Source organism: Bos indicus x Bos taurus, chromosome 4, assembly GCF_003369695.1.
Source record: "Bos indicus x Bos taurus breed Angus x Brahman F1 hybrid chromosome 4, Bos_hybrid_MaternalHap_v2.0, whole genome shotgun sequence".
Lineage (NCBI taxonomy): Eukaryota > Metazoa > Chordata > Mammalia > Artiodactyla > Bovidae > Bos > Bos indicus x Bos taurus.
This window is the reverse complement of record NC_040079.1, coordinates 13,486,505-13,595,916: the sequence shown is the minus strand read 5'-3', so window position 1 is coordinate 13,595,916 and position 109,412 is coordinate 13,486,505. Positions and strand designations below refer to the sequence as shown.

At 46.1% G+C, this 109,412-nt stretch overlaps 3 protein-coding genes across 15 annotated transcripts; 1 reads left to right on the top strand and 2 right to left on the bottom strand.

The window, feature by feature from the left end:
• Window positions 1–7,304: 7,304 nt before the first annotated feature.
• On the bottom strand, window positions 7,305–40,060 carry TRPV5 (transient receptor potential cation channel subfamily V member 5). 2 transcript variants are annotated; one of them, XM_027538792.1, is made up of 16 exons: window positions 39,223–40,060; window positions 38,707–38,910; window positions 36,691–36,788; window positions 36,431–36,553; window positions 35,830–35,967; window positions 35,446–35,544; window positions 35,110–35,285; window positions 34,603–34,749; window positions 32,570–32,782; window positions 18,900–18,986; window positions 17,272–17,348; window positions 16,871–17,036; window positions 16,507–16,573; window positions 14,134–14,402; window positions 9,610–9,716; window positions 7,305–8,494 (listed from the first exon to the last, which is right to left on the bottom strand). In XM_027538792.1, the coding sequence occupies exons 2-16, from the start codon at window positions 38,832–38,834 to the stop codon at window positions 8,194–8,196; spliced, it is 2,196 nt and encodes a 731-aa protein (XP_027394593.1). In that variant the 5' UTR covers window positions 38,835–38,910; window positions 39,223–40,060; the 3' UTR covers window positions 7,305–8,193. The 2 variants fall into 2 exon arrangements, with proteins under 2 accessions (XP_027394593.1, XP_027394592.1); XM_027538791.1 differs by lacking the exon at window positions 39,223–40,060 and having other exon boundaries at window positions 38,707–38,975.
• Window positions 40,061–43,977: 3,917 nt separating this feature from the next.
• On the top strand, window positions 43,978–44,913 carry LLCFC1 (LLLL and CFNLAS motif containing 1). The gene is given in 2 exon segments (XM_027540288.1): window positions 43,978–44,119; window positions 44,666–44,913. Coding segments are annotated over 2 exon segments (390 nt in total).
• Window positions 44,914–45,379: 466 nt separating this feature from the next.
• Window positions 45,380–71,436, bottom strand: KEL (Kell metallo-endopeptidase (Kell blood group)). Of its 12 annotated transcripts, none has more exons than XM_027538778.1 (19): window positions 71,216–71,436; window positions 70,792–70,906; window positions 70,337–70,481; window positions 69,900–70,076; window positions 67,848–67,972; window positions 67,396–67,542; window positions 62,088–62,147; window positions 61,767–61,994; window positions 61,427–61,575; window positions 58,757–58,916; window positions 49,961–50,071; window positions 48,807–48,905; window positions 48,494–48,571; window positions 47,740–47,840; window positions 47,475–47,585; window positions 47,260–47,327; window positions 46,858–47,027; window positions 46,409–46,504; window positions 45,380–45,681 (listed from the first exon to the last, which is right to left on the bottom strand). In XM_027538778.1, exons 2-19 carry the CDS (start codon window positions 70,837–70,839, stop codon window positions 45,520–45,522), a joined length of 2,235 nt encoding a protein of 744 aa, XP_027394579.1. In that variant the 5' UTR covers window positions 70,840–70,906; window positions 71,216–71,436; the 3' UTR covers window positions 45,380–45,519. The 12 variants fall into 12 exon arrangements, with proteins under 12 accessions (XP_027394579.1, XP_027394578.1, XP_027394581.1 ...); XM_027538777.1 differs by having other exon boundaries at window positions 71,271–71,436; XM_027538780.1 differs by having other exon boundaries at window positions 58,787–58,916; window positions 71,271–71,436.
• Between the last annotated feature and the right edge of the window lie 37,976 nt (window positions 71,437–109,412).

Sequence of the window (109,412 nt, the reverse complement as noted above, 5' to 3'; positions counted from 1 at the left end):
AGCTGGGAGGAAGGGAGGGTGTGGCACGCGTGCAGCCTGCCAGTCCTGAGCCTGGGACCGGGGGTGCTGACAGCTGACCAAAGTCATGGGGCCTGGGAGCCACCCCCGTCTTGCCTACCAGATTCACCCTCGGTGGGAGAGAGAAGATGAAAGGCAGAGACTTCTGAGAAAAGGAGGACCACTTGGCAGCTGTTTCCTCCAGACCTGTGAGACCAGGGTGGAGGGAGCCTGAGAGTCCCTGGGAGGAGAAACTAGACATCCACCATAGTCACGTGCTGGGGGCAGGGGCAGGAAACAGTCTGCAGGGCCTGGGTCAGAGGTCAGCTTCATACCACTCTCTGAAGCATCTGTGTGGCTCCCTTACCTTCTTATTTCTGAATCTGGGGGCCTTGACCAGAGAGAGATGAAGAGCAAAGGCCTGAGAGAGACGTAGGCCTAGGGAGGCAAAGATAGTGTGATCACGGCTGCCTCCATTGCTGAAATGCTCGTGCCTCCACGTGTGTGCTGCTGTGCCATGGTCCCCATCATGGCAGGCAGACAAGTCAGAAGCCATCAGCGGAACTTCCCTGGTGGTCCAGTGGTTAAGAATCCTCCTGCCAATGCAGGGGACATGGGGTTCGATGCCTGGTCCGGGAAGATTCCACATGCCATTGGGCAACAAAGCCCATGCACCACAACTACAGAGCCTGTGCTCTAGAGCCCCAGGGGCCAAAACAAGGGAAGCACTGCACTGACAAGCCGACCCACTGCAACTAGAGAAAGGCCTTGTGCAACGGTGAAGACCGAGCACAGCCCAAAAAAGTCAATAAAGAAGCCATCAGCTAGCCCCATGGTGGAGTGGGCCCCTGAGACTGGGTTTTGCCCTGCACCCATCACCCTGAAGGGGCTCTGGCTCTCCAGTTAGCTCAGAACCCAAGGCAGGCCAGCCCTGGTCAATGGAGGTGGAGGTGGTGGGGGGCAGGGAGGCGGCAGAGGTGGTGTTTCTTAGAGGAAACTTGTGCTGGTCCCACTCAGTCAACTCCAGCGCTTGATCAGGAAGGGGTCAGGCAAGCAACAAGCAGGAGGAAGAAAAGCAAACACTGGCCCCTGCATGCACGTGGCAGCCCCCTCCTCAGATGCCTGCCACACTGCACAGGTGAGTGGGACCCCCACCCTGGGCCCCACCCTGGACGGCAGCCTGGCCTCGCACAGCCCCGCCCTGGCCCCACAGCCAGCTCCTCGATGCCACAGACAACAGAGAAGTGGTGCAGGCCGCGGGAGACCGGTGTGTCCAGTCCCACCCAGGCGACTCCCTCTTGGCTGCCCTCCTGGGGGCAGAGAGAGGGGCCCCTTGACCCAAACTCCCATCGATGTGACACCACTCAGTGTGTCAAAGGAGTTCTTTCCTGGTACATTGTCCTATTTTTTTTTAGCCTTAAGAAACTGCAGATGGTGACTACAGCCATGAAATTAAAAGACACTTACTCCTTGGAAGGAAAGTTATGACCACCCTAGACAGCATATTAAAAAGCAGAGACATTACTTTGTCAACAAAGGTCTGTCTAGTCAAGGCTATTGTTTTTCCAGTAGTCATGTATAGATGTGAGAGTTGGACTGTGAATAAAGCTGAGTGCTGAAGAACTGATGCTTCTGAACTATGGTGTTGGAGAAGACTCTTGAGAGTCCCTTGGACTGCAAGGAAATCCAATTAGTCTATCCTAAAGGAAATCAGTCATGAATGTTCATTGCATATGTTGAAGCTGAAACTCCAAAACTTTGGCCACCTGATACAAAGAGCTGACTCATTTGAAAAGACCCTGATGCTGGGAAAGATTGAGGGCAGGAGGAGAAGGGGACGACAGAGGATGAGAATGGTTGGTTGGCATCACCAGCTTGATGGGCATGAGTTTGAGTAAACTCCGGGAATTGGTGATGGACAGGGAGGCCTAGCATGCTGCAGTCCATGGGGTCGAAAAGAGTCAGATACGACTGAGTGACTGAACTGAACTGAACTGAACAGAAACAAGTGGGCCCAGCCCAGAGAGGTCAATGATGCTAGCTCCCATGCCAAAGTCAAGGCATTTTCTCCAATTTCGTGGAGTGATCTCGAGGCAGGAGGGGCCTTGTGTGCTGCCCCCTGTGCCTCTGATCTGTGCTCACAGGGCCCACAGAGGCAGCCCGGCATGGGGGTGGGAAGCCTGGACCCTGCCCACTCTTCTCTGGCTGCAGACAGAGTCCTTCCCCAGGGTTGTGCCTCCATGTCACCAGAACTCAGAACCCTGTCAATCAAATACTTAGCAAACAGCTGAGAGGTGATACGTTTTTGAAATCCAGAGCTACGTGTCCTCCCATCAGCTGCCCGCCTCTGGCAGGTCAGGTGCATGGGAGCCGGACTGTTCCACTTCTCTATTCAGGGCAGGGGGAGAGAAGGAGGGACATGGTAAGTGTTTATGGGGGGACCTGAAGACTTCCCAATGGAGAAGGCAATGGCACCCCACTCCAGTACTCTTGCCTGGAAAATCCCATGGACACAGGAGCCTGGTGGGCTGCAGTCCATGGGGTCGCTAGAGTCGGACACAACTGAGCGACTTCACTTTCACTCTTCACTTTCATGCATTGGAGAAGGAAATGGCAACCCACTCCAGTGTTCTTGCCTGGAGAATCCCAGGGACGGGGGAGCCTGGTGGGCTGCTATCTGTGTGGTCGCACAGAGTCGGACACGACTGAAGCGACTTAGTAGTAGCAGTAGAAGACTTCCCAAAGCAGGGACCCTGGTATTTCCTCTCCTCTGTCCCCCAGCTCGTCCAGTCTCTGTGGTCTCTGTAGCCCATGAGCCTGGCAGCTTCACCCTCGTCATGTTGGGTCTAAAACACTCCTTTAACCCTCCAGCACCCAGGGGATTCTCTTACGGCATCTATCTTGCTACTCAGCAATGCCTGGGTGTCTTTCTTTTTTCATGTCATACTAGGACTCCCACAGGCAGACGCAGAAGCTCGTAGAATAGAATCCCATAGATGTAGAATCTCAAGAATCTCATGCCTTGAGTACTTCTTACAGTGGGTACCACATGCCTCAGGTTTCCCAACCTTTGCCTCAGAGCGTTGCTTCTGGAATCCTTCCCTCTTTTTCTCCTTCTTCATAATATTCCACATCCTCTCCTTACCCCCACTCCCTTTCTCTCTGTCTGTCTCTTGAACACACAAAAGCATATATACACAGAGAAAATTTCCCAGTGATGACTGACATTAGCATTTTTTTTTATCCTTTGCAATGTGCTTCCACCCCTATGATGTCTTTAACTATTACAATCCTACACAAAGGCCAGTATTTTTCTCTCTACTACCTTTGACAGGTGAAAGAAATACCTGAAATATGTCCATAGAAGAACTTAGAATAAAATCAGGTCACTCATTCATAGACTTGATTAATGAATATTTATTACACACTACATTGTACCAGAAATTATGCCCAGCATTGGGAACACAATACTTAATAATATGGGCATCACATTCTCCTCTGTGGAGCTTACAGTCTGTTAAGGAAAACAGATGTTTCAAAAAAGTGGGCACCCAAAGTTCAGGATGTATAATAAAAAGAAAATATAGGTGGCTTGGAAATTGAACAGGCAGACTGCAATCTAGCCTATGGACCATTCCCCCATGCTCACCCTCTGCCCACCAACACACACACACACAAACACAATATACAATTGTTGAGACTCATAGGAGGAGCAGAAGTTACAAAGATGGAAGGGAGGATGGGTGCAGAGAGGTAGAAAGATCCAGAAACTGTGAATGCTGAAAAGGAGAAAAAAAGAGGAGGAACCAATAATGATTATCATGATGAAAGAGAGGCCCAGAGAAGACAAGGGTTAAGAGGCTAGGGAGGTTGCCAGGTGTCAGCTCAGGGAAGGGCTTCCAGACCACAGGTTAGGCAGGACTTGCATCTGAGAAAGATCAATGTAGCTCCAGTGTGGATGGTGGAGTGGAAAAAACCAAGACTACAGTGGGAAAAAACAAGATTACAGGAACCCACTCCTGGAAGGCAGTGGGGAGACCGTAGGGGCCTGTTTCAGAAGATTAGCAAAAGGGTAGAGACAAGTGCAACAGTCTTCAAAGAAGTGAAAAAACAAGAACTGTTCTTTTTAGTACATTGTACTACATTGCACATGTTTTCAAAGGCATGTATAGACAGAAGCCCACCAGGCTCCCCCATCCCTGGGATTCTCCAGGCAAGAACACTGGAGTGGGTTGCCATTTCCTTCTCCAATGCATGAAAGTGAAAAGTGAAAGTGAAGTCGCTCAGTCCTGTCCGACTCTTAGCGACCTCATGGACTGCAGCCTACCAGGCTCCTGTGTCCATGGGATTTTCCAGGCAAGAGTACTGGAGTGGGGTGCCATGGGGGCACACAGAGTCGGACACGACTGAAGTGACTTAGCAGCAGCAGCATACATAAGAATACTGGAGTGGGTGGCCATTCCCTTCTCTAGGGGATCTTCCCAACCCAAGGATCAAACCCAAGTTTTGCAGGCAGATTCTTTACCTTCTGAGCCAGCAGGAAAGCCCATACATAGGTAGGCTTGGACATACATAAAGTATTTTTGGAAGGATAAAGAACTAACTTACTACTGAATGTCCCTAAGGAGGTGGATACCCAAGGGGCTGGAATAGAGGCAGAAATGCTTTTTTCTCTGTATATCTTATATGCTTTTGAATCTCAGGCCATGGGATGTATCATCTACTCAAAAGTTATTCTTTTTCAAATGAGATGTTTTAGGGAGTAGAATCCACCAGACCTGAGACTGACTGCAAATGAGAGTTGATATGGGTGTGTGGAGGAAGACGCCTAGGTTTGGGGCTTAGGCAATTTCACCTGCTTTTATTTGATTGGAAATGCTGGTGGAGGAGCAGGTTTGGTGAGGAAGAAAAGCTGTTCAGTTTGGCACATGTCGAGTTCCAGGTATCTGTAAAATATCCAGGTAGAGCTGTCTAATAGAGAGGCATCTGAGCTGTCTCCTGGAGCTCAGGAGACAGAACCAAAGCCAAGATAAGAAGTCTTGAGTCACAAACGTGTGTGTCAATATCATCCATGGAGGCAGCAGGAACTTCCCAGGTGGTGAGGAAAACAGAGAGCTTCATGGACCAAAACTATCTAAGAGATGGGGAGAAGAGAAGCAGGCAGAGTGGGAGGCGAGCATGGCACTAGGGGCATGCTGAGAGGGGGTGAGTTTGCACAAGAGTTTGCACAAGACTCAGGTGCTTCAGCAGGGTCAGCTATGGGAGATGACCTTGATGAGACTCCTGTCAGTAGCTGGAGGGGCAAGGTCAAACCACAATGGGGTGGGGACTCAGTGTGAGTTCAGCAGACAACAGAGTCTCCTTTTAAGAAGTCTGGCCCTGAAAAGGGAGTAAAAAGATAGGGCAGGAGTCGAAAGGAGAAATTGGAAGGCGAAGGAAGGCAATTACAATCTCTTTGAGGATAGGAAAGAGCAGAGCACGGTTATTTGCTGACTAGCATCGCCTGGGGAGAGAGAGAGGTTGAAGTTAGAATAATGAGAGGAGTTATAGGATACAGTGGTGGACAGAGCTGCCTGAGGAGACAGAAAGAAAGCTGTATCTGGAATACAGATGGGAGTTTAGTTTTACACAGGAGAGGGGGAGCTTCCATTGTGAACGGAGATAGGAGCAATCACGCTGACTGAGCACATTTAGAAACTATACTACCTGTGAACCTCTGTGTGTGTGTGAGAGGGTTATCCCTCACCATTCCACACTCACCCGGGCCTTGCGTGTGTATCTGGATGAACCTAGAGCAGTTTCACAAATCCCACTTACCTTTTTGCTCTTCCAGATCACAGTCCTCTTAAAAAGTTGCTACGGCTTTGTGGTGAGGGTGTTGACAAGGCTGGGATGAGAAGGGCTGGAGACAGAAACGAGGCTGTGATGGGTACCCCAGACACCTAGTTTCCAATCTCCTTCCTGGAAAGGGATGGCCCATGCTCTATGATTGCTGTCCACCCACACCTCGGTGCAGGGGCAACGGAGCTGGGGGCAGAGGGGAGCTGTCGCAGGAAACATAGCTGGAAGCCTGCTACCTCCAGACAAAAGGATGAACAGCTGCTAACAGGCAACCTGAGCGACAAGCCAGGGATGGTCCCATAAAATAATTGATGGGGCCATCCATGCAGAGAAAGGAATACTTTACCACCCATATTTAAAAACACACCAGGATGCAAATGAGATACACTTTAGACTCTAAGTCTCAAAAAACAAGGATAAGACAACTGAAAAATACCAACCCTCAAACCCCCAAAACAAACTGGACAAAGGACTTGAAAAAACATTTCTCCAAGAAAAAAAGATATACAAATGCCAGTGAGCACTGAAAAGATGCTCAGTGTTGTTACTCATTGAAAGTGAAAGTGAAAGTCACTCAGTCATGTCCAGCTCTTTGCGACCCCATGGACTATACAGTCCATGGAATTCTCTAGGTCAGAATACTGGAGGGGGTAGCCTTTCCTTTCTCCAGGGGATCTTCCCAACCCAGGAATTAAACCGGGGTCTCCTGCATGGCAGGTGGATTCCTTACCAGCTGAGCCACCAGGAAAGCCCAAGAATACCAGAGTGGGTAGCCTATCCCTTCTCCAGAGGATCTTCCCAACCCAGGAATTGAACCGGGGTCTCCTGCATGGCAGGTGGATTCTTTACCAACTGAGCTATCGGGGAAGCCCTGTTAATCATTGGGGAAATGCACAAAACCACAAAGAGATACCATTGCCTAATCAAAAGGATGGCTACTATAAATTAAAAAAAATAAATCAGAAAATCACATCGGTGAGGATGTGGAGAAATTGGAATTCTGTGCATTGCTTCAGGAAATGTAAACCAGTACAGCTGCTGCCGGAAACAGGATGGCAGTCCCTCAAAAAATTTAATAAATATGTGCCATTAGATCTAGCCATTCCAGTTCTAGAGAACTGCTAGAAGTTTCACAAAACTGCTTTCGCTTATCCTTTAATTGGCTGTTTCCCTTTCCTACTCACCCACATCCCTCCCACCATCACACCCCCACACAAACGCTGCTGCTCCAAATCCGGAATGTGCAGCCCTTTGGGTCTCTATCCCAGTTTATTCTCCACCTCTCTCCACTTCCCTTCATTTGATCCTGAGATGATCAATGGAAGTTTGGAAGTTTTCAGTATCCAAAGAAACTGAAAGCAGGAACTTGGAAAGATAATTGTACACCAGTGTTCACAGCGGTATGACAAGAGCCAAAGGTGGAACAACCCAACTGTCCATCAGTGGAGGGATGGATAAACACAAAGTGATCTAAACATACAATGAGATGTTATTATATTTGCCTTTCAAAGGAATGAAATTCCGACTCACACTATAGCATGGATGAATCTTGAAAACCTTATGTTACATCAAATAAGCCAGGCACAATGGGACTAATGTTGGATAATTCCACTTATACAAGGTAACCAGAAAACTTAAAATCATAGACAGAAAGTAGGATATTGGTTTCAGGGACCATGCGGAAGGAATGATGGGGAGTTCGTGTTTAATGGGTATACGATTTTCGGTTTAAAAAATTCCCCAGATGAATAGTGGTGATGGTTGCCCAACAATGTGAATGTACTTAATACCACTGAACGGCACAGCTAAAAAATGCTTAAAATGGTACATTTTATGTTCTGCATATCATAATACATTTTTTTTAAATAAAGGGAGGATAAATAACCTTTTTTCTCGCAGTTTTCTAGTGTGGGTTTGGCTGTGAGGTGGGGAGAGGGTCCTATGAGGTACAGGAAGAGGTGAGGCTTACAACCTCAGGGCCATGCCCGGCTTGTGCTTCCTGAAGCCCTGGGAGACGTCACAGCTCACAGTCTAGCACCTCATGGGGCAGAAAAGGACATGATGACCCAGCCTTTGGCCTAGCATCCCTACCTGGTATCTTTAGTTGCCAAGCCTAACTCTGCTTGAACAGATACCCTCTTTTCCCAAGATGTGAGACTTCCAAGAAGCCAGAAGGTACTCATTCCTGGGAATGCTGAGGTGATGGGTGAGGTATGGATGGCCTGGGAGAATTCTTCTGTCCACCCCTCACAGGGTTAACAGGCAGGAAGGGCGATGCTTCACAAGCAGTATCTCTGTCTCTCTGCCTTCACCCAGGCCCACCTGGAGTCAGGACGAGAGTAACAAGGGTCCTGATCATAACTGATAAACCCGATCGTCTCCATCCCCCTCCCCAAGGTCCAGTCCGAGATTCACGTGTCCCAGGGTGTTGCGTCGAATGATCTCCCAGCCTCGGTGACTGCCGCTGCTTCGAGAGGTGGTCCTGGACAGGGAAGGGGTCGGGAGGGCCAGGGAGGCTCTGGCTAGAAGCCCGCTTTCAGTCACCGAGGGCCGTTTCTCAGGGGGATGCCCTTGTCCTTCCTCCTTGTCTGAGCCCTTGAAAGCTTCCACGTAGCGACGTGCTCGCAAAGTATTCTGGTCTTGGTTGGTCTCAACTCTGAAGAGGTGAAAAAGGAGAAAGGCTCAGTTGATCATGAGGAGAAGCCAAAGTGAATGCGGCACAAGTGGGAACCGGCAATGAGAGCAGAGCGGGAGGAAGCGAGCAGCGTTGAAGCCGGAAGACCTGCTAGGATCAAATCAAGGGAAGTGGAGGATAAACTGGGAGAGAGACCGGAAGTGCTGCGCCTTCAGGATTTGGAGGGTAGCAGGGCCTGTGTGTGTGTGGGGGGGGGGGGGCGGGGGGGGTTGTGGGGGGTTGTGGGGGAGGGGGGGGTAGGGGGTGATGGTGGGGGGAATGTGGGTGAGTATGAAAGAGAAAGCAGCCAATTAAAAGATAAGCATGTCATAAGGATGAGGAGATGCAAGTCAGGTAATAAATGAGAGAGGCAAGCCACGTCAGGAGGTTGAAGGTAGGGTATGAAGAAGCAGCTTAGCTTGCAGGCTAGACTAGAAGCTCTAAGAATACACTAGAGGGCTTCCCCGCTGGTTCAGCAGTAAAGAATCCGCCAGCCAACACAGGAGACACGGGTTTGATCCCTGGTCCGGGAAGAATCCCCTGTGCCACTGAACAAGGAAGCCCGTGTGCCACAACTACTGAGCCTGTGCTCTAGAGGCCGGGGCTGGATCTACCGAAGCCCACACACCCTAGAGCCCGTGCTGCGAAACAAGAGACGCCCCCGCAGCGAGAAGCCCTTGCACTAGCGTAGCCCCCTGCTTGCTGCAACTAGAGGAAAGCCCACCAGCAATGAAGACCCAGCACAACCAGAAAAAAATAAACAAATAAAAAAATAATAAATAAATCTACTGGAAGTGGGGGTCAGGTGGGAACAAGACTAGACCCATTTGAGGAGCGCATGCCCACAGTGGAGCGTGAATATGTGTTCGCCGCGGTTCACATGTCACTGCCCTTCAGACTTCACGGCTGGCGCCACCTCTCCGCACCCCTCCCCTAAACAGGCTAACACAGTCTCACTTCAGAGAGTGATGACTTCCCCTCCGGGTCCAATTTGGCATCCCGAGAATGGAGAGGAGGGTCATATGTGCAGAACCGGGCACCCTGGCTCCCACGGCCTCACACAGGTGGACAGTGCACAGGTCTCCATGGTCACTCACCGCAGGAACCAGCGGTCCCCCAGCCCGTATTTGTACCCACAGATGCCAGAGCGTGGCCACAGGGTGCGAGGCATCTTCCTCTCCAGCATCACCGTGGTGGCCACAACCTAGGAGGAGAGGAGAGACAGGGCAAGAACCCAGAAAGAGCCATGATGCTGAGCGGACCCTGGGGCTACTGACAGAGGGAACCCAGAGGGGAAGGAGGGCACCAGATCAGAAGGGATGCGTGACATCCACCATCCACCCCCTTGCCCGTGTGAGGCGCTATGCTACTGCCTGCCTCATCACTCACCGCAAAAGGAGGGACTATTTTATGAGAGTTTTGAATAAAACAGTGATCCCTGCATTACCATTCAGATTCATGGAAAATGAGCCATCCCATCCAAACTAATATCTTTTCCTTTTACAGAGGAAAGCCATAGACCAATTATTCGAATTTAAATAAAATGATTAAATAGAATTTCTGTGATCTTGGGGATGAAATGATAACTGCTGATGTTGAGGGAATCTGCAGTGAAAAATACACCCATATCCTAAGAAGGAAAAGAGTGGGTTAATGACTCCAAACTTGGTGAGGAAAATTCTAGTGGCATGGCATGTGGCCTGTCCTTTACCCAGCCCTCATTAATAACTTAGATGAAACATAAGACAAGATTATCAAATATGCCTGTGACACAAAACTGGGAGGGATATGTAATAGGCACGATGACAAAGCAATATAAAAATGATCTTACCAGATTGGAATGCTGGTCAAAAACCACTAATGTGGAGTTTAAGTAAACCCAATGCAAGGTCCTACATTTATAGGACTAAAGTGTCAGTGTTAAGGACAGGGAAACCTGGTAAAGGGGCTTAGTAAAATCAGTCATGTAACAAAGTGAGGGTTCTATTTGATCATGAGCCAATTGCATATTTGATAAGAGCCAAATGCATATTTACAAAAAAATCTGACTCCATTTTAGGTGCTATTTATAGTTTAGTGTTCAAAGCCAGAAAAGGGATGATCTCTCTTTATGTTGCTTTCCTCCAATCACATCAAGATTGTTCTAGCTTTGAAAGGCCCAGGATCTAGGTCTGAACAGAGGGTCATTCAGGATGGATTGGGTCCAGGAAGCTTGATTGATGGAACGACCTAGGAATCCCTAAAATAACTTAGTTCTCTACTTCATCTTCTGCTCCCGTCTTTCTCAGCACTCCACGATTCTTTTGGTCTTTTCTCTGCTCCTGAGTTGTGCCAAGTTCCCCCCACCCTCAGGACTTTCAATCATTCTATTTCCTTTCCCTAGATAGTGCTTTCTCTTTATCTTGAAAGGGACACTTATTATTTCTTCCTGTGCCATCATTCAGCTTCCCCATCTTCTTCTGGAAACAGAGTCCATCTGATGTTTAGAAAATCACTTCTTCTCTGCTGTCAGTCTATCAGTTAGAACAGACTGGACTTCACACAGTCCTGGTTGGTTCATGTATTCTCCCCCAAACTCTACCACCACCACCAGTTCTCCAATCCTTGGTCTTAACCTTAAATGGAAGGATCCACCTATGACCAAACTTGTTGCAATGAAATGGGTCCAGCTCTTTTCAAGGCTACAGATCCACAGCATCAGGAGTCACCCAGAATACGGTAAAAATGGGGCCCCTTGAGACTTTCCTGGTGGTCCAGTGGTTGAGAATCTGCTTTCCGGTGCAGGAGACTCAGGTTGGATCCCTGGTCAGGAAAGTAAGATCCCACATGCTGCAGAACAGCTAAGGTCACTGCAACTACTGTGCCTTGGAGCTCTAGAACCCTTGCTCTGGCAACTAAAGAGGCCCCCATGCCAGGACAAAAATCCAGTGCAGCAAAAAAGAAGAAGAATAAATAAAAAGAGTGGGGCCACTGGAATGGTATCTGCTCACTCCTTTGTCAGTTTAGAGCTTCTGTAAGCTATCTCAGCAACATGATGCAAGAGACTGACTTAGAGGAGTCAGGACAAAAGAGAACAGCAGAGAAACTTATGTAATGGGTGAGATGGAGATCTTAAACATTCCAGTTATGAGGATCAACACGTCTTCCCACTGCCTTTTTTCCCGTCTATTTGAGTTTGGTTTTCTGTCCCCATAGCCAAGTGTCCCAATGGATAAAAATACTAACTCCCATTCCGTCCCCTTATTCTTCTTTTTTAAAAAATATTTATTTGACTGCACTAGGTTTTAGTTTTGGTGTGTGGGATCTAGTCCCCTGACCAAGTATCTAACCCTGGCCCTCTACATTGGGATCACAGAGTCTTAGCTAGCAGACCACCCAGGAAGTACCCCCTTATTCTTCATAATTGATGAATTATTACCCATGTTTAGAGGCTCATCTTAAATGTTAGTCTATCAGGAAAGCACTTTCTAACTTTCCAGTCCAACTCTTCTCTTGCCTCTTGTTCTTAGCATCTTCATTTCCCTACAACACATTTGCTCTTCTAATTACATGGCTTTCTATGAAGTTTTAATGTCTGTCTTTCCAACTGGCCTGTAAGCCCCATGAGGGCACAGACTACATCATCTTGCTTGTGCTGCCAGATCCCAGATATTTTCCAGCACAGAAGAAGCCTCCAAATGATTAGTGCTAATGAATGGAAAGTCCAAGGGGACAAACAATGTCTCTCTTCAGATATTTTAACGGCACACAGAAGGGAGAATGTGTTGTGCATTATATAAGAGGAAAAAACAGGGGCCAAAGGGTGGCCCAGCTTTTCTATCTTATAGAAAGATAGGTTTCAGCTCAATACAGTATGGACTTTTCTAATAACAAAAACTTTTGAAATATGAAATAGCTCTCTCCTCCCAACCTCTACCCAAATCCACATGATAATAAGGTCTTCAGTTTAATTCAGTTCAGTTCAGTCGCTCAGTCGTGTCCAACTCTTTGTGACCCCATGAATTGCAGCACACCAGGCCTCCCTGTCCATCACCAGCTCCCAGAGGTCACTCAGACTTACGCGCATCGAGTCGGTGATGCCATCCAGGGTTGGCATCCTCTGTCGTCCCCTTCTCCTCCTGCCCCCAATCCCTCCCAGCATCAGAGTCTTTTCCAATGACTCAACTCTTTGGATGAGGTGGCCAGAGTACTGGAGTTTCAGCTCCAAAGAACACCCAGGGTTGATGTCCTTTAGAATGGACTGGTTGGATCTTCTTGCAGTCCAAGGGACTCTCAAGAGTCTTCTCCAACATCACAGTTCAAAAGCATCAATTTTTTGGCGCTCAGCTTTCTTCACAGTCCAACTCTTACATCCATACATGACCACAGGAAAAACCATAGCCTTGACTAGTTGGACCTTTGTTGGCAAAGTAATGTCTCTGCTTTTTAATATGCTATCTAGGTTGGTCATAACTTTCCTTCCAAGGAGTAAGCGTCTTTTAATTTCATGGCTGCAGTCACCATCTGCAGTGATTTTGGAGCTCCAAAAAATAAAGTCTGACACTGTTTCCACTGTTTCCCCATCTATTTCCCATGAAGTGATGGGACCAGATGCCATGATCTTAGTTTTCTGAATGTTGAGCTTTAAGCCAACTTTTTCACTCTCCACTTTCACTTTCATCAAGAGGCTTTTTAGTTCCTCTTCACTTTCTGCCATAAGGGTGGTGTCATCTGCATATCTGAGGTTATTGATATTTCTCCCAGCAATCTTGATTCCAGCTTGTGCTTCTTCCAGCCCAGCGTTTCTCATAATGTACTCTGCATATAAGTTAAATAAGCAGGGTGACAATATACAGCCTTGACAAATTCCTTTTCCTGTTTGGAACCAGTCTGTTGTTCCATGTCCAGTTCTAACTGTTGCTTCCTGACCTGCATATAGGTTTCTCAAGAGGCAGGTCAGGTGGTCTAGTATTCCCATCTCTTTCAGAATTTCCCACAGTTGATTGTGATCCACACAGTCAAAGGCTTTGGCATGGTCAGTAAAGCAGAAATGGATGTTTTTCTGGAACTCTCTTGCTTTTTCGATGATTACTTAGCATTAAAGAAGACACTGAATTACCCTCTGACCAATGAATGAGTATATGAGTATACACTGGGTAGGAGCTCAACTAGAAGACCATTAAAGACACTGCCAACTCTAAGATTTTTTTAGGCTATGGTGATATAAAGAAAAGATAATAGAAAAACAGTTATAAAAGCAAATACAAGATAAGGTTCAAATGAAAAGCTAGAACAGATAAGGACAAGAAAGTTAAAAGGTGAAAGATTTATATGATCTGAAGAGAAATCAGAGTATAGAATACGTAAGAAGAAAGTTTCTAGTTGCCTCTGGAGTCAAGGATGACTCCTGAATCTACCCTGCTCCTGTGGTCAACACACAGTTCCTGGGTGTTAATCCTAACCCTATGCTACCATCCTATCAACTTCTTCTCCTCCATCTATTCAAAAATTCCTCTGTTGAGATGACCACCTGCATTGGGTTGTTCCATAACTCTCCTAAGAGCCATCTACCCTGACAGATCCCACTTTGATTTTTCTCTCCGTCCCCTGACCCTCAGTAAGACTAACACTAACAAACTCACCTGGGCCCTCCAGAGCTCGTCCTGTTCATGGGCCACCCGCCAGTGTGTGTCGCCCATCATGGCGACCAACAGGTTGATCATAAGCAGCGTGGCGATGATGGCGAAGGCAAAGTAGACGATGCTGTACATGAAGGGCAAGTCCACATCGTAGTTGGCGGGCCCATCAATGATGGTGAGGAAAAGCTCAAAGGTGCTGAACAACGCCATGGGATAGTCGTAGAACTCCCCCAGAGCGGACGGGTCCTCTGTCTGGAAAATGATATAGAACGCTGCTCCGCCCAGAAAGAAGGCATGGAGATCAGGAAACAGGGAGTTATCACAATAAGCCTGGGCCTGGTCAGTGTTCATTCTACCTCCAGTATATATCTCCATACAATTACACACACGCACATGCATGCATGCGTGTGCATGCTTGCTCAGTTGCTCAGTCATGTCCAACTCTGTGACCCCATGGACTGTAGCCAGCCAGGCTCCTATGTTCATGGAATTTCCCAGGCAAGAATACGGGAGTGGGTTGCCATTTCCTACTCCAGAGGATCTTCCCCACCCAGGAATCGAACCCATGTCTCCTACATTGGCAGGTGGATTCTTTACCACCTGGGAAGCCCACATACATGCACACACACACACACAGATGTAGATGTGTAAATTATACATATTATTTAAGTCACATTTTCCCTGTGTACTTGGCTAACCCTGAGATATCCTATGACCAAGCTTATCACTCTGGATAATGGCAATACTCAGAATTTAGCTAACGTCTATCATCTATCTATCTATCAATAGATATATATAGTATATGTCACCTACCTGGATTTTACATTTTTAGAACCAAATATTTAAAAGGCATATTGTTACAAGAATGCATTTTGATATATGGCAAAACCAATACAATATTGCAAAGTTAAAAAATAAAATTAAATTAAAACAAAAATAAATAAATAAAAAATAAAAATGCTTTGCCAATATAAAATAAAATAAAAAATCAAAGCAATAAGAAAAAAAAAAGAATGCATGAAATCTCCAACAGCTTTAAAGAACTGAGCACATGAAAAGTCTAAAAGAAAAGAACCTAAGAAAAAAAAATCTCAGTGTTCTCTAGATAGTCATCCATTACTCTGAGATTTCCTGAGTGTTCTTGGACCATTGCAAAAAATGTGATGTGTAGACTACTGCATAGTATTAGGTATCCTGGAAACTTTACTACAGCATCAGAACCTCTGAAAGCTTCATCCCTGTATGGGGAATGGAAATCTAAATAAGGTGACCCCAAGAGCAGAGCTAGGGTCTATGACAAAGCATGGTTTTGCAAGAACCAAGAACAGATGCTTTGGGAGATCTGTAGAAAATGGCTCTGCTACATCCCCTCATTCTGCATACGTATAGATGAGGGTGGGGAGGAAGGGAACATGAGGAATCCTCCAAACGGACAGACTAAGTTTTACCCTCTCAGAGTTCTCATCTTGGTGTAGTTTTTCCATCTACTGTTTTCTGGGAACCCCCATTAAGCGAGGAAATGCCTAAGAAGGAATGGCATCCTTTGTACGAAGAGCCCGGGGTCGGGGTCCTCACACATCACCCTGTACATCCACCTGCCTTCCAGAGGTTCAGCCGCAGACATGGAGAACTGGATTAGAGGCACCAGTGTTTGCTTTTCCTTCCTCTCTCTGCCTTCTCTGAAGAACTTTCTTCTCCTGTTCACTTGTGCTCTCCCTCCCTCTGCTCTGTCTCACCTACTCTGCTCTGGATGTTTCCTCTCCTCCTTCCCTGGAACCCTCTCCCTACTCCTTGGGCCATGACTGGGTCCCCTCTGGCCGTTGTGCTTCAAGCCTCTCTTCACAACTGTTCTGTTTTCCTCTCTCATTCTTCAAACCCTCCAAACCCTTTTGTTGTACCTCCTTCTCCAAATTCCTTTCTTTTCTTTAAACTTTGACTACATAAATGGAAAAAAAAGGGGGAGCACTTGATGTGTTATTGAATGCTTTTCATTTATTCTTCTGAAGTGTCAATATAGAAGAATAAAATACTGAACTGTTTGCCTATGGCACCTTTCACAACTGGCCTGTCTTTCCTGTTTCATATCTGTCTCTCTTCAAAGCCCTTTCTTTATCTCTCCTTGAAAGATGCTGCAGGGCAGTTAGTCAACATAAACATGATTGACCAGAGCTTTAGAGCACATGAGTTCATGCTCTAGGCCAACCTGAGTGACCCTGATCCTAAGCATATGAGCAGGTTTTTCAATTCACTTTCCACTAGGAGGAAAAAAAAAGCAAAAGGGAGTGCAAACGAGAAATAAGTGAGAGCAAGAGTGAGAGAGAACCTTCTGGAGAACTGAATCCCATGCTCTGGAGGAGAAGCGAGTGATGTTCTCACCTGAGGCGAATCCCACAATAACCACAGCCATCAGCCAGCAGAAACGCAACAGGTCTCCAAAAATCATCTACAGAGAGCAGAGAGGGGAGGGAGGGTGGGGGACCATGTCTCCACCTGCCTCTCAGCAGCTACTGCTGCTAGATCAGAAGTCACCAGAGTTCCATCAGACCTAGTAGGAGCCTCATTTTTTTGCTGTTGTTGTTGCTCATACTCCCTCCCTTGGTCTGGGAAAAGTCTAATGTCTGAAAGTTGGAGAAACTGTGGGGCAAGCACTTTTTTTTTTTTAATTTTTGCTCCCACTCCCTCCCTTGGTCTGGGAAAAGTCTGATGTCTGAAAGCAAGAGGAAGTGGAGAAAGCACTGACCTTCTGGATCATGATGGTGAAGGGGCCCAGCATCTGGAATCCTCGCGCAAAGTACATGACGCTGCACCAGCCCAGCACCAGGGCGAAGGACATGGGTACCACCTCCCCGCTGGTGTTGGTGAGCCGCATCACCATGGTCACCAGCACCAGGAAGGAATAGGTGATGCTGGGGGGAGAGAGGGGAGGGGGCTAATGAGAGGAGGGGCTGGGAATATTCTAGGTCCCTTCTAGCGTGGCGCTGACTTGCCCGGAACCCACCACTCAACCACCTACACATACACAGTCACACACACAAACCCAGAGGAGAAAAGTCCCTGGAAGCAAGAGTCCCAGAAAGGGATAGGGAGACCTGAAATGTTTCTGGCAAGGGAAGGCAGGGGGCCGGAAGGAAGAACACTCACGTGATGACATGGAATGGCCCCCCGAGGACAGTTTGTCCAAAATAGCGGGAAAAACCGACCCTGAAGATATCTGGGATCTGGAAAAAGACCGGACGGGGGAGGAAAACTGTAGACTTCAGTTCAATAAATCACAGCAACATCTTTTTAAATCCATTTCCCAGAATAATGGAAATAAAAGCAAAACTAAACAGGTGGGACCTACTTAAACTCAAAAACTTTTGCAGAGAAAAGGGAACAAAAAACAAAAAGACAATCCATAGATTGGGAGGAAATATTTGCAAATGATGTGATTGATAAGGGATTAGTCTTGAAAATTTACAATCAGCTTATGACACTTAGTAGCATCAAAATGGAGAAGGAAATGGTAACCCACTCCAGTATTCTTGCCTTGAGAATCCTGTGGACAGAGGTGCCTGGAGGGCTGCTGTCCATAGGGCCGCACAGAGTCGGACACGACTGAAGCGACTTAGCATGCATGCATGCATTGGAGAAGGAAATGGCAACCCACTCCAGCATTCTTGTCTGGAGAATCCCAGGGACAGAGGAGCCTGGTGGGCTGCTGTCTATGGGGTCGCATAGAGTCAGACATGACTGAAGCGACTTAGCAGCAGCAGCAGGAGCATCAAAACAAACAACTCACTCAAAAAATGGGCATAAGACCTGAATAGACATTTCTTTAAAGAGGACAATAGGCACATGAAAAGCTGTTCAACATAGCTAGCTATTAGAGAAATGCAAATCAAAACTACAATGAGATATAATCTCACACTGATCAGAATGGCTATCATCAAAAAATCCACAAACAGTAAATGCTGGAGAGGGTATGGAAGGAAGGGAACCCTCCTGCACTGCTGGTGGGAATGTAAACTGGTCCAGCCACTGTGGAGAAAAGTATGGAGGTTCCTTAAAAAACTAAAAACGGAACTACCATATGACCCTCAATCCCACTCCTGGGCATATATCCAGAGAACAACAGGATCTGAAGGGATACATGTACCTCATTGTTCATTGCAGCACTGTTTACAATGGCCAAGACATGGAAGCAACCTAAATGTCTGTCAACAGAGGAATGGATAAAGAAGATGCGGTGTATATATACACACACACACAATGGACTATTACTCAGCCATTAGAAAGAATGAAATGAGGCCATTTGTGGCAACATGGATGGGCCTAGAGTGTCATTCTGAGTAAAGTGAGTCAGATGGAGAAGGAGAACTATCACATGACAACCCTTATATGTGGAATCGAAAAAGAAATGATACAAATGAACTTACTTGCAAAACAGAAAGAGATTCACAGACTCAGAAAACAAACTCATGGTCACTGGGGGTGGAGGGGTGGTTGGGGACTTCAGGAAGGTCATGAATGCACTGCTGTGTTTAGAGTGGCTAACCAATGGGAATCTACTGGACAGCACAGGGAACTCTGCTCAAGGTTATGTGCCAACCTGGATGGGAGGGGAGTTTGGGGAAGGATGGATACATGTCTACGTATGGCTGAGTCCCTTCACTGTTCACCTGAAACTACAACACTGTTAATTGGCTATATCTCAATACAAAATGTTTTTGGTGTTAAAAAAAAAAAAAGATAAAAGACTTCAGTCTGAGGGCTCAGCTGCACCTCACCTCTAGGAATAGGATGATCGCTGACCCGATGACGGTCATCAGCTCCCCCACCAGCCGGATTTTATCCTGCTGAGTCACGTAGGCCTCCTGTGGTGAGACATTCAGGATCAGAAGTGCTTTCTGATGGACTGAGAGGCAAATCTTTTTGAGTAAGTGGTCTAAAGCAACTCAGCTCTATCCAAGATGAATAAGAGCACCCCTTACCACCACCATCACCACCCACGCCCACTGTATTTGTCCTTGCAGCTCAGTCTATGACCAGGGCATGGGTCTAAGTAAACCAAGATGCAATATACTGGGTTGGCCAAAAATACATCTGGGTTTTTCCATACCATCTTACGGGAAATCTGAATGAACTTTCTGGCCAACCCAATACAATATATATGTTCCATATGCTAACAACTTGAGTTACCACTTAACAACTCACTTCTTATGCTGTTGAATTATAACTTACGATGATGTGTGTACTGAGGGGCTGAGGTCGCATTTAAGTGCATCAGGTTAAGAAAGTTAAAGTAACAGGAAGAGTTATTAGTGGCTTGGGCTGGTTTCAGCTATGCTGAAAGGCCAGCTTTTCCAACCTTGCTGTGGTTCCCAGCAGGTAGAATATAAGCACACCACAGAACTCGGGTTCTGGGATGGACCCAGAACCTTCTAGCTCCAGTGAGACCTTGAATCAGTCACTAAAACTCCCTGAGCTTGGGATGTCTCGTCTGTAAAATGGAGACTATAATGGTTACCTCCTAGGGTTTTTGTGAAGACCAAATCAGATGATGTATTTGGACGTATTATAAGCCACAGAGCACTATAGATATATTCATGCTTTGTGTTAAGTCACTTGAGTCGTGTCTGACTCTTTGTGACCCCATGGACTGTAGCCCACCAGGCTTCTCTGTCTATGGGATTCTCCAGGCAAGAATACTGGAGTGGGTTGCCGTGTTCTCCTCCAGGGGATCTTTCTGATCCAGGGATCAAACATATCTCTTATATCTCCTGGTGGGTTCTTTACCACTAGGGCCACCTGGGAAGCCCCATAGGTAAATTCATTGTGGTTTTATTATGATTTGGCAATATAGAAAAGGGCTTGCTTGCTTGCTAACTCGCTTCAGTTGTGTCTGACTCTGTGCGACCCCATAGACGGCAGCCCACCATGCTCCCCCGTCCCTGGGATTCTCCATGCAAAAACACTGGAGTGGGTTGCCCTTTCCTTCTCCAGAGAAAAGGGCTAGAGACACTCTATGGTTTTCAATTCTAAGGAAGAACTTGATCTTATCCTGGATGGTAAGTGTCAAAGGTATAGGCCTAAGGTCAACATGAATAAAAACCATCCTCCTCTTCACACCTTACTTCACAGTTAAAAGCTTGCAGTGTTACCCAGATGCAGCAATCAAATTCTACAATAATGCTCCTTAACTTTTTTGAAGTTATGAGCCCATCTGAGAATATCATGAAGACCACAGGCCCTCTTTCTGGAAAACTGATCATGTATATATAACCTCCAGATGAAATTGTACAAATAATTTCAACACACACTCCCAAAAGTTCCCCTCAGACTTTTGGGAATTCTGTTCTCCTAGATCATGTCTTTGAATTGTGCACCCAAGACAGGACTTGAGAGTCCCTAGGGATGATCTCCACTGAAGAGGATGGGATCCCTCGTTAGGCGTGAGAACCACCAGTCATCTCTGTTCTACTGATAAACGGAACCTCTATGGGCTACTTCAGTAGTGTGCTCACTGGTCCAGTGAGAGGCATAACTTTTGAAACAGGAAGAGATGCTACGTAGTAGGAGGTGCTCATGGCTTCCCTGGTGGCTCAGTCAGTAAAGAATCTGCCTGCAGTGCAGGAAACCTGGGTTCAATCCTTGGGTCAGGAAGACTCCCTGGAGAATGAAATGGCAACCCACTCCAGTACTCTTGCTTGGAGAATTCCATGGGCAGATCAGCCTGGACAGCTAGTCAATGGGCGGGGGGCGGGGTCACAAGAATCAGATACAACTTAGCAACTAAATCACCACCTCAGGAGGTGCTCTAGGGTATAAAGAAGGCACCCATCAAATATCCTGTGGCCTCAAAGAGGGTATGTGTCAGCTCAGAAGAAGCCAAGGATATAATCTTTAGGGAAGAGTAGAACCAGAGTTACTAAGAGATGGTAGAAATGTTTCAGATAAATCATATGGGACCAGGGAAGAGCAGAAAAGGAATTGGTGACTGTGTACCTTTAGTAAACAACATTCTCTAACAATCTGTGACTAGACTTCAGTTCTTTTGCTGGTGCTGTTCCTTAAAGAACTGATATCCTGCCAACTTTTCTGATGTTTACTTCTCTTGAGAGACTGGACAATTTTATTTTATCATATAGTGAGTGGTTTCCCTTTTGCTTTGCTCTCAAGGAAGCTCAGAGGTCTTTTATTTTTTATTTTTTTTAATCTCCAGCTCTAGCAACTGTCTTTGAATACCCTATCCTCCATCCAAAAATTCAGATCATAGATCTTGTTCTTTTTCTTTATCTTAATGTTCCTGTTGCATCTGTCTTTCACTGTGAAACAGGCAAACTCCTTTTGAGAATCAGATAGTAGGATAAATAATAAGTTTGTTAATTTTAGGGACAAAATAACACTAGATATAGAAATAAAATAATGGCATCTGTGCCATATATGTGTCTATACACAATTTTTAAGAAAACTTTGGACCTTGGTTGCATGCAAGTGAAAGTGAAGTTGCTCAGTCGTGTCTGACTGTTTGCAACCCTATGGACTATAGCCCACCAGGCTCCTTCATCCTTGGGAATTTCCATGCAAGAATACTGGAGTGGGTTGCTATTTCCTTCTCCGGGGGATCTTCCCAACCCAGGGGTCGAACTCGAGTCTCCCACACTGCGGGCAGACTCTTTATTATCATCTGAGCCACCAGGGAATCCAGGACCTTGGTTGCATATAGCTGGAAAATTGCCACCAACTTTTTCTTTGGCTCAACTAAGAGGAGGAGGATACCTGTTGGCCAGGAGCTTTGTGGTGATTAGAGCACCCCTAGAGGACAGCAGGAGAATGGTATCAACTCTCTTCCTTGGGATGAAAATGTAAAAAATGAAGAATACTAGGGACAGTTTGAAGAGACGTTACTTTTCCAAAAAAGGTTCATCTAGTTAAGGCTATGGTTTTTCCTGTGGTCATGCATGGATGTGAGGGTTGGACTGTGAAGAAGGCTGAGCACCGAAGAATTGATGCTTTTGAACTGTGGTGTTGGAGAAGACTCTTGAGAGTCCCTTGGACTGCAAGGAGATCCAACCAGTCCATTCTGAAGGAGATCAGCCCTGGGATTTCTTTGGAAGGAATGATGCTAAAGCTGAAACTCCAGTACTTTGGCCACCTCATGGGAAGAGTTGACTCATTGGAAAGGACTCTGATGCTGGGAGGGATTGGGGGCAGGAGGAGAAGGGGACGACAGAGGATGAGATGGCTGGATGGCATCACTGACTCGATGGACGTGAGTCTGAGTGAACTCCGGGAGTTGGTGATGGACAGGGATGCCTGGCAAGCTGCGATTCAAGGGGTCGCAAAGAGTCGGACATGACTGAGCAACTGATCTGATCTGATCTGAGGGACAGTTTTGTTTCCCATCTATGCCTCCTGGGTCTGCCCTTCGTGAGCACCGCTTTGCTTGTTCAACAGATTCCTTTCTGAGCAGGAGTTCCCCTGCTCAAGTTCACTAGTAACAGAGGTGTCCAGAGATGCCAAGCTTTGGCCTCTGTTCCACTTGGTTTGGGGTTTCCCTGGTGGCTCATTGGTAAGCAATCGACCTGCAATACAGGAGACCTGGGAAATGTGGGTTTGATCCCTTGGTTGGGAAGATCCTCTGAAGGAGGAAATGGCAACGCACGCCAGTATTCTTGCCTGGAAAAATCCCATGGACAGAGGAGCCTGGTGGGCTACAGTCCATGTGGTTGCAAGAGTGTGACATGACTCAGCCACTGGACACACACACGTGCTTGGTGTCTGACTGCCCTAAAGTAGCTGTCTCCATCTCTCTGTCACTTAAAGTAGCCTGCAGAGCACCACACTCTCCTGAAAGCCCCCTTCCTTGCTGCTCTCCAAGACCACCACACAGACCCTTTCATAAGGTTGTTGTTGTTTTTTTTTTAATAAAACCCCTCTCTCTGGAAAACAAAGGGTAACATGCATGTGTGAAAGTTGCAATGAAAAGAAAAGCAGTTCATACAACTCAGTAGCAAAAAACCCAAACAATCCGATTAAAAGCTGGACAGAGCACCTGAACAGACTTTTTTCCAGAGAAGACACACAAAGGGCTGGCATTTGTATGCCAAAGGTACAGAAAAGATACTCTGCACCGCTCATCATCAGGGAAACGCAAGTCAAAGCCACAGTGAAATATCACCTCAGACCGACTAGGACGGCCAGTATTACAAAGACAAGAAATCACAGTTGTTGACAAGGATGCAGAGAAGAAGGAATCCTTGCACACTATTGTACACTACCTAAATTTGTGCAGCCACTGTAGACAACAGAAGGGTGGCCCCTCAAAAAGTTAAAATGGAATTACTACATGATCCAGCTTCTAGGTATATATCCAAAGGAACTGCATCATAAAACAATTATCCTCCAAATAAAAATAAATAAAAAAATAAAGGAAACGAAAACAGAATCTGGAAGAGATATCTGCACTTCTGTGTAAATTGCAACATTAGTCACAGTAGCAAAGCTCTAGGAACAACCTAAGTGTCCATCAATCAATAATGGATAAAGACGTGATATATATATTACACACACATACACATGGGCTTCCCAGATGGTGCAAGTGGACAAGAACCCGCCTGCCAATGCAGGAGACATGAGAGATGCAGATTTGATCCCTGGTTTGTGAAGCTCCCCTGGAGTAGGAAATGGCAACTCACTCCAATATTCCTGCCTGGAGAATCCCATGGACAGAGGAGCCTGGTGGGCTACAGTCCATAGGGTCGCAGAGTCCAACACGACTGAAATGATTTAGCACGCATGCACACACACACATACATATGTATACATACAGGTACACATATATATGTGTGTATATATATACATACACACACCAGAATATTATTCACCTATGAGAAAAGAGGAAATCTTGTCATTTGTAACAATATGGATGACTTGATGGCATTAAGCTAAGTGAAATAAGCCCATCAGATTAAGACAAATACTGCATGATATCACTTACATGTGGAATAAAAAAAAAAAAAAAAAAGGCAAACTCCTAGAAAAAGAGAGTAGAAAAGTGGTTGCCAAGGGCTGGGTGCACAGATAAAATAAGGAGAGATTGGTAACAGGATACAAAATTTCAGCTATAAGGGGAATAAGGTCTGACGGTAAAACAAGGTGACTAATAGTTAATTACACTGCATTATACAACTGAAATTTGCTAGGAGAGCAGAACTTAATTATTCTCACAAAAATAAATAAATACGTGAGGTGATGAATGTGTTAATAGATGATAGGAATCCTTTTACAATGTATATGTATATCAAATCCCTGTGATGAACACTTTAAATACCTTACAATATCAATTGTCAATTATATCTCAGTAAAGCTGAAAAATAATGATAGTAGTGAACTTTTAAAACATTTTCCTTTTCTTTGATTTCAAGATAAATTCTAGTATTTCACACTCATGTGTAATATGGCTCTTGTTTGGAAGAGATACTCTTTTACAAAGTGGAGAAAGGTTTTAGTGTTTTAAACATGGACAAGGGCACTGAATTATAATGAATGACTTTCTGAGGTCTGTTAAACTGACAATCAGAATCCCCTTTTCATCAACCACCCTTGCACTTCTAGAATTAAACTCTAAACTCAACGTGGTAATAAGTTTTTCTTTGAATTTTTTAGAATTTTATTCTTTGGGGATTTCATTCAAGATTTCCTATCTATAAGGAAAGACCCATCTGTAGCTCTCTAGATTTGTGGTTCTTATGAAAAGGTTTGGGGACCAAGGGTATGTTTGGCAAAATTAACTGTAAATTCACTTTACTGAAGTCCTGTTCATTTAGCCTCCCAAATTCTCTCAAATGCTCCACTGGCTCTCAATCCATAGCACCACTGCCTTAAAGCAAACCCATGGCACCCTGTACCCACTGCCCGCTCATTCAACCCACTCCTTACCTTGTTTTTGCACTGACCTTTTCAAATGCATATATCACGACCTGGTTTCTCTGCTTAATACCTTTCCTAGTTCCAGCATGTCTTTGGGATAAAAATGAGGAGGGGAGATGGGAGTGATGAGTATTCTCTAAATCTGTATCATAGTAGAAATTCAATAGCTAATGTCTAAATTTAGTTAATGAATAGAGATAGAAGTGTATTATTCAGTGGTACAGAGGTAACAACAGGGACCAAGAGCCTAAAGAGGGAACAACTGGTTGCCTCCAAGAAGTAAGGCATGAGTGAGGTGGGCAGGCCAGTGCACTGGTGGTCTTCATTATACCTGCCACTGGATTTTTTAAGTCATGGGCATGTATTCTTTACTTAGAAGTGCTCACTGTGAAACAGGAATGAAAAATATTCAGACTACCAAGCGTGATGCCCAGAACCCTTGCTGGGGTTGCACATGTGTTCTTTTAGTTAGAACTGTGCTTTGTGAGATGAGGGACTTCGCTGCTAGTTTAGTGGTTGAGACTCCACACTTCGATTGCAGGGGGCACAGGTTCAATCCCTGGTCTGGGAGTCAAGATCCCACATGCCATCAGGTGAGGCCAAAAAAGAGAAAAAAAAAGTCTTATATTTTATTCTTCTTTTTCCTCTATTTTTAAAATATAAGACTCAGCACAATGGCTTTGCTGGTCTGGTTCCTGCCCTGGGTCCCCATATTCTGTGTCAGCTCCAGCCATGTTGATTACTAGGGTCCTCAACTGGTAAGACAGGTCTCCATATGAACTGTGCCCTATTCTCAGAATGCCTTCCTCCAGCAGGGTTTTCTGGTTCACCATTAACCTTAAGATCCAGGTCACAGCATTCCTCCTGGGTCTCCTTCCCTGCCCCTCTGTCCAGATCAGCTGTCTCCCTGCAGGAACATGATGCCAGTCTCTGTTCACAGCCCTTCCCCAGCACACTGCAGTTATCTGGACATTTTCTGTCGCACCCAGAATCTTAGAGCTCCCTTAAAGCAGGGACCTCTAACTCCTTTTTATCCACAATGCACACACAGTAGACGCTGCATTCACAAGGAAGGAAGGAGAGAAGGAAGCAGGTTAGCAGACAGGTGCTTGCTGAGCATGATCTAAGAGCTGGAGGGAGGCAGAGGGGAACCAGGAAGTGAGAGCAGGGAGGTAAATGGAGAAAGGATGATGACGAACTGGGCTCGCCTGGAATTTCCAGATTCCTAGCTCAAGGTCACCTAAGTAGGCTTAGTTAATGATGCACTGAGAAAATCCTCCCCCCCAGCTCCTTTAAAAAATAAGCATCTTTCAACAATGACTAGAGTTCTTAACCTCTCTGTATGGCTTAGAATTTCAGGAGTTGTCAATGGCCAGAGCCCCTTGGAGGCTGACTGGCCTTACTTTGTTAAGAACTGGCTTACAGAGAGTGTCCTGCTCACCAGCTGGTTGAGCTCATTGTCTTGAAGGAAATGCCCAGAGAAGGGTGGGCCTAGCAGGGCCCAGGTACCACCGTGGGGAAGGGTGGGGAGCAAGTGCAACCACTAGGAGGGGGAAGGCACTGGAGACAGTTGTCAGACCATATCTGAGACCCTCTCCTTCTCCCCAAGATTCTTGCAGAGCAATGAAGCTCCCAGAAAGAGACCTGCTTGGTCATCATTCATACAATCCTTCCTCTCATCCTCTAGACTGTTCGGGGATTCCTAACCAGGTTGCCCATCAGAATCAGCGGGTTGGTGGGAGGTGCGGTGGTACTTGTGATCTAATGGATGAGACTCCATGCTCCCAAGGCAGGGAGTCCAGATTCGATCCCTGGTTGGGGAACTAAGCAACTGCGACCAAGCACACGCGCTACAACTACTAAGCCCACATCTGCTCACTGCAAAACTAGAAAAGCCCCAGCACCACAACGAATACTCGGTGCAGCCAAAATATATACATACACACATACACATACATATACACACAGATATACAGACATACACATACATACACATTCACACACACACACATACACATACATATACATACATATTCAGACACACACACACATACACATACATTCACACACACACATACATATACATATACACACATACACATATACACACATACATACAAGAATCAGCTGGGAAGCTTTGTTGCAACACATATGCCTGGGCCAACCCTGGAGACTCTAATTTGGTGCAAGAATCAAGCATCTATTTTTTTTAAGATGTAAATATTTCTACTACAGATCCCCACTTGAGAACCACTAGGCCTAAAAGGGAGGAAGATCTCATGGTTACCTTATAAGTCTACCTTCCAGGGGCTTATTTTATGTCCTAGTCTCTGTGTTTTCTCAGGAAGATTAACCCAGCAGATGTCTTTTCTCTATGGAGACATCCTTATCCATTCCCACAGAAGCAGGACTTACCCCTAGCCACCAAAAGGTTAATCACATAAAAAACTGGGGCCCACATTGACCAACAACAAGCTGAAGAATTGATGCTTTTGAACTGTGGTTCTGGAGAAGACTCTTCAGAATCCCCTGGACTGTAAGGTGATCAAACCAGTCAATCCTAAAGGAGATCAGTCCTGAATATTCATTGGAAGGACTGATGCTGAAGCTGAAAGTCCAATACTTTGGCCACCTGATGTGAAGAACTGACTCATTGGAAAAGACTCTGATGCTGGGAAAAATTGAAGGCGGGAAGAGAAGGGGATGACAGAGGATGAGATGGTTGGATGGCATCACCGACTTGATGGACATGAGTTTGAGCAAGCTCTGGGAATTGGTGATGGACAGGGAAGCTTGGTGTGCTGCAGTGCATGGGGTCACAAAGAGTCAGACACGACTGAGCTCCTGAACTGAACTGAACTGAACCAATGATCAACACTGGAGCATAGGCAGTAGCTCAGTGGCTAGAGGTCAGAGGCAACTCCACGTCTGACTGACTCCCCACTCCTGCACTCCAGCACAGCACCTCTTATCTTGCGGGGGGGGGGGGAATATCAGGTGTGCCCAGGTACAGGTGAGTGTGGCAGGCACTGGCTACCTATCGAAGCCTGGAAACAGGAGTTCCTCAAGCAGTGGGTCCCTCTGAGGAAGAAACCTGGAATCCAGCATATTTCTCTGGAGGGAGAAATGATCTGGCTTTGTATTAAAGTTGAAGCTTCTGAAGTGAAACAGACAGGAACCCCAACCAGTACTGCCCTTACTAGCCGAGCATCTTTACCAAAGTACTTAACCTCTCACGACTTCAGATTCACCATCTTTAAAACGGTTATAAGAATTTCATTTACTTATGAGGGCATCTATGAGGATCACCCAGTATAATTCTTTAGCAACCAAAATGCGGTCCACAGAATCACAACACCAGCCTCACCCAGCAGCGAGTCAGAAACGCAGAAACTCAGGGCCCACATCAGCTTTCCTCTCTGAATCTGCTTTTTCACAAGATCTCAGAAGCACTGGAAAATGCATGGCAAGTGCTCAAAGCCAGCGCCCAATAGATGTTATTTTTACCTCCCGGGCTCTCCGTTTCTCCCACCTCTGCCTTCTCTTTAATTTGCTGTGCTTGTTCCAAAGGGAGTTGGGTAGGACCCTCAAGTAAAACAGTGTTGAGCTGGCGTACAGCTGGGTTTCAAATAACTATGGCACTTTGAATAGCGGAGTTTGTGAGGAATTGTGACATGTAGGAATTATCAAGTGTTTCCCCTGTTTAAAATCCTGAGCCTCTCATTAATTTTAGGATAAAAAGTAAAATCCTTGGGATGGCCAGCAACATCCTACATGATTTGGGAAAGATCTGCCCAGACAACCTAATCTGGAGGCTCCTGCCCCAGCTCCCTCTATTCTAACCAGTCTTCTTTCAGTTCCTAGACATTCACAAGACTCTTCTGCCCCAGGGCCTTTGTATATGCATTGTCTCTGCCTAGAATTCACTTTCCACCTTGAATTCATCGGTGCACGAATGCTCAGTTATGTCTGACTCTTTGTGACTCCATGGACTATAGCCTGCCAGGCTCCTCTGTCCACGGAAATTTCCAGGCAAGAATACTGTAGTGGGTTGCCATTTCCTCCTTCAAGGAGTCTCTCAGCATCCTGTCTTCTGATCATAAGCAAAACTCATGTGAATTGTAACAATCACAGTTTGCATTGAAATATCTATTCATTTAATTAATGTCAATCAGTCTGCAAATGGCAAAAGGCAGAGGTGAAGTGTGTTTTGCTCAGACCAGGTTGAGTTTCCAATACCTACAATAAATGCTTGGGGCACGCTTAGGCTCTCAGTAGAGGTTTGTCTAATGAATGAATTAGCAAAGTAATTTGAAGCAAAGGGCATTGGAGAGATCAAGGAAAATCATCAAAACACAGAAAGGAAATCTGATGATGGGAGATCAATACCCGCTTGCTGAACAGCAAATCAGGGGTCTAAACAATCAGAGTGATCGGTTTCACCTTAGAAAGCTTAGCAGATCTCAAGCCAAGCTGAGTATGAGGATCAATCAAGGAATTTCTTTAAAATACCAGTGCCAGGGGCCACCATTTCAGACATTCTGATGCCTCAGGTATGGGGCAGCTTAGGGATCCATAATTTTTTTTTTTTTTTTTTACCAGATTTCTATGTTTCTAATTTGTTGATGTTGTTGTTTAGTCACTAAGCTGTGTCCAACTCTTTGTGACCCCGGGGACTGTAGCCCATCAGACTCCTCTGTCCATGGGATTTCCTAGGGAAAAATACTGGAGTGGGTTGCCATTTCCTTCTCCAGGGAATCATCCCAACCCAGGGATCAAACCTGCATCTCCTACACTGACAGGCAGTTTCTTTAGCACTGAGCCACCAAAGAAGCCCTAATAAGTAGTCTTGGTTAAAAAACTACTGATCTAGCAAGACATAGGATCTGCTCAAGTCAAACAGCTATTTGGTTTTAGAGTTAGGGCTTAAATCTAAGCCACCTAATCCCAGACTTCGAACTTTATGCTCACTTGGCAGTCTAGGGGAACTAGGATTATAATGCACTTTGTTCTGCCTAAACCAAGTAAACATTGAATGAAGACAAGAAATTAACTCATTAATTAAGAGAGTTCTTGGGAAGTCTGGGAATAGCATAACGTTTATGGCTGAGCAATGAAGCATCCTAGAGTGAAGACATTTCTTAAAATATCTCCCAAACTCCACCCTTTCCTATGACTGCTTTTGCCTAGTTTATGCCACCTTGTATAAATAAAGGAGTATTTTCTTTCCTTTCCAGTGTTTTGCGATGGTGCTCTGGGCTACTGTCGTGGAGTCCAGTGACTTTTCTAGATCCCATGAGACCCACAGAGAAAATCCTACAGTGACTGAGAGCTCTGTGTGTCCAGATTTATTAATAGAATTTAATATAAAAGTACTCATTTATCTAAGAGAAAGCTCTGTAGGCTGATTAATATGGCAACAACTGCATTAATCAAGACCCTATGTTGGTACATTTTCATATTTCTAAGACTCTCAAGCAATAGAAATGTAGAAAAAAAGAATTCCATATTATTCAATAAATGTGGCGCATCATGAAAGCAGAATCTTTCAAGTCATGGTGATAAGTTTGGGAGCTCCTGATCTAATCCCAATTGACTTCCTGCTAAGAGGAACATATGGGCCCCATCAACTCAGGACCAAGGCCCAAGGGCTCATGCCGAAAATACACAGACCTTCCCTGATGCTCTTCCCTATTCAAACTGCTCACAGCTGCTTTCTTAAGCCCCACCTACCCAACCAAGAAAAGAATATTTGAAAGTCATGAGTCTTCTATTTGGGCTAATGTAGATTTTATCAAAGTGAGCAAAAGGGTAAAAATGCTGAAGGGGGAAAAGAAAGGAAAAAGAAGATGGAAAGAAAGTTAGAGCACTTAGCTATAATTATGCTTCATCTAGTCCTGAGGCAAGGGGAAGTAGCTGCTAATAATTTAGACTATCTAGACTATCTGGGTCAAAGGAACATTATATTCACAGGGACATAACTAGTCCTCCCCCAGAGAGAAAGAGACACGGTGGTAAGAAGAAGGTAAGAAAGAAGAAGGAGCCTTGGTGGTAGTCAGTTGCTCAGCATCACCCAACTCTTTGGCTAGAAGGCTATCTACATTCTGGATCTGCATTCTAGATCCAGAAAATCCCCCCCAGTCAGCCTGAAACAAAGGAAGGCTGGCAAAGAATGCATCTGAGGAATCAGAGTCAGGAGCACTGGAAATGTCCAGCCACCCCCATGCTTATCCATTTCCTTCATCATTATCACTGGCCCATCTCAGTTGGCCATCCCTTCCACGTCCTTATTTCCTGGTGTATGGTCTCCACACCAGGGACAACCTTCGTGTCCCATTTGAGACGCAGGGAACCCAGCTTCCCCCAAATGCACCTATGCCCACCTCGAACAAGGCCGCCCCACCACACTCAGCCTTGTGTTCTGCAGGCAGCAAACCCCGCTTTGTGACAGTCAGAGGCTCTGGACACATGGCCACACTGTATATACACCAAGAGGCAATTCTAAAAGCTTAGAGTGACTTGACCTACTTCAGCATTTAATAAGGCTCTTTGCCCTGTCCTTTCTTTGAGTATCCACTGCCTTTGAGCTAACTCGACTTGGGTTATTTGTTCTTTAACTCCCCTAAACTGCCCCTTTTCCAAGTCCAGGTTGAGCTATACCTCTAGCTGACCCATTCTGCATTGAGCATAAACCTCTAGCCATTGAGCTCTTCCCTGGCAAAATTGTTCCTCCTGTGTCTTTTGCTTTCTGCCCACATGCCTGCACTCCCTTTTAGGTATTTTCAGGTCACTAGGACAAGAATTTTGGTTACCTATTAAATGAACATGTACATTCAACATGCCCAGAAGCACTCATGAGAGCCTGCTCATTCTGTCACACCAAGGAGTCTCCTCCTTTCAACAGCAGACCTGGACATCTACTCCACATCTCTAGTCAGCCATCCTCACCCCAGGTCTCTGAAGGTGACTCACAGAATGGCAAGCTAACCAGAGTAAAAGGGACCCTAGAGACTATTTCCTTCTAACTGCTACCCAATCTAGGCATCCTCTGCAGCACATTTGACAGGTGGTCAGACAGCTGATACCTCACTTTCAATGCACTCATTCTGTGTTCAGAAGCGAATGAAGGTCCGAAGAATGTCTGTGTTACTCACAGGCAGACTCAGGAAATGGACCTGGAGCACACTCTTCCTCCCTTTAGAACAACAAGGCTTCTGTTGAAGGTCACATTTACAAAGGTCTGGTCTACAGACCTTTGTGAGTAACAAGGGATTTTACAAAGGTACAGGTGAACTAAGCATTCTTTCAAAGTTCACAAGAAAGCCATCACTCCCTGGACAAGTCCACTTGTATTCATTAAGCCCCAGCTTTGGTCCCCTTAACTCCCGCCTAATTTATGTCCAGGTAATCAGGAGCCTGCCCCTGCCAGAGTCAAGGGAGTGGCATATTTCCTGGGCAGCATGGCTCTGGTTTCCAGTGCCATCACCCCATGCTAACAGCCCCTCTTATCCCCTCTAAGAGTCACCTGGAGCAGCTTCTGCTGGAATACGGTGATGTCTCGGGAGTCTGTGCGGTTGCCACTACGGGCCTTGAGAGGGCGGTGGATGCAGCACATGGTGAAGCAGATCATATAGAGCACGTACAAGGCTCCCAGGATGCAGAAGTAAGGCCGCCCATACTTTCTCCATTTGAAGTTCACCAGCTGCTTCACTGGGGTCTGCTCCAGGATCTGACGAGCCTGCCATAGAAGAAGAGGGCAGCAGGGGATGACCAACATAGTGAGTTGCAGCACCAGGTTCCCCACAGGGTCCCAGGCAGGCAGCATCATGATCAGCACAAGTGTCATTCATTCAGTTCATCTTTTCATTCATTTCTTTTACAGATGACTAGTCAGTTTCTACTATTTGTGGTGCCTCAGGCTAGTGCTGCAGATAAACCATGGCAGAAGTAAATACCAGGATCTCTGAGCTCCTCAGAGACTCTGAAGGACGAGACATAGATGGCTGAGATAGTTGAGTGAATGGAGAGTTAGGCAAGGTCTTTTATATAGTAGCAGCAGTTGCCAAGGCAGGAAGAGGTGAGAAGACATTGGCATATGAGGGGGATGTGGCAGAATCTTTTGGAGGGTGCAGGGATTATCCTGTATGAAGTAGCTGAAGGCCAGATCACGGTACCTCATGAATGCCAAGCTAAGGAGTTGGACTTTGTTATCTGAATGCAATGGAAAACTGTTGGAAGGTTCAAGCAAGCATGTAGTCAGATTTGCTCTACAAGTATTACGGACATGAGAGGAACAACAGAGGACTTGGAGAGTCGGGTGTGGCCATAATCTAAGCTGGGTAGGTTAATGCTCAGATCTAAGTGGCCAATGAGACTTTAAAGATGCTCCTGAAAGAGGATGATAGATGGCATGATGCATCTAAGAAAGTAGGAAAAGGCAAAGTCAGAGTTTAGCTGGAGGGACTACCCACAAGCAGAAAAAGTACCTTTTCCCATTGAGCCTACAGAGTAGAAGAGAGACGGGGTTGGGATGGGGGAGGCTTTCTAGACCTGCTGGGCAGAACAAGGCAGGAGGTTGAAGAAGCTCCAGTGAGAGAGCCTCTATTTTCATCATAATGAACAAATCTTGGTTGCCTGATAGAACTGAAGGTGAAGGCTGGGCTTCCAATCCCTAAGAAATCCTGCTCTGAAGAAGTTCATAGCAACCAGCCACTTTGTTCATCAGATCCTCTGATAAACCAGATCCTCTGTTTGTTAGTACCAGCGATCATCTGAGTTTTGTGGCTCTTGAGGGTTTCTAGGAAATTGTTGGGTGGCAGATAAACAATAAGAACTGTACTTTGCCACCATCTTGGAGGTTCCAGAAAGCATCAGTATTTTCTTCTTTTTATAAATCTTCAACAAACTTTCCTTTCCCTCATGTCACCCAATCCAATACTGTTTGAATGACCCATGCATTTTTCCCTCTCTGGAAATCTCTCTTTTTCCTCATCTGCCTGGTGATTCCCAATTCCTTCTAGAAGCCCCAGCTCAAGCACATCTCCTGTGACATCTTTTCTGGTCCATCCAAGCCAATGTAAACGGACCTCCAGTCTGTTGCACCATTATGTACCATTGCGTCATTAGGTACCATTCATAGTATAGACCCCAATGTTTATCTTGAAGGCTATTACAGTTACTGAGAACAGGGATGGGAAATTGACAAAGCTGTCTGAAAGGAACTGTTTTTGAGTTTGTTTCTGTATTCTCAGTTCTTGGTACAGTGTCTGGGACCCAGCAAGAAGCTCAATATGCTGAATGAATAAGTGATAGGAAGCAACATCTATCTGGAGAACTCATATGCAGTGTTAGTATGAGAAAGGTAAGCAGAAGGGACCAGAGCTAAGCAGAGAGAGCAGAGTTAGGGAAGGGGTATTGATCAGCATTTTCTCCCAAAGTCTCAGGAGTCTATCCTCACCCCCATCTATTACAGGGAAGCCTCTAGAGCCAAGAATCTTGGTAAACAGACGGGCTCTGCACAGACGCCTGACAGCCCTTAATCCTCCGTGGTGTCCATACCTCCCGTTTCTTGGAGGAGACCACAAGCTCTAGAAAGGACACGTCTTCTCCCCAGGAGTCAATCTCTGTGAGGTCGTAGAGAGTGGAGGTCAGCGGCCCGCACGTCCACTGGATGTACTTCCGCTTCTGCATCAGATGCTGGAACATCTGGGTGGACACAGGGGTGAGACGGGGGTCAGCAGGTCAAGGGCAACACCACGGTTGCTTACGCCTTGGATCTGGTGGACAGCTGGGAACTGACAAGCCTCTGTTGACTTGAACCTTTAATTTGGGGCTGTCTTTCCTTCCCACAAATCCTATAAAGATCTGAAGGAGAGAATAGGCAAGGGGAGTGGAACTTTGGGTTACCACAGCAGATATTCTCAGGTAAGATTCTGTAATCCCCCTGAGTCAGAAATTCCTGAGGCTGAGGATTTTAGTGATGGAGATGGAGGTACTCCCTTTTGGGGAGTTTGGGAAGAAGGGTCAGGAGAAGAACCCCCGTGGGCCTGGGGGAGGGCCCCTCACCACAGTGTTGCCCTCCACTCCGGCCAGCTTGAAGGGGGTGAGGCCCTGGTGATTGAGCATGAGGTCCAGGGACTGCAGGTGGTCCCCTCGCCTGTCGTAGGACAGCAGCAGGTTGTACATCTGGCAGGCAAAGGTTTTGTTGGGCTGGAGGACGAGGATGTGCAACACTGTGTTTCCTGGGAGAGGACACGGGGTGTCACGTGACCCCTGGGACCAGAGTCCCTGCCGTTCCCCAGGACAACCCCCCACCCCGGGGGGGCCTGAGGGCGGTCCCAGCCCCTCCCCTCTCCCCTGCCACCCCCAGCCTCCCAGCGCCCCCTCCAGCCCAGCTCTTACCCAGGGAGTCCTGGGCCCGGATGTCAGCACCGTGCTCAATGAGCAGCCTCACAATCTCCTCGCTGCCCATGCAGGCGGCAAAGGACAGAGGGTGCTCCCCTGGGGAGGCAGAGGCCCGGGCGTGAGATGCAGGTGGGGAGGGGTGGTGTCTCCAAGCGACCGCCTCTCCCTCCCCCGTCTCCGCTCTGGGCCTAGGGCCCCTTGTCAGCAGGACCAGAGGCGGGGATGCTGGAGGGGGCCTGGGGTGTGGGTGGAGGCTTGGCTCTGGCCTTTGGCCTTATGAGGGCCGACCTCTCCTAGTCTCCCCAGGCACGGGGCCTCCTCAGCCCACCCTCCCTTGACTGGTGCCCACCCCCATCCTCCCAGCCCCGGTCCTGCTCTCACCAAAGTAGATGAGGTTGTGAGGAGTGAGACGGAAGGCGGAGCCTATAGCCCTCGCAGAGACGCTGGCCCCTTGGGCGAGCAGGGCTTTCACGAGGTTCACGTTCCGGTTCATGACTGCTATGTGCAGGGCCGTCTGACCTGGACAAGAGAGCCGTCCGTCAGGGTGTCTGTTCCCAACTCTCTCCGAGACACGGCATCCCCCCTGGCTTCCAGGAGATCCCTGAAATCCTTGCATGGATTTCCTCCCTTGACTCAGCAGAATGGTGTGAGACTGAGCCCCAGACGTCCCTCAGGCAGGTCCACTTAGCTGTCTCCGCCTCTTGACTACTGCGGGTGGCATATAAGGGTAATCACTCTAGTGCAGCTATGAAAGAGAGAGAGTTCCGTTCTTCATGGAACGTGAAAGGAGTTGAAGGGAAATAACAAATGGCTAAAGCAGGTCCCAGACACTCACAGCCAAGACCAGGACCTCTGCCTTCCTCCCACACTCCTGAGCACCCATCACTCCTTCCCCGACCTACCCTCAGAGGCTCATTGTAAGAGGTGACTTCAGACTCTCCCCTACTTGGGTCCACCTTGAAAAACCATGGAGACACCTCACCTACAAATGGCTCACAGATGGCAGGCTCCTTGACCAGCTCGGGGGCAGCCTCCATCAGCACCATGGCGGCCTCCAGGTTGTCATAGAGGGCGGCCACGTGCAGTGCCGTCTCCCCGACAGCCCCTGGAGCAGAGGAGACAGGGACATCAACATTTTCCAGAGACACGCTCCACCGCCCCTTGGCAGAAACCCTCAGAGTGCCTTGCGGGGCATGGCCGGGGCCTCTGCCCCATCTCCACCACTTCTAATTCGGATCTCACCTCGTTGCCGGAAGTCACAGTTTCGGTCCAGCAGAAGTTTCTTCAGGACACACAGGTCATTGTCCTTGGCTGCCCGAAGCAGAGGAGACTCTCGAATCCTGGCAGAGGATGAACGGGAGTCAGGCAGAGACAGAATGGCAGAGAGGCCAAGAGCAGAGAGGAAGAGAGTCCTTGTCCGAGCGGCCACGGAATGCGTGGTGACACGTTGCAGTGTTGTCTCCTGGACCCTAGCTCAGGGTCCCTGTGGGGCGGCATTACTACCTCTTCCCACCAGTGGTGGGGGGACTCCTGGCTCAGCTGACTAAGCAGCAGAGTACCTGAGGGAGGGGGGCCCGGGGGAGGGAATGGCTGGTCCTGGTGGGCCTGGCCAAGTCATTCTAGCTGAGTCCATGTTTCAGGAACTTGGGAATCAGTAGCGGGTGGAGGAGAGGGAATTTCTGCTCAGTTTCATCCCTGCTCCCAGGCCTGCAGAACCGGCTCTCTTTAGTTGAGAGGAGCTGGAGAGACTGGGAGGGGGCTGAGAGAGAGGCCAGCTATTGTTCTGACTCCCTGGGGGCTATCCAGATGCACATTCCTGCTGTGGGGAGGGAGAGTTCTGAGATGGACTATGAAGGATCCATCCCTCCTTAAGTGTCATCCTTCGACTCAAGAGTCTGAACGCGCTGTCTGCAAGAGCGAGTGGCTATGAGCTTCTCTGAGTGTGTGCATCTCAGAGTGGGTGGGAGGAGCCCCACGGAGATACTCCTCCTGTGGTACCTCTGCGGGTTAATCTTTGTCTCTCCCCTGCCTGTGTGAGCCAGACAAGAGATAATGCCGAAGCCGGTTCCTGCTGGGCAAGTATGTGTTGGCTCTGAAGGTGGACACACGGATGGCAGGTTGAGGGTCAGGAGGGGAGAGGTGAAGGGCTGGTAAACAGACTGATGGTGGGCGGTTCCTGTGATGACCCCTAGCCCCCCGTTCCTCTCTTCCAATGGTCCCCCGAGCCAGGGGAAAGAAGCTTTTTATCTGAAGAAGCTTTTGATCTCAAGGTATGGCTCAGGTCCGCCCCTCACTGAAGTTCTCTCCAGAGAGCTCGGGTGGAGTGGGGACCAGCCTGCTGCCCATCTCACCCATACCCTCCATGTGAGCGTGCCCACCTCAGGGCAACCAGGGCCAGGACTGCAGAGTCCAGAGGCTCTGCACGCAGCCTCCGTACTCTGGCCTCTAGCCTGGAGAAGCCAATGCCCGTGAGTCTAGCCCTGGCTGCCCGCTCAGATCTGCTAATGGCAACTCTCTGATGGGAGCCAAGTCCCCCGAACACCCAGCGGGAGAAGCCTGCCTTCAGGATGGGTCCCTGCCCCCATTAGTCTTCCAGGGGTCCAGACCTCAGGGCTGACCATAAAATGCTCTGCTCCTCGGAGTCACCAGTCCCATCGGAGGTGTGCCAGGGACAGGCTCAAGCCTCATTGTCTGCTCCAGATCTAACACAGCCTGCACACAGGAGACTCGGGAAGCGCAGATGGGCTCTAGGAGTCCCCACTGGGACTCCTCAGGGTCATCTGGTTTCCACAGTCAGCTGGTCAGTTCCAGGTATTGCACAAACCAGAGCTGTCCCGTTGCCAGGCCATCAATTTCATTTTCATTAACAGTAACTCCTCACTCTTTCTTCACCCGAGTGTCCTAAAACCCACAGAATCTTAACCTTTCCCCAGCACCCCGTTCCCCACTAGCCTGCACCCACCCTGCCCCACTCACCCCTGCCATACATGCTGGCTTCTCCTGTCTGGTATCTTTGGGTCCCTAGCACCCACCACCCCACCTTCAGTAAGTGAGAGCCCAAGCATCACCCTGCCCCAGCCTTCCCGGGACCCAATGCCACACCCCTCTTCCACTGCTGACACAGGAGCTCGGCTTCCATAACAGATGCATGGGCCCATCCCAGCACCGGGCACTGAACTCTGGGCTGCTCTGGTGGGCAGGGCAGACTGACCCAAGTGGGCTGAGGGCTTGAGGCTCAGGGAGAGGGGGAAAGCCTACTTCTGCTGCTGCAGCATGTACATCTCGTCCAGACGCTGATCCCAGTCTTGCTGTCCCACCAGCCAGGAGGTCAGCAGTTTCTGAAGCTGGATCCAGAGACCCCTGGCCTTGGATGGAGGTGCTCCCATGTCTTCTCCTTCCGGGCAGTGGCCAGTCGCGGGGAGGAGGTGGTTCAAGGGAGCAGGGCTAGGATGCAGCCGGCAGCTGAAGCGGAGACGAGGAGGAGGGATGGGTCACAAGTGGATCTGGCGTGGCGCTGTGCAGGGTGTACACGTGCATGGAGGGGACTGGGGGCCCTGCCAGGAGAGAGAGACTTTACCTGGAGGGGAGGAGCTCTTTCTAGAGAAAGCCCCTGGGGCACACAGCCTGCCTCAGAGCCAGGGGGGAGGGAGCTCGTTCCTATCAGTGAGCTAGGGCGGCTGAGACCGGGCCAGGGGAGGGGTGGGGCCCAGGAATCTGACCTGGGAGCCAGGACAGAGCCCAAAGGTGGGTCCTACAAGCCAGCTGAGCAATTACCTCGGATGCAGGAGAGTTGAGAAGCAAAGCCCTCCAGCTCTGCAGTCAGGCAGGTCTGGGTTTGAATCCTGGGTTTCTGTCCTTACAGGTCAGTTAGGTGAGCTTTCTGTGCCTCAGTCTTCTCATCTGTAAAACTGGAGTGATACTTACATGCTGTCACAGCAGAGTCTGTAAAACATAGTCATAACAGCTCAAGGACAGTTGATTCTTCTTCCACAGAGGGGTTCAAAAGCCCCCAGAACTTCTTGCTCTGCCTAGTACCCCGCAGCCCCTGCAGCCAGCAGGTCTCCTGGCTGCCCCTCCTCCTGGAGAAGCCCAGGGCCTCTTCTTCCGTTCCAGTTCCTCCCTTCCAGGCAGAGGAGACCCCAGCGAGCCCTGAACGTCCACAGAGGCTGGGCAGCAGGGACTGAGCGGTGGTGGAGGAAATCACAGGACTCCCTCCAGGAGTGAGTCAACAGGAGGAGCAGGAGTAAAGATAAGACAGTGTTAAATTATTTTATGATATAACAGTTTCCATTTTTCTTCCTGATTGTTTTCAAAGAGACATATTCAGATATATCTCCTGAACTGTAGTCATTGAAGAGATCCCCAAGTTCCCTGGGTGCAGGCTGAAGTGTCTCTCTCTCCTAAGTGAGAAGATGGAGCAGAGAGAGATGCGTGTGACTCCCCACGGCCGGTGGGAGGCAAAACTGGAGCTGACTTGCCAAGTGGAACCTCAGGTCCAAGTCACCCATCAGACCTCACTGCTCCTTGGGAACCTTCTGCTTATAAAGATGAGAGGCGTGGGTGGAGATAGGCTGGGGACCCTCCACCTTGGGGGTCTTCCGGGGCAAGGACCCCTCACTTCCTTTGCTGTAGGAAAGAGAGAGCACTTCTCTAGAGACTGAAGGATGGACAAAACCACCTTTCGAGAAGGATGAGAACTGAAAGGAAAATAAGTAAGGAAAGAAAGAGGAAGTGCCTGAGGCAGCAGGAAGCATGGGCTCCCCCAGGGAGGGGGCAGATGCCGGTTGGGAATGGGGAGGGGTCACCTTGCGGGACATTTTTCTGCTTTGCTGGGGGTGGGGCAGTGTGGGGCTGTAATGATCTCCGAAGCCTTGAGACTTCCAGTCTAAGGAGATGGAGGGAGCGATAGGGATGAGGTGGGGGTGTAGATATGCTGATAAGCAGGGCTGCAGAGGAAAGGAGCGCCTGCCCAGTAATACTCAGCCTATAATGCTAGTGCTGGAGGGAGTGGGGGCAGGAGGGCCCGGTCCGAGCCGCACAGAGCAGGTGCGCAGGCTGGCACCAAGGGCACGGTCCTTGGGTGCCGGAGGAGGGAAGGGGCCCTCCACCTCTGGGTCTTCCCTTCCCACTTGCACACGCCTTTGTCTGTACTGTTCTTTTTCAGTGGAGGGGTGGAGAACAGGAACAAGCTTCCTGAAGGAGACCAAACTGTCCCCTCATCCCACCTGGCAGGCTGGAGATTTAGAAATGACTTCCTGATCTTTGGGCTTCTTTGGGCTTCCCTGGTGGTTCAGTTGGAGAAGGCGATGGCACCCCCACTCCAGTACTCTTGCCTGGAAAATCCCATGGACGGAGGAGCCTGGTGGGCTGCAGTCCATGGGGTCGCGAAGAGTCGGACACGACTGCGCGACCTCACTTTCACTTTTCACTTTTATGCATTGGAGAAGGAAATGGCAACCCACTCCAGTGTTCTTGCCTGGAGAATCCCAGGGACGGGGGAGCCTGGTGGGCTGCCGACTATGGGGTCGCACAGATTCGGACACGACTGAAGCGACGCAGCAGCAGCAGCAGCAGCAGCAGGTGGTTCAGATGGTAAAGAATCTGCCTGCAATGCAGGAGACCTAGGTTCGATCCCTGGGTTGGGAAGATGCCCTGGAGAAGGCAAAGGCTACCAACTCCAGTATTCTGGCCTGGAGAATTCCATGGACTGTATAGTCCTGCTGCTGCTACTGCTGCTAAGTCGCTTCAGTCGTGTCAGACTCTGTGTGACCCCATAGATGGCAGCCCACCAGGCTCCCCCGTCCCTCGGATTCTCCAGGCAAGAACACTGGAGTGGGTTGCCATTTACTTCTCCAATGCATGAAAGGGAAAAGTGAAAGTGAAGTTGCTCGGTCGTGTCCGACTCCTAGCGACCCCATGGACTTCAGCCCACCAGGCTCCTCCGTCCATGGGATTTTCCAGGCAAGAGTACTGGAGTGGGGTGCCATTGCCTTCTCCTCTGTATAGTCCATGGGGTCGCAAAGAGTCCGACACGACTGAGTGACTTTCACTTCACCTCCTTATCTTTGGGGAGCCCTCTCCTCTTCTGTCCTCTGGCTTCTCTCCCCAGTCCTCCGTCCCCTTTGTCAGGTCCTGCATGGCCACCCTCTCTTCCCTTCTCTCATCAGTCTTCATCCTCTGGGAGCTTTCTGCAAACCAGGAGTGCTACAACCTCCCTCCTGCAGGCAGATGCTTCCCTGCATGATGGTGATGCCCCAGGGTCTCGTGAGAGTAGATGAGAGCTGGTCCAGGGCCCCCGATAAAACCTCACTGTTTTATCTCAGAGCCCGTTGGCATCAAAGGCCCCAGACCTCTTATTCTGATATGATAAGGAGCACAGTGTGAGTCACTCAGTTGTATCCGACTCTTTGCATCCCTATGGACTGTAGCCCACCAAGCTCCTCTGTCTATGGAATTCTCCAGGCTATACATACTGGAGTGGGTAGCCCTTCCCTTCTCCAGGGGATCTTCCCAACCCAGGAATCAGACCCAGGTGTCCCACATTGCAGGCAGATTCTTTACCGTCTGAGTCACCAGGGGAGCCCAGAAAGGAGGACAGCATGTAAGCCTGGATTTCAATATTTGGTCATTATTTGGTCCCACCCTACCTGCCCACAGCCCTGTAGGGAAAGAATTCAAATACTATCTTTAAAAATATGAAGAAGAATTGTCATTGGATGGTGGAATTATTTGCCTTTTTCCCATAATTTTAAAATATACTTTTGTAATAAGAATAAAAAAAAACATGAAGGGATTCCTGGTTTCCCATGAAGATTTATCTCCTAGGCACAGGGCATCAGGCAGGTGTCTGGTGAGGAAATTAGAGTTGTGGTGGTCGGTGCCAGCCAGTTGGTCCTTTCGGCTCTAGCTGCTCCCCTAAGACAGGCCCAACCCCAACCACCCACCCCCTCCAAACTCAGAGAGTTGGAGATGGCTTCTCAGTTAGCCAGAAACACAGAAACTCCTCCCCCAAATAGCCAGGAGGAGGTTAGTGATTTCTTTCCAGGCAAGCAGCATTTCCTGGACCTGCAGGTCAAGGAGTGCAAGGGAAGGGTGAACAGGGTCACCCGCTTACTGAAACTTGCCTCTCCCGTCGTCAGGTGACCTCCTGTACCGCTCCCCAGTCACCCTGTCACCGGGCTTGGATCACGGAAGTATATAGGAGGCTGTGTCGGCTGTCCAGGGGAGAGTCTCCCAGTAAGCCTGTCGGCTGGCAAGGGCGGCATCCCTGGGAAGGAGGCTCTGCTGGCCCTGCCGTTCGGCCACCTGCTCCCTTTGAGGAAGAGCGCCCATTTCTGGACGTGTCTCACCCCTGCATCTGATGGCTCATTCAGGCATGCGTGTGTGGATGCCGGGAGTGATGTGAGCTCATGGTCCTGGCACCTGGCTGTCCCTCATGGCTTGTATCTGACTCTGGTTTTCCAAAGCTGGCCTTCATCCTGTGTCCCTAGCCCTCTGCTCCAGGAAGCAGATGTCAGCTAGCCCCAACCTATTACTGCCAACAGGTCTGTGCTCACCAGGGTTATGGGCAGGGCGGGGACTGGGATGTGAAGGCAGGTTTCTTGAGATCCATTCCTTGGGATCCTCGCCTCTGCCATGCTGGTTTTTCTGTGAAGACTCTCTTCCTCTCACCCTTTAGAGACTGAGTTTAGACACTTAAGAGCTTTGAGTACAGAAGGATGTGAAATGAGGCAAGACGCATTCATCTGTCAGTACAAGAGGGCAAAGCTAGAACTAGTCCAGGGGAGGACAAGGAATGAGAGGGCGGTTCCACTTGGGTCCAGAGTACTCTGCTCTCACACCCAAAGCAGGTACCTACCTCCTCCTCCAATTAAGTCCTCCCCTGCCCTCATTTTGGATGGACTGAGTTTCACGCACAGCCCAGGACTTGAAGAGACTCGTTTGGACATGGGTCTGGGCCTCAGTTTATGCAAGTTGCTTTCCTTTGAGAAAGGCTGCACAGAAGAGTGGGGTGGGAAGGTGTGATCTTTAAAATCTAAAGAATCTGCAAGAGCCCTGCTCTGCACCTTATTATCTGTGTGACCTTCGATGGGCAAGTCATTTCTCTTGTGAACCTCGGTTTCCTCATCTATATAATGGGTACGGCGATGCCACGACTTTGAGTCCTGGTTGCCACATGGATCTCACGACATAACGGCCGTGAAAGGACTGCACAGACTCTTCGGTCACTGCTGTGGTCCTCCACTGCTGAGGTCCACGGCAGTCCTCCCCGGAGCCTCTATTGTCCCCTGCGGACTACTCTCCATGCTCCTGCCTGCCAGTGGAACTCTCTAGGGAGCTGGGATGAGGGTTGAGCCCATGGCTGTGATGTCACAGAGCTCATGACATCACAGGTCCTCTGGAAGGGAAGGGAGAAAACGGTGCTGGGAAGGGGGAAGGGCCGGGACAACGGACAGGGGAGGGAGGAGGCGGGGGAGCCAGCAGGGCACTGGGACGAGTGAAGACCAAGGGCAGCGGCTGGGCAGGCCCATGAGCTCCTTGGGCTCCCAGCTCTGCAGGGCAGCATTCCTGGGCGCCCTCCTGCTGCTGCTGCGAGTCAAGGGGGTGAAGACCCAGAGAGGGAGCCCAGGCCTAGATGAGAGGAGTCAGAAAGAGAAGACACCCTCTACAGGTAGGGGAAGAAGGAGGAGGACCCCTGGAGCCGGGGATCAGACCTCTGTGGAGCCAGATCACTTGTCAGGCTGGAGGGGAAGCTGAGCTAGGTTTGGATTACGGGCTATCGCCCCGGGCCCTGTTGTACTGCTGCAGTGGAGTGTCCTATAAAGGGTCTAGAGCCATGGTTCCTGGCCAGAGCCATGTTCAGGGCACTTTGGGGCCAGCTGATGTGCATGGGGCCCTGTGGAGATGGAAAGAGGGTCTTTGAAGTTCATCCTTCTCTAAGATGGCCCCTCACTCCCCAAATGAGGTAACACTTTGGAGGAGGCAGTTTGCATTGGCAGTGGGATATGCATGTCTTTGAGTGGGGACTATGATCGCATACAGACAGAGGGACTGCACCCCACCCCCCGCCAGGAGCATCACCTCTGTGGTCAAGGACAAGGCTGTGGGCCAAGGGGCACCCACGTTCCCCAACTCCTCCTCATCTCCAGGGCATGGCAGGGGCAGGGCAGGGCAGGCAGAACCCCTCCTTTCATGCCGTCCCCTTGCCCCATTCCAGACCAAGATCGAGAACAGTTTGAAGAGCACTTCATGGCCGCCTCAGTGGGCGAGATGTGGCAGGTGGTGGACATGGCCCAGCAGGAGGATGACAAGACCTCAGAGGTGGCGGCGATCCGTGACCACCTGTTTGACCTCGCCTTCTGCTTTAACCTGGCCAGCATTATGGTTTTTTTATGAGGGACGTTGAGGCGGAAGTGGTGGCCTGGTTCCTGGATGAGGACCTGGACATCTACCTCCGCTTTATGATAGCTTACTGACCCTCTCCCCCAAGGGCTCCAGGGCGCTTCTCCCAAGGGAGACGAACACGTGGCTTTCTGGCTCCCGCCAGCGGCCCTCTCCCAGAGGTCGCAGCATCAGACAGAGCCCTTGCTGTCCGAGCATCATCCACGGCCACTGCCCACTTGCCTCCCCACACTTTGAGTGCCATCTCCAAGAGCTGAGACACCAGACCCCTGCCCTTCTCTCCCCTAGCCTCTCCTGGCTCTATTCAACAGACCAGGGAGAGGAGGCAGCAACAATGAAAGTAATAATCAACTCCTGTAAGCAGCTGGGGGCAGCTTCATTCTGTTTCTAAGCAGTCTGCTTAGTCGCGAGACCTTTGGCCCACCAACCTTCAGCTCAGTGATTGCTGCTTTAGCTCACGTCCATGGAATTCTGCTTGGCCTGCTCTCATTTTTTCTGACTTCTAGGCACAAGGCACAGCAGGAAATTGTTCTTAGGAGACAGGCAGAAGCCAAGGGCCAGCTTTTATTTTTGGAATGGACGGGCAGAGGAGGTGTTGCCCTGATTCCAGGGATGGGGCGCAGAGATGCCGATACACCTGTACTGAGACCTCATTGGGAACCGGCCAGGTTACCAGAGTTGGCAGCGGCTGGGGGGGTTCAGGAGGGCCCCCTGGGGACAGCGAAAGTGTCTGGTGAAAGCTGGACTGTCGCTTAGGGGCCCGTGGACTCGAAGGGTAGGAGGGCTGCGAATGTCCTGAGGATCCTGGGTGCTGGGGTCCCTACACATCACCTGGGGAGAAAAAGAGGTCCACACGGGGTGAGGAGAACAGCAGAGCCTCAGATCAGCAGGACGCAGCAGACCTGGTGACCAGGCGATGACAAGGGAGCAGACAAAGAGAAAAGCGGGGACAGCAGTGCTCCAAGGGCCTCGGGGAGAAAGAAGATATTTGCCATTTGTAGGTCATTTAATCTGGCAGCGGGTATCTGGTGAGGGTGGAACTGTGTCATCATAACATCTTAAAGTGCCCTAGAGGCAGGTCTGTTGTGAGAACTCTGTGGGGGTCTTCAAGTGTCCCGGGGGACTAGGGACAGTGTCTTTTGAGGGAATACAGGGCACTGAGCGGGGGGGTATTTCAGGTGGGGACCCCACCTAGGGTCGGGGTCTCCAAGGAGGAATATGATCAGTGGATAGTCTGTTAAGGCTCTTTTGGAAGGGGTCGGTATTTCTAGAAGAAATGAGAGAAGACAAAAGTTGGTCTCATCTCAAGGAGGAATTTAGGATTTTTTTTTTCCTCTTTTTTTTTGAAGGGAGTGCTGGACTCGGTAGAAGAATTTATAGTAGGATGAAGGATGGTCCCCAGGGCACATATGTGAAAGGGTGACGGTGTGGATTTGTGCAGCAGAGGGCTGGGGACACTGGGGGGAGATGTTTCAGGCAGGAGAGATTCTCTGAGCAATAACAGGAGGGTATTTATCCCACGTGGATTAAGCCCTGGTGGGAGATGGCGGCGGCTTACCTGGGCATAGCTTCGGAAGAAGAGTTGCCGGGGGCTGAGGTCTAGGTTGGGCAGGATGGTTTCCCCACGGAACAGAACTAGCCTCTTTTTGTATGCCTGGATATGGGGGTGGGATGGAGAGTTGCCCTTAGGCTCCAGACCCGTAGCCAATTGGAAGTCTGATGCCCTATATACAATATCCAAAGCCAGCTCCTGGTCCTTCCCAAGTTCAGCCCTGACACACTAATCTGAACCAGGAGAAGACATCCTTGCTGTAAGATCTATGGATAGCCTAGAAAAGAGGGCTTGTGGAGTGGGGGTGGGGAGCCCTCAAGTTGCCAGCTGTTCAGTAGGGATGTGAAGGGCAGAAAGCTTTGCCATGTTTGCATGAGGGATGGTGGAAGGAAACACTAGCGACAGGCTGTCTATTCTACTGGTAAAACTAGATCCCAGCCCTTGGGATATGTTACCTTCAGTGCGATGGCCAGTGCCCCGGCGTCTGCAGCATCCTCCAGAAGCGTGCGGGAGACATTGAAGGAGGTTCCCTTGGGTGACGGTAAGGCAGCATAGAGGCGTTCCAGGCACAGCAGTGCCTTCTGCAGGGCACGGGTGTCACAGGCTGGGCAGCCTCCAGGGAGTACTGTTGGAAATGGGGCACGCGGGGGAAACTGTGAGGAGTGATGCCGGGGTGAAGCTGTGGGGCTTCTACAAACTGCACTGGCTCCTGGGAGAGCTGCAAAAGCTCCAGGACACACTCACCTGGAGCCCTGGCACAGCCTCCCTGCCTCCTCCTCTGGGCCAACTTTGGGGACCTCACCTGCCTTCCCGTTGGCCCCACCTGCCAGTCCTCCCAGTGGCCCGCTGCTACTCACAGAGCTGGTCAAAGATGTGCAACAGCTCACGGGCCATAATGCTGCCAGCAGCGCCAAAGTTCACAGCTCTAGGGAGACAAGGGCTCATCTGACTCTCAGAGTCCTTCCAAGGTTTGGCCCCAGTTCTCCAACCACAAGTCCTGTCCATCATTCATCATAACACTGGTCCATGACTCTCAGGAGACTTCCTGCCCACCTCAGAGAATGGCCCATACCTGGGGTAGCCAGGGTGGAAAAATGGGGGTTGGAGGAGTCCGGCTGGGAAGACCATCACGTGGTCAGGTATTGAATAGGAAGCCTTGAGGCCCCAGGGGAGCACCTGCCACCTGCGGGAAGAGCACACCCAAACTCCAGCTCCATCATTTACCCGACGTCCTTCCTGAAGGACTACTGCTGCTCCCCCGAACCTTTGTGTCTTTCCTGGGAATTGTGGACAGCTGTCTCTGGGATGTGGTGTCTGTGTCTCCCTGGCTCTCATACCTGTGACTGGAGAAAGGCTGCAAGAACCCCTGGATGACTCTGGCTTGGCGGGAGCGGACGCAGCTCAGGAAGGTCTGGAGGAAGCTGGGTCCAAGTTGCACCTGGGAGTAGCCAGGATGTGACTCAAATACATGGAGACAAATGCAGGCGCACACTGATGCACCCTGATGTGGCTGTCTGAACCAGAGACATCCCCACAACAGTGGAAAGCTGGTGCCAGGACACCACTGTGTGTTACTGTGAACCAGCTTCACGTACATCAGCACACACACACACTCAAGCAAGTCACACAAATGCATGGGTGTGAGAGTGCACACACACTCACCATTACCTGAAAAAGTTCTGTTCTTCTGCTGGCAAAACCTACAGTGTGCCTGTGTATGCTAAGTCGCTTCAGTCGTGTCTGACTCTTTGCGACCCCACAGACTATATAACCCACCAGGCTCCTCTGTCCATGGGATTCTCCAGGCAAGAATACTGGAGTGGGTTGCCACGCCCTCCTCCAGGGGATCTTCCGCACCCAGGGATCAAACCCGTGTCTCTTATGTTTCCTGCATTGGTAGGAAGGTTCTTTACCACTGAGCCACCAGGGAAGCCCCATTGTTTGGCTGCTCGCCCATCGAGCCCAGTCAGCACCAGGGCAGGGAAGGGGTGGGTTAGGGTCAACCAGGGAAAATGACTGTCTGCTACTTAGATAGCGCAGAGGATGAGGGAGCTGAGGATTAGAAAGGGCCTGGCAAGGGTGGGGACTCACGTCGTCGTATTCCTGTCTGGCCGGGTCTGGCTTCAGGGCCCACTCAGAGGGCCCCATCTTCACCTGCAGTTGGGTAAGCTGGGAAGAGACATGAAGGTAGAGGACTCTAGCGACCTCGGGTCTATCATAAGGACTTTCTCCTGCTCACTGCCCTGTCCCCTCCTCTGGTAGTGTCACCAGGATGTCCGTGTGGCACTTTGGTGGTTACACTTGCCTCGTGCCCTGAGCACCCTTCCCCAGTCACTGTGCTGTCCTGATCCCACCTCTGCTGACTCCCACTACACATCCCCATGCTGTCTCCTTCTGGCCTTACCCTGTCCTGGGCCTCTGCCCGGGTCTCTCTATCCATCCAGGGAACTGTATGAAGGTGAGAGATGAAGGTATCCTTGATGGTAGTGAATAATTCCATGGCCTGCAGGCAGGAGGGCGCAGGGAGAAGAAAACAGGATCAGGATCAGTCTTAGTCCTGGGTCCTGCCCGCCAGCCCTCCAGGAAGGGGCCTTGGCCCTGAGGAGCTGCCTGGGGGAGGAAGACCTCAGAAAGAGGAAGTGGTATCTGCTAGGTGAGCAAAAACTCAGGGCACAGAGAGCTGTGGTGATGGAAAGGCGGTACCAAGCACAGAACAAGAAGGTGGGGACGGGTGACTCCTAACAGCTGATGGGGGAAATAGTTCCTGTCTGAGGGGAGACCTCAGCCTGCAGGGGAGACACCATCCTCTTGGCCAGGCAATCCATTCAGAAAGCTGGGGGAGGAAGAGGACCACCATCCCCTTCTCTGCTCTCTGCCCTCCTCAGCCATCTTCCTGAAGGCCTGCATTTCCTCTCCCCATCTTCCCGGCTTCGTCTGCTTCCCAACAAGCTAAAGCCTGACTGTGGAGTTATCACTTTCTCCGCCATCTACCATCCTGTGTATTTCCTTTCTAGATGGAGGAAAATAGATGACAGCATCGGCAACCTGAGTTCAAACCTTGACTCCACTATTTGGGGTAGCTGTGTAGTCTTGGGCAAATCACTTAACCCCTCTTTGATACCAGGAATTAAAGCAGTGCCTGTGAATCGCTTGCAAGAGTACCACCCACATGGTAGCCTCTGCAAGGCATTCAGGAGTTACCATGGGTGCTTCTTACAGTGATAGCATGCCATTCTTACATCGTTTCACAAGTTGTTCAAAAATCATAGACAGACAAGGAGTAGGCTTAGAGGTCACGGAGTTCAGTTTTCTCATTTTATGGTTGAAGAAACACATGAGCAGTAAAGCCGGATGGCTTGTTCAGGTTGGTATGTGCCGCGTGGACTCTGTGTCTCAGAGCTAAACCATGCAGACTCTAGGGGTTCTGCATGTCCCTCTCTGGATTCTCTAACTGCCTGGTTCTCTGACCACAGAAACCATCAAGAAGGGCAAAGTCGAGAAGATGGGTTGGGTGGGAAGGGGTGGGAGGACGTCGGCTGAAGAGGAGCTCTCACGCACAGCACTATGGGTGCTGGGTTTGAAAGTCTCCTTGATGAACAAGGTGGCCAGTGTGGGCTCGAAGAAAGCTTCTGTCTTCTCCACGCACGTCATCCAGCGAGGGTGGACTGGCTGCAGAGACAAAGCTGGAATGAGCGGCTCCTGTCAAGGGTTCTTCCTCATCCACTTTTCCAGGCCAGTCTTGCCTAGACCCTCTCCCCCAGGGGACGTTCTCTTTTCTGGACTTTCTGGGTCTGTCTCCCTTTGGTCTATAAACCCTTTTGGTGACACACATGGGGAGTTTGCTGCTTAGCACAAAGGGGCTCAGGACTTCTCCAGCATTAGTCATGAGCCTGGGCTGGGCAAGCTATCCTTGTTTACTGCCTACTGAGTTTGAAAGCAAGGCCTCTGGGAAGCATCCTTCTTGATAACTAAAGGGCTCCTGGGAAGGACAGGACTAGATTCAACCCTAGTAGCTCAGACGGTAAAGCATCGGCCTGCAATGAAGAAGACCCCTGGCTTGATCCTTGGGTCAGGAAGATCCCCTGGAGAAGGAAATGGCAACTCACTCCAGTATTCTTGCCTGGAGAATTTCATGGACAAAGGAGCCTGGTAGGTTAGTCCATGGGGTCGCAACGAGTCAGATGCGACTGAGCGACTAATACACTCACACAGAGCCAGCCCTCTCACTTTGGCAGGTCTGCTTGCCACCTCGTCCCTGCCTACCGCACACCCCTCCCAACACGTGCATGGCTCAGGGATCCCAGTGAAGACACCCCTCCTCCCAAGCTTCTTTACCTAAACTAGGAATTGAAGAAGGAAAATTTTCCCTGCCTCCTGCCTTCCTCCCCCACTCTGCAAATGGTAGGACCTTCTGTTATAAAGAAGAAAGTTATCAGAGCAAAATCGAGTTTTAGATACCATATTGCTTGGTAGGAGAAGAGGAAAAGAGAAAAGATGAAATATATGCAATTCAGAGAGCTAAGGAGCTTTCTGCCAAATCAGGGAAAAGAATATAGGATGAGGGGCTTCCCTGGTGGTCCAGTGATTAAGAATCTCTGCCTTGCAATGCAGGGGATGGGCACGTGGGTTCGATTCCTGGTTGAGAAACTAAAAGCCCACATGTCACAGAGCAATGAAGTCCATACCACAAATACCGAGCCCAATTGCTCTGGAGCCCACACCGTAACCAGAGAGTCCAAATGCCACAACTAGAGATCCCACATCATGCAATGAAGATCCCGTGTGCTGCAACTAAGATCCGACACAGTCAAATAAATAAAACAAAATAAATATATTTTTTAAAAAGAATACAGGATGAGATGATGGACACCTTCAAAGGTGGAGAAACAGATAGATAAGAACTCAAAGAGGACTTTGGCAATCAGGGTGGTTTTAAACAGCAGGGTGGAAAGAATAATGAACAAGAGAGAGATGCTGGTGTGGATGGCATTGCAGAAATGACGCAGGGCAGGTGAGAGACAAATTCAAGGAAGCGCGAGTAGGGAAAGCTGAGTGGGAACTTAGGAAAAACATATTAATATGTTAATTAGGGTTGAGTGGGATGAAGTCACTAGACTTCATTCCTGTTACTTCTTTACCCCCCGGGGCCTCCTGTCAGGAAAGTGACATGGGCTGCCACCATACATTCTGGTCCTAAGGTTGGAGATCACTTATGGGGCTTCCAATGGAAGAGGAAAGAGAAAGGAAAGCCACTACTGTTGTTGTTGAAGACACTCCTGGGCCTGCCTATTAGAATGTTTATCTTTTTGGAGGTTGCTCCAGACCCAGTTGCCCATGTCTCTGTGTTCCTGTCTGCCCCATCGCCATGAGGTCTATTAAGTACCTTCTCCTGGTGAGTAGGGACTCAGACACTTTTAATACTGTATTAGTTGATGCTCTGAAGCTTACAAACATGGAAAACAAATAGAAAGGCCCCTGGGTCTGACAGCAATGCCGGGGACAGGGGCAGACTCTGCTGGCCACCTTTGGCTTCATCTCCTGCAGCCTCCTGAGGACAAGCTCAGTTCTGAGACTGCTTCTCAGCAGACAGCGGAAGGTGGTGGAGGGCTGCACCCAAGACAGCAGCGAGCACGTGAGCCTTGAGCTTGATGATGTGGGTCTGCCTGCCCTGTCTGGCCCTCCTGGTTCTTGAGTTGCTTCCTGATCCCCTTTGCCGATTCTTGCCCTTAGCAGCCTTTGCCAGCTCCATGCCAGAGCCCATAGCCTGGGCCATGGTAGACCCTGACTTGGTTCCTGAAGCACATAGAGACCACCTTGGACCACTCACTGCTGTCCCTGTGCCACTCTGCGACTCTTCTGGTCACAACTGTGCTGAGTCGTATGTTCTATATGCAAGAAAGTCACTTCCAGGATCTATAAATGAATGTTAAGTCTCAGGGGTGGAGGTTGACAGGTTATGTATTCATCTGCTGGGGGTTATCAGGATCTGAGTTGTCTCTTGAGACATGAGATGATACAGTATACCATATTAGTCGTAGAGAAAGAAAAAAAAATCACTGTTAAAATATAAAGGATGAAAGAAATAATTAAAATCCAAGATAATGAGGCTCAATAGATCAAGAAACAGAAAAAATTGTAGAGATGTAAGTAGGGAAATGGATTGGGAGTTCGAGATTAGCAGATGCAAACTATTATATAGAGAGTGTATAAACAATGTCCTACTGTATAGCATAGGGAACTATATTCAACCTCTTGTGATAAGCCATAATGGAAAAGGATATGAAAAACAATGTGTGTGTATGTATATATATATGCACACAGAGCTGCTCGGGAGAACAGGGGAAATACTACCCAGAACGTGCTCTATAAATTTTATATATATATATATATATAAAACAAAATCACTTCGCTGTATAGCAGAAATTAACAAACACTCTAAATCAACTCTACTTGAATAAAACACATTTTAAAAAAAGAAAGAAAAATATTTGCAGCTAGAACCTTTGAACCATGAGTAATGACAAACATGACAGAAATCAAGAAAAACTCCAAGAGTCTGGAGGGAAGTGGATTTCTGCGCAATTTTCAGTAAGGGGAAAGTAGATTTTAGAGATTACAGGTGAGCCAGGAATCCTTAATGCACATTTTGAAACACAATTCTAGAATGAATCATTAAACCGACTATTTTTGAACACCTGGAAAATAATGTGTAACTTCTGGGGCCCTGGTGGCTTCACTGGTATGACTCAGACAGTGAAGAATCTAGTGGCAATGCAGGAGACCCAGGTTCAATCCCTGGATCTGGAAGATTACCTGGAAAAGGAAATGGCAACCCGCTCCAGTATTCAGGACACGACTTCGTGACTAACACTCTGAGGGCCAGTGTAGGATAACTGGGGATGAATAATGTCAAAATTATTTTCAAATTTCATCATTTTTAGGGGTAACCAACAAGGACCGGAGGGCTTCCCAGGTGGCTTAGTAGTAAAGAATATGCCTGGCAATGCAGGAGTCACAGGAGACGTGGATTCAACCCATGGGTTTGATCTCTGGGTTTGGAAGATCCCCTGGAAGAAGAAATGGCAACTCACTCTAGTGTCTTTGCCTGGAGAATCCTATGGACAGAGGAGCCTGGAGGGCCACAGTCCACAGGGTTGCAAAGAATCAGACACGACTGAGCAGCTGAGCAACAAGAACCTACTGTATAGAACAGGAAAGTGTGAACAGTGCTATGTGGCAGCCTGGATGGGAGGAGGGGTTTGGGGAGAATGGATACATGTGTATGTACGGCTGAGTCCCTTCACTGTTCACCCGGAACTACCACAGCATTGTTAATCAGCTATAGTTCAAAATAAAATAGTTTTTAAAAGTAATGTGACGATATGAATAAATATATTTTTAGCACTAAAAATAAATGTCATCATTTTTAAAGGGTCACTAAATTAGAATGAACAGTAGATCAAGAGTCACAAACTCAAACAGGAGCCGTGAGGTACCATAAATAACAGAAGCAGCCCAACTTCAGAACCCCAGGACCAGAAGGGGTGATGGCAACCCCATATCCAGGCCTACTGGCTGCATCCCTCAGTTCCAGTCATTTGTTGCCCTGGGAAGAGGCTAACTCAGCACTCACGTTGAAAACAACAACCAAAAGGGCTGGAACTCTTTTTGTGTGTCATCGCCTAATTTTTGAAAGTCAGCCATTCATGAAAAGTTTGTAAAAATCTTTAGAGTCCAACGAAACACACCCATGAGCCAGATTCATCCTCCAGGATCACGGTGGTTCTCCCTCTGCATAGAGAATTCAGCATTTACTAAATGTGAATTACTATAATAACTTACACCCTCGCACTTCAATTACACAAGCTGTACATAGGAGCCTAATGCCTGTTCTGCCTAGCTCACAGAGCTGCTTGGGATAACAGGGGAAATACCACACAGAACGCTCTCTGTAAACTCTCAAGTTCTACTCCATTCTGTTGGTGCTATCTTGATTTCAAGATACCATCTGGTACAACTGTAAGTTATGTCCTTGTGAAATCGATGGAAAAATCCATGTTAAATAACAGTGTTGTTTGAGTGGATTCTGAACTGGCTGACCCAGAAGGGAATGCCAGTGATTAATGTCTCCAATTTAGTACGAGCTTCCCTGACTGCCCCACTGAACATTGTAACATGTCCACACTGGGTATCTCTCTCCCTCTTTCCTTTTTTATTTTTTCATAACACTTAATACCATCCCCTGGTGGCTAAAATGGTAAAGAATCTGTGTGCAATCCAGGAGACCTGAGTTTGAACCTTGAGTCGGGATACCTTGGAGAAGGGAATGGTTATCCTCTCCAATATTCTTGCCTGGAGAATTCCATGTATGGAGGAGCCCGGCGGGCAAGTCTAAAGGGTCACAAAGAATGGGACGTGACTGAGCAACTAACACTTTCACTTTTTTTCCAATACCATCCAATGTATTTTATTTAGTTTATAGTCTTTCTGTCTCCGTTAGAATAGAAGCATTTGAGGACAGAGATTTATATCTATTTTGTTCATGAAGAATCCAAAGAGTCTAGAGAAGTGTCTGGCATATAATAGGGACTCAATTAATATTTGTTGCATAAATGGACTGCTGACTACACTGGTCTTCAATAACCTGAATCAATACTCTTTCCTCTGCAGAATCTTACCAGTAATCTAGATGAAGACTCAGTAAACAAAACCACAAATGACTCAAGGCAGAAATCACAGATCGCTGAAACAAAGGCTAAAATCCCCTGAGTAAACACACATTTCGGCGTGAATGTAAATAGTTTACCCTTAACAGACACAAATGTGAAGTTCTGCTTTTAATTTCCCAAACTCAGCTTCTCGAGTTTAATAAGAGAAAAACTTGGCTTAACAGCCATTTTCACTGACTACATATACCCAAAATTAATAAATAAAATACGGTCAGATGAGACCTGACAGTCCTTTTGAATCAGAGCATTACAAATTGGAATTCATTCAGAAGAACATGGTGAGACATCTGTAATTCATGACCATCGGATAGAAATACACATTTTGGTCCAATTAAGGCCAAAAGCTCCGTGGTGTCTTTGACTCCACTCCCTCTCACCAAACATCCATCAGGAGACTGCTGCTTACCTACAGAATATGTTCTTTTAAAACATAAAACAGATAAATCCTTCTACAGGCCCCTGTTACATGAAGAGAAAAACTCAAGACCTTGTAAGGTCACTTGTAAGGTCACTCAAGACCTTACAAGGTCACACCTTGTAAGGTCTGTCACTGTAGTGACAGACCAGGGCCTGGTATAATCCTCTCCTGGGTTGCACAGAGTCGGACACGACTGAAGCGACTTAGCAGCAGCAGCAGCAGGAAATGGCAACCCACTCCAGTGTTCTTGCCTGGAGAATCCCAGGGACGCGGGAGCCTGGTGGGCTGCTGTCTATGGGGTCGCACAGAGTCGGACACGACTGAAGCGACTTAGCAGCAGCAGCAGCAGCAGGAAATGGCAACCCACTCCAGTGTTCTTGCCTGGAGAATCCCAGGGACGCGGGAGCCTGGTGGGCTGCTGTCTATGGGGTCGCACAGAGTCGGACATGGCTGAAACGACTTAGCAGCAGTAGCAGTAGCCCTCTTTGATTTCCTCCTCCCTCCATTACCTCCAGCCCTCCTCCCCCACAATGCTTAGTCTCTTCAGTCGTGTCTGACTCTTTGCGATCCCATGAGCTGTAACCTCCCAGGTTCCTCTGTCCATGGGATTCTCCATGCAAGAATACTGGAGTGGGTTGCCATGCCCTCCTCCAGGGGATCTTTCTGACCTAAGGATTGAACCCATGTCTTCTGTATTGCAGGCAGATTCTTTACCCAACTGAGCCATCTGGGAAGCACTGATTTCCTCCCTATTCTTACTCTCTTTGCTTTCTCTGCTTCAGTTGCACTGGTTTCCAGGCTGATTTTCAACCCCCCAGGCAAGCAGGACAGCCTTCCAGCAAGCCCTGTCACCTCTTCTCAGCCAGAGCCACCAAGAGGGTCCCTCACACTGCACCAAGCCTCGACTAGGCTTCTCGTCGCAATGAGACGACATTCTTTCCTTTCCCGGAAAACCCTTTCCTCTCTCTAGACACTGCTTCCTTATGGCCTACCTCCTGCTCAGCTATCTCACTGACCGTTTAAACCCTGATCTCTCCATCTTGGAAATTCAGAGAGCATCTAAACAAGACCTTTCTTAGAACACAGCTACACCCATTCATTTACTGAGCATATGATTGGTCTTATGTTACAAGGACAGAGATGAATGGTTGCAACACAGCTGACATAGACCACTAAGCCAAAAAAATACACTATCTTGATCTTTACAGAAAGAATTTGCCAAAGCATTTTTTGTTACCACCCACTATTTCTCAACCCTGCAGTTTGTTGTTAAAAATGTGACCTCACAGGTCAGGCAGACCTGTTTTGGAGTCTGTTTCTTCACTTATGAGGTGTTTGGTCTTGGGAAAGTTACTTGTCCTTTTGAGGACCTCAGAGTATTTCTGAGAGTAGTAAATAAAATAAACACCACCTGATATAGAGTAACTACTCAACATATTTCAGCTATTATTATTATGTGTCATATTTGGTACCATTCCAGACCAGGGAAGGGGCTTCATCAAGTCACAGAACTATCTGTTGGTAGAGTCTGACTCAGCTTTTAAGTCCAAGGACAATTACACATCCTAAAAGCTTCCCTGGTGGCTCAGTGGTAAAGAGTTCACCTGTTGAATGCAGATGATATGGGTTCCATCCCTGGGTCAGAAAGATCCCTTGGAGAAGGGAATGGCAACCCACTCCAGCATTCTTACATTGGAAATCCCATAGACAGAGGAGCCTGGCGGGCTACAGTCCGTGCTCTCACAAAACAGTCGGACGTGACTTAGTAACTAACCAACAACAAATGCAGAGAGATAAGGATTATAAAATATATATATAAAGGATATATGTGTGTATAAAGGGTGATGACTTTAGAAATTTGTAAGCCTTCTAAATTTTTTAAATGTGAATGTCAACGTCGGCATTCTTACATCCTTCCAAAAGTACTACCAGGCCCCTGGAATTTACATGAACTTGTTTGTTGCCAGGGATTTTCTAGCAACCCCAACTACGAGGGCCTGGGGCTCTGTCTCATCTGAGTCAAGAGAAAGACTGGGCAGAAGGCTCTTGGGGACTACCCACCTGAGAGAATATCCTAGGGAATTTTTTTTGTTTTGTGTTTTTGGGGTCTTTTGTTTGTTTGTTGCAAAGATTAAGCACACAGATGCTGAAGCCAGAGTTCAAATCCTAGCTCTAACAACCTAGCAGGTATACCACCTTGAATGAGATCCTTAACTTTTGGGTCTCCGTTTACCTACCAATAAAACAGGGACGGCATGGTCTGCCCTCCTCGTGGAACTGCTGTGAGGATCAAATCAACTCCTACATTTAAAGGGCTTAGAAAAATGCTTAGCACAGTTTAAAGTCTCCATCGGCAATAACTACATTCCAGTCCCTGTGTTTACAATTCCCTTCTTCAAATTCTGTAGATAGTTCAGATTTGCCAAAGCCACAAATTCCTCCAAGGCAGAGAAATGATCCACAAATTACTAAAAAAAGAAACCCAGTGATGAACAAGACTGCCCTGAAGCGTCACAGAGGCTGGAGGGCATCTAATGTTCTAGATGCTTCCGCTTATACTGGGATGTGTCCACCTAGGATTTCAAAGTTCACAGTCCTGAGTACGGTCAGAGTGGACTTTGGTTAGTGGAGCGCGTTTGGTACACAGCTCTGTGCTCTGATGTATCAGAATTGGCACCACAAAGCCCACAGTGTGGCTGACAGACCCCAGGGATATGAAGGATGAGCTCTTGATGAAGCACATCTGGACACGGAACACTGGAACCACCTGGACAGAGCGAAGGCTCCTGCCCGCCACACCTCGTCTCACTCTAGGGAACCTCCTGCCCGCCACGCCGCGTCTCACTCTAGGGAACCTCCTGCCCTCCACACCGCGTCTCACTCTAAGGAACCCTGTACGTCCAGCTCCTCAAGTCACAGTGCTCAGGATAACCCAGCAAATAGTTTAGGGGTCATGACAAAGGAAAAGCAGTTCTTGAGCAGCTTACAGTTTTCTATCTAGATTTTAATACTCAGCAAAAAGGCCCTGGAGGTAGCCAGACATGTGCCCAAGGGTCCATTCCCTGGCGTCCCAGCTCTCAGTGTAAGCGCTGAGGGCTTCTGCGGGAGGCCCAGATGTTGGGGGACATCTAGTTCCCACGCCCCTTCCTGAGGGAGCTATGTCCACATGTGTCCCCCCAGATTGCAGATGCTCCGTTAGTGCCCCACCTGGAAGAATTCCTCCCCTGCTCTCCTCACCATGGGTGGGCGTCCTGTCAGTTCCCCCACTTTCTGGCTCAGCGATCTGTGTGCCTCTTGGAACTGACTGTCCAGGGCTGGAGAAAGTGTCTTCACCAGCCCGAAGATTATGTGGCTTTGCAGAAAGTCCCTGTGGAGAGAAAAGAGACCGACGATATACCCCAGGCTCTGGGAAAGCCACCAGAAACCCTCCCTTTGTATGTGTGTCGCCCAGTTAGTATGTGTTAGTTTGTATGTGTTAGTCGCCCAGTTGTGCCCGACTCTTTGCGACCCCCATGGACTGCAGCCCACCAGGCTCCTCTGTCCATGGGATTTTCCAGGCAAGGATACGGGAGTGGGTTGCCATTTCCTTCTCCAGGGGATCTTCCCTACCCAGGGATTGAACTTGGGTCTCCTGCACCGCAAGCAGATTCTTTACCATTTGAGCTATGAGGGAAACCTTATTTACATGTGAACACGTCAAGAAGAGCTTTTCTTTTTTTCTTGTTTGCCTTAATTTAAAAACACTTCATTGCAAAAAAAATTCCAAAATGATTGGGATAGTAACATCAAAGCTCACAGCTCACAGATCACTTTAACCATTAAAATAATACTGAAAAAGGGTGAGATATCATGAGAATCACCCAAATGTAACTCAGAGACATGAAGCGAGAAAATGCCATTGGAAAAATGGTGCCCCCAGACTCGCTTGACACAGGGTTGCCACAAACCTTTAATTTGTTAAAAAAAAAAAAAAAGCAAAAGCAGTATCTACAAAGTGAAATACAGCAAAGCAAAATTATATGAGCTCGGCCTGTAATACGTTATCAACCATAGTCACCATATTACATTGGATTGGCCAGAAGGTTTGTTCAGGTTTTTCCATGGGTTGTCATTCAGTTGCTCAGCCATGTCCAACTCTTTGTGACACCATGGACTGCAGCACACCAGGCTTCCCTGTCCATCACTATCTCCCAGAGTTTGCTCAAAGTCATGTCCACTGAGTGAATGATGCCATCCAACCATCTCATCCTCTGTCGCCCCCTTCTCCTCCTGCCCTCAATCTTTCCCATAATATCTTACAGGAAAACCAGAACAAACTTTTTGACCTACCCAATACACTTGAACTGTGGTGTTGGAGAAGACTCTTGAGAGTCCCTTGGACTGCAAGGAGATCCAACCAGTCCATTCTAAAGGAGATCAGTCCTGGGATTTCTTTGGAAGGAATGATGCTAAAGCTGAAACTCCAGTACTTTGGCCACCTCATGAGAAGAGTTGACTCATTGGAAAAGACTCTGATGCTGGGAGGGACTGGGGAGTAAACTCCGGGAGTTGGTGATGGACAGGGAGGCCTGGTGTGCTGCAATTCATGAGGTCGCAGAGAGTCAGACACGACTGAGTGACTGAAGTGAACTGAATACACTGGATCTTGAGAGTGTTCATCTTATAACTGAAAGTTGGCACCCTTTCACCAACCTTTCTCTATTTCTCCACCTTTCAGCCCCTGGCAACCACTGTTCAAAACTTTTGTCTGTTTTAAAAAGAGTTTTTCTATCCTGGTGGTTCAGATGATTAAGAATTCACCTGTAATGCAGCAGACCTGGGTTTGATCCCTGGGTCAGGAAGATCCTCTGGAGCAGGAAATGGCTACCCACCCCAGTATTCTTGCCTGGAGAATCCCATGGACAGAGGAGCTGGTGGGCTATGGTCCATGGGGTCACAAAGAGTTAGACACGACTGAATGACTAACACTAACACTTGCTTGCTGTGGTTTGGTTTGGCGATGGAGAATGACGGAAGAAAGAACCAAATGAAGAGGGAGACCTCTCAATTCACAGTGGGGAGAAGGCTGGAGTTCAATTTAACAAAACAGATTCAAATACTTCCACAACCAAGACACCTCAGCTCCTCTTAAGAGGCATCTTCTAAGAATACCAGAGCTGGGACCCAGGACTTTTCTCTGCCCTGCTGGCAACTCTCTCACTGGGTTTGACTTTTATTCTTACAGACCTGTTCGCACCCGTGTGAATGGTTGTTTGCTTCCCTCTGAAGGAGCTTCTAGATGTTGCTGCCACTGAGTTACTATGAAGAAGGGCTTTGAGTCCAAGGTCCCAGGAGGAAGCCACTGTATCCAAGGGGTGGCCACACAGTCTCAGGGCCAGCAGTGAGCCCAACATGGAGCCTCACCCTGCCTCTGCTGACCTTCAGGGTCCATCAAGACCTTCCTGATCTTTCCCACAAGGGGCCCAGAATCCTCAAATACAGCTGGGGAGCAGCCTTTCCCCAGCTTTCCCAGCCTTCATCTCCTCCACCAACTCCTCCATGTGCCTCCTTCTCCTACCCACACCCCTCAGCTTCTGACAAGACACAAATGCCGCAACTGTCCTCTGCTCCATTCAGTACACCCTGTGTCTTGTTGGTTACCTGGATCCCTTGTTCTGTGTGCATTTTCCCTACCCATGCCCTCCAAGACCCTCTTCCTGTTTCCTCTATGCCCTCCTAGGCTGTCCATCCCACCCACTCCCTGCCTTCACATGGCCCTGGATCACTCCCATCTTCCTGCAAGGCCCTTACTGGCCTGCCTTCTCCAGTGTCCTTTGTCTCTGAGACCTCCAGGTCCTCAGACCTTCTTTCCATCACCACCCCCGAAGTGGGGCAAACCTGTGCTTCATCAGGTCCTTCTCAATCAGTTGTGACATGTTTTTCAAATACTCCAGGTCATGGACTGCGACGCGATAAGAGGGGCTCAGGGACATCGGTGCGAACGTTGCTTGCAAGCAGGACAACCAGTCGATGGCAGGGGCCACTCTCTTAAAGGAGAGAGACAGAGGTTGAGGGGGGACCAGAAAAGAGATGGGGGTTCCCCTCCCTTGGGATAGAGAGGGATTGGAAAGGGGGTGGTTGGGGAAAGGATGGAGTCAGAAAAGTTAGGGGGTGGACTAAGAATTAAGGAAGTGAGGAGAAAGAAGACATGAAGATCAAAAAAGTTTGGGAGCAAGACCTTTATGCCCATCTTCCCCCAGCCCTTGGCTTGAGGCACCTGCAACTGGTCAACTGTGACCATCTCGAAGACCTTGCCCTGGGCCTGCTGCTGCTCCCCAGGCCTCAGGAACTGGTTCAGCTGTGAGTTAATGAAGAGGGAATAGGAGGCATCGTTTCCCACTTTGGTTGGGTCTCCTCCCAGCAAGGTTACCAGGCGATTCAGGTAACTCAGGTATTCCCGCAGGATCTGGGGGAAAGGCAACCTCAGTCACAGCCACCATCGACCCCTGCCTTTCTCCAGAGTCAGAGGTCAGGACCTTGGTCTGCGGCACCATCTTACCTGGGCATAGTTCGGTTCCTGTTTTTGCTTGAGGAGAACGTCAAGCTCTGGCTGGTCTATCTGGACAAAAGAGAGGCTGAGAGAAGTGGGAAATGTGCAGGAAGGAGAGGCCAGGTGTGGGGCTATGGGATGGACCAGGAAGGGAGACTCAGGAAATGGATGTGGGGGGCCAAGAGGGGGAGCGGGAAAGGCAAAAAAGAGAGAGACTGGGGCTAAGGGACAAGGGGAAAAGTACCAACATGCAAATGTGCAAAGAAGGCATTTCAACTAGTTTGTGGGTGCTCAGCAAGAGAGAAGCATAATGACCCTTGTCCTGTAGGGAACTGTTGCCTATGCCAGAGCCAGGTCTAGGATAAATTGTATGAGATGCCCATATCAGGTGCAAATAGCCAGGACATGGAAGGAAGCTAAATGTCCATGGACAGAGGAATGGATAAAGAAGAAGTGGTACATATATGCAATGGAATATTACTCAGCCATGAAAAAGGAATGGAATGGGGTCATCTGTAGTGATGTAGATGGACCTAGAGTCTGTCATACAGAGTGAAGTAAATCAGAAAGAAAAAAATATATATCATCTATGGACACATATATATGGAATCTAGAAAACTGTTACAGATGAATCTGTTTTCAGGGCAGGAACAGAGACGCAGACGTAGAGAATGGACAAATGGATACTGACGGGGTGGGGGAAGGGGAGGATGGGACAAACGGAGGGACTGGTATTGGCATAAATACACTACTGTGCGGAACACAGATAGCTATTGGGCACCAGCTGCACACCACAGAGAGCTCACCTCGCGGGATGGGGGCCGTGGGAGGGAGGCTCAAGGGGGAGGGGATATACGTATACATTCAGCTGATTCACCTTGTTGTAAAGAAATTAATGCAACATTGTGAAGCAATTATGCTCCATAAAAAAAGAGAGGTACTGAAAACTCAGTAATCAAGATCAATCATATTTTCATTGAAATTTTAAAAATCTAAATTAATGCTTTAAAAAAAACCAAAATGTAATAGTAAAACGTTGCTCATCATGCATTTCCCCCTAAAATCCACAATGTATTTTTTTTATCATTTTTTAAAATCATAGATATCTCCCCAAAAGTCTGCAATTGAGTTTTGATCCATTTTGGGAAGGAAAAAAAATTTTTTTTTAATTTACAGTGAACAAAAAAGTGATATTTTGTTCATCATGGATTTTTGCATTGATTTTGACATTTAAAAAATATTTATTGAAATACTATTTGATTAGTGAGTTTTTGGTACCCTCTTAAGTTCTGCACCCCAGGAAAATAGCCCACTCCCCTCGTGTGCCTCGCCCTAGTTCTGGCACTGGTATGTCCTTATCTCTGTCCTGAAGGGTTTTTCTCCCATGTTTTTGGCTTGTCTTATCTGACTTCAATCCCCTACTTCTACCTGGAGCTATAAACTTTTCTGCTATCTTGAAAAAAGCTTTCACTTGACTCTTTTGTCACATTTCATGTCCAAACTTTTAAAAAACTAAGTCATCTATGCGTCTACTTCAACTTCCCTCCTTTCTAACTCCATACAAGCTGAATCCATTTTCATGATTGTTTTGACATTATGTCTAGAAAATCAAACCAGCCAATCCTAAAGGAAATCAACCCTGCATATTTCACTGGAAGGACTAGGGCTGAAGCTGAAGCTCTAATACTCTGGCCACCTGATGGGAAGAGCCGACTCATTGGAAAAGTCCCTGATGCTGGGAAAGATTGAAGGCAGGAGAAGAAGGGAGCAACAGAAGATGAGACGGTTGGATGGTGTCATTGACTCGATGGACATGATTTTAAGCAAACTCTGGAAGATGGGGAAGGACAGGGAAGCCTGGTGTACTGCAGTTCATGGGGTCGCAGAGAGTCAGATGAGACTTAGGGACTGAACGACAACCAGTAGAAGGTTTCCTATGGTGTCTCCTCATTCCTTACTTTTCTGAGCTCAGAAGTCTCTGGAATCAAAGATTCCTCCCTCCTGAACTGGCCTCTCCCCTGTTCTTTGTGACTCAGTGGAACTGGTTTGACTCCCACTTTCTGGCCCTTCTTCCTCCTCTCTGGCCCCAACTCATTGGGATGTCCCTCTTCAAGTCATTTTCTCCACCTGCATTTCCCCTCAGAGACCATCTAGTCTCAAGGCAATGGGAGCCACCCTCCTTCCATGCACACCAAACCAACTCTGTGGGGTCCTTTTCTAATTTCTCCACTTCTTTTATTGATGTTCAGTCTGTCACCAGGTCCTCTTGAATCACCATGGACCATGAATCACCACTAGGATGAAGTTGTCTACATCCTCCTGGCCCCAATTTCCATTTCTGTCATAATCATCTCCATTTGGAATCAAGGTTGCTCAACTAGGTTCCTCAGCACCTCCAGGCTGACCTCAAAAACCACTGACTCTACCTGGGCATTATGTAAAACCATCACATTTGAAAAGCCTCCATAGCTCTCTCTTTCTGCCGCCTGACCCCCCCCCCCCCCCACCCCTTATTATGTCAAAAGTTATCACCTCAGTCTGATGTTGTAGGCTGGGAATAGTCAGGTTCAACTTCATGTCTTCAGTTTTACTTTTGCCTTCCACCGCACCCCACCCCAACCCCAAATCCTGTATTCAAGAGACCAGTCTCCTCACTGACCTGCAGAGGGGTCACACTGTTCCTGGCTCCTCCCTAATCTCAGGACTTCCCTACAGCCCTTTTAAGACCCTTTAGCTTCACTGTCACCTAGGTGAATCAACCAGGCTTCAGAGCTCAGTCCAGTTCTCCCCTCTGAGCTTCTCCTTAACCATTTCAGATCTTAACTAATTTCCCAAGGCTGCACCAGTTACACTCCTCAGCACACCCTGAGAACTGAACTTGAGAATACCTCACAAGGATTATCAGTTCTTGTATATTCATGCTCATGTAGTTTTGCAGAATTTTGGAAAGTAGGGGCCAAATATATAGCATCACGCTGCCTCCCACAATACCGATGCCTCCAAGGTTTTATTAACCCACTCAACAAGCACCTGGCATGGGCCTCTAGCTGCCTGGCCCTGTGCCAGGTTCTGAGGACCAGCGATGAATAAAGTGTGAGCCTGTCCTTAAGAGGCTTAGTCTTCAAGACAGGGTTCAAGGCTGAGAGCACGTGAAATGAGAGAACAGAGAGGCCCACCTCCATTGCAGCCAGGGGGAGGGTGAGGACATCCTGGAAGGGATAGTCATCAAAACCAAAATGCAAAAAATAGGAATTTTCCAGGCTGAGTGTGCAAATTGAGGAGTGGTGTTGCAGGCAAAGGGAGTCATGAACACAAAGAACTGAGAACTATCCTTGGAGCTATAAGTGCACAAGCTTGCCTTGGGGCATAAGGAGGAGATAAGGCTGGAGGAGTTTGTAAGAGGGAGGCTTGCAAGGCTTCCTTAAGGATTAAGAACTGGATCCTGAAGACCCAATGAGCCATTTAAGGCATTTAAACAGAGACAATAGCATAATTAGCTCTTGGTTTAAAAAGCTCCCTCTGGGGAAACTGAAAAGAAAAGAAGAGAAGAGCAGAACAGGCCACAGGGGGAAAGAGTCCAGTGTTCCAGGGATGATTCAGATAAGCAACAAGGAAGGCCAGAAAGACGGTCTTCCCAGAACTCCCCTAATCTCACCTCAAGTCCCTGGTTCCAACATTAATGTCCCTAAAGATAACGGTGCAGTCACTCACCTAGAGCCAGACATCCTGAAATGTGAAGTCAGGTAGACCTTAGAAAGCATTACTACCAACAAAGCTAGTGGAGGTGATGGAAATCCAGCTGAGCTATTTAAAATCCTAAAATATGAGGCCATTAAAGTGCTGCCCTCAATGTGTCAGCAAATTTGGAAAACTCAGAAGCGGCCACAGGACTGGAAAAGGTCAGCTTTCATTTCAATTCCAAAGAAGGGCAATGTCAAAGAATGTTCAAACTACTGTACAATTGCTCTTATTTCACATGATAGCTAGGTAATTCTCAAAATCCTTCAAGCTAGGCTTGAACAGTATGAGAACTGAGAACTTCCAGGTGTACAAGCTGGATTTAGAAAAGGCAGAGAAATCAGACATCAAATTGCCAACATTAGTTGGATCAATGAGAAAGCAAGAGAATTCCAGAAAAACATCTGCTTCATTGACTATGGTAAACTCTTTGACTGTGTGTATCACAATAAACTGTGGAAAATTCTCAGAGATGGGAATACCAGACCATCTAACCTATCTCCTGAGAAACCTGTATGCAAGTCAAGAAGCAACAGTTAGAACCTTACACGGAACAACTGACTGGTTCAAAATTTGGAAAGGAATATGTCAAGGCTATATATTGTCACCCTGCTCATTTAACTTATGTGCAAAGTACATCATGCGAAATGCTGGACTGGATGAATCACAGGCTGAAATCAAGATTGCCAGGAGAAATATCAATAACCTCAGATATGCAGATGATACCACTCTAATAGCAGAAAGTGAAGAGGGACTAAAAAGCATCTTGGTGAGGGTAAAGGAGGAGAGTAAAAAAGCTGGCTTAAAAATCAATATTCAAGAAACTAAGATCATGGCATCTGGCCTCATCACTTCATTGGATATAGAAAGGGGAAAAGTGGAAATAGTGACCAGTTTTATTTTCTTGGGCTCTGAAATCACTGTGGACAGTGACTACAGCCACAAAATTAAAAGACACTTGCTCCTTGGAAGAAAAGCTCTGCCAAACCTAGATAGTGTATTAAAAAGGAGAGACATCACTTTGCCAACAAAGGTCCATATAGTCAAAGCTATGGTTTTTCCAGTAGTCACGTATGGATGTGAGAGTTGGACCATAAAGAAGGCCGAATGCCGAAGAATTGACGCTTTTGAATTGCAGTGCTGACGATTCTTGAGAGTCCCTTGGACACCAAGGAGATCAAACCTGTCAATCCTAAAGGAAATCAACCCTGAATATTCATTGGAAGGATGGTGTTGAAACTGAAGCTCTGATATTTTGACCACCTGATGGGAAGAGCTGACTCACTGGAAAAGACCCTGATGCTGGGAAAGATTGAAGGCAGCAGAAGTAGATGACAGAGGATGAGATGGTTGGATGGCATCACTGACTCAATGGACATGAGTTTGAGTAAACTCCAGGAGATAGTGAAGGACAGGGAAGCTTGGCGTGCTGCAGTCCATGGGGTCTCTAAGAGTCAGACAGGACATAGTGACTGAACCATAACAACAACAAAGTTAGGTTGCTTTCCTGAATCGCACATTTTTTTGGTCTAAGAACAAATTTGAGACAGGCCTGCATTTTTGCCAGCACATCCCTCACCTGGATGACTGGCAAGTATGGAGGGGTGGGAAGAGGTTTCAAATAGGCTCTGAAGAATGGGAAGTGACCATATTGACTCATCAGAAGGCTCAGAGTTTGGTTAAAATCTAACGGAGTCCAGTTACCGAAGATCGACCAGCCGCCAAGCTGGGAAGAAAAGAAACAGCACTCAACACAGGGATATAGTCTCTCAGAGCACATCCCTCACCACCATTGCTACATCCTGACTTCTACCCTGAGTCCCCTGCCGCTTCTAGGGCTCCAGCTCTGTCCCCCTTTTCCTACCCTCAGCCAAGGTCTTGATATGTCCACAGATCATTGCCATGTCCACCTCCCTCCCAAACTCCTAGGAAAGAGATCCATCCTCTATGGGGAAGAAAATATGGCAGCCCTGAGCACACACTGGTCTTGTGTGCTTTCCGAATCCAGAAAAGTAGATGTGCCAGTCTCACCTCCTCAATAACCTGTCTGAAGGGACTGGCCCCTGCTGCCTCAATGGCACTCATGTTCATGCAGGAGTTGTAGAATTCAAAGGCTTTCTCCTCCCCAGGGGCCAGGCGCCAGGAACCTGGGGTTTCTAGAAAGGAAGCAGGGGAGAATTAAAGGAGTGAGGCAGCTTGGAAATAAGCAGGGAAGGTGGGAGATGGAAAGGTTATAAGAAAGGAAGGGAGGATTCCCAGGGAAAAGGAGGGAAGGGGAGGAACCCAGGCATGAGGATGAGGGGAACAACTTCTTTTTTTTCTGTTTTGCTCTGCTGGGTTCATGAGGTATGTAGGCTTCTTTAGTTGCCCTGTGGCATGTGGAATCTTAGTTCCCCAACAAGGGATTGAACCTACATTCCCTGCCTTGGGAGGCAGATTCTTTACCACTGTACCACCAGGCAAGTCATGAGCTGGATCAATTTGCTGGAAGAATAAGAACATGGAGAAGACAGAGAGGAAGATAAAGGAAAGGTGAGGAAATTCCCTGGTAAGGACTCTACATTCTCACTGCCAAGGGCCCAGGTTCAATCCTTGGTTTGGGGGGTGGGTGTGAGTAAGATAGATCTCATACTCCACAAGACGAGTGGAATGGCTACCATAAAAAAAAGAAAAAAAGGAAAGTAAATGTAAGAAGGGCAATAAAGAGGAAGAGACAAGGGTGTAGGGGGAAGAGTATGGAAAAAGCAGAAGAGTAGAAACGAGAGGTAAGAGGGAGATGAACGAAGGAATTAGAAAAATCGGGGAAATCAGAGAACTTTCAAGGGATAGGAGCAGAAGAACATGAGGAAGGGTTTGGCAAAGCCAAGAAACCAGTGCTGGCTCCCCTAGCCCAGACTCTCCCCTCTCTCTGATCCCAGGAAACAAACACACACATGACAATTACCCAAACGCACACCACTGGAACCCTCCACTCTCTCCTATCTAACCCCACTCACTCAGGCCCCCTGATATCTTTTTGTTCTATTGTGGGCCACAGAATCTGTCTGAAGGGTACATTTTCTTTTTATCTCTGTACCGTACCTGAAAGCCTGGCCCTCTGCTATGCAGGGAATACCCACCTCCACTCTTTCCCATCAAAAGAAGGAGGGCAAAGGGATACATTTATTTCTTCCAAATTCCGACTGATACTGTCAACAGGTTCTCTGGGCTCCCCGATAGAGAAAATGCATCTCTTTGGTTGTATTCTCATTCCTCAGTCCTCATCACTGTCCACCGACATCCTGGGATCACCTTCCTACTTCCTGGGTGGACTGGGTTCCTGCCTCACGGTTCGCCTCTTGGTTCTTTTCAACAGAACCACCATCTACAGAAACTCTCCTACCTCCAGGGTTTTTAACTTGGTCCTCCCCTTCCTCCAGCATGTCTTTTGTGTCCTTCTATATTTCTTCCCTTACACACAACCAGATAAAGCCCGTCCACCACTTCTCACCCACTCTGTCACTTCTTTCCTCCCACCATCATCTCCAATCACCCATCTCTGGCACCCCAGTTTCAGCTTCCTTCCAGTTCAACTGGCATGCCATTGTCTAAGGTTTCAGGGAGGACAGGAGATAATAGTGAGAGCGGGGATCTGGGGAATGATGAGAGTGAGAGGGTAATACCCACAAGAGAGCATTAGGGGACAAGAAGGATTTGAAGGCTGGAGAATGAGGGCAATGGAGAAAAGGATTAAAGTGCAATAGGTGTTGAGGAGACGCCAGTGTGGGAAGACATCGGGCACAGGGTAGAGACTGAAAATTTAAGGGAGATAACACAGATATCTGTGGATGGATGGGAAAGGTGAGGGGATGGGGACCAGGTAAAGAAATGAGGATGAGAGGGACCAGAAGAGATGGAAGAGAGGCAGGATCTGCTGTGAAATGTATGGCGATGGAGAAGCAAACCTAGCAGTTCCCTAGGAGCCAGTGGAGCATGGTACAAGCTGGCTGTTCCCCAGCCACACAGGCTTGGGAGGGACAGTCATGATCATTCCAGGCTCCATGGCACCTACAGCAAGAGAATCTTCCATCCTGATTCCCTTACCCAGGATTCTTCGAACTCGTCGCTTGTTCTCCTCTGCAAGAGCCTGAAAAGGACTGCCAGTCCTGTTGATGTTTCCACAGGCAAAGCTAAAGAAATCAGTGCAGGGGGCCACACTGGTGTTCCCAGAGGCCAAGTAGAGATCCAGGAGGTCCTGACACACAGATGTCCTGCAAGGGGCTGTGGGGAAAAGCTCAGAGCTGCGAAAGAGGAAGCGATGAGGACTCCCCCCAAGGGGCAAAGCAAAGAAGTGTCTGGTTAGGGAAAGGGACAGGGACCCTGATGAGGAGGAAATGGTCTGACTGATGGGCAGGAGAGGGATTCACGGGGCACGAGGCTGGGAACCCGGGTCCCCCAGGGGTCAGGATGTGTGGTGGGTCTTGGGAGGATGGATGGGTGGATGGAGAGTGGGCTGTGGGGGGATCTAGGATCTCGCTTACAAGGACCACAGCCCTGGAACACATAGCCCCAAAGCAGCAGAGAAAGACCAAGGATTATACTGAAGAGCAGAAGGGTCCTTAGCGCCCGCAAGGTCATTTGCCACCATCCATCCTGTGCGGTGTGCAGCTCCTCTTCTGGAGATCTCTGTGCCGAGAACCGGGAAACAAAAAACACACAGTGGAGAGAATTGGGATGGGGGAGGGAGGGGGAAAGGAGGAAGAAGGAACAGTTAGTTGGTGTTGGGGCCCCGTGGTACAGAGATAATGCCTCTTATTCTCCCGAACCCAGGCCTTTTTGGACCCCTGGGAGCTGGAAGGATTGTCAGAGCTCTGCCCCGCTAGTTGGTGCTGGGACCCCCTGGTACAGAGATAACGCCCCTTATTCTCCCAGACCCAGCCTTCTTTGGACCCCTGGGAGCTGGAAGGGCTGTCAGAATGCTGCCCTGCACACTTACCTCCCGTCTCCTGCGTGTCCCTGATCCACTCGCTTGCTCAGTCCACATGGCTCTCCCCACCGACTCTTTGTGTCCACCTTCCTGAACTGGATGTGGAGGAGGCAGGACAGCGAAGCTGGTTCAGGAAGGGGGTACATCACAGAGAGTTATATCAGGTCATTTTGAGACCTCCTCTTGCCCACCTACCCCCTTACCTGTGTGCCCCCCCCCACCACCACCACACACACATACATGTATGTTCATCCCAGGGCAGTGCTCCTAGGCGGGCTTCAGAATGAACCTCTCTTCCTGAGATTTCCTGCCTCCTCCATCTCCCATCACCTGCCTCTCCTCCCCGGTTCCTACTCTCCAAGTCCCACATCCCTCCTTTCTGGAGGGGGACAGAGAATGCACACACACACACACACACACCAGCTGGCCCCACCTCCCACCCTAGGCATCTGACTCCCAAAGGGAATGGCCTTCTCCAGGGGACTTGCCGTCTGTCTGGCCGTCTCTCTTGCTCTCAGAATGCGTCCTGCTTCTGCTCTAGGTGCTGAGTCTGAGGACGGGGATTCAGGAAATAACCTCGCTTTGACCCCCACCCCAGTTCCTTTTTCCTAAAGAAAGGGCACATGTGCCACCCGCAGTCCCTGTCCCCACACACATGCTACTGGCCTCTGGGTGGAGCCTGTTTATCAGTCTGGAGACACCCCAGCCTCTCCTGGCTCCTTTATCTCAGCCTCTCAGGGGAGGCAAAGGGAGGCAGTCTCCATTCCCCAAGCAATCCTGCCCTGGGTGGCTCCTCTTGCCTTGCTCTATGCCTCTGCTCACAGACTTTATTTCTGGAATATTCTTTCTTCTCTCTTTCCTAATATGATGGAAACATCTTGAGCCTTTTAATTCTCAGGTCAAACGTCCCCTCCCCTGGGAGGTCTTCCAGCTCCATGCCCATTCCCTCTGCTCCCAAGCATGCTTAATGGCTTCCCTGGGAGCATCACAGCCCTGCAGTTTGCAGGCAGAACAGTCCAGGAAAGAGAACAACAAGCTAGGAGACCCTAATCTGCTCATTACTAGCTCTGTGACTGTGAATGAACACTTAAACTCTCAGGCAGGTAAGTTTCACCATTTGGAAAATGAATGATATTTCCCTTTGAATACCTCACCTGGTCTCACACCTTCCACAAAGAATGAAGTGTGGACAAAGAATGTTGCCTGTCATATTGGTAAGCAAAGGATGCTTCAGCCATCAAGCCATCAGCCACTACAGCTGCCCCAATGGTGCATGCTGAGAGGATTCAGGACAGAGGAAAAACAGGATACCAGCCCTAGATAGTACAGTACATATCAAAGGAATAATGTCAATAAGTCCTGACGACTGCATCTTCCCATACATAGACAAGCATTAAAGTCATGAACTTGAGATGTATGGTTTTTTCTTTAATTAGCAGTAATCTTTTGATGGGCTTCCCAGGTAGCTCAGTGGTAAAGAATCCACCTGCAATGCAGGAGACCCAGGTTCGATCCCTGGGTTAGGAAGATCCACTGGAGAAAGAATGGCTACCCACTCCAGTATTCTTGTCTGGAGAATTCCATGGACAGAGGAGCCTGGCGAGCTACAGTCCATAGGGTCACAATGAGTCAGGCACAACTGGGTGACTAAGATACTTTTGATATTCTACTACCTTTTATGTTGTTGCTATTTTTGCAACATCTCTTATATAACCTGGCTCCTCCATTACGTCTTTGGAACAGTCCCTCAGAGCTATCTAAGAGGCTGTACCCTGGACTTAAATCCTCATTAAGTCCACCAGATAAAACATAATTCTCAACTTTCAAGGTGTGCATTTTTTTTTCCAGTTGAGAGAGGCATGACTGACCCTCTTATGCTATTACCCAGTTGCCTTGTATGGCAACCCACTCCAATATTCTTGCCTGGAGAATCCCACACACAGAGGAGCCTCATGGGCTACAATCCATAGGGTTGCAAATAGTCTGATATGACCGAAGTGACTTTGCAAACTTGTATATCATCTCTCTATTGATTACAAGCTCTTTGGTAACAGAAACAAGGCTCCTTTCTCTTTCACAGCCTCATAAGATATTTTGTAAACACTTGTAGGAATGAACTGCATTCTAAGCCAGAAATTCTCTTTCCCACATCATACTGAGTCCTCACCTGGGGTCTTAGCACATTTCTGAAAGAAAGTATTTCACCATCATTCTTTGTTTCTCCATCTCAGGCAAAATGGGATTCACTAGGACAGTCACACTAATGATACCTCTGCAGTATTTCCTGACCAGTACTGTGTTATGGTGTATTTGTTGGAATGTGGGTAAGGATGGTCGGCTCCATGGCTGGAGATGAGGAATAAAGCTCCTATGTTGATGGACACCAGATTGTAAAGCATCATGAAAGTTTTGAAGAAAAGTCACAACTTCAAAGTCAGAAAAAAAGGGACCAAAGGCTTTTGAGGAAGAGTATGACATGATGAAAATAATCCCTACAAACGGCTGGTGCTGGGGTTCTGGATTGATAAAAGACAAGAGAAACAGTGCTGGTTCTATGGAACAGGAGTGATATAGAGAGGCCCAGCCCTGGGTGAGGGCAGAGGGGAGAACACATGGAGAGAAAACATTTACAGAGGAAAACAAAGTCATGGAAACCAATTGAATGGGGGTGGTGTGGGGTGGGGTGGGAGTCAGCAGATATCAGCCACATATGAGCTTCCCCATTTTTTTTCTGAATGTCTAAGAGAACAGTGATCCACTGAGTTGATTCTTAAAATAACATGTGTCTACATTAGGGGGCTTCCCAGCTGGCTTGGTGGTGAAGAATTAGCCTGCCGATGCAAGGAGATGCAAGAGATGCAGGTTCAATCCCTGGGTTGGGAAGATCCCCTGGAGGAGGAAATTGCAACCCACTGCTGTACGCTTGCCTGGAAAATCCCACAGACAGAGGAGCCTGGCTGGCTATTATAGTCCATGGGTTCACAGTCAGACAACTGAATGCCTGAGCTCAGCTGCAGAACAGTCAAGCCAGCAGGTTAAGGATTGAGAACCAAACGATGACTCAGGACTTTGAGAGGTTTTGGTCTGTTTAGATACAAATCCACCATGCTTTCTCTGTTCCCTTCCCTTCCCCCAAAGTCCAGTTCTCTACAGATGGACTTCTAGCTTCTTTCACACCTACCCCCCCTCCCTGATCCTTTTCCACCAACCAAGTCCTCCGGGCTGCAGTTTCTCGAGGAAATGATAAGAAGGACAATTCAGATTAGATAAGAGCAAGCTGAGGCACAAGCATGCCCTATAACCAGCCCTGTAAACAGCCACTTAGGCTCCGGGCCAAGTCAGAGATAAGGCTGACAGGCCAGCCCTCCCCATCCCTCGGCCTTAGTGAAGGCGGAGAAGCCTCTGTTCTGGCTGCCGCCTCTGGAGCCTAAAGCACCTTATCTTCCACCTTGCATCATGATCAGCATCCACGCCTCCCCAGCCACGCCCAGTCACTCCACATCCCCGGCTGAACTCCAAGGCAAGGCGGCTCCAGCTCACAACCAGCGCAAGGCCCAGGAGCAGACGCTCACAGACCTTCACTGACACTGCCTCCCGATTGCGTTCATGGTTCTGTGCATTTCAATCCCAGGATCTTTTGTTTGATACCATAATGATGTCAAAAATCAGAGCAGCCACATTCAGAACACAGTTTTTACTGAGTACTTCCTACCGTTTCAGTTCAGTTCAGTTTCTCAGTCATGTCTGACTCTTTGCGACCCCATGAATCGCAGCACGCCAGGCCTCCCTGTCCATCACCAACTCCCGGAGTTCACTCAGACTCACGTCCATCGAGTCAGTGATGCCATCCAGCCATCTCATCCTCTGTTGTCCCCTTCTCCTCCTGCCCCCAATCCCTCCCAGCATCAGAGTCTTTACCAATGAGTCAACTCTTCCCATGAGGTGGCCAAAGTACTGGAGTTTCAGCTTCAGCATCATTCCTTCCAAAGAAATCCTGGGGCTGATCTTCAGAATGGACTGGTTGGATCTCCTTGCAATCCAAGGGACTCTCAAGAGTCTTCTCCAACACCACAGTTCAAAAGCATCAATTCTTCGGCACTCAGCCTTCTTCACAGTCCAACTCTCACATCCATACATGACCACAGGAAAAACCATAGCCTTGACTAGACGAACCTTTGTTGGCAAAGTAATGTCTCTGCTTTTCAATATGCTATCTAGGTTGGTCATAACTTTTCTTTCAAGGAGTAAGCTTCTTTTAATTTCCTGCCATTTAGGGGCTACAATAACTGCTTTGTTTCCATATATGTTCCCATTCAGTCTTCGAAGTAATTCCATGAGGGAGATAAGATCTTTTTTCCCCTCCCATCTTATAGATGAGAAAACTGAGCTACATGGAAGTACAGTAAACTTTGGTCAGTTCAGTTCAGTCGCTCAGTTGTGTCCAACTCTTTGTGACCTCATGGACTGCAGCATATCAGGCCTCCCTGCCCATCACCACTCCCAGAGTTTACTCAAACTCATGTCCATTGAATCGGTGATGCCATCCAACCATCTCATCCTCTGTCGTCTCCTTCTCCTCCTGCCTTCAATCTTTCCAAACATCAGGGTCTTTTCAAATGAGTCAGTTCTTCATATCAGGTGGCCAAAATATTGGAGATTCAGCTTCAGCAACTTAGCATGCATGCATGCACTGGAGAAGGAAATGGCAACCCACTCCAGTATTCTTGCCTGGAGAATCCCAGGGACAGAGGAGCCTGGTGGGCTGCCGTCTATGGGGTTACACAGAGTCGGACATGACTGAAGCAACTTAGCAGCAGCAGCAGCTTCAGCATCAGTCCTACCAATGAATATTCAGGACTGATTTCCCTTAGGATGGACTGGTTGGATCTCCTTGCAGTCCAAGGGACTCTCAAGACTTCTCCAACACCACAGTTCAAAAGCATCAATTCTTCAATGCTCAACTTACTTTATAGTCCAACTCTCACATCCATATATAACAAATGGAAAAACCAGGGCCTTGACTAGATGGACCTTTGCTGACAAAGTAATGTCTACTGTCTAGGTTGTTCATAACTTTTCTTCCAAGGAGTGTCTTTTAATTCCATGGCTTCAGTCACCATCTGCAGTGATTTTGGAGCCCAGAAAAATAAAGTCTGCCACTGTTTCCATTGTTTCCCCATCCATTTCCCATGAAGTGATGGGACCAGATGCCATGATCTTCATTTTCTGAATGTTGAGTTTTAAGCCAACGTTTTCACTCTCCTCTTTCACTTTCATCAGGAGACTCTTTAGTTCTCCACTTTCTGCCATAAGGGTGCTATCATCTGCATATCTGAGGTTATTGATATTTCTCCTGGAAATCTTAATTCCAGCTTGTGCTTCATCCAGCCCAGTGTTTCTCATGGTGTACTCCGCATATAAGTTAAATAATCAGGGTGACAATATACAGCCTTGATGTACTCCTTTTCCTATTTGGAACCAGTATGTTGTTCCATGTCCAGTTCTAACTATTGCTTCCTGACATGCATACAGATTTCTCAAGAGGCAGGTCAGGTGGTCTGGTATTCCCATCTCTTTCAGAATTTTCCACAGTCTGTTGTGATCCATAGAGTCAAAGGCTTTGGCATAGTCAATAAAGCAGAAATAGATGTTTTTCTGGAACTCTCTTGCTTTTTCAATAATCCAGCAGATGCTGGCAATTTGATCTCTGGTTCCTCTGCTGCCGGGGTCCTGCCCCGGCTGATCCAGGGTATTCGAAGGAGAGACGGCATAGGCGAGGATCAGGATACAATAGCTTCAATTAGATATTAATTAAAGATATAAAGAGTAATAGAATAAGGATAGCTCAGTAGGAAAATTCAGTGGAGAAAAGAGGCTGAGTAGCTTGGTTTACGCGGGAGACCAATAAAACTTCAAGACAAGAAGTTTGCACCACTTACGTAGGCCGCAGGCGTCCTTCTGTTCTCCCGAAGGAGAGGAGACACTGAGGCCTCCCCGGTCGGATCTTAGAAGCCCAGGCATAATTAGTAAGCATGGTGGGTTCCGCGCTCCAGATGGAGACTCAGCCAGAGTGAGAGAGAGAGAGACTTGGGGAGACCAGTATTTCGAGAAACTGATCCCAATTCTTTATTTTCCAGAGTCTGTTTTTATACACTGAGATGTTATACAAAAGTCACGTGGGGACAGCAGTCCTGACTTTTATTAAAGTCAGGTGCTTCACACAAATGTATACAGAGGTCTTAGGGGTGTTACATCATCTTCTGGCCAGGGGGGCCTGCTGACAATTTATGACCCTCTCCTTGTGACAGCGGTCAGTCAATCAGGACACTTATTTCTCCAGGGCTGATTATTCTCAAAACAGACACCACCCAAATAAAGTTACATTCCTACAGGGTGAGGGTGTAGTGGGTTTTAGTTAAGGAAATAATTTACTTAGCCTAAGGTCTAACGTGATTAATATCAAAGGTTAATACTTATTTCTTCTATATATTCATTAATGTGTGTAAGGGCAGGGGATGTGGAGACTTAGCAACAAACATTGGCTCAACAAATGAAAAACCCTTCACCAATACAATTTCTAATCAGCCCATTATACTTATACTAATAGTTTTCTAACTTTTCTAAGGAACCTGTTTTTAGAAGGTTTAAAGCATCTCGTGCCTCTCACAGTTGGGAGGCTGTGAGCAATCACATGTGGCCGGACAAGCCTGTCAGGCAGGCTAGAGAACCTTCAGAGGAGTTTGTAGGTTAAAACAGTCTTATCACGCCCAGGAATTATTATTAACTGGATCTCTAGGTTAACTCCTTCTCCGAAAGAGGTCGTGGGGGACAGCCCCCCGTAAAGTCAGAGGTGTGGGTAAGAGCACAAAGTAGTAAAGTAGGCAGGCTCTGGTTATGGGGGTAGACGCTCGAGGATTTCCAGGGGGACTCCTGAGGCTCGATCCCGCCTTTGCGTATGTCGAGCCTCCTTCCTCATGACCTTTGCCATGGGCGGAGTACCTCACTCTGGCCCCCAACACTCTGCCTTTTCTAAAACCAGCTTGAACATCTGGAAGTTCACAGTTCATATATTGTTGAAGCCTGGCTTGGAGAATTTTGAGCATTACTAGCATGTGAGATGAGTGCAATTGTGTAGTAGTTTGAGCATTCTTTGGCATTGCCTTTCTTTGGGATTGGAATGAAAATTGACCTTTTCCAGTCCTGTAGCCACTGCTGAGTTTTCCAAATTTGCTGACATATTGAGTGCAGCACTTTCACAGCACCATCTTTTAGGATTTGAAATAGCTCAACTGGAATTTCATCACCTTCACTAGCTTTGCTTATAGTGATGCTTCTTAAGGCCCACTTGACTTCACATTCCAGGATATCTGGCTCTAGGTGAGTGATCACGCCATCGTGATTATATGGGTCATGAAGATCTTTTTTGTATAGTTCTTCTGTGTATTCTTGCCACCTCTTCTTAATACCTTCTGCTTCTGTTAGGTCCATACTACTTCTGTCCTTTATTGAGCCCATCTTTGCATGAAATGTTCCCTTGGTATGTCTAATTTTCTTGAAGAGATCTCTAGTCTTTCCCATTCTGTTGTTTTCCTCTATTTCTTTGCATTGATCACTGAGGAACATTTTTTATCTCTCCTTGCTATTCTTCGGAACTCTGCATTCAAATGGATATATCTTTCCTTTTCTCCTTTGCTTTTGGCTTCTCTTCTTTTCACAGCTATTTGTAAGGCCTCCTCAGATAGCCATTTTGCTTTTTTGTATTTCTTTTTCTTGGGGGTGATCTTGATCCCTGTGTCCTGTGCAATGTCACAAACCTCCATCCATAGTTCATCTGGCACTCTGTCTATCAGATCTGGTCCCTTAAATCTATTTCTCACTTCCACTGTATAATCGTAAGGGACCTACTGACCGGGGGAGTTCATCTTTCAGTGTCCTATTCTTTTTGCCTTTTCATACTGTTCATGGGGTCTCAAGGCAAGAATACTGAAGTGGTTTGCCATTCCCTTCCCCAGTACAATAAACTTACCCAGAGTTATAAAGTCAATAATTATCAGAGCTGGGAATGGAACCAAAGTCTTAACAATTAAATCTCTTCATCACTAAGATTTAGTGTTTGGAAATCTCTTCCTAGTCGGTCTTTTGTCTAAACTCTTTGAACTATCTATCCTTGCTGACCACTTTATTCTGCGGCTGCCTTGAGGGGTGTTATTCTCCAAACACTCAAACATCTAATATCCCGTTTGGAAATAAGTGGTCTTTGTTGTGTGTCCGCAATCAGCCACCATCCACAGTGGTTAAGGGATCCAAATCAAGAATGTGTCATTTGTCTACACATGATGGAACTCTCAGGTGTATCCATCAGTGGCAATTATCTTCTAAGACTGCTTGATTTTGGTACAAACAACTAAAAGCTACCTCCTAAGGGGCAATAAGCCTGTTTCTGAATGAGCCAGAGAAAGCCTTGATGTTATAGGCAATGCCGAAGACTTTGATAAGACAAGGAAGAAACACATTCCTGGGTCAGTTTGGAGCATTTTGAACTGCTCTTTCAAAAAAAAAGCCATTATTGAGGGTTGAGGATCACATTTGGTAAAGAAGAATTTATGGCTTTTAAAACAATTTAAGTGGCAAGTAGATGGAATGCTCTTACTATTTTAATTTATTTGCATATATTTTCTTTTATAGATATGATTAGAATACATATGGAGAAGGCAATGGCAACCCACTCCAGTACTCTTGCCTGGAAAATCCCATGGACAGAGGAGCCTGGTAGGCCACAGTCCATGGGGTCTCGAAGAGTCGGACATGACTGAGAGACTTCACTTGCACTTTTCACTTTCATGCATTGGAGAAGGAAATGGCAACCCACTCCATTGTTCTTGCCTGGAGAATCCCAGGGACAGCGGAGCCTGGTGGGCTGCCGTCTATGGGATCGCAGAGTTGGACAAGACTGAAGCGACTTAGCAGCAGTAGCAGCAGAATACATAGCTTCCCTGATAGCTCAGTTGGTAAAGAATCCACCTGCAATGCAGGAGACCCTGGTTCAGTTCCTGGGTCAGGAAGATCTGCTGGAGAAGGGATAGGCTACCCACTCCAATATTCTTCAGCTTCCCTCGTGGCTCAGCTGGTAAAGACTCTGCCTCCAATGCAGGAGACCTGGGTTTGATTCCTGGGTTGGGAAGATTCCCCAGAGAAGGGAACAGCTACTTACTCCAGTATTCTGGCCTCGAGAATTCCATGGACTGTATAGTCCATAGTGTCGAAAAGAGTCGGACATGACTGAGCAACTTTCACTTTCACTTTTCACTTTAGAATACATAATCCCTATTCAAATAAAATAGTGAATCAACCAAAATATATTTAACAGTAATAGTTTGGTTGGTATTGAGTATGGCAAAAACTTGAAGGTAACACCCCAAAGCCTGAAGTTTACGTGTAAGTTGACACATCTCAAAAGGGGGATCCTTATCCTCACTTTTCTTGGTATCTACTCCAAACTGCCACTCTCTTCAGGCTTCCCAGTGGCACTAGTGGTAAAGAACCCGCCTCCCAGTGCAGGAGACAAAAGAGATGCAGGTTCGATCCCTGGGTCAGGAAGATCCCTTCGAGAAGGAAATGGCAACCCACACCAGTATCCTTGCCTGGAGAATCCATGGACAGAGGAGCCTGGTGGGCTACAGTCCATGGGGTCACAAAGAGTCGGACATGACTGAAGTGACTTAGCATGTGTGCACCACTCTCTTCTTTGCAATTCAACAGATATCCAGGGCAATACTCTGGATGTAGGAGACTCTAATCAACACAGGTTTCAATTCAATATATATGTCCTCAAAAAGAATTTGCATAAGATCTTGCTAAGTCTACTGTCTTAGTCAACTAATGCCAATAATAATGCCTGATAACAAATCATGCAAAATTCAGTGGTTGCAAAAATAAGCATTTTTTCTCATGATCAAAGATCTAGTATGTCTCCACTGATGTAAACCATGTTCATCTGTGCTTTGGGCTGCATTTGGGATGGGCCTGGATCTAGGCTATATGTTTATGTGAGTCTGCTGCATATGTGTTTCTTCCAGGGCCCAGGCTGAAGGGGCAGAAGCTAAGCAAGCCATGTTTTCCCATAAAGAATCACCAGAGTGCAAGGTTCAAGCCAAACCACACAAGCAATTAAGACTCAGGCATCCCAGGTGGGTGGCTCAGTGGTAAAGAATCTGCCTGCAATGCAGGAGATGCGGTTCAATCCCTAGGTTGGGAAGATTGCAGGGATCTTGGAGAAGAAAATGGCAACCCACTCCAGTATTCCTGCCTGAGAAATCCCAAGGACAGTGGAGCCTGGCGGGCTACAGTCCATGCGAGTTGCAACGCACGACTTAATGACTAAACAACAACAACAATTAAGACTCAGTTTTTATCATGTTTATCAGGGTTCCTTTGGTCAAAGTTAATCATATGGCCAAAGTCAACATCAACAGACCAGGAGGGAGAACACTTTGCACATAGGAGGGGAAGAATAATTAATATCAGCTAAATAATAGTCCAAACCATTGCACCTACTTTATTGAAAACCTCACATACTTTCTAGCTGGTGTGAGAGGGTTTGGTTCACCTGTGTGATAGCAGAAATATTAACATCTAAGTGAAGCCAGCAAAAACTATCCAGGAAAGAAATGGCAGGAATCTAAATTGGCTAGCCTTCTACGTGAGAAAGCCTACAGACATAAATGGTGGCTCTTGTTCTGCCCTCAGGCACTGCAGGGCATCTCAGGACACATGGTGATGTAGCATTCCTTCATCCATGAAACTTTACGCCAGCATGTCCACTCATGCAAACGCCACCCTACTTCCACAGAAAAAAACTTCTTCAAAACTCCCCAATTTAATTTAGACCTGGATCCCTTAATTTCTTTCTGGTTCTCCGCTGACTCTCAGCTCTGTCCCCTCTTTGAGGTCTAGCACACATCCTTCAATGCTGATCCCTGAACTTGATTTGCTGTTGTTGTTGTTCAGTCACTAAGTTATATCTAACTGTGTGACCCCACGGATGTAGCAAGCCAGGCTTCCCTGTCCTTCTCTATCTCCAAGAGTTTGCTCAAATTCACGTCCATTGAGTCGGTGATGCTATCTAACCACCTCATTCTCCCTCTGTCACCCTCTTCTCCTCCTGCCCTCAATCTTTCCCAGCATCAGGGTCTTTTCCAATGAGTTGGCTTTTCACATCAGGTGGGTCAAATGTTGGAGTCCCAGCTTCACCATCGGTCCTTCCAATGAGTATTCAGGGTTGACTGAGCTTGATTATGCAGATTTAAACTTGTACAAACTGTGAGAATTTGGGCTTACATTCATGCCTTGGATCTTCAATTGCCGGCAGAATCAGGAAAGGTCCTATAGTCTACTCCACACCCAGACAGCTTTATTCTCAGTCTGCAGCCCTGGTTGGATAATACCCCAGGTGGACCATAAATGAGGATTACAGATGGTGGAGATCCTTTGGAAAACATGAGTAGAAAAACTCCAAAATTGAGGCCAAGTCATCAGTAAGCTGTGTTGAGTTCAAGAACTAGAGATGGAATGAAGCTGCCAGGGGTTGGCAAGGAAACTAGGCTCCAGAAGAAGGTATCCTGACAAGTGGTTCTTGGTTTTTGTAACTCCTTTTTTGTTATGCAAGTGCCTTTCAAGTGGTGTCCACTTCAAAGCCAACTATCACCAACCATAGATGAAGGGCCAGGCCACCTCCCCTACTGAGGATGCTTTGTATTAGAGATCCTGGTTGATTTCAGTAACTGACCATTTGGGCTACTTGTTTTATTCCTCCTCCCATGCTTTAAATTCTCCCTCTTATGTTTTAAATTCACCGAATAAAGAGCAAGCCAGAACAAGGAACAAGCCCCCGCCCTTGACCCAAATAAAAGCAGAACCCCAAGTTCCTGCATTCTCTCTCTTCCTAATCTCAACCTCACTGTGTGGCCCCATGTGTGCTATGTAACTTCCAGGTTTTGTAAGTAATAAACCTTTATTTTGTTCAGAGCTTCCTGGTAGTTATTGCTAAAAGGTATCTTGCCATCACAGTAAGCACCACAAGAGCTGGTTTAACCACATTAGTTATTGATAGGCTGGGACAACATAAAACAGTGTCTAACTTTAGAGCCTGGGAAAATTTGCATAGATAGCAGTCAGCTGTGTATGGTGTCTTTGGTGTCCAAACAATCCCCTTTGTCTGGCCGGATGCCCTGACTTGGTTCCCACTGCAACCCCACTTCCAGTTTGTTTTTTTTTTTAATTGATACATAACTGACATATAGTACTCTCTTAAGTTTAGGATGTATAATATAATGGTTTGACTGACATATGTCGTGAAATGATTATCACAATAAGTTTAGTAAATATGCATCATCTCATGTAGATATGTCAACCGGAAAAAGATACACATAACCTAAAAGTTGAGAGTTTGGTTTTATTCGGTGGAAATGTTAGGACTTGGGCCTGGGAGACAGTATCTTAGGTGACCCTGAGAGAGCGGACTCTGAGGAAGCAAGGCAGGAGCCAGGCTATATACAAGTTTGCAGCAAGGGACAGATAATCTGAATATTGAAAGGTTAAGTAAGAAAAGCTAAATCTCTCACACGAAGAGATTCAACGATCTTCTGTGTATGGGAAGATGCAAGTGTCCAGGCTTGGTGAAATCATTCTTTCATATGCATCTAGCTATCTGGGGCCAATCCTGCTTTCTTTATTGTTCACTTCCTAATTCCTTGTTTACTGTAAAAGATGGCTGATGTGGCACATTGGCTGAGACTCGCATCCCCCCAACTCTCAGCACTTATTGGAGAGGAAGTAGCTGATGGCTTCCAAAGTAGCTGGCTTCTTTTAACCTGGGTTCAGAAATTTACAATTTGAAAAGGCTTTTTTACTGGCAGAGCATAGAGCAGAAAATGTTTCATGTCACAGATACAGAATTAAAACAACAGGAAACTACTGTATGCCGCATGGAACTTTGCTCAATGTTATGTGGCAGCCTGGACAGGAGGGGAGTTTCGGGGAGAATGGATACGTTTATACCTATGGCTGAGTCCCTTCTCTGTTCACTCAAAACCATCACATTATTAATCAGCTATACCCCAATACAAAATAGAAAGTTTTTAAAAAATAATTAAAAGGAAAAGAAAAAATACAGAAATTGGAAACAAAGTTTTGCCTTGAGAGGTGAACTCTTAGGATTTTTTTATTCTCCTAACAATTTTTATATATAATATGCAGCAGTGTTAATTCTATTTCTCATAGTGTATATTCCATCTTTAGAACTTATCTACCTTATAACTGGAAGTTTGTACCTTTCAAATACTTTCATCCAATTTCCCCTCCCCAACCTCAGCTTCTGGTAACCAGAAATTCAATCTCTCTTTAAATTAGTTAGTTAGTTTGTTTTTGAAGTATAATTGACCTGCAACACTATGTTAGCTCCTTTTCTACAACATAGTAATTCAATATTTCTATGCATTTCAAAATGATCACCATGATAAGTCTAGTTACCACCTGTCACCACACAAAGACATTACGTAGGTGTTACCTATATTCCCTACACTGCACATTTCATACCTTGACTCATGCTAGATGTTTGTGCGTTTTAATCTCCCTCACCCACTTTTTTTCTTCCTCCCAACCCCTCTCCTCTGGTAAGCACCTGTTTGTTCTCTGTATCTGTAACTCTGTTTCTGTTTTGTTAAGTTTGTTCAATTAGTTTTGTTTTTTAGAGTCTGCATGTAGATGACATCATACAGTATTTGCCTTTCTCTCTTTGACTTATTTCACTCAGCATAATACCCTCCATCCATGTTGTCACAAGTGGCAATATATCACTCTTTTTTATGGCTGTTTTGTTGCTGTTTAGTCTCTAAGTTGTATCCGACTTTTTTGCAACCCCATGGACTGTAGCCCAGCAGGCTCCTCTGTCCATGGCATTTCCCAGGTAAGAATACAGGAGTAGGTTGCTTCTCCAGTGGATCTTCCTGACCCAGGGATCGAAACCATGTCTCCTGTATTGCAGGCGATTCTCTACCACTGACCCACCAGGGAAGCCCTTTTAATGGCTGAGTAATACCCAATTGTGTGTGTGTGTATTGAGATATATGTGTGTATATATATATGTCTATATACGGACAGCTACATATGTGCATGTGTATGCTGCATCTTTTTTTTTTACTGACACCTTATTCTTAAGTTAGAGCATCTGCTACCAATATCATTTACTAGCTGTTGATTAACTGCATTGTCACCCAAAAGGGGAAGTTTACTCTGAATTGAAATTGAGAATCACAGTCATATCTCCAACCTGGGAAGCTATTCCCTTTACTCTTTCTCTTCCTTTGTTTCTCCCAAAATTCAGTTAATCCCTTTACCTCTATTGAAACACATACAGGCACACACACAGAACATCATTTAAAAAATATCGTTTCCTGGATTGTAGTTCTGTTTCCTTTATTTTTAAAGATCTGCCTTTAGCTGGAACTGTTGACAGACTGTTTAGATCTTCTCTCCCTTTTTCCTTCCCAGCAGCAGGGCAGAGAGGTTGACATCTCAATATGTCACGTCTTTCCTGTGGTCTAACCTCCCCCATCTCCCTGTTTATCTTGCTTCTATCATTCTGCACCTGACAGCCTTAGTAAATACATTCAGTGTATTTTGCAATAGAAATGATGTGGTCTAGTGTAAAGCAGGAATTTTAGCTCTAGACATGCAGGAGTTGATTTGAATCTGGGTTCTACTGGTTACAGTCATGCAATCTTGGGAAAATCTCCTAATGAATCTGTACCTCTAATTCCTGTAAATCATCTTACCTTCCATGACTGGGGCTGGATCTGTCATGGGAAGGAAGGAGAAGGCGGAAGCTGAAGCTCCAAAACTTGGCCACCTGATGTGAAGAACTGATTCATTTGAAAAGACCCTGTTGCTGGGACAGATTGAGGGCAGAAAGAGATGGGGATGACAGAGGATGAGATGGTTGGATGGCATCACTGAATAAAATGGACGTGAGTTTGAGCAAACTCCAGGAGATAGTGCAGGACAAGGAAACCTAGTATGCTGTGGTCCATGAGGTCATGAAGAGTTGGAGAGGACTTAGCAGTTGAACAACAACAACACCTTTCATGACAGATTACCATAGGACTAAATAAAGAAAGGTGTGTTTTCTACACTGTCTTGCAAATTGTAGACCAACAACAAATGACTGGTATCACCACTTGCATATGTTTGTGTACATCATTTCAGAGTTTCCAAGAGCAACGCAATAGTATCAGATCATCTGTGCAGTAAAGGATAAAAGATTCTGAACCTGCTTGTTCCACTTCTGGTTTGTCTCAGATCCTGATGGAATATCAGACAAGGCTAAGAATTTGCTGAGAGCTTGAAGGCATTAGAGAATGTCTTCTCTAAAAAGGGTTTGGGGATACTGTGGGTTTTTCCTTGCCTCACCGTGAATCATGTTTACCACTTACTTTGAGCCAAATATGGAGATAAAAGAGAATGATTTGAAGAATTTGAAATGTCACGAAGTAGCAAATGACTTGTGTCTGAACATTATAAAGACAAAAGAATTTGTCTGGATACCTGTACAGCAAAGAACACTGCCGTGGACACAGGCACACTGTTACAGACTCAGGCACCATCTGTGCTCTGTGGTTCCCGTGGAAAGGAGCTGGCCAGGAGCTGATATGAAATGTGCATAATGCAGGGCTGCCTGCCAGAAGAGGGACCACCCAGAAGGAAGAGGATGGACAGGCACCTTTGGAATTAAAAATAAAGGCAAAATTATGAAGGGCAGGAAGCTCAGTTGGTAAAGAATCCGCTTGCAATGCAGGAGACCCCAGTACAATTCCTGGGTTGGGAAGATCCACTGGGGAAGGGATAGGCTACCCACTCCATTATTCTGGGGCTTCTCTGGTGGCTCAGCTGGTAAAGAGACCACATGAAATGTGGGAGACCTGGGTTCAATCCCTGGGTTGGGAAGACCTCCTGGAGAAGGGAAAGGCTGCCCACTCCAGTATTCTGGCCTGGAGAATTTCATAGACTGTATAGTCCATGGGGTTGCAAAGAGTTGGACACGACTGAGCTACTTTCACTTAGACTTACTTTCTTAAGCCAGGGGAAGTGTAATTCAGTTTGGATGATTTGAGGCAGATGTTTTTAGTGAAAATAACTCTGAAGAGCCCACAGAGGAATCCGTAAGAGAGACAACTTGGGATATCGGCCTTATCCAGAGGGCTCTAGCACCAGATTAGAAGTGAAGCCTTTTCCATCCCTTACTTCTCCTTCCTTCCCAAGCATCAGCCTGCAAGTAACCAAAGCTGCAGTTGCAAGTTAGAAAGAAGACAGGCAGAGAGAGAGACCATAACCTGACCATAACCTGCATTTGCCACTGTAGCCATGAAGCTCGAGGCAAGTGCAAACTTGGGAAGGGGAAAAATTTTGAAGGCAACAACAGTCCAAAGTTTTGGGGGTAGACAAGAATGCACTAGTTATTAGCTAAAAATAACTGGAGAGCTTCTTATTACCTAAAGTAACTGAAAAGCTACTGGACTTCCCCAAGATTTTACCCAGAAGTGAAAATTTTCACTCAGTTGTTATGAAAAGGCTAAACAGAGCAGGTTTTATGGGAACAGTTTTAAGAGAGAATAAAGGCAATTGGTCTTGGGCCTTGAGGACTCTAGTTCCTTTATTAAACCAACTGCATTAGCTGCATGATCAAGGACAAGGAGCTTGACTTTTCTTATCATGTGAAGAATGAGAGAACTATACAGGAGAAGGCAATGGCACCCCACTCCAGTACTCTTGCTTGGAAAATCCCATGGACGGAGGAGCCTGTTAGGCTGCAATCCATGGGGTTGCTAAGAGTTGGACACGACTGAGCGACTTCACTTTCACTTTTCACTTTCCTGCATTGGAGAAGGAAATGGCAACCCACTCCAGTGTTCTTGCCTGGAGAATCCCAGGGACGGGAGAGCCTGGTGGGCTGCCGTCTATGGGGTCGCACAGAGTCGGACACGACTGAAGTGACTTAGCATAGCATAGCATAGCATATACTTATACATGAAAACTGAAAGTGAAAGTCACTCAGTCGTGTCCAACTCTTTGCGACCCCATGGACTATACAGTTCATGGAATTCTCCAGGCCAGAATACTGGAGTGGGTAGCCTTTCCCTTCTCCAGGGGATCTTCCCAACCCAGGGATGGAACCCAGGTCTCCTGCATTGCAGGCGGATTCTTTACCATCTGAGCCACCAGGGAAGCCCACACTTACGCATCGACCTATCTTGATCATATAAATGCTATAAAGCATTTAGCGTGGACTGGTCCTGTTTAATGCTCAGTGAGTATTCTGTTTTGCTTAAAGGATTGGTTAACAGTGATTTTCCCACTTGGAACAACAGAAAATAGGAGAATGGAACACATCATGTGGTCTTCTTTTGTGAAGCTTAAAAAAAAATCCACAAGAAATATGATCTATTGGCTCATTAAGAAATATACCAGTTATTTGTTGTTCCATAGTAAACAATGTCCAAATTTGGTGCCTTAAAACAATGTATTGTCTCTCCGTTCTTTGGCTTGGTAAATTAGGTACAGTTAGAGTGTCAGCTATGCTTATTTATGTGTTTGGTTTCAAATGGCAGCTCAAGGCTGCCTTGTTCAGGATGGTCTCACTCACCTATTTGGTGGTTGGCTGGGGTTGTTGACCAAGGCATCTTTAATCTTCTCCATGGGACCCCTCTAGAGGCCCCATGGCCACTGGATTCCAAGAAAACTAGAGGGGAAGCTGCAAATCTCTGGAGACCTAGGCTTAAAATTCATATATCACTTCTGCCATATTCTCTTGGCCAAGGCAAGTTCAATGCCTGCCCAGACTCAAGGAATAGGAAAGTAAACCCCACAAGCTGAGGAGAGGACCTGCAGCTGGATTGGAGGCTATGGGCTTCCCAGGTGGTTGAGTGATAAAGAATCCACCTGCCCAAGGCAGGAGCCACAGGTGCTATCTCTGGGTTGGGCGATCCCCTGGAGGAGGAAAGGACAACCCACTGAAGTATTCTTGCCTAGAAAATTCCATGGACAGAGGAGCCTGCCAGGCTACAGTCCATGGGGTCCCAAAGAGTCAGACACAACTGAGCGGCGGAACGACATGCCATAGGGAAAACAAAGAACAGCCTTCCCCGTGAGGCAATACATCATGAAAAGATCACTGAACTAGGGGTCAGAAACCTGGTTTTCAATCTTACATTTCTTATAAACTGGCTGTGTGATTTTTACCTAAATTTCCACAACTGCAAAATCTAATACTCAAAGTTTGTGAGTCTAGGTTTCTATTTTAGTCTTTCTTTCTTCCTTCTCTGGAGGTCTTAGAAGTCTCTATAGATACAAGGTCAGAGCAGCAGCATCAGCTTATGCGAACTGTTTCTCTTTTCCCCTTAAAAATGAGCAGAAACCAGAGAAGGAACAAGCTAGGCTCTCCCACCCCGACTCTTGGAAGTTCTGGCCAAAGGTTACTCAAGCAGAAGTGTCATGTGGTAGCTATTTGAAATCTTCCTTAGGAGATATTTGGCATTTTCCCATTGCTTATCTCCTCCTCCTGCTTTTTTTGGTCTTTCCTTCCAGTCTGCTGTCTGGAAGTGACATGCTTCATGGATAGTAGGAATAAGTTTCACACTTGAGACACAGCAAATGGGTGAACTAGAAGGAATCCAGTGTCTGGGTGGCTGTGGACTTTGTGGAGATGACAATCCATACCAGCCCTGAACTGTGTCCCTACAGACTTATTTTTTAATACTGAATATTGGTTTATTTGGGGCTTCCCAGGTGGCACTAGTGGTAAACAACCCGCCTGCCAATGCAGGAGACATAGGAGACGTTGGTTTGATCCCTGGGCTTGGAAGATCCCCTGGAGGAGGGCATGGCAACCCACTCAAGTATTCTTGCCTGGAGAATCCCAAGGACAGAGGAGCCTGGCAGGCTACGGGTCTGTAGGGTCGAGAAGAATCGGACACGACTAAAGCAACTTAGCACATCCACACTGGTTTATTTATATCTTTTTTTTTCTTTTTACTTTACTTTAAAATTTGTTTAGGGGCTTCTCTGGTGACTCAGTGGAGAAGAATCTACCTGCCAATGCAGGAGATACCGGTTCAGTCCCTGATCCAGGAAGATCCCACGTGCTGTGGAGCAACTAAGCCCACACACCACAACTACTGAGCCTGTGCTCTAGAACCCAGGGTTGCAAATACCGAAGCCTGCCTGCCCTAGAGCCTGTGCTCCGCAATGAGAAGCCCGCACACGGCAACTAGAGTGTAGCCTCTGCTCGCCGCAGTGGGAGAAAAACCCATGCAGCAACAAAGACCCAGCACAGCTGTAGATAAATGTAATACAAATTTACATATCGCCGTGTTATTCCCATACGGCTTCATGGTTCACCAAGAGACCTTGGTGTCCTTGTTCAAACTTGGCATTATTTTTATAAGAGCCTTTAATACTTGGAGTCCTCCCAGGAAAACAGAAACCACTCTAGATATTCCAAACAGGAAATGTGACACATGTAAATGGATGCACAGATGATGCAAGAGTTGAGAAGTCAAATGGAGGGAGGGAGGGGAGAGACAACCCAAAAATTAACATCAAGAAGTTGCTACGATCCTTTAGGCTTGGAGAACAAAGGGATGAAAGCTACCAGAGATTTGGAGTTGGGGCTGCCCAGCAAAGATGGAGTCATGTTGGATCTGCTCAGCAAGCTTGGACAGTAGAAGAAAGAGCAGTCCGGTGGGAGCTATAACCACAGAGGAGATACAACTGGCACCGGAGGTGCTACCTGAAGCACAGTGAGAAGGGTAAATACCCTGGCTCTAACTCCACCTCCACCCTCTTCCTCTTGGCTGAATTTCCCTAAAATTCACAGAGGAGGGAGCCTTAGGAAACTTAGATCCTTATGATACAGAGAAGGACAGAAGACATCAGGTAACTGATCTGCAAACAGAATCAAGTGATTTGAAGGGTATTTGGCTTTGCAAGGCACTGGGCACATGCGTTGTTGCTTCAAGGCCCAGATAATCAACGTTGACTCAAAGCTGGGAAGAAAATTCTATCTTCTCTTATGCAGATCTCATGAGTATCTTGAGATTTACATGTTTTTCATCATCTAGAAATAGCGTCCTTCGGATGAACATGGTTATTCCTCTGCTACTCTGCAATCTACAGGTTAGATACAATCTCTATCAAAATTCCAATGACATTTTCTTTTACAGAAATAGAAAAAGCAATCCTAAATTTCATATGGAACTACAAAAGACCCAGAGTATCAAAGTGATCTTGAGAAATAAAAACTAATCTAGAGGCATCATGCTTCCTGACTTCAAAATATATTCAAAACATCATGGCACTCCCTCAATGGACAAGCAGAATTTGGAATCAAAAATGCAATAACATTTACATCAGTACCCACCCCCATAAATACATAGGTGTAAATAGAACAAAATATGTACAAGATCTATATAAGGGAAACTACAAAACTTTGATGAACAAAATCAGAGAAGAACTAAATAAATGAAAAAGTATTCCATTTTCATGGAGAGGAAAACTCAACATTGCCAAGATGTAAGTTCTTTCCAAGTGATCTATAAATTCAGTGCAATCTCAATCAAAGTCCCAGCAAGTTATTTGTGGATTGACAAACGGATTTTAAATTTATATGGAGAAGCAAAATACTCACCATCATAATATTGAAGGAAAAGAACAAAGTTAGAGGATTGACACAATTCAAGACTTAGTATATAGCTACAATAATTAAGACAGTGTGGTATTGGTGAAAGAACAGACAAATAAACCAATGGAACAGAATAGATAGCCCAGAAAAAGGCCTACATAAATACAGCCAATTGATTTTTGATGAAGGAGCAAAGGCAAAAGAATGTAGCAAGAGACTCTTTTTCTTTAATTTGTATTTTATATTGAAATATAGTTAACAATTTTATGTTACTTTCAGGTATACAGCAAAGTGATTCAGCTATACATACACAAGTATCTATTCTTTTCAAATTCTTTTCCCATTTAGGTTATTACAGAATATTGAGCAGAGTTCCCTGTGCTATATAGTAGAGTCTTTTCAACAAATCATGATAAAACTAGTAGATATCCAAATGCAAAAGAATAAAAAAAGAATCTAGACACAGACCTTATACTCTTCACAAATGTTAACACCAAATTGATCACAGACCTAAATATCGAGTTTAAAGCTATGAAACTCCTAGAAGATAACATAGGAGAAAATCTAGATGACCTAGACTGTGGCCTTGCAAAAGCTTTTTAGCTAAAACACCAAAGGCATGCATGATCCATGAAAGAAATAGTTGAGTAAGCCAGAGTTCATTAAAATTTAAAACTTCTGTTCTGTGCAAGACAATGTCAATGGGATGGAAAGATAGGCCACAGACTAGGAGTAAATACTTGCCAAAGACACATCCAACAAAGAACTGTTATCCAAAATGTACAAATAATGCTTAAGAAAACAAGCAACCTGATTAAAATATGGTTCCAAAATCTTAAAAGACACTTCACCAAAGAATATATACAAATGGCAAACAAGCATTTGAAAAGATACTTCACATTACATATCATTCAGTTCAGTTCAGTTCAGTCACTCAGTCATGTCCGACTCTTTGCGACCCCATGAATCGCAGCACGCCAGGCCTTCCTGTCCATCACCAACTCCCAGAGTTCACCCAAACTCATGTGTGTCGAGTTGGTGATGCCATCCAGCCATCTCATCCTCTGTCATCCCCTTCTCCTCCTGCCCCCAATCCCTCCCATAATCAGGGTCTTTTCCAATGAGTCAACTCTTCGCATGAGGTGGCCGAAGTATTGGAGTTCCAGCTTCAGCATCAGTCCTTCCAATGAACATCCAGGACTGGTCTCCTTTAGGATGGACTTTATTGACTACATGTCATCAGGGCAATGCAAATTGAAACCAACAGTGAGATACCACCACACACTGGAAGAATGTGGTGGTAGAATGGCCCAAATCCAGAACACTGACCACCCTGAATGCTCGTGAGGACCCCAAGCAGCAGGAACTCTCATTCACTGCTGGTGTGAAGGGCACAGCCCCTGTGGAAGACAGCTTGGCAGTTTCTTACAAAACTAAACATCCTCTTACTGTATGATCCAGCAGCCGTGCTCCTTGGTATTTACTCACAGGAGTTGAAAAATTTTGTGGTTGTTCAGTTGCTAAGTCGTGTCCAACTCTTTGTGACTCCATGGACTGCAGCACACCAGACTCCTCTGTCCTTCACTACCTCCCGGCATTTGCTCAAATTTATGTCCATTGAGTCAGTGAAAATTATGTCTACACAAAAGCCTGCACAACATAGGTTTATAACAGTTCTATTCATAATTGACAAAGCATGGAAGCAGCCAAGATGTTCTTCAGTTGGAGAACGAATTAAAAAGCTGTAGTGTATCCAGTCAATGGAATATTATTCAGCGCCAAAAAGAAATGAGCTAGCAAGTCATGAAAAACCATAGAGAAACCTTCCATGTATACTAAGTGAAAGAAGTCAATCTGAAAAGGCTTCACTCTGTATTTTTTCAACTATGTGATATTCTGGACAAGGCAAAACTATGGAGATGGTAAAAGGATCAGTGGTTGCCAGGGATTTCAGAAGAGGAAGGTAGGATTAATAAGTGGAACAAAGAGAAATTTGGGGACAGTGAAACAACCCTGATGAATATATGTCATTACAATTTCATCCAAACACATATACAATGAATGAACTCTTGTAAACTGCAGATTTTGGGTGATTGTGATGTGTCAATGTAGATTAATCAATGGTAACATATCACTCTGGTAGTGGATGTCGAAAATGGAGAAGCTTTGCTTGGATGGGGTAGGGAACTATGGGAAATCTCTGTACTTTAGTTTCAGTTTTGCTGCGAACTTAAAACTAAAACTGCTCTAACAAAATACAATCTAAAAAAAAAAGCAAAAACAGTGTGATACTGGCATAAAGACAGGCATGCAGACTAATGGGCTAGAATAGGCAAGCCAGAAATTGACCCACACATATATAGTCAACTGATCATAGACAATGGAGTCTAATATTCACAATGGGAAAAGGATAGTATCTTCAATAAATGGGATATCCACAAGCAAAAAAAAAAATGAAATTAGATCTTTATCTTAAACCACACACAAAAATCAATGTAAAATAAGTTAAAAATTTAATTTCAGATCTTACACCCGAAACTGTGAAACTTTCGGAAGAAAATATAGGTTAGAAGCTTCTTGACATTAGTCTCAGCAAAGATTTCATGGATATTTCACCAAAAACACAGGTAATAAAAGCAAAAATAAGTAATGGGACTACATCAGCCTTAACTGCTTTTGCACAGCAATAGAAACAATCGACAAGATGAAAAGACAACCTATAGAATGGGTGAAAATATTTCCAAAGTGAAAGTGTTAGCTGCTCAGTTGTGTTCAACTTTTTGCAACCCCATGGACTGTAGCCCAGCAGGATCCTCTGTCCATAGGATTTTCCAGGCAAGTATACTGGAGTGGGTTTCCATTCCCTTCTCCAGGGGATCTTCCCAACCCTGGGATCGAACCTGGGTCTCCTGCATTGCACGTGGATTCTTTATGGTCTGAGCCACCAGGGTATATCAGATAAAGGGTTAATATACAAAATATGTAAGGAACTCATGTGACTCATTACCAAGGAAATAAATAATTTCATTAAAAATGGGCAGAGGAATGGAATAGACATTTTTCCAAAGAAGGCACACAAAAGGACATCAGATATGTGAGAAGTCGTTCTACAACAGCAATCATCAGAGAAAGGCAAGTCAAAATCACAGTGAGATATCATCTCACACCTGTTAGAATGGCTACTACCAAAAAGACAGACCAAATCCATGGCTCCTGCATTGGCAGCCAGATTCTTTACCACTGAGCCATCTGGGAAGCCCATAAATATATACATAGTATATATTAATGTGGTAAAATATGTGGAATACTATGCTGCTGTAAGAAATAAGATAATTATGCCATTTGTGAGAACATGCATAGACACTGAGGGTATTATGCCAAGTGCAGTAAGTCAGAGAAATACAAATATTATATGACACCACTTGCATGTGGATACTAAAAACAGTTGAACACATAGAGACAGAGATTAGAATGGTGGTTGCCAGTGACAAAGGGTGGGAAAAATGGGTTGATGTTGGTCAAATGGTAAAAACTTCCAGTTATAATATGAATAAATGTGGGGGATCTATTACAGTGACTATAGTTAACAATACTGTATTAAACATTTGAAAGTTGTTGAGAGTAGATTTAAATATCCTTTGTTTGTTGTTGTTTTAGTCGCTAAGTCATGGAGTGGATTGCCATTTCCTTCTCCAGGGGATCTTCTGGACCCAAGGACTGAACCCACGGCTCCTGCATTGCAGGCAGATTCTTTACCATCTGAACCACCAGGGAAATCGTCTATACATGACACACAAACACATTTTAAAACTTCTCAAAGCTCAACCTTAAAAAAAATAAACAACCCAGTTAGCAGATGGGCAATATATATAGTGGAACTGGGCTGCTCAGCTAGTGCTGCTGCTGCTGCTGCTGCTAAGTCTCTTCAGTCATGTCCGACTCTGTGCGACCCCATAGACGGCAGCCCCCCAGGCTCCCCTGTCCCTGGGATTCTCCAGGCAAGAACACTGGAGTGGGTTGCCATTTCCTTCTCCAATGCATGAAGGTGAAAAGTGAAGGTGAAGTCGCTCAGTCCTATCCGACTCTGAGCGACCCCATGGACTGCAGCCTACCGGGCTCCTCCATCCATGGGATTTTCCAGGCAAGAGTACTGGAGTGGGGTGCCATCGCCAGGTAGTGCTAGTTGTAAAGAACTCCCTGCCAGTGTAGGAGATGTAAGAGGTGGGGGTTCGATCCCTGGGTCAGGAAGATCCCCTGGAGGATGCTGTAGCAACCCACTCCAGTATTCTTGCCTAGAGAATCCCATGGATGGAGGAGCCTGAAAGGCTACAGTCCATAGGATCGCAGAGTCAGACATGACTAAAGCAACTTAGCAGACACATAGTGGAACTATATGTAACTTTGTTCTGTATTTTCCTGTAAGTCTCCTGTAAATGTGTTATCATACTTTCATAATTTGAAACAAAAGAAAGAAAAAATTAATTAATTTAAAAAAAGAAAATGGGCAGTAGACATGGAAAGGTATTTCTTCAAAGAGGATATAAGGATGACAAACAGATCAAAAGATGTTCAATATCATTAGTCATTTGAGAAATGCAAATTAAAACTTAAATGAGATATCAGTACTACATATCAGAGTGGCTAAAACATATAGCAACAAGCAAACTCTAGTGAGCATGAAGAGAAATTATATCACTCATACATTACCCATGAATGTAAGATGGTATAGCAATTCTAGAAAGCAGTTGGTAGTTTGTAAAAAAACTAAATATGCAACTCCTAAATGACACACCAGTTGTACTCCTGGGTATGGATCTCAGAGAAATAAAAGTTTATATTCACATAAAACCTGTATACAAATACTTGTGGCTCATTATTCATAATAGATAAACTGGAAACAACTCAGATGTCCTTCAATGGGTGGATGATGAAACAAACTATAGTAACCCACACCATGGAAATTTTATCAACAATGAAAAGCAACAAACTATCGATACATACAACATGCTGGATAAATCTCCAAAGAATTATGCTTAGTGGAAAAAGTCAATCCCAAGATATTACATACTATATCATTCCATTTACATAACACACTTTACATGCCAAAACTATAGAAAAGAAGAGCAAATTAGCAGTTGCCAGGAGTTAAGGAGGGTAGGCATAGTATGGAAGTGGGCATAGCTGTGAAAGTGGAGCGTGAAGACGAGAGATCTCTTCAAGAAAATTAGAGATACCAAGGGAACATTTCATGCAAATATTGACACAGTAAAGAACAGAAATGGTATGGACCTAACAGAATCAGAAGATATTAGGAAGAGGTGGCAAGAATACACAGAACTATACAAAAAAGATCTCCATGACCCAGACAACCACGATGGTGTGATCACTCACCTAGAGCCAGATATTTTGGAATTCAAAATCAAGTGGGCCTTAGGAAGCATCACTATGAACAAAGCTAGTGGAGGTGATGGAATTCCAGTTGAGCTATTTCAAATCCTAAAAGATGATGCTGTGAAAGTGCTGTAATCAGCATGCCAGCAAATTTGGAAAACTCAGCAGTGGCCACAGGACTGGAAAAGGTCAGTTTTCATTTCAATCCCAAAGAAAGGTAATGCCAAAGAATGCCTAAACTACCACACAATTGCACTCATCTCACATGCTAGCAAAGTAATGCTAAAATTCTCCAAACCAGGCTTCAGCAATACATGAACTGTGAACTTTCAGATCGTCAAACTGGATTTAGAAAAGACAGAGGAACCAGAGATCAAATTGCCAACATCCACTGGATCATCGAAAAAGCAAAGGAGTTCCAGAAAAACATCTACTTCTGCTTTATTGACTATGCCAAAGCCTTTGACTGTGTGGCTCACAGAAAACTGTGGGAAATCCTTAAAGAGATAAGTATACCAGACCACCTGACCTGCCTCTTGAGAAATCTGTATGCAGGTCAAGAAGCAGTAGTTTGAACTGGACATGGAACAACAGACTGGTTTCAAGTTGGGAAAGGAGTACATCAAGGCTGTATATTGTCACCCTGTTTATTTAACTTATATGCAGAGTACATGATGAGAAATGCTGGACTGGATGAAGCACAAGCTGGAATCAAGATTTCTAGGAGAAATATCAATAACCTCAGATAGCAGATGACACCACCCTTATGGCAGAAAGTGAAGAAGAACTTAAGAGTCTCTTGATGAAAGTGAAAGAGGAGAGTGAAAAAGTTGGCTTAAAACTCAACATTCAGAAAACTAAGATCATGGCATCTGGTCCCATCACTTCATGGCAAATAGATGGGGAAATAATACAAACAGTGAGAGACTTTATTTGGGGGGCTCCAAAATCACTGCAGATGGTGACTGCAGCCATGAAATGAAAAGACACTTACTCCTTGGAAGAAAAGTTATGACCAACCTAGACAACATATTAAAAAGCAAAGACATTACTCTCCCAACAAAAGTCCGTCTTGTCAAAGCTATGGCTTTTCCAGTAATCATGTATGGATGTGAGAGCTGGACTATAAAGAAAGCTGAGAGCCGAAGAATTGATGCTTTTGAACTGTGGTGTTGGAAAAGAGTCTTAAGAGTCCCTTGGACTGCAAGGAGCTCAAACCTGTCAATCTTAATGGAAATCAGTCCTGAATATTCATTGGTGGGACTGATGCTGAAGCTGAAACTCCAATGCTTTGGCCATCAGTGAAGAACTGATTCATTGGAAAGAATCAGTACTGATTCATGTTGGGAAAGATTGAAGGCAGGAGGAGAAGGGGACAACAGAAGATGAGATGGTTAGATGGCATCACTGACTCAATGGACATGAGTTTGAGCAAGCTCTGGGAGTTGGTGATGGACAGTAAAGCCTGGCGTGCTGCAGTCCATGGGGTTGCAAAGAGTCAGATATAACTGATCGATTAAACTGACCTGAACTGTGGTGATGGATGTGTTATATATGTTGATTGTATCAATGTCATACCAACATCAATCTCCTGGCTGTGAAATTTTACTACAGTTTTGCAAGATGTTACCATTGTGGGAAACTGAGTAAAGGGTACATGGATTTCTCTATGCTGTTTCATACAACTACTTGTGAATCTTGAGATATCTTAAAATATAAAATTTAATTTTAAGATGGTTGCCAAGTTGCAAGATAGGTCCAAAGTTGTCCCATAGAACAAACTGGATAATGAAGCAATTTGATTCCTTATTACAAGCAACAGAATTTATCCTAGATCATTTAGTCAGAAAGAAAATCTATTCAAAGATATTGCGATATCAGAGACAAGCAGAGTCAGAGTCTATGCAGCAAAAACGCTAGGATCACCGTGCTCTGGCCAAAGTACCCTCTCCTGCCACTACTGCTGCCAGGACCCTGTGGTCACCATTAGCGATGCTGGGGACAGACAGCAGAAACTCTACACAGCATTTGCTCCAAATTGATCCACACTCTGCACTCTTTCTCCTATTATTTATTTTGCCACTAATATCTGGTACAGGTGTCTCTGCTGGGCCTGACTGCAGGAGAGTCTCAGGGAGCATGACCTCGGTACTACCCTAGAAAAGAGGGGTTTATAATATGGGAAACTCTCCCCGAATAGTAAGGTGTTCAAAAGATACTTGTCAGACCCAAACGTGGCAAATGTCTACCCCAGTCATAATACAATGTTCTGCCAAAAAGGGATCATTTACTTTTTGAAAATTTAAAGAAAAATTTCAAATTCTATTGAACAGGGTAGGTGGAGGAAGGAAGTTACATATTGTCCCTTTCATTTCTTTTTATTCCTTATATCTTGATTCAGTATTGATATATTGTATTTTTATTAACAAGTCATTCATTTCACTGACCTTTTTGATTGATTTCAGTGTGCCTAACATTTCTTAGTTTCAACATGTCTTCCATTGCTACAGATTCTCTTTACTTCTAATTTTATTTTTTATTTCAGTTCTTTTTTATTACAAAATACAAGTTCATTGGAGCCAGTTTGAAAATCAAAAAAAGCCCTAAGAAAGAAGACAAAAATCATTTGAAATTTAGCATCCAGTAAAAACTTCAATGAATTCCTCAATACCTATTCTACTCATATCCCATGATAAATGCAGTTTAGGTGAAATTGACTCTACCACCATACTATTTGACCTAAGACAATCAGAATGATTTCACATACACACACAGACAAACACACTCCAAAGCCTCACCAAGGTGATTATTTCAGTTCTAATCAAACGGTGCTAGAGTCTTCTGGCCACAGATTGGTTCAACAGCACATATGACCTGTGCTGTGCTGGCCACAGATTGGTTCAAGAGTGAGCATATGACCTAAGTTGGTCCAGTTTTAAGTTTTCTTCCTTCTACTACTATCCAGGTCTGACTAGTGTAATGCAGAAAACACATAGCCCCAGAGCTGTAGGAAGCCCATATGAAAATAGAGCTTATATTCAGGGGATGGAGTTAAAAGTAGAGAGATAAAAAGTGTCCTCATCCCACCATTTGACCAGATTCTCGTAAGTCTACTCCCAGGTGTTTTTTACTTCTCAACAAAATAAGATTTTCAGCTTTGTCACATGACAACAAGAAAATGTGTATTTTGCCTCCATCGCTGCTTTAGATCTACTTGTGTGATTGATTATCTTGGTAAGGGCTCTTCAGGACAACTCTTTCCTGGGGACTGGAGTCGCCCAACCAAATGCTATTCTGACATAAAATTATCTTACTTTGCTTTCCAGATTGTCCTCTACATTTTCTAAAGTCTGTGGTCCATAAATTTAGAACTGGCGGATATAGCTTGATTTTAGTACAGCAGCTTGGGTTTTGGTGCCAATGCTATGTTTGAAATGCAAGAGTGTTGCTGGATTTTTACAGTCTATATTTAAAAGACTAGTGAGTTAAACTGTGCTTGGAATGCTTAGCCACTCTTGATAAGGGTCATAACCACACCCTGTGGTTCTCCTGAAAAGAGGTGATCCAGAGGCTACTTGTCTGTGGATATTTGAAGCCACAGGACATGCACCTCTGTGCAGGCTACTACTCCTGAGCTTCCTGAGGTTCGTGAAACATACAGCCAACTTCCTGGAGGGCATGCAGACCGTCAAGATGATGACCCCCAAACTTCTCTCCCAGCACTTCCATATATTGTCTGTCCCTGGAGTACTGAGAAGTCATAAAATAATTCTCTCATCCTTTCTTTGATCTAAGTTTCTCCCCTAAAATGTGGATTAAAGCTGGCACACTTTGTTGACACCTTGAGATGCACTTAGAGAAATATACCCATTCTAGGTCCACCTCAGTCAGTTCAGTCGCTCAGTCGTGTCTGACTCTTTGCGAGCCCATGGACTGTAGCACACCAGGCTTCCTTGTCCATCACTGACTTTCGGAGCTCACTCAAACTCATGCCCATTGAGTCAGTGATGCCATCCAGCCATCTCATCCTCTGTCATCCCCTTCGCCTCCTGCCTTCAATCTTTCCCAACATCAGGGTCTTTTCCAATGAGTCAAGGTCTTTTCCTTCTTCGCATCAGGTGGCCAAAGTATTGGAGTTTCAGCTTCAGCATCAGTCCTTCCAATGACTATTCAGGACTAATTTCCTTTAGGGTGGACTGGTTGGATCTCCTTGCAGTTTAAGGGAATCTCAAGAGTCTTCTCCAGCACCACAGTTTAAAGGCATCAATTCTTCGGCACTCAGCTTTCTTTATAGTCCAACTCTCACATCCATACATGACTACTGGAAAAATCATACCTTTGACTAGATGGACCTTTGCCCGCAAAGTAATGTCTCTGCTTTTTAATATGCTGTCTAGTTTGGTTATGGCTTTTCTTCCAAGGAGTAAGTGTCTTTTCATTTCATGGCTGCAGTCACCATCTGCAGTGATTTTGGAGCCCCCCAAAATAAAGTCTCTCACTATTTCCATTGTTTCCCCATCTATTGGCCATGAAGTGACCTAGGAACTATAAAATCTAAGCCAATGACCTTCAACTCCAAGTCTCTTATTTATGGATTGCAGGGAGCACTTCCAGGCCTTGCCTATATTTCTAGCAGATATTCATTACTACACTTGTTTTCAACTGAGGTCATAGCTTCTTAATTTTGTGTAAGAACTCTAACCTCCAGAGTGTGTTGAAACTACTGTGCTCATTTCACTTGCCGCTGACCAGGACACACTGAGGCTTCCCACAGCTTCAGACCATATACTACCTTCTAGATTTCCATGCCACCTTTCTGCCTGTTTTTGAAAATTGCTGTTTCTAGATTTTTTTTTTTTAAGTATTAAAGATGGGGCAGAGGCAGGGTGTGTGCAATGCTATGGCACCCAGAGGGACAGACAGCCAGACAATAAACAATATACAAGTAAATACTGCAATTTTAGGTAGTTATAACTGTTATAACTGTTTTTGGTGGCTATAACTGTGAGAAAAAATAAAGCAGGAAAAGGGATTGGAGAGAGATGGGGAGGTGATGATGAAGTTCCATTTTTTGATAATGTGTTCTGGCATTAGATTGAAGGAGTCAGTCAGCTTGTGCAACTGGAAGGAAGACTTAGAATTTTCCTTTATGTCTGATGGGAAGACATTGGAAAGTTTTTTAAAGAATCACCCAGTCTCCCGGGGGAGGTGGTGCTGAATAGAAACAGGAGGCTGTTAGAATCATTGCAAACTCCAGGCAAGAGATGATGAAGATATGGATTAAAGTCATAGCAATGGAGGTGGTAAGAAGCAGCTGAAATCTAGATATATTCTAAGACAGTGCCAATAAGATGAATTGATGGATTCCATGTGCAATGAAATGAGAGAGAGAGAGAGATGTATCAAGCATAATGCCTAAGTTTGATACCAGAATAGCTGGATGAATCGTGGTGTCATTTCCTATGGGAAAGAGCATTGAGAGAGGAACAAACTGTGAGTGGGTGCCTGGAGAAAGATATTAGGCATAGAAGTTGAGATGTTGAGTAGGGAATTAAATATAAACATCTAGAGATCTACGGAAAAGTCAAAGATAGAGATAACACATTGGAAATTTGAATTTTAAAAGACTACCTTTAATGCCAAGAGACTAGACGACATCACACAGGGATCGATCTAAGAGATGAGAGCATGGGCCTCTCCAATACTTGCTGACCAGAAAGGGAAGAAGCCAACAAAGAAGATTAATTGGGGGGGAATGTTATGATTCTTCATCTGTGTGTGTGCTTGTGCCCTCGTGTGTGTGTGTGCTTTGATATTTTTAATAGGTAGATGTTGGAACAATCTAAGCGATGGGACAGGAGATGTGTGGGCATCTATCCAGATTTCTCCATGCACTAGAATTAGTCTATGTCTTAATTTATCAGAAGTTTATTAATTTCCCCCTCTTCAAATAGCTAGTTCTTAATTTTATAAATAATTTACACCAGTTATTTCCCATGTTATTCATTTATACTTTTACATTATTTTTCTATCTTGCTTTAAATGGAAACTTCATTCTGTTCTAGAATTTTACCATATCATGGTTTTTCCCTTAATATCTATTTTTAAACATTTCTTCTTATTAAAGACCTTTAAATGAGTACATTTTCTTCTAAACACTGTTCTGGTCACATCCCAGCACATTTTGATATACAGAATAATATGTTTACTATTACTTTAAAATAGTTTTTATTGCATTCTTAATTTCTTTCCTAAGCCAATTACTACTTACTAAAAGTATTTTTTTACCAAGAAAAAGTACTTTATTTTCTATACCAAGAAATTAAACAATTTGTTAATATTTTTATTATTCATTTCTTCTTCAAATGGATTATGGTTAGAGAATTTCTTAGCAGAATTCCTGCTGTTAGGAGGTTGGTGGCTGATATTTTAAAAATACATCTATGGCTTGTTTACAATTTTTTTGGTGACAGTATATACAAGTGTATTCTGCATTTTCTCATCTAATTTCATAAGCATTTATTTAAATTGCCTGAATAATTGGACCCTCTACATCTTTAATATTTTCATTTTCTATTTTGTAATGTTGGTATTGTCCATCTCTGCCTTTCCTGTCTCTAAGAATCACCATCCTGTGAGGTAATACTAACCAATAAGATTATATACAGGTGTTTGTACTATGAGAGTTTGCAAGGAGTGCTCCTAACGGATGGTTCGTGGTGGCTGGATGAGCTTCCTGGGTCATCACTTGCCTACTGTGACCTCTACAATGACCAATACCATAGAACTTCTGTGTCCATTTCTGTCTGTGATCCCCACCCACTAGGACTGCTGTTCCCTGGGAAACTTGATCCTGCTCCCTGAACCCTCGGCTCTCAATGAATAGATGAACCAATTACCGTTATGTGTCCCTGGTTACTACCTGGTGCTAACATGTCCTGCATCTGAGGCCCCATTTGGGACCTTCTCAAAGTGCTGAACTCTGCTTCCCCCAAATCTATGTTTGCCTGGGCATCTACCCACCTCGGAAAGTCACTAGGTTGTGAAGTCTAATTCTCGCTGCCTTCTGCTGCCACATCTAACACGTGGAGCTTCTAGCATGCCTGCTACTGAACTTGTCAGTCACCTGTGTCCTGATACTATGCACTCTGACAGTACTGAGTACTGACTGAATATAAAATACAATTCAAATGCATTGTTTTGTCACCCTCTCTGCCTCTTATCCTTCTCCATCAGAAGGCAGACAGACTGAAAACCACAATCACAGAGAACTAACCAATCTTATCACATGGACCACAGCCTTGCCTCACTCAGTGAAACTATGAGCCATGCTGTGTAGGGCCACTCAAGACAGATGGGTCATGGTGGAGAGTTCTGAAAAAATGTGGTCCACTGGAGAAGGGAATGGCAAACCACTTCAATACTCTTGTCTTGAGAACCCCATGAACAGTATGAAAGGCAAAAAGATAGGACACTGAAAATAAACCCCCCTGGTCAGTAGATGCCCAATATGCTACTGGAGATCAGTGGAGAAATAACTCCAGAAAGAATGAAAAGATGGAGCCAAAGCAAAAACAACACCTAGTTGTGGATGTGACTGATGATGGAAGTAAAGTCTGATGCTGTAAAGAGCAATATTGCATAGGAACCTGGAATATTAGGTCCATGAATCAAGGCAAATTGGAAGTGGTCAAACAGGAGATGGCAAGAGTGAACATCGACATTTTAGGAATCAGCGAACTAAAATGGACTGGAATGGGTGAATTCAACTCAGATGACCTTTATATCTACTACTGCGGACAAGAATCCCTTAGAAGAAATGGAGTAGCTCCATAGTCAACAAAAGAGTCCAAAATGCAGTACTTGGATGCAACCTCAAAAATGACAGAATGATCTCTGTTTGTTTCCAAGGCAAACCATTCAATATCACAGTAATCCAAGTCTATGCCTGGACCAGTAATGCTGAAGAAGCTGAAGTTGAATGGTTCTATGAAGACCTACAAGACCTTCTAGAACTAATACCCCAAAAGAGATGTCCTTTTCATTAAAGGCCCTGGAATGCAAAAATAGGAAGTCAAGAGATACCAGGAGTAACGAGCAAATTTGGCCTTGGAGTACAAAACGAAGTAGGTCAAAGGCTAACAGAGTTTTGCCAAGAGAACACACTGGTCATAGCAAACACCCTCTTCCAACAACACAAGAGAAGACTACAAATGGACATCACCAGATGGTCAACACCAAAATCAGATTGATTATATTCTTTGTGGCCAAAGATGGAGAAGCTCTATACAGTCAGCAAAAACAAGACCAGGAGTAGACTGTGGCTCAGATCATGAACCCCTTATTGCCAAATTCAGACTGAAATTGAAGTAGGGAAAACCACTAGACCATTCAGGTATGAACTAAATTAAATCCCTTACAATTATACAGTGGAAGTGACAAATAGATTCAAGGGACTAGATCTAATAGAGTGCCTGAAGAACTATGGACAGAGGTTCGTAACATTGTACAAGAAGCAGTGATCAAGACCATCTCCCAGAAAAAGAAATGCAAAAAGGCAAAATGGTTGTCTGAGGAGGCCTTACAAATAGCTGTGAAAAGAAGAGAAGTGAAAGGCAAAAGAGAAAAGAAAAGACATACTCATCTGAGTGCAGAGTTCGAAAGAATAGCAAGGAGAGATAAGAAAGCCTTTCTCTGTGATCAGTGCAATGAAATAGAGGAAAATAAGAAAAGACTAGAGATCTCTTCAAGAAAATTAGAGAAACCAAGGGAACATTTCATGCAAGATGGGCTCAATAAAGGACAGAAATAGTACGGACCTAACAGAAGCAGAAGATATTAAGAAGAGGTGGCAAGAATACACAAAATACTATACAAAAAAGATCTTCATGACCCAGATAATCACAATGGTGTGATCACTCTTCTAGAGCCAGGCATCCTGGAATGCGAAGTCAAGTGGCCTTAGGAAATATCACTATGAACAAGGCTAGTGGAGGTGATGGAATTCCAGTTGAGCTATTTCAAATCTTGAAAGTTGATGCTGTGAAAGTGCTGCACTCAATATGCCAGCAAATTTGGAAAACTCAGCAGTGGCCATAGGACTGGAAAAGGTCAGTTTTCATTTCAATCCCAAAGAAAGGCAATGCCAAAGAATGCTCAAACTACCACACAATTGCACTCATCTCACACGCTAGCAAAGTAATGCTCAAAATTCTCCAAGCCAGGCTTCAACAGTATGTGAACCATGAACTTCCAGATGTTCAAGCTGGATTTAGAAAAGACAGAGGAACCAGAGATCAAATTGCCAACATCTGCTGAATCATGGAAAAAGCAAGAGAGTTCCAGAAAAACACTTCTGCTTTATTGACTATGCCAAAGCCTTTGACTGTGGATCACGGCAAACTGTGGAAAATTCTGAAAGAGATGGGTATACCAGACCACCTGACCTGACTCCTGAGAAATCTATATGCAGGTCTTCTTGTTCTAGCAATAGTTAGAACTTGACATGGAACAATAGACTGGTTTCAAATAGGGAAAGGAATACGCCGAGGCTGTATATTATCACCCTGTTTATTTAATTTATATGCAGAGTACAACATGAGAAATGCTGGACTGGATGAAGCACAAGCTGGAGTCAAGATTGCCAGGAGAAATATCAATAACCTCAGATATGCAGATGACACCACCCTTATGGCAGAAAATGAAGGGCTAAAGAGCTTCTTGATTAAAGTGAAAGAGGAGAGTGAAAAAGTTGGCTTAAAGCTCAAAATTCAGAAATCTAAGATCATGGCATCCGGTCCCATCACTTCATGGCAAATAGATGGGAAAACAGTGGAAACAGTGGCTAATTTTATTTTTCTGCCTCCAAAATCACTGCAGATGGTGATTGCAGCCATGAAATTAAAAGACACTTACTCCTTGGAACGAAAGTTATGACCAACCTAGACAGCATATTAAAAAGCAGAGACATCACTTTGCCAACAAAGGTCCATCTAGTCAAGGCTGTGGTTTTTCCAGTGGTCATATATAGATGTGAGAGTTGGACTATAAATAAAGCTGAGTGCCAAAGAATTGATTGTTTTGAACTGTGGTGTTGGAGAAGACTCTTGAGAGTCCCTTGGACTACAAGGAGATCAAACCAGTCCATCCTAAAGGAGATCAATCCTGGGTGTTCATTGGTAGGACTGATGTTGAAGCTGAAACTCCAATACTTTGGCCACCTGATGGGAAGAGCTGACTCATTTGAAAAGACCCTGATGCTGGGAAAGATTGAAGGCAGGAGGAGAAGGGGACAACAGAGGATGAGATGGTTGGATGGCATCACCGACTCAATGGACATGGGTTTGGGAGGCCATGGGTCCGGGAGTTGGTGATGGACAGGGAGGCCTGGTGTGCTGTGGTTCATGGGGTCACAATGAGTTGGACACTACTGAGCGACTGAACTGAACTGAGTGTATACGTTTCCATGTTACTCTCTCAATTCGTCCCAGTCTCAAGTTTTTAAATTAAATTCTGCACATTATATATAGAACAGTTGAGACTGAGGTTGATAGCATTTATTCCTCGAAATTGGCAAGGCTTTTTTTGGAGGGGGATCCACTTGTAAGTTTGAGGGGTCCAGTTAGTCTGACAAGGAAGCTGAGCTGGATTGGAGGTATTTTGTTACCTTTAGTGAAACTGTGCTGAAGAAGACTCTTGAGAGCCCCTTGGCCTGCAAGGACATCAAACCAGTCAATCCTAAAGGAAATCAATCCTGAATATTTATTGGAAGGACTGATGTTGAAACTGAAGTTCCAGTAAAAGATCCTGATGCTGGGAAAGAGTGAGGGCAGGAAGAGAAGTGGGTGACAGAGAATGAGATGTTTGGATGACATCACCAACTCAATGGACAAGAGTTTGAGCAAACTCTGGGAGATAGTGAAGGACAGGGAAGCCTGGTATGCTTCAGTCCATGAGGTTGCAAAGAGTTGGATGCAACTTAGCAACTGAACAACAACATGTTTTAAGGCTTACATTGACTCAATGTAAAATTGTTAAAATGTTCTCTTTTTATTCTGCCTTTTCACTATGTATTCAGTGACTATTATGATTAATAATTTGTGCATTGTCTTCTAGTATATTGAATGCCATTTACACTTTTTCTATAAATTAGTAGTGAGGTCTTAGTCCATTTTCTATTTCTAAACTTTATAAATTGGCTTTGCTTTTAAATATAGAATGAGACTTTTCTTGAAAAGTGAATTTTATCTTTTTGAAAATTAGTAGTTAAGCCGGAAATCCACTCTACTAAATTGTTTTTCTCCCTTCTCTACTTGTCATTTTGTTTTGCTTTAACAATTACGCCTTTTTATACATAGACTGCATTTACATGTACTATTTTCTAAAATGAGTTGAAGATAGCTTTATTTGATTTAATTCTAAAAGGTTAAACAACAAAAACATTCTTATCTCTATTCATATTAAACACCAGAAACAGGAACTTTGGACTCCATTCTCTGACATGAAGCTTTGCACTAACTGTGCCATGTCTAAATGTGTGTTTTGCTTATTCCCCTTTTTGATCTCATACATTCTTTCAAGCTCAGCATTATAGAAATCACCTAGCAGTTGTTTTCAACTTAGTTTTTTCACACAGTAAGCTGCTGAAAATAACTTTTAAATTTATTTATAGATGAGATATGTGGTCAGATCTCTCCCCGGTCTTTGAACCTGTGAATATTCATTCTACTATTTTTCATCAAATGATTGATTACTCAACTAGAAAAATGTTCTTTGGGGAAACAGATATTCTTTAAGAATATACAAATACTCTCCTATTCCAGAATTTTATGATTTATATTCTAAAAGTTATAGTTATCCAAATCTGTAGCCTTGTGAATATTATCAGCCCCTTTTTAGATTCACATAGTAGTAAAGAACCCACCCGCCAATGCAGGAAACATAAGAGATGTGAGTTTGATCCCTGGGTTGGGAAGATCCCTGGGAGTAGGAAATAGCAGCCCACTCTAGTATTCTTGCCTGGGAAATACCGTGGTCAGAGGAGCCTGGAGGGCTACAGTCCATGGAGTCGCAAAGAGTTGGACATGGCTGAAGCAACTTAGCATTACTACACAGTCAATGAAATGAAGTTGGAAGCAAATAAATGTATTAGTGTGCCCATCCTTTTTTGTTTTGTTTTGCTTTAGTTAAATGGTATGTTTTTGGTTAAGGACAGAAACTCAGCTTGAACTAACTTAATCAAAAAGGAAAAAATTTCCCCCATGTAACAGTGAGAAGGAATGCAAAGCAGTAGTTATAGCTGGATTACTTTGCTCTCCATCTTTCTTCATGGGTTCTTTCTAATATTGGCTCCGTGATCTTGTGCGGCCTGGCCTCCTTCACATGGGTAGTTACAGTTCCAAGGATGCATGTCTCTTAATTCTCACTGCCAAAGAAGGAGTGATTCTCCTCCTCCAAGTCCAGTTTGAAAAGTGATGAAAAAGAGCTGTGATTGGTCTTGCCAGGGTCA

Coding starts and splice junctions, on each gene's coding strand:
- TRPV5 (XM_027538792.1), bottom strand. CDS start 38,834: ATGGGAGCACCTCCATCCAAGGCCAGGGGTCTCTGGATCCAGCTTCAG. Junction 36,789..38,706: donor TACATGCTGCAGCAGCAGAA/GTAGGCTTTCCC, acceptor ATCCTCTGCCAG/GATTCGAGAGTCTCCTCTGC. Junction 14,403..16,506: donor TATTGTGGGATTCGCCTCAG/GTGAGAACATCA, acceptor TGGGCGGAGCAG/CGTTCTATATCATTTTCCAG.
- KEL (XM_027538778.1), bottom strand. CDS start 70,839: ATGTGGACTGAGCAAGCGAGTGGATCAGGGACACGCAGGAGACGGGAG. Junction 70,482..70,791: donor GGACACGCAGGAGACGGGAG/GTAAGTGTGCAG, acceptor TTCTCGGCACAG/AGATCTCCAGAAGAGGAGCT. Junction 62,148..67,395: donor CATACTTGCCAGTCATCCAG/GTGAGGGATGTG, acceptor TCTTTTGTCCAG/ATAGACCAGCCAGAGCTTGA.